The sequence below is a fragment of the Haliotis asinina genome, chromosome 15, assembly GCF_037392515.1.
Source record: "Haliotis asinina isolate JCU_RB_2024 chromosome 15, JCU_Hal_asi_v2, whole genome shotgun sequence".
Lineage (NCBI taxonomy): Eukaryota > Metazoa > Mollusca > Gastropoda > Lepetellida > Haliotidae > Haliotis > Haliotis asinina.
This window is the reverse complement of record NC_090294.1, coordinates 13,525,605-13,632,164: the sequence shown is the minus strand read 5'-3', so window position 1 is coordinate 13,632,164 and position 106,560 is coordinate 13,525,605. Positions and strand designations below refer to the sequence as shown.

Here is a 106,560-nt window from a genome sequence, read left to right as displayed (position 1 = left end):
CAGTGATGGTGTGGGTAGCCTTTACCCACGACGCCAAGGTTGATATCAAAGTTGTCCAAGGGACAATGAATGCTGCAAAATACGGTCGTGACATCATTGAAAACACCGTCGTTCCATTCATACACGCTTATCCAATGGTGCCCACAATTACCAAGATGACAATGCTCGTCCTCATAGGGCTGGGCTTGTTCAGGACCTTAAACATCAACATGGCATTGATTCTATCGATTGGCCAACTATGAATCCAGATTTTCATGGCGGATACACCCATTATTGAAGATTCTGCATAACATTTGACGCAATTAATGACGTCATTTTGCTTCTCTGAATGTCATAGAATGTTTCCCGAACACTTACTGTACAATTGCATGGACTTTTCTTCAATGAATTGACAAACATTTTTCAGGCAACATTTCAGTGATTTGACACACCTGTAAGGAAACTGCTGTTGTTCAATAAACTGAAAGAAATGAACGTTTCCATCCTTATGTTGTCATTGTCTATACCTCTTCCTCTGTATATGTCAAATTTATCGATGTGAGAAACCCTTACACTTGGATAGAATCGAATTTATTTAAATTAAAGATCGTGAAATATTGGTGTTGCTTCAGATTTTACCTTCATTTTATATTAGATTACATTTAACCAAAATTGCCATATTTGTCTCAATGTAAAGTTTTATTTTGTTAGAATAAGAAAGTTGTATCACGGTATAGCAGATGAACACAAGCAGATGTCAAATGTCTCATTATTGGAGAGTTTAATTATATACGCTTAAATTCCCGGGAAGTAAAGCATGAGTAGCCCATTGGTCACAGTACTGGTGTGTCAAACGTTTCTGTTATCAGACATGCAGGTTCCAATCCAAGTATTTTTTTTGTTCACATCACATCTTTTTCTTAAGTTTCGTAACCTATGTTACACTGTTCAAACAAACTTAAATTAACATTATGTAAATCTTTTCTTGAGTCTAAAGAAACTAACCTTTCAACTTTGTCTGTTGCCTTTATTCCCAAACAAACACGAACATGGAGACGGTAAGCATTTTTTCAAAATATTAGTGTGGTTGTTTTTTTTAAAGTAAATATACTGATTAATCAACTAATTGGTTCATGGAAATTTGACAATCAATTACCGATAACCAGTGCTACGGGCGTGTATTTTCTGTAAATTGAATTATTGATTAAGTGATAATTATTATTTGTTCACACTGTTTAGAGATTTGAGTGATAGTTATTATTGGTCACATTTCGTTTCATAAATGTTCAATGCTAATAGTATTGTGATCGCCATCACGAAGATTGAGAAATTATTTTTTCCAGTTAAACTGCAAAATTCATAAGATACAAAAGCTTGTAAATGATTAGTCATTACGAGGTATCTCTTTATGTATTTCCCTTTTGTAATGTTTACAGTTAATGGCAGTGCAGAAATTATTACCATAATTATCATGTAATTAGTTTTGCTAGTATATACTATTATCATTGGCAACCTCGTTTTCACGTAATTCAGTGTTTTGAAATCTCTTTTTGGTAAGAAATCTGTCAAAGATCGTAGCATGTTGTTTCCAGCATTATAATGTATTGCCATTCGTAAAATATCATAAACTATTGCCATCACATTACGCTATTGGTTTAGAACACAGTTGTACTTTGTAAGAGTCAATGCCAACAACGTCGCCTGTCAAAACGATCTTGTTTACATTTTCAAGCACTTTTGAATTGACTGCACTTTTTTATATTTCCTTGTTAATTAAGCATTCTTTGGTGAGTTTGTGATCTTGGCCGAGCTACGTGTTTCGGTTGACGCCCGCAAGTTTACATAATCTTGTTAATTACGAACAGAAGAACCCAGAATTGTATTTGATGATATGTCAGGTCATGTTGCAAAGCCGATGTTAATTCTGGCAACAGGAACTATGTGATTCCCACTGTTGTATTCATACGCGATCTTCAGCACTATTATTTATGAACATGTTTTCTATAAATATGACTTCCAGTGCCACTGTCAAATTGTATGAGCGACTGAGTCATGTTGTTAAACATTTTATGTGTCGGATAAGCTCCAATTGCCTCCTGACATCTGTAATCTTCCTCTTTGAATTGTCCATCATAGTTCCCAGTCGACGTCGCTCGTTGTTATTGCGTCCCCCTGAACAGGCCGCAAGGACGTAGCAGGACGTAGAGAGACGCAATAGTTGATCTTATGATATTGGAGGGCATTTAATGAATTAATTACGCGTAATTGGTGAGTAAAATATTCATTTTCGTACCAGATTACCTTCTGAGGTGATGCGTCTTCCCCTTTTTTTCAGTGGTTTCATGTTGTGAAAGTAGATCCTTCAAAAGAGTAAGGACGTAACGGGACTTAATATCTCGTGATTTGATTGGTCTAGAACTGTCATGTGACCATTTTCTCGCACCTATAAATGCGATGCGATCCAGTTTGGGTCATTCTGACTACAGGTCAGTCTCAAACTAAGGGCAGATAATTCAGCCCGAAAGTTATCCTTGTCCTTTCTATTATAATAGCTGATGCTATAAATAGAGTCCAGTTTTCGAACACAGACACAAATCATTATCTTAATAATCATCGAGTTACATGTATTCAAGATTACCAAATAATTAAGCCATCACTACATCTACATAACAGTGACTACCACTGAAGCCATTGGTCATACTTTTATTGCCCTAACACAGGTCCATGCACATAAACCTCACGCTTCAGAGAGATCTACTTAGTGAAAAAAGCATTTTGCTGAATTACATTCAAACCCATGAATAAAAAGCTATTTATTCAATATAAAGAAGTGTTTGACTCTTCCTCAAAACAAGACTGGCAAGGTTTATTGAAAGTCCCCGCCGCCACAGTATTTTAAGGTAGCACTTTCTCCCACTGAGTACGTGCTTTGATTAATTGTTGACTTCCGGGAGACTTCGAGAATGTTCTCAGTTAATGGCAATGGTCGTATCGTGCTCAAATATTCGAGCATCAGTGACTCTGTATATATAAGGTTGGTTGTTGTGTTGACCACACACACACGGACACACAAGGATTAACTGGAGTGCATGAATCTGCCTGCCTCTTAGTCAATGCTTGACCTACATAGCCAGACCGCTCGCTGTATTACATTCAGTATAACTTTCTCTCACTCTCAAACCATGACTTTGGTGGGTTGATATTATATTTGTGACAGATTACTTTTGAATAAGTTGCATTGTACATGAAACATATAATGTGAATCTTTGTATCTTGCTCTTGTTTGCTCAGTACATATTACTGAACATTTTAGACTGTCTGTGTTATATTTTGATGGTACAGAGGGCATTTCTTTTCCCTAACATCAGAACCAATTAATGCATTCCCTAGTTAGTTTGTTTGGGTCTTTCTGATAATGTGTTTCCAGAATCACTGACTATTGGTTTCGAAATTCATATTGAAACTGACGATTGCCTGTGTTTTCAAGTGCTCTGGCGGTTGCTTTTATCATACATCTATAACTGATCGATTGGTGGCCTCAATAATTGATTATGCTGTTGGAGGTCAATTCCCTTCCGTCTGTAACAATACTATTGACATATTTAGGACTAGGAAAAATAGAAAGTACCGGTTTCTTGGACATAATGATAATTATGTTTTACATGAATACCTGCTGTAAAACTGATGTTATTTGTATGTGAATAAAATGCTAGTTGTAAATAAGTCATTATGTCGCACTGATATTTCAGACTTCTTGTGATTTTTCACGGGAACGTATAAAACCCAATTTTAGGCCCCTCTGCGGTGAATTTACGAGTCAGATCATACAAGAAATAGCATATATATGCAAATCTACCTTTTTTCTAAACAAATAAAATGTCTTCAGCCAATTCTGTTTGTAGGCAAACAAGCACCCTTATCATGCCTTGCCCTTTGCACATGTGTAAATATACATTTGCTCCTGGTCCTGACCACATGTAAACTTCCTCCTACTGTATGTTTACATACGAGAGAAAGTGTTTTCACATGACACATTTACACACGTATGTAAATTTTTCTCATGTGAGCATTTATACATAAGTGTGAAAATAACATACATAAGTGTGAAAATAACTTTACAGTTAGTTGATTTATTCAGTACAGCGCATGAAACTATAAAATACATTGTTTAGTACGATAATGCAGCACAAACAAAGACTATTCCAAATGCCGAAATCAGAAATAAGTCATGGAATCCGTTCGGGTGGCCAACATTTGACCAGACAACCAGATCCCAAATTACTTTCAGGAATTTATGTCATTGGTAATAAAGACTTTTACCCCTAAAATCAACACGGACTACATTCCTTCCTGTTCTTACTGAACACTGTGCTTTGTTAGTTAAGGGGCCGTTAGGATAGCACAATTCTTACATCGCTGGCTACAGACGTTTGAATCCCTACATCTGTAATAACCTTGGTAGTGTCCACTGCCATGCTATGGTCTGAATTTAGTAATTAAAGTCTACTCACACATGTGTTTTCTGACGATCGGCTTCTGTTGTAGCTTTGTCATGCTGCCTGTTCATTATTTTGGCGGAACAGTTATACGTTTCGCTTTCAATACAATAAAGGTATACACAAATTAAACAACTTTTATATGATTAAGTACATACTACGCAAGTATATGTACTACAATGTCTGTATACTGATGACACTCTGTTAGCTTTATGTATTACCTACTTATGTATTAAGTAATGTATTCAGTAATGTGTACCTGAAAATAATAGATTGTGTACTGGAAACGAAAATGAATAGTATGTATACTTGATTCCCCATTTCTGTCCTGACTTGAGAATTCCACAGACGACGTTTTAAGATGGTACACATCGAATGATTCTGTCAAAGACATAGACAATTGCACGTTTCGAATTACGATAGACATACATACAAGCTCAAACTAAATACCTTGTTATATGACTCAAATATTTTCTACATAATTATTTGTTTTAACCTCATACATAAATGTCGTTTTCCGACCATCTAAGCGCTCTTCTATTTTTTTCAATGTACCCCACTCACATCCGATCTACATTTCAATGTACCCAACTGCCAATTGCAACTCATTCGGTACTTTATTGTAGTACTTCTTTATCTCGAATAACATTGAATCACGCATGATGAACGGAAATTACCGATGTTTTGCGAATGCAAATCAGTTAAAGGGAGATAACCCTAGATCTGTTTTCCTTGAGTCGTCTGCAAAATCTAGTGATGGTTACGATAAGATTTGCCTCGCATTCCAGGAGATATATTTTGATGAAACGTCCCTTCGGGCTTAGCGAACATAAATAAACATCGAGGGTACATCAACCCATGTCCCCCTCATGACCAGCTGTGAACTACTTATAACATACTACAGAGTAGTATAAGCCTACGCATGTCTTTCATTAATGTGTACTCGAAAATAATACATTTCGTACATGAAACGAAAACGAATAACATAGTTGTTCACTTCTTTCTTGGCTTTAGAATTCCAGAGAAGACATGTCTGTTAATGGCAGATGTCCACACACTGAAGGACAGAATCTGTCAAATACATAAATCACGTTTTCATAAAGTTACGTTAAAGGTTTAACTAGATGCCCCGTAGCATATCGGTGACTTTGGTTTAATATACGAGGGTTGGCTGAAAAGTTCTAAGCCTCACTGTGAAAAAAAGTTACAAGGTCCACGTTTGTAATTTATTTTTCTACATATTCCTCTTCCAAGTTCACACACTTTTGCCAGCGATGCTGCAAGGCCCGAATCCCGGTCAGGAAGAAATCTTCTTCAGCTACCCTAAAAAAATGAGTCAGCGGAAATGACGTTATCATTACTTGCAAAATGGCGACCGGCGAGTTCCTTTTTCATTTTGGGAACAGGTGGAGCAAGTCAGAAGGAGCCAAACCAGGTGAATAAGGAGGATGGTCAATGAGTTCAAAGCCACAATCGCGGATTGTTGACATGGCCCCCCACCTATTTGTGAACAGGCGCATTGTCTTGGTGGAAGAGGGCACCTTTAGCGATCATCCCTCGTCGTTTGGCTTTGACTGCTTCACGCAACTGGTTCAGTAGATCAGCATAGTATCTGCCGTTGATAGTTTGACCTTTTTCAAGATAATCAATGAGCAGAATACCCCTGGAATCCCAAAAGACTGATGCCATCACCTTTCCAGCTGAAGGAACAGACTTGGCTTTCTTCGGAGCTGATGAATCAGGATGTTTCCACTGTTTTGACTGTAGTTTTGTTTCTGGTTGAAAGTGATGTATCCAGGTCTCATCCATGGTTACAAATCATGCCACAAAACCATCGGGATCTGCTTCAAAACGACGCAAATTGTCAAGGGACGTCTGGAACCTGACACGTTTCTGTTCTGCTGTCAAGAGCTTTGGCACCCATCTTGCAGAAACTTTCGTTATTCCTAATTCGTTGGTGATAATATGCTCAACCCTCTCATGAGAGATGCCCACTACACTAGCAATATGTCGAGTAGTCAATCGTCGATCATCCATCAACATATCGAGCACTCGCGTGATGTTTTCTGGAGTGGTTGCTGTTGAAGGCCTTCCTGAGCATGGGTCATCATCAAGGCTTTGTCTGCCACGCTTAAATTCTGCAGCCCACTTCTTTACTGTGGAAAATGAGGGAGCATCATCCCCTAGAGTGGAGACCATGTCAGCATGTATCTGTGTTGGGGACATCCCTTTCTTTTGCAAGTACTTGATGACTGCCCTGTATTCAGTTTTGTCCATTTCTGATGATTTCAGAGGGTAGGTTTACCAAAAGAGCTGTAGGTGAGATAAACCTATTAGTACGTTTGTAGTTCTTGTGTCTATGATTCACTAAATGATTGTCCTCATTGGTGGCAAACACCTGTCTCTACCTGATGGGGAAAAACCACTCAGGCTGAGAACTTTTCAGCCAACCCTCGTAGTACCTTCGCATATGGAACGAATACACACATACGTTAAACATTAGTGAACAACCTATATCAAACAGGCGAAAGAGAGTGTCAACTTGGAAAAATGGATTTGATTAAACTTTTATAAGCATCATCAAAAAGTTACAAGACCGTTATCAGGCGCATACTCATGTTAGGTCAAAACAAGATAAGAGTATCGAAGCGGCATCTTTGAAAACACAGCTTCTTCAAATTTTGGTCCCCATTGAACGTTTATTCCTTCAACATTTCTTTTACAAGTTTTACCATCATCACAATCTAATACTCCATACATGGCCATCCTTGCTATCAGATTCTCCTTCCAGCTTCGGCGGCAAGGAAGAAGTATGAGATGGGGATTGCAAGGTGATGGTTTTCTTTTCCTCCTCCTGAAAATGTAAGAATTTGTTGCAGCAGTCATGATGCCTTTATAATTAAAGCAAAAACAAAACCTGTAATCCTATTAAATGTTTAAATTATCCTTTTGAACGGAGCTGTTTCCATGACATATATAATTCGTGGATATCCGGGTTTGAATTAGTCTTCAGCAACCCATGTCACATGAGGCGACTAACGGTGTCGGGTTGTCAGACTCGTTGATTAACCTCAATCGACGCTCACACTGTTGAACATTGGAATATTTCCTGACCGCCGTCAGATAGTAACAAGACACTTGTTTTGTAAACACTTGTAATAAGAATGTAGGGAATAACCGTTCTCGTTTCCACCAGAGTATCTGTGTATTCAGTTTTAAGAGATGAGTATATAATATCAGTACTTACGGGTTGAGAGTTGTGATTTCCCTTCAATTTCCAAAGTGTGACGTTAAATATTCACTCACTCATTTTCCAAAGCAGTCTGGCAACAGGAATCAGCTGCCTTTCGTCTGTGATCGGGGGATACATTCTATCTGTAACACAACCGTTGGAGGGAAGGTGAATATCCGGGTTTGAATTGGTTTTAATCAACCTATGCATGTCGCAAAAGGCACCTGATGGGATCCGGTTGACTTAGTTCACACATATCACCCAATTCCAATTGAGTAGATTGATGTTCAAAATGCTGATCACTGGATTGTCTGATCCAGACTTGATTATATACAGACCGCTGCCATATAGTTGGAATATTGTCCAGTGCGGCGAAAAAACAAACAAAATACACTTATATATGTATCCCACGTACAGTTCAACAGCTCCGAAGATATTAAAGTCATTATACACAAGTGCGAGAGAAGAATTAGATTTGCCTACATACACAAAGCTTATCAGCAACCCAATAAGGAAGTAATTATGCATTTTTTCAGTAACGCTGTATCGGTACTTTTGTAATCGTCTACATGGTGTGTTTTCTAAGTATTGGGTCTGCAGAACAGACATAATATAATTTTAATTATATTCTACACTTGATATAGAGGAAAACGGGTACGTGGGCGATACCGTCGTGGATGTCACATTCAGCAGTGTTGGAGAGGTTGTAGAGATGTTTAGGCCGTTAACGTAGGCCGGATAGAGAACGACACAGGAGTTGCCAGGTGCTGGGGGAAGGGCTACAGGATTTATTCCGTACAACGATGCTCCGATGATCAGCCAGATGTTCACTACCAACGAGGCAATCAGTCCTGATAAGGCTCCCTGTACGAAAAATGACGTAATGCTGAATGGGAGCGAGAAATAAACATCATAATGACAAATGGTGACCCGCTGTCATATTCTCCAGTAGACTCGCTTCACAATGTATTTAAAAGTTACTGTTTAACGGTAAGTTAAACCTCTCACAATTACATACCATGGAATTTCCTTTCCGAATTGTGATCGTAATGTCCTTGCTAATGAACATATCCCACCAGCTTGCAAAGCTTAAGTGATTGGCAGGGTGAAATGTATTTATTTATTGATGCATTTAGAGATTAAATATTCATGCTTTTGAGCAATTTGCACAGATTTCAAAGGTCTTAAATACACGTTCAAGTACAAGTGCAATTGATAAAGGCTGCCTTACGGGATCATTGTGAAGATATTACTTACGATTTTATTTGTCCAGGATATGGACGCCCCCCAGTGAGAACACGCCCAGTACCGGTCCACCGCAAGCTCCAAGGAAGCCCAGTGTAAGCTGAAATATTGAAGAGGAATGTTATTTTGACTCAGAAGGCAAGTCCTATGCCCATTTACGCCAAGTCCAATGCTCTGTAAATGACCAGAAAACCCAGTGAGTGATGTCATGAGTATCATTCCATGAAAAATGGACTTGTATCAGCGAGTCTGACCACCCGATACCATTAGTTGATAGTGAATTCTAAACATGCGTCTTTTAAAAAATATTGTGACCGGCATCTTCACAGGGGAGACAACGGTTACGGAAAGCACTATTTCACTTCAGAACGAACATACTGGCAAACAAGGATAAGTTGAGCACCTACCCGACAATTGACCCGTATTAGGATGTATGAGGACAGACTACTGCCATTGTGAGCGAAGGGGCTCCAGGTTATCCTCAAACAACTGTAGTGCAATGGGTGAAGCGTGTGGCCTGTGTTGCGAAAACATTTTCATCGTCATGCGCTGCATGTGCACTAGCATACATCTGCTCTCCCTTTCACAAACCAAATGGGTTTGCTCACTGCAGTGCACCGCCTACTTGACGTAAACACGTATCTGCACCGGTCCAACATATCCTTGTTTGCTAGTATACGAAAAATAGAACATTTTGCTCAATATTGAATTGGTTAGTGTTTGGAACCTTCGTCAACAACAAAGTCCCATCGACAGCATAATTGATTCTTATAAGCTAGGTTTTATTCACACGTACACGTTTGGTGTTACAGTTTGTTTTGCTCGCAATACGACAAATGTGTGCATACCACTATAATGGGAAATGATCCATCTGTTTTAACATATTTAAACGATAAGTCAAAACACTTGGCATAAAAAGACAACACAAAGGTTCAGTTAAACCTGTCACCAGAGTAAACGGACTTTTCAAATCAGTAAACATTTGGCACAATGCCTATAGCTGTTGACAACAAGTCCATATGACGTGATCATTGCTTAAAACAAAATTAAAAAATTAGATCAATAGACAATCATTATTTGCTACTTGTTATTTCTGTGTAGTAGAATGCGTTACGATTGGAACGTCCTTACCATCCTCTATCATCCGACCAGAGGACAGACGTGAAAAGGTAACATAATGTGTAAAATTAAATGAAACGATTACTGCAAATGTGGTTACAGAGAGTATTTGCTGGCAAGGCTAGCACCAAATATGTTTTAATAACATGAAGGACCAGTGAAGGTTCCGGTGTTGAATAGGCCTTAAGCAACTCATGCTTGCTATAAAAGGCGACAATGCTTGTGATAAGAGGCGACTAATGGGATCGGGTGGTCAGTCTCGCTGACTTGGTTGACACATGTCATCGGTTCCCAATTGTGCAGATCGATGCTCATGTTGTTGATCACTGGATTGTCTGGTCCAGGCTCGATTATTTACAGACCACCGCCATATAGCAGGAATATTGCTGAGTGCGGCGTAAAACTCATCTCACTAAATTACTCACTCACTCAATAATAACATGAAGCATTGTTGAATGGTTAACAAAGCGTACATGAAATAATATAGGACAAAGAGGTGTGGATGAACATTGAAAAATGATGATATATTTCCTCAAACAGAGACATCGACACAACCGCCAACCTGGCCAAAGATCAAACCTAAAGTATATGAAACATTAATGAGGCTCCTTATACCCCCAGAGTATGGTGCAATATGACTTGTGTTAAGGCAAATAAGTCATGTGGGGCAGATGCGAAATATCTCGTTACTTTCACACCATCCCATGACTTTATATTCAACCTTTAATCGATTACTTGTTGTCCAACGGCGCAATTAGCAATATTTCAGTTTCATGGCGGCGATCTGGAAACAGTCACGTCTGGACCAGACAGGCCAGTCATCGACAGCATGAGCATCGATCTACACAACTGGGATACCATGACATGTGTCAACCAAATCTGCCAGCCTGACCACATCGCCTCTTACGACAAGCATTGTTTACTGAAGATCTACCCCACGGGTCCATATTCAACAGGTGGCGCAATGTTTTCATTAGATTTCAATATATATATTCATAATGCTACATAATACGATAAGGAGAGACACATCAAGATCAAGATCAAGATGGTCTATAGTACATAAGGCCTCTGGCCCGTATACATAGTGTTATAATGACAGACAACATATTGACATGATTGCAAAGCGTAAAAACATCATAGCATTGTGAAATTAGTTACCAGGCGAAATGAGACTCTTCCTTAACGACAATGAATGTATTAGAAACAGAGCTAATTTAACATGGACAGATTCGTCTTTTGATGATGGAGTTGTTATAAGTGATTCCCTTGTAGGGTGACGCAGGTATTTCTGTGGAATGTACTCCTTTCTTAACTCGGTATAAGCGTCACATATAAACATGATATGATATTCATCCTCGATATCCGCCATACAGACCGGACAAAATCTTAGATGTTTAGCCAGTGACTTGTGACGGCCAGTATTGATTATTATATCTGTTAAGTCACGTCTAAATCTAATAATTGTATTTCTAAGTTTCTTGCTTGTAGTGTTTGTCAAATATGTCTCAGGTTCTATCAACGTTTTAAAGGATCCATATACATCAAATCTAGAACTTACATTAAGGGTATTCATCCAATTCTGTCGAAACATATCCACGGCTCTTTGACGGAATTCGTTCATAAACAGCCGCTCGTTACCGACCCCTTGGAAAATCCACACATACCCGAATCCATACGAAAATAACAGATATCTTACATTAGATGCCCATGTAACATAACCAATATTATAAAGATACAGTAACATGTTATAAGACTTTTTGGGTAGACGCTGTTCGTGCATTTTCAGTATTTTGAGCCAATATTTAATACAACGAATATGAGAGATTATGTATAGTGGATATCTTCCACATTCCCTATACACCATACAGTTTGGTGTTGCAATATTGACATTAAGGAACTTCTTACATGCTAGCAGATGTATTTTTAATCGGTTCGAAAGTCTGGAAACCCCATATTTCTGCCCCATACAAAAGCACTGGTCGAATCTGTGCATCGAAAAGTTTATAAAACATTTTTGGCGTTATTGGCGCCAATGCATAGAGTGATGACAGTAGATTTTCCAGAGCGTTTTTCGCTTTTACCGATAGGGCAACGGCAGTTTTACCGATATTCAATGTATAATTAAAACGTATTCCAAGATAGTTGTATTCAGGAACTATTTGCATTGAAATGCCGTTATAGTACCATTTTTCGCCACAAGCGATATGCCCTCCCTTTCCAAATACAACAATATTTGACTTGTCTAGATTGATATTTAATTTCCATACTTTCGAGTAGTTCTCCAAAATGTCTAGATGGAGAGATACATTAACACCCATGGCTTGATTTGTTGTATCATACCAGAACAAGTAATATGGCATAATGACTTTCCCAAACAGAGGAACCAGCATAAGGAAAACAATTAAAATGTAGAAGTTTGCAAAGTTCATTTGAGTATTGAGTATTGACAGCTCCGGCGCGGCTTAAACCTTTGACAAGACGCTATGGGTCGATAGTAGAGCTCCACGAGTTGGGTGGTGGCGTATCATTGCATCCGAAACGTGTAGTTCGATGTTATTGAATGCAACAACTGGACTGTGCGTTCCAGTCCTGGTTATGTGAAGGCTGTCATTACATGATAGAGGACTGCTGATTTCAGTGTGGTACATAAACACAGTAACTAACAAACAAGCAGGCATCTCATCAAGAATGTCTGACATAGGATATTTTCTACCCTAGCTGAATTTCCTGTCGGTCTACACTTGTGACCTGGCACTGTTACAACTGGCCACAAATCTGGATCTGGCATTAAGTCCTTGGGATTTGCTTGAAGGCATGCTGTCTTGTTCAAACAATGGAACACAACACGAGAAATTACTTTAAATGTGCAATTTTATAAAGGTCATAATAACAAAATTTACAATTTCACATACTTTTAAATTTTCTAAACTTCATATGTATACAAAGCATGTCAATATTTGTAAATTTAGAAGGATTCACTACTTCTTTCAGTTTCACCTTTTTCCTTTCCCATGGATTTGTTTGATGTAAACGTGAAAAGATTCAAAGTATTATTGCAAGGTATTCGGATAATGAACTGCCCCAACGATACAGGTTTACAGGTAACACAGGTAGTGTAAAGCAAAATGGATAATTTTGAGAAAGTTACACTCTTGCCCTAGTAATAGTTGGTAAAGAACAAATCCTTTGAATCGCTGACTGATCGAATGAGTAAGCGCAGAATGTGAATGCCCCTCCTATCGCTAGTGCCCAGAAGGAAAGACGTTCTCGGGGGTCGAAGTCAAAACTGCAGAGATAAAGAACAGACATTTGAAACCATGGCCTTTGTTTCAATGTAATGACGAGAGGAGAGAAATAAAAAAACGAGATTCACCAAGACATCGTCGACAAGGGTCGAATGTAAGGATGTTTAGTCAAATATTGCCCGATGTCCCCATGTGAGTGATCAGATACTTACTTCCCAGGAGTTATCCTCCCGCCTTCTTTGGCCAACGCCAGCGATATCTCCACGCCGCCTGTATCACCAATGCACTAAGCAGATAGCCGAAAATATGACGCATGTGGCTGTTCGTACTCTAAACAATATATTTAATGGTTTTGTATGGTAAAAGGGTGTCAGGATATTTCATGGTCAATGCAGAGATATGTATGGTATGACAGCAGTGAAACAAAACTGGTCTGTCCGACGGAACACACTCTTCTGGGCACAAAAGTAAAACAGCTATGCAAATATTCATCACAATTATGTTTTCAACCAGATTTTTTTCAGTATTTCGGAGACTGTTTTGATCATAGTATTATTCAGTAGTTTCTATATTTTCCGTCGCTTAAAGTTTTAAGTGGAACTTGCTTTTGCCCCTTTGTGTTTGTATTTTGCAGGACAATAGCTTACCTTGATTAGAATAGCTATCAAACCGACGATGATGATAATTGTCTGGAATACATCAGCCACGACAACACCCCGGATCCCTCCCTACAAACAAGATACCATTATACAATTCTAGCGACTGTATTGACAAACTTTTCACTGTAACACTATATAACATTACATTACACTCGTTCATGTAATTATGTTCACCTGTGAGTGAGTTCAGTTTTGTGCCACAAGCAGCAATATTTATGCTATATGGCGGCGGTCTGTAAATAATCGGGTCTGGACCAGACAACCCAAAGAACAACAACATGAGCATCGATCTATGGAATCGGGATACGATGACATGTGTGAACCAAGTGAGCGGGCCAGACCACCCGATTGCATAATCGCCATTTACGACAAGCATATGCATGTGTTGCTGAAAATCAATTCTAAACATGATCTTCAGGGGAATGAAAACTCTAGTAAATTCAGACATGTGTGCTTCAGTGTCTTTTTAGAAACAAATGCAGATATATTTGTTGCATCAATCTGTTTTCGTTTCGTAAGTAATAGAGTAACACATATAGGTCTGTAACCAATGTTAAAAATTATGCTTTGTTTTCATCGTTCCCTGCCATAGAGGCGGGAATATTTGATAATTTACTTTATGTGTTTGGTACAGTTGAATCTGTCAAATCCGCACTCTGTGTTATCCGTTTTTTCCATAATCCGGACAAAATTGTTCTTAATTTATCATTAAAACTTGCTTTGTAATCCAGATTCTCTCAATTGCAGTCTGAAATAGCACTCCCGAAAATCCACTTTCAACAATAAACCTTTCAACAGTAAACATCTTTCCTACTTCTGTTAGTATCCAAATTGCGGCCAACTCAGACCGAAAGACATCATATTGCCGCTGCTCACGCCTCGAAATGAAATGTAGTTGAGTCGGTCCCAGGGCAGTCCGTAATGGACAGATTCTGTCAGTGTGGCAAATGCAGACACTCACATTTTGTTTTTATATTGCCCCATGCCTCGAAGACGTGGAGGCATCTGATGACTTTTTTCTTATGTTCGGTCGCATTTCGGTTTTCCTAAACTTTGAGAGTGTAAAACGAAGTGAGAGTCATTTCAACTGCTCATTTAACCCACCGCCAGTCACAGTTATGAAGTTATGGAATATCAAGCAACTCATAGCTTTACTGACTTGTGGGTTTTTTTCGGTTGTCCAGATTTCTGGACGGAAACACACGCTGCGATATACTAATGTCTACCTCTTGAAACGTTCTCTATTACTGGGTTCATCTGTGAGAAGATATCACTTTCAATGTACAGATATCTCAACAGATTGAATACTAAGAATAGACACTGTCCCGTCAAAGCGGAATAATTACAATGAACCATTTGTAACATGGAATAGAGTTAGCGGCACTATATGGAATCATTACGGTAATTACCGTATGGATCGTTATAAAAGCATATTGATTGCTCTATGTGTACTTACAGTTGATGGTGCAGGTGGCATGGGAGCAACATGGTGGCTGGCGAATAAACGTGGAAGGATACCGTCATTGACGTAACTATTAGAATTAAGAGGGGTTGAAAGGATCGCGAAGGACTTCAAGCTCAGTAATTTAAAAATCAGACAAGACACACTGATTCACAATGAGTTATTCACTGGTTTGTATAATCCAGAATCGATAGTTGTTGTAAATTTTTAATATTGCTGATAAATATTACCAAAACAAATACTTCCGTATATTAATATTTTTGTATTGTGCGTCCAGTTGATGATCGTTTTATTATATCTCTATATATATCTTTCCTCTTTTGACCCTAACTCCTCACGTCACTCATTCCGGACGCTGCTATTCGGAAGAATGTTTATATTCTTCGCTTACACGTTCGACCAATCGGCCATTCAAAGGTTCTGTGCCATACCGTCAAAGGCCAGAGACCGACTGTAAGTTGATTTCATGACAATACATTACGTTGAAAACGCGTACAAGCAGAGTTTTGTCCCTGGGAACTTCCTGTGCATTCTAGTCGAAACTACGGTTAGAACATTGTATATTGACAATGCTTTAATGAAACCCGAAATGTCGCCTTCTCCAAGGAACAAGAACTTCGTATTTTGATTTTGTGACTGACACAAAGAGTGTGTGCTTTCACACTAAATACGCATTTTCTTATACAGTACATATAAATAATTAATCAGTTGACATTGTCCATGTAGTTTTGAGAACATACATATACCAATGCTACCTATGAAGGTCCGGGCTAAATTCTCTTCCGCGCCCATGTTTATTCTAAGAGAACGGGGTGGGGATGTCATTGTATCCCATTTGCGTAGATCGACCCAGGCTCGATTATTTACGGAATATTGCTGAAAGCTGCATCAAACAAGACCAAAGACCAAAATGTTCTTGTGGCAGACATTTCAACAATAAAGAAACAATGTCATTGTTTAATATCCTGATGTTCTAGAAGGTAATTAACTTTGCAGTTCAACTCTGTCATTTATATGCTCAAGCAGCAAAGGTGTATGGTAGCCTCATACCAAGAAATGGTTCTTTTGGTCACCCAGCCTAGAACCGGTAATTGATCGATATAGAAAGTAAGAGCTGGTTCAGCGTTTGTGTTGCGTATCCATGTGCAGCTGGTAGATGGTACACGTATCTACGTGTTCTAAAATTACCAATACAGGAAAACACTACCCGTGAAGATCCGGGTTAGATTGGCCTTCAGCAACAAATGCTTGTCATAAAAAGCGACTAAAGTGACCAAGTGTTGAGGTTCAATAGGTTGATTGGCATATGCCATTGTAACGCATTTTCGCTGGCGATGTGTTCGGACTTATCATTAAAACACCTGTACCAAGAGTGCAGCATTAAGCAACAAAGAAACAAACAAAAAGACAACTCATGATGTCATCATGATGGCAAATACTTCAGAAGTTCTGTGCCTCGTCTCTAAAGCCGGGCTTACACGGGTAGGCCCGTCGAATTCGACCGAGTCTGAGTCATAAATCGAATTCAACAAATGGTACAAATCGACCACTCGAATCGACGACAATTTTGTATTGTGTAGAGCCTGTTCTAGTTGATCGGCAAGTTGGATGTGGCGCTGCCATTCAAAATGTGTTGGGTGGAAACGGAGCGTTACGTGGCTCAATATCTGAGTTATGAAATACTCAGGAGTGTTACGTCCAAGGACTACTCCGGAAGAGAGAAGAGGAATTCTGCGGTCAGCCTGGCTATTCCAGGAAAGTCACTGACAAGTGAGTACTATGAGTAAATGTGTTGAGTACACTAGTATCGGCAGATTAATTGTGTGTGAGGAAGTAAGTCGAGTGTGAGTCGTAATCAAGTGTCTCAACATATCTATCATCCCTGGTCCAGTATCTTCCATCCAGGACTCTTCGTTCTCAAGATCAGCATCTGCTGGTAGTTGCCCCGGTTCACCTCTCCTGTACGGAAAGAAAAGTTTTCAACACGCTGCTCCGCTCCTATGAAGCTCTTTGCCACTCTACACAAAACTTTCTAAAAACTGATTCTTTCAAAAAATATCCTTTCAAGAAAGACACTTTTTTTCTCTTAAGCCTTCCAGTAACTCTTCATTTTCCTTGTACCACATGTTCTCACTGACATGAGCATGCATTGGAGGGTGCACTATGGCGATTTATAATAAAAAACCCACAAAAACAATATCCCTATTGTTGGTAAGAGCATTGTTACGAACATTAAACCACATCTCACTTCAACTCTTCTTAGCTTAAGACACATTTACCTGACTAAATCTTTTCGGGTTGGACGGGTCCAGTAACCAAGATAAGCCATGTGGGTTTAGAGTGTGTGTGTGAAATGCCATTGGAAACTTTGAAGAGAAGAGGGTTTTAGTTGCAACCGCCAACGTGGATTCATTCAACATGGCCGTTCATCTGAAACTTATTTTCTCACTGCTGGTTTTACTGGAAGGTAAGGTGTATGTTCCCTCCCATAGCTGGAGCTACCATTTTAGTTTTACAGTCGATTTTCTGAATTTGTACTTACGTTTTGCTTGCCTTTTTTCATGAAATCTGGTGACCTGTTCTTAGTCTCACTTTTGACAGATGCTTGAATTTTTGCAATTCTTGAGAAGAACGTTTATTATTTAAAAGAATCAATGTCGACGGTGTGGGTCGGGATTAGCATCACATTGAACAGAGAACCATTTATATAGCGGCATCGCAGCTCCTCCAAGTAATGCAGATGTAGCATTTAAAGTATGTTTATGCAAACCCATGAGTAGGGGTGTAGTGGTGGCAAACTAGAAGTCAAAACGACGACCATTCCACATGTCTAATGAGCGCAACATTACACAATCGACTGTGAAACCTTAGATGAGAGGGTACACAAATGCTTCTGTTACCGTGTAGATTTAATAGATGTCAACGTCTTCGTTGAAAGAATCACGGCGTTCCAAGCAAATGATTACTCCTTCATCACTCAAAAGACTCCTACATCCTGTTGGAAATACAACTGATGATTGCATAAGTAACCCACATTTGCCATCATCAAAAGTCTCGTAAAATGAAATGAACACGAAAATAGTTTGCTCTATTTTATTGGTAGGATATTAAGCAATAAATAGTTATTGGTGGTGCACTGGACATGCCATATATATTTGTAGTTCAGTGAAAATATTTCAAGATCTAAACTAAATCTGTGTTGCACTGTGGATAAATTACTTTGTGTGTAAGCCTATGTAACCCTGTATCACAGCACTGCTTACACCTGCACTGCACATCAAGCCAGCATTCTTAAAAATGACTTGTGAAACCAGGGTGAGATTTTGCAACGCAAAACCACTGCAAAGCTACCACTGTACACTGTCTTCATGCACTCTCATTCCTGAACCCAGATTTTTTACTTAAGGTTGCATTGTACAACAGCACCTAGTTTACAGTTTTAGACATTTTTACTTACCGACTCTTAATGAAAGGGGTTTTTTTAACTAAAGACTATAAAAGATAGATAGAGATCATGCATGATATATAGGTGAGGGTTGTTTGTTATGCTGGCAGTAATAAAGAATATGTTTAAATCCACAAACCATAAATACTCATTACTATTGATATGTGTTTGATTATAATGAACATTGAACATTGAACATTGTACTAACTTTTAGGGCATAATGAATTCAGGATAGATATTGAAATAAAGCATGAGTACAACATCATCTAAATCAAGAAAGCACTTATAAAAACTGTTAAGCTGAATGAAGACTTCATGGATTCAATTAACGCTATCTTACACCTGATTTTGCCAAACGATAGGCGGGTGTACATGCCAGTTACTCCCATGGGGTCCAGACCCCTCCGTGTAGTTTAGGGTCACACTTGGGATCAGCGTCAGGGAAGACAGGGGTGACTGCTGTTTTCTGGTAGTTGGCTAATCTGTTCAGCAGCTCCTTGACAACGTCTGGGTTTGCCGCTGATACATCATGGCGCTCACTTGGATCATCTGGTATGTTGAACAGCAAGATGTTCTTCAAGGCATCAACACGTTCCACATTCGGCTCTTTACCAAGGAGCGGAGGCACGAAGGTTTCATCTGAGGATGTAAGGAACTGCTTGTGGGAGGGCATCATAAATAAAATCATAATTAAACAAAATCAATTTCATAAAAAATTCCCAAACATGGAATCTCTCATGGCAAGCACGTTTTGCTGAAAACCAAGTCTAACTCGAATCTTCACGGGTTTTTCAATATGACCTTTACTGCTTGTCGTGACCTGTAGAGGAAGCTGAATCAATGTATAGACAGATGATCAACAACAATAGTCAGAAAAGAGTGTCCACAGACCTGGATTTCCAGTGATGAGCTTCCATTTCCCAACTCTTATTGCTGCTCTGATCCGTGTATCAAAGGTGTTGTTATAAAACTTTTGTCCTCGAGGTTTGGCCAGGGGGTCAATATTGTGCAAGATCTCCGTCCTTGGACTGGCACTATTTTCACTGAAAGAATGGCAAAGTGATACGCTTTGCATTGAAAGCTAGTGCAAACTTGTTATGATTAATAATCTGCCATGACAAAAGGTATAAGAAATCCCATCAGAACCAGCAATATATAACTAAGACAAGTCTAACATATTCAATATTATGTATTTAGCAGACAAGAGCAAGATACAAAGATTCACAACAGAATTTTCCAGTACAATGCAACTGAGTCGAATCTAAAGAAATGGGTCACAAATATAATATCAGCTCACCAAAGTCTTGGTTTTCAGTGAGAAACAGTTATGCTAAATGTTACTCATCGAGCGGCCAAGAACAGGCGTGTCTATTTTGAATGTAGATCAAGCTTGATAAGAGGCAGACAGATGTAGGTAGGCCGAATGATTGACCCAACTCCTGTATTACTCCAAGTCACTGATTCTTGAGCATTCCAGTTAAGCATCGAAGCCTTGCGATTGGGCTCGTGTTTACTAACAGTCAAAAACACATACTCATATGCAGAAGAGTGCCTAATTGGAGGGAGCTCTAAAGCGCTATCTTAAAAGGCATGCCGCTAAAATACTATTACCTTGATACGAAATATGACCATTAATAACTATCACTCATAACTAAAAATTGTGACCCAATGATAAATATAACTTAATCAATAATAATACAAATTACAGAAAACAGACACTCATTTACCATGGCCTGCATTAATGTGAACAACATGAGAAACATTTTGCAGAAGTACTCTCATATAAACATATAACATCATCCAGTCATAAACATTTACAACCTGGAACGTGCATCAGCACAAACAATGTCTTTGCTTTTAATGAGTCTGATCACGAGATTGAGCCCCTTCAAGGTGAAACTCAACCTCATAAGTCTTTGATTCTTGTTCTTCATTTTATGAAGAAATGTCAAGGAATTGTGATCAGTAAACACTTCAGTTGGCAAAGTAGTGGTACCTAGGTACACTTCAAAATGTTGTAAAGTTAGCAAAAGACCTAATGTCTCTTTCTAAATGGTTAAATGGCAGAATAATTTCTTTGATGCTTGTCAAACGTCTTCGAAAAATAACAAACTGGATGGTCAATTCCTCAATCATCCTCTTGAATCAGGACAGCATCTGCACCTTCATCATTTGCATCAATTTGCAATTTAAACACTTTCTCAAAATGTGGTGCCTGCAATACTGGGGATTTTTTTTCAAATGTAGTCTGACAACTGTTATCATACTGGAATTTTACCTTTATCCCAAAAAGGTTTGTAAGTCGTGATACTTTGAGAAATTTTGACACATCTTTCTACGATAGCATGTCATACTCAACAATCTTATGAGTTCTCTCTTTGACTGAGGTATTGGAAAATGTAAAATTGTTTAACGTGAAATGGTTCTACCTGGCCATGCCTTACAACATATTCCAAGACTTCAACTTGTGCCTCCCCAAATTCAAACTTGGGTAGTTTCACAATCAATTTTACTTCTGACAGTCTATCGAAGAAAACAGGAGTTAACTTCAGATGGTCTTCCAACACCATGTTGTAACTTTTGACATCACCCATTTAAGCTTTGACACTGGCAAAACCAGATGTGACATTGTTGACGAGTCTCAGGAGCGTCGTTTGTGCATTCTGCAGACCAAAAGGCATCACTTTGTATTCATGTAGTCCATCTGGTGTAGCGAATGCCGATATTTTCGTTGCACAGTCTGTGAGAGGAATCTGCCAGAAGCTTTTCAACAAGTCAAACACACCTATGTACTTATCTCGACCAATGCAGTCGATGCAATTGTCAAATCTTGGAATAGGATACGACTCAGTTCATGAGAGTGGATAGACAGCTTTCATGTCAGCACAGCAGCGCCAACCACCTCGAACACTTTTCGGCACAAGAACACATGGTGAACTCCAGGGAGTGTCACTGGGTTAAATAATGTCATTGTCCTGTCCAGCACATCATTCACTTCCTTCCGCACCATTTCACGTTTCACAGGATTCATCTGATATGGTGTTACTTTACAGGTACAGCGCCACCTACATCTATGTCATGGCTAGCAACACAAGTTCGCCCAGGCACATCAGGAAATAAGTGAGAGAACTAATGAATCAAATATGACATTTGAACTTTCTGCTCACAAGATAGACGTGAATTACAATTTCTTAACTATGAAGAAATACTATCACTAAGGTCATCACACTTCACATTGCCAACACCATCATCAATGTCAACATGTGCACCATTGTCTTTAGTACAATCAGTAACTGGGGAGAGTGTGGCAATACATGTTTGGTTTCTAACCTGTCATGATATATTTTAATCATGTCAATGTGTGAAGCCCATTTTCTGGTGTCCCCCGCCCTGATATTGCTGGAATATTGCTAAACGCGGCTTGAAACTAACCTCACTCACTCACTTAATCATGTTTACATGACAAAACCTCTTTTGTTTATGATGGCCAGGCATCAGGACAACATAGTCTGTGTTTTCGTCAACAACATATGGACTTTGATATCAAGGGATGGGAAGTAAAACTAACACTTTCTCACCACAAAGTTCTCACTTTTGACTTTGTCATAGTTTTGTTTCATTTTTGCTTGTGAAACTTTCAAGTTTTGTTGGGCCAGCTCACTTGCTTTTGAAAGTCTGTCACTAAATGTAGACCCATAGTCTTAAAGATTGATCAACATTCATTATCAACTCCTGAAACACTTACCTGAATCCTGTCTAGAGGCACTATTGAATATTGTTGATGATATTTGGACATCTCGTAAATTTCCTCCATCCTGGCGTAATACCATTATTGTACCAATACCTAAACCTGGCCGTGGCCATACAGATCCCTCAAATTATAGGCCTATTTCCTTGACTAGCTGCGTTTGCAAAACCATGGAACGTATGGTCAATAACCGACTAACTTGGTACTTAGAGTCAAATAATTTAATCACAAATATACAATGTGGTTTTCGTAAACATCGCAGTACCATAGATCATTAAATTCGATTGGAGTCATTCGTTAAGAACGCCATCATTAACAAGCAGCATGCAGTGTCAATCTTTTTTGATCTAGAAAAAGTTTATGATACGACATGGAAGCATTTTAAAAGATTTACATGATTTTGGTTTACGGGGTCGTTTGCCTCAATTTATATCCGAGTTTTTAACTGACAGACAATTTCAGGTACGCGTGGGTTCTACCCTGTCTGACCATTATACTCAGGACCAGGGTGTCCCACAAGGCAGTATTTTGTCTGTCACACTCTTTAGTACTAAAATTAACAGTCTATCAAAGGTTTTAAATGACTGAATTGATGGATCACTCTTGTGTGGATGATTTTAATATTTCTTGTCGTGGAAAAAATATGCATACAATTGAACGACAACTGCAGTTATGTTTAAATAAAATAGATAAATGGTGTCTCGAAAACGGCTTTAAATTTTCTAAATCCAAAACTAATTGTATACATTTCTGCCGCAAATACAAACCACATAAAGACCCTGAAATATTTTTAAATGACACTCCCACCAAAGTTGTAAAGGAGGCAAAGTTCTTGGGTATACTTTTTGACTCCCATTTAACTTTTTTCCACACATTAAATACCTAAAAAATAAATGCTTGAAGGCATTAGATCTATTAAAATTTGTTTCCAGATCAAAGTGGGGAGGGGATCAATCTACCCTCCTACATCTGTATCGATCACTGGTTCGCTCGAAACTTGATTACGGCTCCATTATGTATGGTGGAGCCTGCAAAAGCAACCTAAAACTATTAGATTCAGTCCATCATCAAGGTCTAAGACTCTGTCTTGGCTCCTTTCGAACTTCACCTGTTGACAGCCTGTATGTCGAGGGTTATGAACCATCTCTTGAACAGTGACGTATAAAATTAGCTTTACAGTATAAAACAAAACTGCATTCGAATAAGTCAAATCCTGCATATAACAGTGTCTTCTATCCTCTGTATGAGGATTTATGTAATAAGAAATCTTCTCTTGTTCCGCCTCTTAGTTTAAGAATGAAACCACTTATTGTTGCTGCCGGCATTGAGCTGGATAATACAGCTCCTTCCTGTCTTCTTTCTTCTCCTTGGCAGCTGATTAGGCCCCAAGTCGATCTAACATTCACTACATTTAAAAAATCAGAAACTAATGAATTACAATACAAACAAGAATATAGTCGATTAAAACATAAATATAGCAGTTTTAAATCCTTATTTACAGATGGGTCCTTACATACAGGATGGTGGCGCAGTGGCTTGTGCCACTCTCATTGGATCCAGAACAATATCTTCTAGATTGCCCGACAACAGTTCTATTTTCACAGCTGCAGCTAACGCCATATTAACGGCTCTCAAATATATTCAAAGACATCCAAAACATAACCAGCATATTATCTATTCAGACTCTCTTTCTTGCCTTCAGGCTATTAAAAACACTTCTTGCAAACATCCACTTTTAATTGAAATTATTCAATTGCATAATGAACTTGCTACTGGCCAATACGACATCGTCTTTTGTTGGTTAGCCAGCCACGTTGGCATTTCTGGTAACACGATGGCTGATCTTGCTGCCAAGGCAGCACTCAACAAGTCTGTGACACCACTTCTTATTCCTTACACTGATTATAAAGCTACCATTAGATCGTATATCCGTGATCTGATGCAGAAGAAGTGGGACACCCAAGTGGGCATAAATCAATTACATGCAATAAAACCTTCTGTTGGTTATACCAAAACTACAAAAAGGCACCAGTACACCACTACACAATCTAATAGGCACATCTGGTGAAAAATATTGAACGGTTTTAGAGTCCTGCTATGGAAAAGAAAAATGTGCATCTGCGCATGGAGGTTACATTAAGCCCGAGAGCCACTTCACTGCTCAACACCTGGAACCCCATGGTGATTGAATGGCTCGCTGTAGCGAGACTAATTAGGGCTATTCATGCCTGATATTCCTGGCAGATTTTAGAGATTACAGGAAACTGTAACGTCTGTTGAACAGGTCTTGATTGTTTAATTGCTTTAATTATGTTGTAAAGATATATGTTGAAAGAAAGCAGGTGTGAATGCATATCACGTATATAACGTTTTACGTAATTTCATTGTACTTTCTCTTGTAGACTTTTGGTGGTGTTTACATCTATATTTTCTCAACATATGTATGTATTCTTTGTACGTAAGGCGTGAGACATGCTTAAACAAATTGTCCTCTCATATCATTGTATGAACTTAAATTGTGCAAAACATCTATGTCCATGGCAGTAAAGAAGAATTTATGAACATGCTCAATAATCTTCTATGAAAGAAGCTTTTTGGCTAATACATTGCTAATGTACACTGAATATTTTAAGGAAAAGTAATAATACGCTAGTCTCTGTCTTACGTGGAGCAGATTCACAGTTAGGCACTTTGCTTCCTCTAGATTCAATGCAGAAAATACACGTTATCATACGAACATACTTGTATACGTATTGAATAATACTATTCCTTACACATATATAAGACAAAGGGCCATAGGATGGGGCGTCATCAAAGTTCCCGAATAGAGCGTTTTGTATCTCAACTGTTCAATATAATCTGCACATTGTCACGAATGAATATTCTAATTGAGGTACATGTATTATAGAATTCAAAAAGTGGCACGATACAGATATATCATAATGTATACACTTGCAGTTGAATCTCACCAAATATGTATGAAGACGGGCATGCCTATATTTATACTGAATGCAAACGAGGTTCGGGAGATTGATATTGGGCATGACTCCATAAAACAGGTTGTCCAGTGATATTACAGCGCATTAGTTTGCTTTACACTTGTCACGGGTCAAACCGTCCATCAAGGGCGTAACTGGACATGCATTATTTCGATGTTGAAAGAGGTGTTCAAAAATCTCATTACTGTTGTCTAATTGAATAAATATACGCATGTGTATCAATTCCGTAACTGATATATTAGTCTGCTTCTATTGACAATGGATCAATAGAGTGAGTGAGTGAGTGAGTGAGTGAGTTTGGTTTTACGCCGCTTTTAGCAATATTCCAGCAATATCACGGCGGGGGACACCAGAAGGATCAATAGAGACTTAGTTCATTGAAACACGTGATAATTACACTGGATCAAATAATTACAGAGATCAAATACAAATGTTTCTTACACAATGCTCATGTAAACTGCATTGAAAAATCACATTTCATATCAACATGAAACATTCAACAGTTTGAACAAAATTCTTCCGTTACTTTTGTATGGTTTATGTGTAATATATACATTTTGAGTTGATGCAAGAGTTATCACTTCATATTCGATTGTGTAACATTATCAATTTTAGAATTACGAAAAATCAATAGTTGCAATTGAGTTAGGTCTAACTTTATTTCAAATCAATACGAACATGGGTGTAATAGAGTATTTCTAATTATGTCTACGATTCATTATATGAAATATTACAACGAATGAGTGGATTAATTTAGAAGAAGGTTTTGTAACCTTGTCACAGTTTATTCAATGTGCAAAAATAGTATTTTGGTATTCACTCCTAATGACGAGTAACAAACACTTACCTCCTGTAACAACATCTCATAATCCCCTATCTCGCAGACATGTGTTCATTTACCTGTATAAGCCTATGGCATTGCTAGCAATTCTTATCAAAACAGTTTAATACTTCTTCTGAACAGCACAGAAGGTAACCTCTCTCGTAAGAAAAGCTATTTTTTATCAGTACTACTAGATTGATTGAAAAAATAGTTACAATACGAAATTGTAAAACGTACATGTCAGTCTCTCTCTCTGAATGAGAGGTGCTTTCTGCTGACGAATATGTGGGGCGCTTGCTGAATAAGAGGTGCTTTTATCACCGCCCATACGCTGCTCTCCCTGTTAGGAGCTAATTAATTTGCTGCGCATACGGCCTGAATGAGTTACGAGTAATAAGAGAAATTCCTGACAGTCATAGGAATGCATGTTGAAGACCTGTCCTGCAAGACTCTCAACAGTGAATGGCATCTTGATATGGTATGTAGCATGTCAAAACCATCAACTGATGTGACATAAAGCCAACGTCGACACAGCGCTTTTATTCATTCAGATGCGTTTAAACACAAATCCTTTTGATCACTGACCAGTTCCAGTCCCCATATGGACCCCAGTTCCAGCCCACATATGGGCCCAAACTAAGCCATCAGTCCAAGGTGCAGTTTGCATAGTAGATGACTAAAGCGCAATCATTCCCTTAACTGCTCAAACTCATATATACATTTTAATCCTGCTTTGATATTCCTATGAAAAGGTACTAATACATCTCTTCCCATTCCTCATTTGTTAGACAAATGTGTAGGTTTTTTGGAAAATGTATCAATCATCAATGGTGCACCTAAAATGACTTCCTTTGGTCATCGATGGGTACTTTGGTCTTGTGGGCATAAAGAATCAGTGTTTAGACTATGCAGGAAGATAGGAGAGTAAGACCACCATCCAGTTGAATGTACATTGCAAGTGAAGGCAAATTCTCCTTACAAGACAAGGTACCCGTACAAGTCACAGACAATAAAAGCCGACAGGGTAAGCTTACAAGACGTAGACAAGGTAGGGCCACAAGGTTTAGTCTCCAAGATCAACCTACAAAGCACAGAGAAGGTGAGTCTGCAAGGCACTGAGAAGGTAATCCCATAACGTAATCCTACAAAGCCTTTAGAAGGTAACCTTACAGTGGAAGCTTACAGGGCACTTAAAATTCAAGCCTATATAGATAGTGAAGAGCGTGGGACTGACATTCTAGAGCGACAACTGCTCGATACTGTAAATGATCATGGCGAGTAGTCGGAATTTATATTGTGTGGCGACTTCAATGCCAGAACTGGAAATGAATCTGATTATATCATAGGTGATGATGTTGATTATCTACCAGTTGAGGATGACTATAAATCCGACTACTTCTCTTGCCCCCGACATTCGCTGGATTATGGCTTAAACCTACTACATTTATGTAAGGTACTTAGTATGTTGTTACTTAGTATATTGTTAATGGAAGAAGTAAGTCAGATATCGTGGGGAACATGACGTATATATCACATGCTGGATCTAGTGTTGTTGACTATTTTATTCTATCTTCAAATATGTTCGATAATGTTGTAGATATGAAAGTTTGTCAACGCACGGACTCGGACCACCTTCCACTGGTATGCTATCTCATGAATATTATCCCTTCAGTAAATAAAAATGATATTCCGAATTTACAAAAAGTTGAATTATATCCAAGGATGAGTTACACGCTTCCTGTGGATTGTCAAATTCCATATCAGAATTATCTCCGCAGTAACAATGCCATAGATATGTTTAACACATTTACTTTATTATTGGAGGAGAACATAAATGCTGCTGTAGGGCAGCTAAGTGATTTATTAATTTACTGTGCAGTACATGTAGGAGCATATGATACAGTTACCCGGAAACCCCAGCCGCAGGAACCACCTTGGTTTGATAAGAACTGTAGTCAATTAAAAACGAGGAAATATTTTCTACTGAACATATTTAGACAACTTAAATGTGACTTAAACTTAAAATTATATGTGGATGCCAAAATGGAATATAAAAACTGTTGTGAAATGAAGAAACGTTTTTATAATATCAAAATATGTGAGGATATAAAGAAGTCTGCCGAGCTTGGAAACTGTAAGAGTTTTTGAAAGATATTAAAAAAAGCAATACATGTGAATGCTCCAAGTTGTTCGATATCTCGATTGGTACGATTGTGTAAATTTAGACTTTCCCTACACAATTTCAATGTCAGTTTTTCCAGAACGCATAAACAAGAAGATATTGAGCTAAGTAAATGTGCAAACTGTAAATTGGGTTGTATTGAATATGAATTTCATGTACTATTAGTCTGCGATAAATATAAAGATCTGAGAGAGATATCTTCCACATATTAAACATGTCCATAAAAACAATATGTTAATGGTAAATTTACTAACATCTCAAAATCCTCTTCTTATACATTCAGTTGCAACTTTGTTAAAACATATATTTATTGCTAGATAATTATTTTAATTTGTGTTCACGTGACATTATAAACGGAGTATATCTCAACTGTAAATTGGGCCATAAGCCCGTATATTACCGAATAAAACTGCCTGTCTGTCTGTAAAATTCAAGCTTCAGAAGACTGACAATCTTAACATTAAATGTCACTGATAAGTCTCAAGCTCTATGCCTCGTGTTTCTCAATTCTACTTATTTTCTATCTCTTTCCATTTTTTTCTCCATCTCAAACGTTTTCACTTGTATTGTTTTATTTCCTTCTCCATCTCAAACTTTTTCTTTTTCTATTTCCAACTGGTCTGAACATTCCCCTTGAACCATTTCCAAAACATCTTGTTCGAAAACTCCCATCGTCAATATAGTAATTCAATTCAATTTTCAAAATCTGAAATTTTCTCGTTGCAGGTTTGGCATCAAGTTTGAGATGTGAAGAACTTTGCAACAAATCTAATTTGCGCAGTTGACTGACTGTCTCAAGGTAAGGGGACTTAATAAACTTCTCAAGTTCAAACACCATTTAGCTGTTTCCACAATTAACTTGTTGCAAAATTGAAAAAGAAATGCAATAAATTTGACAACAGGTCTCAAACGTCAAATGAATTCTATCCCGGACGAACACCAATTTTGTTACGGTTAATAAACGTTACTTTCAGGAACAGGAGTGTCTGTTTTGAATGTAGATCAAGCCTGACGAAGAGGCAGAAAGATGTAGGTTGGCCGAATGATGACACATCTCCTGTATTACTCTGAGTGTAAGTCCGTCTGTGTGTCGTCAACACAACAACCAGCTTTATATATACAAAGTCACTGATTCTTGAGCTTTCCAGCAAAGTTTCTAAGCTTCGCGATGAGGCTCGTGTTTACCAGAAGCAGACTTAAGGGGTAACATACTGCACAGTGTAGACCTCTTTATTCAGAACGTACATTCTCAGCAAAAGACTTTAAGGGGATTCTCCCAAGGCTTAAAATCTACAATAACATGTCTCGAAATTCAACACAGAAGTTTAAGTGCTTTAAACAAGCATTGGAAATTCTTTAATGATCCGTCAGTTCTTGTGTAGTCTCATCTGCATCTACAGTGTACTCTGTCTAATTTGCACGAGCTTGAGACCGACTAAAAAGTCCGAATTCGACAGTAGTCACACGAAAATTTCCTGTATCGATGCCTCAAGGCTCAAATTATTTACCGGGCAGTTCATTGGAGAACGGACGTGATAAAACACTGATGTAAAAGATGGTCATCTAGTTTGCCAAATCCATAATGTATTTAAAACTCTATATGAACCACAGGGGATTATATACTGTTTGAATTACGTGTCGGATTTGACCACAGGAAGATCATCAGGTACAATGGTATATTTATCCCTGGCAGGGCTTGGTAAGCAAAAGCACTTAGATATTTTTTGTCTGTGCCATGCTCTAAGCACGATGTAAAATGGTGTCTACATCCCAGCATTGACAGATCTTACATTTTCGCTAGTTTAAAGACTCTTGTTACGTGGTTGACGACCCCGCCAGTAATATATCTAATATATAAACTATGCATTTGTGTCGGATTTGACCACTGGAAGACTACTGAAAGGTGCAGTAGTATTTTTCCCTGTCAGGGTTTGTTAAGCAAAACACTTAGATATTTCCTGTCTGTGCCACGATCTAAGCACATTCTACAAATCTTACATGGTGTTTACATGGTGTTTACATACCAGCCTTGACAGCTGTTACCTTTTCGCTAGTTTAAAGGCTCTATTATCTAGCTTGAAGATCCCACCCGAGATATATGCAATATATAAAGTATGCATTTGTGGTTGTTTCCGTTTTAGAGTCCACTGCAGCTTATAACAAGCACAGGCACCCGTGAACGGCCACCTCCTCGTGCTGGGTAATGCTAAGAGCCGTTCACCCCCGTTGTGAACCCGGGGGGATATTTGGTCCACCAACCCGTTTGCCGTGGGTTGCGGCCCTGTTTCGGCGGAGGAGGGGATCCTAGTGGTTAAGGGCAATAGGGGCCTGCAATCGTGTTCCAGTTGCTCAACACACCACTTTGGCCCTGACTTCGCCTAGACGGGCCCGAACGACCAATCGGCTGGTCATGGATCAAGCCCGTGGATTATGTAATTGCACAAATTTTATTTTGCATTGTTTGTCTTGGCTTTTCACTCACATAACACTTCTAGATTTGAAAAGTGATGTTATGAACTTTGCCTAGAGTCTTGTGCACAGACGTCGGTGGCTCATGGGCCAATCTGGTAGATCGATTAATTTTCTATTAATCTTCTGCTGGAGTATACCATTTCAGTATCCTTGGTGTTGCCAGTCGGAGACCTACTGGTGTGTAGCATTGTCCATGTAATACTCGGTGGAGGGTGGGGAGCTGGGATGGTGAAGTTTCTATCATTAACCATGGATCAACCCCCTAAAACATAAACGAGCACTAGATGAGTGTTTGTCCTCAGATGAGAAAAATATCACAAACAGATATCCAGATACATGGTGTAGATTTTTGGTTGTAACTTCGACTGATGGTGAACCACTAAACCTAAATCCGTTTGCCTCATCAAAAGCAATTTATGGACTTGTTGGTGATGTTCAAACCGTTAGAAAAATTAGATCTGGGTTTCTCGTTATAGAGTGTAAAACAGCAAAACAATCAGCTACCCTCATAACCACAAAACAGCTTGCAAATACTGAACAGTAGCAAAGGCATCTTGAGGGGCAGAGACCGCTGGCTTGCCCGCATGAGTAAAAAGGAACTGCAAAACCAAGGAGTCACTCATGTTAAACGATTCACGAAAAATGGAGAAATTCTTAATACAAACACATACTTAGTACTTAATTTCTTTTTCACAACCCCAACACCCAAAGTATATGCTATAAAATGAACAATAACTCCTTACTCCAATGCAATTGCAGAGTACTTAGGACCAATTTTAATAAAGTACAATTACTAGCACGGGATTGTAAACCTTCAGCATTTAGTTTTCAAGAAAAAAACGCTTGAAACAACATGATAAGTTCGAACTGCGCAAATACAATTCATATCATTCTTTTTCACCCCCTGGTGACAAAGCCACTGATGGATCTTCCATATTGGTGAGACAAGGCATTATTCATAGCCCTGTTCCTCTTAAGACAAATCTTCAGGCTGTTGCTGTTTGTCTTACTTTACATATAACCCTTACCCTTTGTTCCTTGTATATCTCCCCTTCTTCCATTCTTCACCAGGCCGATCTCCAAGATTTGTATGACCAATTACCAAAACCCTGTATCAAAATGGGTGATCTCAATGGACATAAGCCATTATGGGGAAGTCCTGATGCCAACAACAAAGGGAAAGTTCTTGAAGAGTTTATATCTGATAGTAATTTATGTATGTTCAATGATGGCTCTGACACAAATTTACATCCTGCAACGGGAACATATTCTTAGACCTGTCACTCATTCAAACGTTTATAATGAATTTGAATGGTCAGTCCATAATGATCTTTGTGGTAGTGACCATTTTCCAACAGTACTTACAGCAATTGACCCTTTCGATGATCCGCCTGTAACAAGATGGAATTTTTCAAAGGCCAATTGGCCATTATTTCAGGCCACCGGCCTTAAGGAACGTAAATCAGACCTTTTCATGGATGTACCTGATCCATTTAAAATGTTCACGAACAAACTAAAACACATAGCTAGTGAAACTATTCCTAAGTCCTTTGTAACTCCGCACATCCATACACCATGGTTTAATGATGAATGCAGACAGGCTAGGAAAAAGAGGAAGAGAACAGAGAAATATTTTCGCCTTCATCCCACTGTACATAACTTAAATAATGTAACAATCAGTTACGCTAAAGCTCGACGACCGTTTAAGCACATTAAACGTCATATTTGGAAAAATTACGTTTCCAAAATAAATTCCCATACTCCTGTGTCAAGGGTATGGAATATAATCCAAAATATTAACGACAAGGGTTCCAAATCCAGTAGTATTCAACATCTCAAAAATGATAATAACATACTAACTGAAAAATCTGATATTGCAAACAAGTTGGGTGAAACTTTGGCTAAGCATTCGTCCTCCTCAAATTATCATCCACAATTCCAGACTTATCAAACACACCAAGATAAGAAAACAGTGAATTTTAAATCTGATAATGGTGAAGACTATAATGAGGTATTTTCATTACATGAACTTCATACTGCGCTATCACAGGCTCACGATACTGCAACAGGACCTGCTGATATCTATTACCAATTCTTAAAACACTTGCCTGAATCATGTCTCGAAACATTCCTTGGCATTTGTGACCATGTTTGGATAACGCAACATTTTCCCCCTTCATGGCGAACAGCCATAGTTATTACTATTCCAAAGCTCGGGAGGGATCATATAGAGCCATCAGATTTCCTTAACTAGCTGCGTTTGCAAATCCAAGGAGCGAATGGTAAATAATCGCTTAGTTTCCTTTTTGGAAACCAAAAATCTGATCACTGATATACAAAGTGGTTTCCGTGAAAACCGAAGCACAATTGACCACATGGCTCGTCTGGAATCATTTATTAAAAAGTCTTTCATTGAAAAACAGCATGCAGTATCAATCTTTTTGTTATCTCGAAAAAGCATTATGATACTGCTTGGAAGCATGGTAGTTTAAAAGATTTTCATTCTTTTGGGTTGAGAGGTCGCTTGCCTCAGTTTATATGTAATTTTTTAAACGACAGAGTTTCAAGTACGTGTAGGATCAATCCTCTCAGACTACTTTCATCAAGATCAGGGTGTTAGTATCAAAATCAATAGTTTTTCTAAGGTTGTAAGTGATTCAGTACATGATCACTATTAGTGGATGATTTTAATGTTTCTTGTAGAGGTAGAAATATGCATACAATAGAGAGGCAATTACACATTTGTCTCAATACAATTGAAAAATGGTCACTTGAAAACGGGTTTAAACTTTCTACAACAAAAACAAATTGCTTGCATTTCTGCAGAAAGTGTAAACCGCATAAAGATCCAGAATTATTTTTAAATGGTACCCTCATCAAAGTAGTAAAGGAGGCCCAGTTCTTGGGTCTTATTTTCGACTCACATCTAGCTTTTCTACTCTACATTAAATCCTTTAAGACTAAATGCCTGAAGGCACTTGGTCTGTTAAAAGTTGTTTCCAATTCTAAGTGAGGAGGAGACCAAACTACCCTACTTCACTTATACACATCTCTCATCCGTTCGAAACTTGATTACGGCCCGATCCCGTTAGTCGCCTCTTACGACAAGCTAAGTCGCCTTTTATGGCAAGCATGGGTTGCTGAATGTCTATTCTATCCCGGGACCAAAGGGGGTTGAAGTACTGTAAAATCATTAGCGTCCTGAGAGGGTACTTAAGTCCCAAAACATTTGAAGTAAATTTCAATTTTCCAGGTTTTTTAATCGTAGAATAAGTGTTCTTTTTCTTTATGGCTAGATTTGTCTAAATTGCTAACAGCTGAAGGGATGATGTAATCCAACTAGGGTCCATGTAGGAAGCAAATGTACTGTAAGTCCCCATGGTCCTTAGTATGGTGATCTACCTTTAGTTGTTTTTAGTTGTGGTATTCTAGTTAGTTTTACTGTCCTTCGTTGACAGGGTGTTACAATGTGTGTGCTATTAATTCATTTATATTTTTATAATTAGTCGTTCTCGTAACGATATGACTGCAATATTGCTGATGTGACGTTAAATATTATCTCACTATAACGAGCACTGATGTGTGTGTGTGTGTGTGCGTAGGTGCGTGTTTGTGATGCGATTTTGAACTACATGAAAGAACATTAAAATAGCAGAGAGGAATATGTTGTCACTGCCGGGATCTTAGGGCCTTCTGGTGACCTTAATACTCCTTAACTGACAATGAACACACATGTGTGCTAACTTTTGCGTTTGAAGCCCTGGCGGTGATATAAGCATGAGTTTACCTGATGGTCTTCCATTGGTCAAATCCATCCAGAGGCTTTGTCCCATTGGTGTTCCCACCAGCCATTCCTACCAATGTGGGAAACCAATCAGACACATGGATCATCTGACGGTTGATCGTTCCTTTGTTCTTCAACATATCGCCGTACACAAACCCCACAGCCCTGATACCTCCTTCCCATAATGTCCCTTTCGTCCCCCTCAATGGCCAGTTGCTTGCCCCTTCGCTCACCTGGCCTCCATTGTCTGAAAAACAAGTATTTTGTGTTGGAACTCCGCCACATTTTGAGCAAGAGACAACTATGGTCAAGCTAAGTCTACCAAAAGTCCTATATTTAGCCCTCAGTCGGATATAAATCCCGAATACCTAATAATTAACAAAAGTAGGAACATAAAAAATATTACTGCTCATGCACACAGACACAGTATCCATAACATTATACTGAGTATCGGAACTGAAAACCTATTTGAACTTTCAGTTGATTTAATGGTAAAAAAGACGGGGGTGGGATGGGTCATTGTTGGTCGTGGCATCTCAGAAGTTAACTTTCGAAGTGAGAACTTCCATGTTTTATCCACTTTAGTATGAGAATTACCTCAGTTTTGAAATTATGCTGAGATAAAACATCACTTACCGGCGGAAAATACAATGAGAGTATTCGCGAGCTGACCAGATGCCTTGAGAGCTGCTGTAACATTTCCGATTCCTTCGTCCATACAAGTGGTCATTCCTGGAAGTTGAAAGATATCATTATCAGGCAAGCAACAATAGTTTACGCCTTGTGAAAAGGTCTGTGAGGTTAATATGCTTATATCGAAAAATCGCAAAATATTCTAGAAACCTTTGCCATGGTTAATATTGATAACACTAATGGTATGAAACAGTGTCAGCTATGTACACATATGGAGGTTAGCAGAGGATTTCATATGCTGTAGTCATGTACTGTTGCAGAAATGAAATTTAGATATGTCTGTTGTTTAACTTCGTACTAATATTCCAACCATATGGCGGCAGAATTAAGGGTGAGTGAGTGAGTGAGTTTTACGCCGAACTCAGCAATATTCCAGCTATATGGCGGCGGTCTGTAAATAATAGAGTCTAGACCACAAAATTCAGTGACAACAACATGAGAATCTATCTTCACAATTAAGAATCGATGACAAGTCAGCGAGCCTGACCACCCGATCCCGTTAGTCGCCTCTTACTACAAGCTTTGTCGCCTTTTATGGCAAACTTGGGTTCCTGAAGGCCTATTCTAGCCCGGGACCTTCGCAGGTTGCAGAATCAAGGGACACAGTGTGGCATAAATTGATTATTGTGTTCCCTTGTCTTGTTGACCTTGGATTCATTATTTGTTTCGTCCTCACCATGGATACAATGGGTGAAGTCATTCTTGGTGTCCCTTGCTATCATTTAGCTGAAATATTGCTATAAATAGCTTGGCACCAGTATCACCCTGTGTTAGGAGAAACGTGTTGACGAATTCATAAATCAACAGTGATCATATTACCAGCAAAGGTCCGCCTCTTTGTGTCATTGATGTGGCTGTACTGATCCATGTATTGACTGGGTACCTGGAGGGGGATGTGTGTAGATTGATACGCCAGGTACAAGAAGAATGGCTGCAAAGAACAAGCAAAAACATATATGACGAGACAAAAATAAGTGACTATGGCTTTTTGCTGATTTTAGCATTGTTGTTCCTAGGAAATTATGACAGGGGAAACCAAAATGGGTTTCATGCATTGTAGATAAGAAGGGAATAAGACTGTTTTGGTCTTTTACATGGTAACACTTAAACTACTAGGCTACCACTAGACAAAAAGAAAACTATTACAAAGTAAACATAACATCGATGCAGAGACAATGAAACTGGCAAACACGGTCATCACATAGACTGTCGCAATAATTTTACAGTAACAACTTCATGTAAGATTCTGGAGGAAAGTTACCTTCGACTTTTGATTGGTTGAAACGGGCCCACTCAACCACCCGTCTAGGTGAAGTCAGGGCGAAAGTGGTGTGTTGGGCAAGAGGAACACGGTTCCAAGCCTCAACCACTAGGATCCCCTCCTCCACCGACACAGGGCCGCAACCCACAGCAAACGGGTTGGTGGACCAAATATGTCCCCGGATCCACACGGGGGGTTGGCGAGCACTTAGGGTTACCCAGCACCCACCACGAGGAGGTGGCTCGCCACGGGTGCCCTACCACTAGACAAAAAGAAAACTACTACAAAGTAAACTTAAAATCGATGCACAGACATTGAGTAGTATAGGGAATGACAGTTCTAAAACACTTTCAAGAAAAGTCTCTACAAAGCCTTATTTACTAAATAAGGCTTTGGTTGGGCCCTTAGCTCTTGCTACTATTACCCCTACTACAAAAAAAGTTGGCGTGCCTACTTGCTACTATTACCGTGTGTTGGTAGGAGGTAATACTGTGCCGTACGGTACGATCAATAATTCTTCTCTTACCCGGCCTATGTCACGTTTACCTCGATGAAACAGTTTAACGTGAACCGCCTATGATCTCTTTGGTGTTCATAATAAAGGCTTGTTGGGCTTTTTGTATCCCGTTCTATGTACTTTTTTTTCTCGTCCTCGCTGATAGCAGACTTACGAGTCTTGGATCGAATATCTTGTTTCATTCCGTTATATTTTTTGAGTTCAGAGAGGATTGAACGAAACTCCTCTTCTGAGATCTTACTATCAGAGAGTGCCGTGGAAATACGCTCACTCACTGTGTTCAGCTTTGCTTCGGCCAGAACCCTGATCTCGTCGTGTTTCAATGCCTTACGATGCAGTCTGCGTGATACCAACTTAAGCGCCAACCCTAACACCCCCGCTATCCCAGCTGTTATTTCAAAACCTAGCACTATAGGTGCAGCCACGATGGTGGTTAACAACCCAACGCCTGCCGCCCCTAGTCCCATGCTGGTTGCCATAAGGGTAGTGTCAGCCCCGTCCACGATATTGAAAGCTCTATTGTACTTCTTACATAGTGCTTTCCACGTGTCACGGTCATGTTCTAGTTGACGTTTCACATCACATAACTGCCTCAAGCGGAACCCATCTACGGTTTCCAACGTCTTCGCTACTTCCTCTACGACTGGGTACAGACCCATCCTATAATATATATTATGAAAGATATTTTAATTGGGTTTCAGTTAATAGTCCATAAGTGAATTTGAATTCTATAAGGTCTATACCACTATTCAGGGTAATAGGTGAGAGGTTAATAGACTTTCCTGTTGTAATAAAAACCCCACTGAGACTTATTAAGCGGTTTATATGACCCGGGGTATCCCGTTGTATAACAATACGACAATGTTGACCTATGTGTTCGTCATACCAGTGTATTGACACCCCGGGTACAATTTGTTGTACTCTTGAGTTGTTTTCAGTGCTTAAATAAAAGAAGACTTCTATGATGAGTGTGGAAGGGGAGGATATATCAAGAATATTTATATTACTCAAACGATTGCTAAATGTTAATTTATTTTTTCCTACAGACATTAACCTATTTCCGGAATTAATAGATATCATGAATCCCCTCTCCGGAATGATGAAATCCCCGATCCAGCTACCGTTGTTACTAATCTTAGAGATCCACTGATTTTTGTCCATTGTGATATAAGGTGAGGCGAGTGTTAAGTTGATCTTCCATTTAGGCTCTTTAAAATCTGATAACGACACCCGTCTGTACACGTTTCTTGAGCTCGTTGTAGTAAAAGTCGTACATCAGGTGTTTGGATAAATCGAGGATGCTCATCCCCACGTAAACAGGCCGGTTGAATTTTATGTGGCTTTTCTTCATGTGTAGGGCAACCAGGTTGTCTGTGAATATCTTACTACGGTTGAATGCCGGACTCTCTATCAGTCTCCTGAGCTTGTCTTCCTCACTCGACCGAACCAGCTTCACTGTCACGCGTTTCCTCAGGTTCTCCATAGTTTTACCAAACACCGAGTTGTTCATGAGCTTGTAGAGATTTTTCTCAAAATCACTGGTGGCTTTTTTTCGTAGGTCTGTGTTCATTCTGATGTAGGGCTCCATCCATGGGCTCTGGTCGAACATGAGCACCCTGTGTATTTTGGTCAGCCTCATACCCAACGACAGGTACAGCTGTAGGTTGCGATAGTGAACGATGTACTTGGTCTTATTCATTAAGTTAGGCACGAGTTTTTCAACGTCTGTCACACGCCCACCTAACAAGTTATGTTGGTACTCAGACATCCAGTCTGGGTTAACCCTCATACGTTCGGGGGCCAGGGGGTAGCTGTTGTGTGATGTGTGTAATTCCTTGGTATACTCTAAGTCAACCTCGAGGATATACCCTTTGTTCGAATCTGGTGCAACCCCCATAACATCAACGTGGGGTACCCATTCGAATCCCCCTGTAGGTAGATACTGGCTCATGGCCCAGCCGTACAGGTTGTTTGCGTCGAGGTAGAGAATGTGATTGGTTGGCTTGTTAGGATCGTAACCTTTCACGTATTGATTATTTGCTTTCGCGTATCGTTTGGATGCCATGGAAATCCCACCTCGCAAGCCTTTCTCAATGAATAGGTGCATGTCGTAATCTGTGAGCAATTCCAAATTAACTCCGGTCTTTTTAAGCAAGGCGTCCCACGACAGACCTGGGCTGGTGTAATACCATGCGGGGTCGAGTTTATACTGCTTGAAACACGTCCGCCTAAACGTCTCAAACACGTCGGCTAACAGCAGTACATCTGTCCTCAAGTACAGGTCGTGATAATCACCCAGGTTCTTACAACCCAGTTTATTCCATACGTTAGTCGCGTGCGAGTAATCATCTCGTGAGACGGACGCCTCATTCAGCTTGCTATAAAAGCAGTCAATAGGGGGTAGTCTGGTCTCGGTGAACTTGACCCAACTATCCATGTACTCATAGGGGTACACACCCTTCCTCATAAGCAGGGGTCTAGTCTCGGCGTCTGTGTATCGATCGGTGATAGGGAAGGTATTGTTGGCCTTGACCAGACTGTCGAGTGACGACAGGAGGAACTGAAACGAGTCAATGAACCTAAGTCCTTTTAAGCTGAAGGAGATGTATCTCTCCATGTTGTTGGGGATGCACGTTATATTACCATCGATTTTCGCGATGGCCTGCATGATCAAGTGTGAGTCGTACCCTCTCAAGTTGTGAAAGACAACGGGGATGTTTATTGTCTTAGGGTTGATTTTAAGCTTGAGGTTGCACGCGCTGTGAGCGGCGTCTCTATACTTACCAGTTATGTGGCAGTGATCTCTCACCGAATCACCGTTAAGTGGTGAGTCACACACGTGACATTTAGTGCTACTAGCGTGAGCTAGCCTGTCGACTCGGGTCATACGCATGGGAGCGATTTTATACAATGCATTCCTAATAATTTTTTCTGCCTCCTGCAAACACTTTAGAAACCTTTCAGCCGCGTCAGGGCCCCTATACACTACCGGAGCTTTCGTTTCCCCGTCACAACGGACGACAATGTATCCAAACCCACAGGCTTTATGCTCTTGTGTCTTGTGGGTGAAGCTACCACTGGGGGGTGTGGGGGAATCCCCACCCACAACCAAGGCTTCGAAGTCGGCGTATATGATATAAGGCACAGACATTTGGTTCTTGTGGTTACTGAATTTTAGGATTTTGTTATCTTCCTTAGGCATGTCGACTCGTATAGCCGTCTGCCCCACACCTTGGCAATCCTCCCGGTGGGATTCTAATAAATCAGCTCGACTGAAACCGTGTAGGCATCGTACACAAAAGTGTTTTTCCCCATCGTGTTTCGACTGGTCGTGCAACAACCGGCTGAGATGTTTTATCCACGTGTAGTGATACTTGTCACCTCGTTGGATCATGAATATATTGATAACTTGGCGATCCTTCACCGGGCTGACCCTGTGTACTATTGTTTTGTTACCTTCGTGCCCAAAGACATTTATAGCCATATTATTCTGTTTTTCTACTTTAGTGATCTGGGATATGGGGGTGGGTTCATCTATACCATCCCAGTTGAGCCCATCATCCTGAGGATAATTAGAAGGCCTGTTCGGATTAGTGTCAGCTGGAAATAAGGTTGACCTGATAGCTAACCTCAGGCAATCGTTTCCTCTATTCTTAACGTTTACTATGGCATGTTTGTTCCTATAGTAGGGAGGCAAGGCTAGGTATGACCCGCCTCTGAACGGCACGTAGTTAGCTATGTCTAGATAGACATTATCGATTTTATCTACAGCCCACCCGGACCCCAAGTGTGTGTAGCGTTCTAGGTATTCTCGTATCTGCTGAAAACTGGTATCGATTGATGCGTCAATGGTCTCTGTATGTGTGACGACCTCTTGTTGACCTCGGAAGTAAGGCTGAACATACTCAGTGGTACTCCCAACCTGCTTATCGAGCGACATTTTCACTGTGATCTGAAACTTGATACTTCCTAGGTTATTTAGTTCCTGGTTGACCTTATCAGCTATCAGAGGCTTGATATCTGTAATGTCTATGTTTCTATCAACGTGCATGCGCCAACCTCTCAAATAGTTGCCTACAGCGCGCTCAGTGCGCACGAACTGTAGGTCAATAGCTCTATTCTGTCGTAATAATTCTACAAGCTGTGGTTTTCTCATACGAGAATACCCGCCTAAACCCAAATCGTGTGCCTCGGCTTTCAGTTGTTTTACAGTGGGACGTGCTACGGGGGCATGTGATAACAATGCGGTTAACCCGGCTCTCCCCAGGTTTGAATAACCCGTGTATCCAAGCTGTTTTGCTTGAGCTTTTAATTGTGTTACCGTAGGAGGGGCTTCTAAACCTAGTAATCTCAACAATGCTGACTTCCGCATTCGAGAATACCCGATCACACCTCTCTGTTTTGCGACCCGCTTCAGCTCGCGCACAGTAGTCATAGTGTTTACACCTAAGAGAACCAATGTCTAATTGGTTCACAGTAACATTTAATTGGAGTCTATCTTGAGCAGTCGCCTACGTTCTTTTATGTAGCCCTTTTTATTCTCGTAGATGAGTTGATGTCTGACTACGTTCGCTCCGTGAGCTTTACATAGACAGTAGTGCCCTTTAACCCCGATACCACACACAGAACACGTGTAGTTAGGACTTCCCATATGGAAACAACAGAACCCCTGATTCCTGCATTTCCTACCACAGGCCTCGGTCTTCCCCATAAGTATGTATTCGCATCGGTATGGAGCGGGTCTCATGTTTACTTATATAGGTATTTTAATTTAATTGCTTCGCAATTAGCTTCGTAGCTGCTATACCCAACACTATGAAGCCCAGTTCACGATTCATTTGTTCCTTGGATGGTGTGTAGTACTGAGCGAGTGTGGGTTTATTGAGCGGTTCCAATTGTTTACCAGTTAGTAGGTAGTATTCTTTCATTGCTTCATCGACATCGTTGAATGTTTGAACGGCATGGTTTTCACGCTGGAGTTGTTCGTTAATAAAATCGATCCTCTGGAGACGTTTTTTAGCGTACTCGGCCTGTGCTCTTTGTAATTTCTCAGTAGCGAGATCGTGCCGCTTCCTTTCTTCCTGTATTTCAGCCGCGTGATCATCTCGTAGTTTCGAGAAGAGGAAATTACTCCCAGAAAATGCCAGGGCATTCACTAACGCCCCACCAACCATCATAGCTATCGTGGCCATCCTATATTTATTTCATTATATTATCAGGTATTATTCCTTGTTTTACTAGGATGTCTTTTGTGGCCATCGCCATACCAAGGTTCATTATGAGCATACCCATATCCTGCAGGTTGAAATCTAGCTTGATAGTTGGTTGTTTAAGCACCATTTTAGTCAACCGAGCGTACCCTACAGCTAGATTGGCGACCACTGTGGCGTGGTATGCGTCGTTGACGAACGTTTTCCCCTCAGACATTATGTATATGATATAAAATATTAAAATTATAACATGATATGCGGGTCGACTGTGGGGGTGGGGGGCTCACTGTTGGGTGGTGGCTCACTGTGGGAGGGTACCCCCACGTATAACCACGAGATAGCCAAGGCAGCAGTTACGCCTACAGCCAACAACAGTCGGGTTGGGTTGGTCACTTTATGTTGGTTACACCACCGTTTTTTACCGGCAGCTACTCTCTTAGGATTCTTCTGCCTGGTTACTGTTGAAGGGGTCTCCACCGTCACCTCAGGACTCACTGTTGGGGGTACCTCCACTGGGGTCTCCTCCATCACTGTTGGGGGTAGCTCCACTGGGGTTTCCTGTGCAGCATCCATCTATACTATTATTATTATTCTTTCTCTCAAATTGACAATGCTTTGCTGTGATAATCGCCGCCGTCACTGGAGCCAACAACATACCATATTTGTGGTACAGCTAGCAGCTGATAGAGCTCACGGCGTGTTCGATAAAAGGGTCTTTATCTAGTTCCTCCCACAGGTAAAGTCGGCGCTCTGGTGGAATGGGAAGGAAGTATGACACAATACCGGTGTATATCTGGGTCATAGCCGATCCTATTGTCTTTGTCATTTCTGCTCCGAGCTGGGACTATCGAGTCGGGACTGTATCTAGCGTACAGCTTATCGATTTCTTCGGCTGACATTTTGTGAATTTTATCCGGAGTGTAGTCTCCAAAGTAATGTTTGGCTTTACCACCAACAGCCAACGCCACCAGTTTCTCTCACTTATCATCAGTGGGGCCTGCCGTACCCCCAGGTACTAACTGTTCGAGCAATTCCTCACACTCCATCTTATAATATAACAAGTAAGATTTAGTTTTAACTATATAATACCCGATGCAGACAAAACACAGAGAAATGAAGGTTAAGTTGCACACGACAAACACTTCGAATATCATAGCTATATGCTTAGCTTTGCTTAGCTTTGCTTAGCTTTGCTTAGCTTTGCTTAGCTTTGCTTAGCATACTATATATGCTACTGGTTGGTCGGTCTTGAGCACGAGCTTAGCATGTTTAGTTTCAGCGAGCTGTTTCTTCACCCGTTCCCGTTCTAATTTGCTCATCACATTGTTCTCTCTCAAACACTCCTCGAACGAATCCCTGTCCTTGCAGTGAAATAAGGCCACCCATCGCGTCTGCTCCCTGAGGTCTTTCAACACCGAGTTGAACTTGTGCGTTAGCACCCAGACGCTGTGATTTGCATGCCGGCCGGATAAGGCCAGGTACGATAGCATGTCTCTCTTTTTTGTTATCTCGCGATTAGCGCTGCAGTCGTCCAGTATGAACAGCGTCGGTTCCCCTTTAAATTTCTCGTGAAGAGCTTTCAACCAGTCCTGCAGGCGTGTTCCAGGGTCGATTTTGTGTACGTCCGGGTCCGTCATCACCCAAGGTCGCGCGTACGTTTTATTCATGCTCAGAGTAGGGCACATGATAACGATGTTATCGAACACATCCTTGTAGTAACCCTCCAACATATCCAACACGAAAACAGTCTTCCCACAGCCAGTCTGCCCACACACTATGGCGCAGTGTGGGTCAGTGGGTAGTTGTGGGTACCCCCGGGTACCCCCATCAGTAGATGGCTTGCACGAATCTCCCATTGTCTATATTCAGTTGCGCGTCCATAATAACGTACAGATATAATTTCAACTTACCAGCGGGTTGAGCCTTCTTAGTAATCTGGATGGTTATCCCTTCGCTGCCGTTATCTATACGGCGCCCACTACCGTGCAGTTTATCATCATCCGTGGATCGCATGTCCAACCATAGGGCGTACTTGGTGGTCAGGTATTCACCGATCTGCACGGAGCCGAGGTCCAGGTCCTTTGTTATGTAATTCCCCACTGGTAGCTTTTTTATCTCATCCCACTGCTGGTGTGGCCTCATACCATGACTGAACAGCTGGTTTGGCACGCCCTCGATGGTCACTTCCACCTTTTCAATCTCGGGGTTGAAAAACTTCTCGCTGTTCCTCTGGAATGGCTCGTAATCCTCCACGGGGACGACCAGGATACCTTTCATCGATCGCGCCGGCACGTTCAGGTTGATATTCCACACAGTGTCGCTCTTATCTCGCACGATTGATCTATGCCTCAGTACGCGATCGTACAGGATAGCCATCTTCCCAGAGTACTGGCTTCGAACCTGCCTGGCCAGCTCCGGGCTAGTGACCATGTCGAACTCCAGAGAGATGTTGTCTATGGCATAACTGGCCTCATCACCGTTCGACGTAACCACTACTTTGCTATAGTCGTTAAACGTGAGCTCGTATTCGAGCCTATCACCCAGCGCGGCCTGGTAAAACGGCGCGTGTCCCGTGAGCAACTCGAAGTCGAGCGGCACGCAGAATCGATTCCCGTATGCTCGAGCGATGGCCTTTTCACCGTCCGATAGCTTGTCTAGCTGGTCTGGCGTGAAGACATACCCTATGCGCGCCCGGGTTGATTTGCTGATGCCCTGGTACACATCATTGACTCGTTCTCCCTCGCTTTTCCAGAGATCCTTGTAGCAGTGAAACACGTTGCTGTCGTCGATGCTCAGCACCTCGTTACCGCTGATCTTGACGGTCATTTTCTTGATGATAGCTCGACCCACGTTCCGCACTAGCGCGCGTTTGTCGTTGTCGGAGGTCAACGTGATACTGAACGCCAGTCGAACAGTGCCTGGTACAATGAGGTCATTCTCACCAAGGTTTGGAAATCTAACCAGCAGAGTTTGATTCTGGTCTATCTTGCTGGGATTGTTGGTGATGGTCACCGACTGACGCACGGCTCTGGCTCCTAATGGCTCTCTCAATCTTCTGAAAGGATCTAATTTTCTGCCGTACATTGTTATATATAAACGAAATATATTTTTAATACTAAATAATGGATGAAGACATACCTATGGAGGAAATGCGGGGCGCTAGTGCCCAGGCATACGATGAGCAGGAGACCTCATTCAGTACTGGCCTACAGCCGGCTGTCGAAGATATAAACAAGCAGGAGATCTCATTCTCACCAAGGACCAAACTCGTGAAGGACACCGTCGACGATTATTACAAAGCAGTTGAAGAAAGAGACAAAATCAAGCCGTGGGGGCGAGACTATACCAAGTTTACCCTCGATAGCAAGGGTAAGCTGCGTTTTTTATATAATAACCAGGAGATCGATCTCATGCATCAACGCACGAAAAAACCGCTTGCCTTAGCAACATTGGTCAAGAAACATAAGATTGACTTTGTCCACGAACTAGGTTTCACAGAGTACGGTGACGAGCGACCTGAGATTCCCCCGAAGGTCCATCAAGATCTGGAAGGCATCAGGGACGCCACATCGGTTCAAAACATGACTTATGATATTGAAAAGGTGTTGGCTGACTATGAGAACAAGCCCTTCCCGGGCCTCGAAATTACCTTTCGGGAACTGAAGGGGTTGGACCTGTTGATGCAAACCATTCGTGGTCATCTCTGGAAAAGCACGGCCAAAGTGAGTGAGATAGACGACAAAATCGCCTATGAAAAGAAAAAACTCGGTGAAACTGAGGACGAGTCTATTAAAACCACCATCGAGGAACGAATACGTAATTTGGAAGATGAAAGGCAGGTCTGGTTGGAGACAGCGTCCGGCTACAAAGAAAAGCTTCGATCCCAGGCCAACCGTGTGCGGGAAACCATCAATCAAGTCCTCTACCGAGACACCACGTTAGCAGACAGGATTCGGATATTGTTCCGGGAGCAAGGTATCACCATCGCCAGCATTCTGACTGCATTGGGTTTCATCATATCAACCCTGGTGGTGTCACTGGTGGGGGGAACCCCCACACCCCCCACACCTGCCGGCGGGGGAACTCCAAGTGGCGGTGGGGGTGTTAAAGACTGGATAAAAAAACTCCGGGAACGCCTAGCTAAACTGGCTGGTAAAGCCGCCGAAGCCCTTCCCGGCATCCTGGGTAGCATCATCTCGTGGTTGTTGGGCGCTCTGGCTAAAACTGCCACGTGGCTCAGTCAAAACCTGTGGGCAGCCATCGTCGCCGTGGCGGGTCTGGTGTACGTAGCGGCTAAGAAATCTTTAACCAAATAAGCCCCAAAGCTACCCCACCAACCACCAGGGCCGTTTTATTATCAATATGCTGCTGATAGGAGGCCTGAATATGGGGGGCCACCTCCTGTGGTGTTGGTTGAACTTTAGACTCCGGGGGTGGCGTCACTATACCCGTTTCACGTGGTGGGATGTGTGGGATATAGGTGGTGTTAATATCGGGGTTGATACCCAACTTTTGATCCTTCGTGGCTATGACTATTTTGTTGTTATAACCCACCACTTTTTTTACTCTCAGTTGCATATCACTCGGAGCCATGTACAACCCCACGGCGAACACGTAATTGACTTTCGATCTGGCGTATTCTAACACGTTTTGGTAGCGTTCGATGGCCCGCGGGAGATCAACTGGAGAATTGATAGCATCCTCAACGTTGGAAACGAACTGTTTCTGAGCGTCGTAAGCAGTTCCCTTACCGAGGATGTTGGAACGCGTCATCGACTGCGCACCCAACAGCGCCCACACGTACGTTCGAATCGAGTCGTTCAAGCGTATTGTACCAGCACGAGTGAATTCTTCGATGTTTTTGAGATCATTTTAGTCCAGTCTGTGGCTGCATCAGGATTGGTTTGCTTTATACAGCTGACATGGATCTGTTCATTCGTTGTGGGGCCTGTAAATGTATGACGGTGTGGGTTGTATGAACCATCTTTAGAACCGGCCTGATATGTTCCGGACCTGTAGAAGTACACGAGAACTATACCGAGACCATGGTTCACACCAGGAAGGCGAAAGTCTTTATTCGTTGGAATCTCAAACTCCCCACAAACACGTTCATAAGCGCGTTTATCATAGGGGTTATTCGTCATACTCCACGCTTTATCTTGGGGAAGAGGAGCACTTATTTCCTTCAATATTCGTCTCGTTTGATAATAAATATGAAACAAAATGACTGCCTTACTCAGTTCGTCTATACCGTAGTCTAGTGTCACACCCGACCCTGTCGTCGCACACCACACAGCAAAGTTGAGTTGGTTCTGCCAAAACTGCATTGGGTTTTGATTCCAGTTTACCACCGCCTGCGCGTTATTAACGAACACGACATAGTTTTCAAAGATATTAATAAAGGTTGTTTTAAACCCCGTACTACCTACCACCATGATTTTCAAGTGTGCTAAATAATAAATAATAAATAATAAATTATATATTATAATATGTACATAACACTTCCAGGAATAACGAGCGGTGAGGCCGTTCAGCTGACGCACGCGATCGATAACACGTCAGGCCAACTCGAAGTCGCACTCTGCGATATCACCTACCTACCGCAATGGACTAACATCAACATCAGCAACAATAAGCTGTTCGTCAGTGGAACTCGCAGCCAGATAACTGACGGCTACTACAGCGTGTGCTCTCTAAACGACGAGGTCTTCAAACCCCTGGGAGCCGAACTCAAGATGAACGACTCAAACGGCACAGTGGTGTTAATCAACAACGGAAGAACCTCATTGAGGCTCGGCCGACCATTAGCGAGGATACTCGGTATGTCTCCTGATGAGATAAAACCAACAACAACCGTCACAGGCACGAAGTTACCCGATCTAGTACCGTACCGAGAGCTGTACATTCATCTCGGTCAGGTGAGCACAACGTACAACATTCAAGGAGGTCACCCTTCCACTATACTGAGAGCAGTGCCGGTGAAAACTGAGAAATACAACGACGGTAGAACCGAGTCGTTTTCACCACGGCAGTATAAGAGGTTAACCCAGGGCAACATACCTGAGCTGACAATATCGGTGTTAGATATAAATCATAATCCTGTAAATATAGGATACCTCAGCTTAACGCTTCATGTAAAATGACCAGCGCACAAGGGCCCGGAGTGAAAAAATGCGTCAATATCGGGATCTCCGACCTCGGAGACACGCGCGGTTTCGACGCTCCCGGAGTAGATGGTAAAACGTACGCCTTGCAACTGAAAAACAACATTTACAAACGCGTTGAAGTCACCTCCGGTGGAGCCCTAAGTGATATAGTAGATACCACAAGAGCAACAGTCAACACTAAGTACGCCCTTGTCAACACCGGTAATAACTGGATAATATACCCATCGTTCGGGGGTAAACTGTTCGACTTAGACGATGTTGAGAGCACTACCGTCGTCCAAAACAAACCATATATGCTCGTCTTCACCGAAGATGACAAGTGGGTGTTGTTACCCGATAACGACGACTGGTTTCTCAATATTAGACTCGTCTCTCCCTACGTGTTCACGGATAACAAAGACAACCACCTAAACAAAGTTGTGAACAATGGAACCCTGCTCGTGGCTTACGTCCCAACTCAGAGACGTAGCATAGTCGTCAGCCCAGTCGACACTATTGCAGCCCACATGCTATCGAGTAAACCGGCCATACAAAACGTGAAATTGCAGTTGGTGTCTGAATTCAAAGGCGTGGTCACTATACTAGAGAGTCTACCGGCAAACTCAACACTGATCATCAAAGTCTACCTAGGGGAACCATCGGGGAATGATGTCGAGATCGTGAAGGGGATCAAACTCGGGTGGGTGAAACGACACCAGTATCAAGTTTGCAACGTTTACGTGCGGGTGGGTGCCGACTCCAACACCAGTCTGCAGGGGGTCAACGTGATCGTGGAAAACAATATATCACTAACCAATATCTTCCTACCTGCCAACATACACTTCATGGGTATGAAGTTCACCCCTGAACTATTATCAAAAAACCAGTTGGAAATTATATCGTAATAGTATAATAATGACCAGTCATCGACCCAACACTACGCTTAACGACCTAGGAGATACGGAGGGATTCGATCAGCCTGGTGAGGAATGGTGCTCATTGAAACTGGTATACTAGGTCATCACAGAGACTGTCGCAATAATTTTAATATTTACAGTAACAACTTCATGTAAGATTCTGGAGGAAAGTTGCACCTACCTTCGCCTTGTCATGTTTCTGGATGATATCTATTGCCTTCTCCGTAAACAGGTGGGTGGAATAGTGACCGTTCTCGGTGAATACTGACTTTGTATTGTCCCGTAAGTCATGGCCACAAATTGAGGTATTGAAAAAGTCACAATGGCTGTGTGTGTAATAATTCTCTTTTCCTGTCAGGTAGCCTGCAAATTATCACAATTCAAAATTATCTGTAGACAAATGCTACAGATGTGCTATTTGTACCATAAATCAATGTATTTCTCCCTTCGTCCGATGACTGAGTGAGTGAGTTTAAAAAATATCAATTTTAGCAATATTCCAGCAATATCACTGTGAATGCAGGGAATCAAACCCGAGTCTTCAACGTGACGAGTAAATCTAAATCTAAAGTTTGGACAAATAATAATAATCATGTGAAAGATCACATGTGTGTAAATTCTCGATGACTAAAAATCTCTCAGGCTGTTACTATTTTTTAATTCTGCAACATTTATCAATTCTCATGGGTAATAGCTACACAGCATTTCCTTCTTTTGAAAATCATAGTCAGGTTTGCAAATGTAAAGAATATATTAGACGGCTTGGAAAATACGATCCTTTTGTATTTTATTAACCTGCAATAATTTAAGAAAGTTTACTTCAAGATTTGGAGTAATGGCACTTTTGTTTCATATATTTCGTGGATTTTATCAATAGTAAGAATGGCGGTTGCAAGGGCAGTATTGCAGCCATACCCTGGTAATATCTCTGACAGGACCAATAATTTAGAGAAGCCCAGGGAACTTGTTTTTCGAACTACGAACTTCGTAAACCCATTCTTAATACACTTGTTACGGTCACTGTTAAGAATTCTTGAGGCTGAGAACGTTTCGTAAATAAGGGCCAAGGTGAGGACTGATCACACCACTCCCTGTTTGTTGTAAGAGGGTTGTGAGACTCGCTGATTTGGTTCTTCCAAGCCAGAGTGTCCAAATTGCAAAGGTCGATAACTTGACTGTGCTTCAGAATTGATTATTTACAGATCACCTTCGTATAGCTGGGACATTGCTGTTAAACGTGACGTTAAACATAAACGAACATACTTTCTTACCATAGAATGAATCGAATCCCCTGTTGGTAGGGAGGTACGCATTCTTGTAGAAACCCAGATGCCATTTGCCGACAGCATAGGTTGAATACCCTGCATCTTTCATCTTGTCTGCAATTGTGGCGCTACCTAGCGGCAGAGCATTGGGCTGGGTAGCCAAAATGACGCCATGTTGTAAACCAGTGTGAATCTGTAAAACAAATAAGTCATCACAGTGTTTCAAAGACACAAAATAAATAAAGGAGGCTTCAAAACTGAACTGAACCAGACATTTATTTACTTTCAAAATAAAAGGGTACCAGTAAAAGGCTGAACGCATTCAATGACGCACTGATGACTATGTGTTGTAAGAGACGACGAACTTGATCTGCTGGACAGGCCCTGTTCTGATATTAAAAACAATGATTAATGTTAGGAATTCCTTGTCAGATTGGCACCCGTGAACGGCCACCTCCTCGTGGTGGGTGCTGGGTAACATTTAAAGTATGCATCTGTGGTTGTTTCCGTTTTAGAGTCCACTGCAGTTTATAACAAGCACAGGCACACGCGAACGGCCACCTCCTCGTGCTGGGTAATGCTAAAAGCCGTTCACCCCCATCGTGGACCCGGGGGGATATTTGGTCCACCAATCCGTTTACCGTGGGTTGCGGCCCTGTGTCGGTGGAGGAAGGGATCCTGGTGGTTGAGGGCAATAGGGGCCTGCAGCTATGTTCCTATTGCCTAATACACAACTTTGGCCATGACTTCACCTAGACGGGTAATTCAATGGGCCCGGTTCAACCAATCGCCAATCTTGTATTTTGGGCTTGGCGTTATTGTCTAAAACATTTTTTATTTTAAGTTATGTTGTTCTGAACTTTGCCTAGAGTCCTGTGCCCAGAGGGCGGTGGTTCATGGGCCAATCCGGTGGAATTATTAATCATTTAATTCTTCTGCTGGAGTATATCATCCGGGTATGCTTGGTGCTGTAAGCTGGAGGCCCGCTTGCTTTAGCATTGTCCTTGTGATACTCCATGGTGGGTGGAGAGCTCGGATGACGAACAAATATACCAATAATCATGGATTATCAAACCCCTAACAAAAAACCCAACTGTCAAATGGAAAATGATGATCAGCATCGACCCTCTATACAAATTGATCACTGGCCACGGGTTTTTTTTTTTTTTGGTTTTTTTTTTTTTTGTATATTGAGACCCTTGACAAGACTCCTTTGAAATTAAATCCCTTTGCAGTTTCAAAAGGTATCTCTGGCATTGCAGGTTCACTGCTGATTGAATGTAGCAGAAAACACCAAGCTACCAACCTGTTATCAACTGATGTTTGTCGGAGTCAAGGTGTTAGTTTCTGCCAACAGAACACTGAATACAAGCATAGTTCGAGACCGTGACCGTCTTCTAGCAGACATGACTTAGCTCGATATAGTGTTCGAGATGAAAGATCAAGGAGTATCTCTCGTCAAACGTTTCACAACACGGAAAAATACTGAGACTGTCCAAACCAACACATTTATGTTTTCATTTTCAGCCCCAACTCCTCCAAAGTCAATCAAAGCAGGTTACTGCAGTCTGAATGTTGACTTATATATTTCAAATCCAAATTCCAGGTCGTATAAAATTATCCTTACAATACATTACTAAATTAAACTGTGATGAATCTAACCCTGCACATAAGTGTGTGTTCAGTCCACTTTATGAGAATTTCTACGACAAGAAGTGTTCTCTTGTTCCACGTTTAGGGCACAGAATTAAACCCTTTCTTTCTTCGGCCGACGTTGCTCCCTCCCGTCTTCTTTATTCTCCTCGTTGGCAGTTGGTTAGACCACAAGTCGACCTAACATTAACTTCATTTTAAAAATCAGAAACTAATGAATTACAATATAAACAAAAATATAATCAATTAAAATCTAAATATATCAATTACCAACCCTTATTTACAGACGATTCCAAAGACGGTGGAGCAGTAGCTTGTGCCACTGTCATTGGATCCAGAACAATATCGTCTAGATTACCAGACAACAGTTCTATTTTTACAGCTGAAGCTAACGCCTTACTAACGACTCTTAAATACATTCAAAGGCACCCGAAACATAAGCAGTATATAATCTTTTCCGACCCTCTTTCTTGCCTTTAGGCTATTAAAAATATTTCTTGCAAACATCCACTTTTAATAGAAATTATTGAATTGTATAATGATCTTGCCACTGGCCAATACGACATCGTCTTCTGTTGGTTACCCAGTCAAGAGGGCATAAATAAATTACATGCAATAAAACCTTATGTTGGTTATACCTACTTGGGTTGTCAGTCCAGATTTGAATAGGTAATCATGCGGCATATCCTGCTTGACTGTGTTGAGTATTCCATCACAAGGGATCATTATTTTACTTTTAATTCCCGAACTATGAAGGGTCTTTTTGATACCTTAAGTTCTCACTTATTCATTGCATTTTTAAAAGAATTAGATTGATTAACTGAATTGTACATAGATACATATTTTATTACTGGAAGTTTAAATTCGTAACTCTGCTTGTTAGTGGCTGTATCCCCGAAGGGGTTTGAAGTACCTTAAAATTATTGTCCTCCTGAGAGGGTACGTAAGTCCACAAACATTCAAAGTAAATTCTAAATTTCCAGATTTTTAGCCTTAGAATAAGTGTCTTTTTATTGTATGGCTAGATGTCTCAAATTGCTGACGGCTGAGGGGATGATGTAAATCCAGCTAGGGTCCATGCAGGTGCCTAGTATGGTGATCTACCTTCAGTTGTTAGCAATCTATAGACCATTTTTATATTGTATTGTCATGTATAGATAAACTGTTTTAGGTATAGTTACTAGTTTTACATTCTTTTCTGTGATATTCTGGTTGTTTTACTGTCTTTTGCCGACAGCTTTTTTTATAATACTCATATATTCCATTTCAATGTTCCCGTCACGATATGTCTGAAATATTACCGATCCGACGTTAAATAACTAACTCGCTCATCTTTGATCACCATGATAAGCGGAGTGCATCACAGATAACATATATCATATTTGCCACTTTGTTCAGTGGTAACCTGTGGCGGCATATGCTTGGCGACTGACGGGATCGCATGGTCAGGCTCGCTGATGTGCCTGCCACATGTCATAGTATACCAACTCAGTAGATCAATCCTTATGATGTGGCATATACCCTATGACTGGAAAGTGTATGTCTAACTCACCTGGTACCTGCCGGACATGAACTGTGACCGTGAGGGGCTGCATAACGGCTGTACATAGTAGTTTTCGAGCTTCACCCCACCTGCTGCCAGCTGGTCAAGGACGGGTGTTTTAATGTCCGAGTTGTGGTACCCGACATCATGGTACCCGTAATCGTCGGCAAAGATGAAAATTATATTTGGCTTCGCTGAAAGAGCAGTGCAACACGCACTAAGTAGCAACAGTACTGTACGATCCATAGTTGTCACGACACAATGTGCAAATGTGCTGAGTTCCCACATTTTATCAGTTTTCGTTTAGTAGGGGGTCATTTATGATCATGTGACAATGATTAATCATAAGCAAAACCACTTGTCACAAAGTTAATAGCCAGTAGAACTTCCTTTCATGAATTAGCGTTGTGGATTGACATACAAAAATTGTTGACAGATTCATATCACACACGAAATGTGGTTTACATAACGGTCCCGATTGTCTCTACTTGGTATTTTTCTTGACTTTGCCTACCCAAAAGCATTTCAATAAATATTCAGACGGGTTAATATTCCGTTCAGTTACATAAATTTCACAATAATTTACGTTTCACTAATCAAATGTTTTAGCTACGTTCTATGGATTCACATATAACTCAGTTTTAATCTTTAATAGAATGCTTACATTTCAGCTGTAGAAATCTCTGATTGCTTCCCCTAGATGGCCAGATGTGGAGACACGTAACGACAGCTTTTACACGAAAGCCCTGTAACGTCATTTCTGGTGTGCTTACTAAGTTAAAACTCGACTAAGAAGTACGTTCGTTACATTACCGATGCTATGACGTCAATTTTATCAAAATTATGTTTTCACATGTGGGACTTTCAAAAATACCTCAAACTCACCACGTGTGAATTGTACACCTGTGACGGGTCAAGGGTTAAATCGTGCTGAGCGTACTTTGTTCAGGCCACGCGTCTATTCTTACTAACTATGCAACCAAAACAAAAACCCAAAGTTACTTCACGGTATGATGCGTTTCACATCGTCCACAATGCATGATATCAGAGAACTTCCAAAGTCGGCGGTGAACGAAGCCACACACTCATTGAGAGACAGTGTGAAAAATACACATTTTACAAGCGGCCATTACCGAAACTGGCATTGATGAAGTAAAAAGTGACATTTTGGCGCAACACAATGAAAATGAAATGTTCCGTCAAGACTTGGACAAAAAGTCATAACTGACAGTCTGGAACAAAGATGTTTGGAGGCAACTGCACACTTTAAGAGAGCAGCCAAAATAAACAATTTTCCAGAAAGAATATCATTAATCTCTTCAATGTGAAGGCTCGATGCAAATATTCGGGGACTTTATAAAAACAAAACTATATATATGATTGATCACGGAAATAAGTCGATCATCAAACCCATCCTTATCAATTTTGCCTCATCTGAAACAAAGTTACGAGTATTGAGTATTCGTGTAAGGACGCAAGCAAGTGAGAAATCAGAGTTTGGTGATGATGTCACCAGAAATAACGTCTCTGTTATAAATAGACTGAAAAACATGACGGCATCCATAATGCATGGTACCTTGCGTGCCTACGGTAATGCTGTGGAGGGTACAGGACTACCTGTGTTCTGAACTTGTAACGACATCGATGCAGTTTACATCCATAATTCAATAACTACATAACTATAAGACAGAATACGACTGGCAGGAAAACTTACCTTGATTTGGTTTGTTCGGTACATTTCTTGTTCCTTTAATATTTTACCGGCCCTTCCGTGAGTTTGGGTCTGAGTGATAATTGCGAACCTCACTAACCACTCTTTGGAAACAATGCACGAGTTCGGATATGATGTGGAATGCTATTCTATTAAAATACTTACCCGGGAAGGACAGCCATGATGTCATAATATGACTATGTGTTTATAATGTCTTCAGGAGTTAAAGACAATATGCGTTAGATTAGGCCATGGCCACAATATCTCAAAACGAACAGTAACTTGAATTCGATGTGTCTCCTTATTGAATTACATCAATGCCTGTTTTGATATTTTAATGTGCTAATTTACCAAGTCTCCAAAAAACAATGACTTAAAAGTGATTGGTTTCCTTATAGAGTTATTTTAATTTTGTTCGTTTTTTTTTCAAATAAAAGTGTGGCGGAGGATAAAGTATTAGGCTCCGCCCGTCCGTCCGTGCCTACTCCGAACATCTTAAAACTGTTGACCAGAATATTTTTACATTTGGTACCTATGCTCATTACAGTACAAGAAAGGTTCCAGTCAGGATTGGTGACCTTGACCAGTCAAGGGGACTTAAACCCTTGTAACCCAGACATCTCAAGAACCGTTCACTGTATTTTCAACATGCTGAACACCAAGCGTTTGCTAGGGAAGGCCCAGTCTATTTGGGTGACCTTCACTTATTTGCAAAGTCATCTCGACACTCTGAAGATTTCAGCATGTTAAACTGCATGTCCAGCTTGTCAGCGGGATATCTCACGAGCCTTTCTCGGGATGTTTTTCATATTTAACACCAAGCTTTATCTAGGGACCGTGCAGGGACGGTTGACTTTGGTGATCCTCTCTTCATTCCACAGAGTTTACTCGCAGTGCAAACGACTAGGTGTGATAGAGGCCCATACTGGCCCACACAATTTCATTATATGAAGTACTACAATATACTAATTGTAGCAGAACAAAGGCTAAATTAATTATTGAAGTTACCTTCAATGCCTTTTCTGTTTTAGTGCTGTTATGTTTCCAGTCTGAAGGCCTCAAAGTTAGCCCTTTTTACAACATCTTCCAGAAACCTACATTTTCTCATTTTCAGATTGATAAAAAAGAGTGAGCAAAAGCATCACCCATCCCAATTTTTTAACCACACATGAAGAGAGTACATCAGAAAGCACAAATTGTGTTGGGTCATGCTTTTGCACACATCAAAATATTAAAAAGGTACATTTCTTTTGTTATATGAAATTGCCCCATACAACATCTAAAAACACCATTGACGTAAAATATCTTTAGAAATAATCCATCACATTTATACAACTGTTCCATGATTCTTTATTTATTTTGAATGTTTTTGTGCTCTAAAATGAACTTCACAAACACCAAAATTAAAATTTTCGCTATCATAAGGCACTCGCATGACTGATTACTTTGAGGTAGACATTCTAAAGGTGAAAATCGTTGTAAGTATGTCAGAATTTGACCATAGATGTTCTATCATCTGTTTATCAGACATCTCTGAGTCACCTGTCACTGTCAAAATTACACTGTCATTCAACAGGATGTTACCATGTACAAACATACACACTTTCCAAGAAATAATCTACCTTGATGTTTTCTATGATATATTAGATTACATTTAGCCAAAATTACTATATTTGTCTCTATGTAATTTTTTTATTTTGTTAGAATAAGAAAATTGTATCAAGGTATAGCAGATGATGAACACAAGCAGACGTCAAATGTATTATTTTGGAGAGTGTAATTATATACGCTTAAATTCACCACTGGAAAGTATAGAATGAGTAGCCCAATGGTTACAGTACTGGTGTGTCAAACGTTTCTGTTATCAGACATGCAGGTTCCAATCCAAGTATTTTTTTTAAAAAAGTTTGGAGATCCAGTCTACAAAGTTTAGCCTAACTTGTTCACATCACATCTTTTTCTTAAGTTTCGCAATCTATGTTACACTGTTCATACAAACTTAAATTAACATTATGTAAATCTTTTCTTGAGTCTAAAAACACTAACCTTTCAACTCTGTTGCCTTTATTCCCAAACAAAAAAGAACATGGACACGGTAAGCATTTTTTCAAAATATTAGTGTGGTGGGTTTCTTTACGTAAATATTTACACATTGCACAAAGCTGTTAATTAGTGGTGTACTGATTAATCAACTAATTGGTTCATGGAAATTTGACAATCAATTACCGATAACCAGTGTTACGAGCGTGTATTTTCTGTAAATTGAATTATTGATTAAGTGATAATTATTATTTGTTCACACTGTTTAGAGATTTAAGTGATAGTTATTATGGGTCACATTTCGTTTCATAAATGTTCAATGCTAATAGTATTTTAAGGTAGCACTTTTGAAATATCTCCCACTGAGTATGTGCTTTGATTAATTGTTGACTTCCGGGAGACTTCGAGAAGGTTCTTAGTTAATGGCAATGGTCGTATCGTGCTCGAATATTCGAGCATCAGTGACTCTGTATATATAAGGTTGGTTGTTGTGTTGACCACACACACACGGACACACAAGGATTAACTGGAGTGCATGAATCTGTCTGCCTCTTCGTCAATGCTTGACCTACATAACCGCTGCCTGACCGCTCGCTGTATAACATTCAGTATAACCGTTTTTCACTCTCAAACCATGACTTTGGTGGGTTGCTATTATATTTGTGACAGTTTACTTTACTTTTGAATAAGTTGCATTGTACATGAAACCTATATTGTGAATCGTTGTATCTTGCTCTTGTTTGCTCAGTACATATTACTGAAAATTTTAGACTGTCTGAGGTCAGAGGGCATTTCTTTTCCCTAACATCAGAACCAATTAATGCATTCCTTAGTTTGTTTGGTTGGGTTTTTTTAATAATGTGTTTGCAGAATCATTGACTATTGGTTTCGAAATTCATATTGAAACTGACGATTGATTGCCTGTGCTTTCAGGTGCTCTGACGGTTGTTTTTATCATACATCTATAACTGATCGATTGGTGGCCTCAATAATTGATTATGCTGTTGGAGGTCAATTCAATTCCCTCTAGAACTACACTATTGACATATTTAGGACTAGAAAAAATAGAAAGTACCAATTTCTTGGACATAATGATAATTATGTTTTACATGAATTCCTGCTGTAAAACTGATGTTATTTGTATGTGAATAAAATGATAGTTGTAAATAAGTCATTACGGCGCACGGATATTTCAGACTTCTTGTGATTTTGTCACGGGAACGTATAAAACCCAATTTGGGGCCCCTCTGCAGTGAATTTAGGAGTCAGATCATACAAGAAATAGCATATATATGCAAATCTACCTTTTCTCTAAACAAATAACACGTCTTCAGTTCTGTTTGTGGGCAAACAAGCACCCTTATCATGCCTTGCCCTTTGCATATGTGTAAATATACGTTTGCTCCTGGTCCTGACCACATGTAAACTTCCTTCTAATGTTTTTTTTACATACGAAAGGGCTTTCACATGACACATTTACACAAGTATGTAAATTTTTCTCATGTGTGCATGTATACATAACTGTGCAAACAGGGGCTTAAATATAATAAAAGCGCATACGTAAATATGTGAAAATAACTTTACATATTGTTGATTTATTCAGTACAACGCATGAAACTATAAAATACATTGTTTAGTACAACAATGCAGCACAAATCGAGACTATTCCAAATGCCGAAATCAGAAATAAGTCATGGAATCAGTTAGGGTGGCCAACATTTGACCAGACAACCAGATCCCAAATTACTTTCAGGAATTTATATCATTGGTCATAAAGTCTTTTACCCCTAAAATCAGGGGACTACATTCCTTCCTGTTCTTACTGAACTCTGTACTTTGTTGGTTAAGGGGCTGTTAGGATACCACTCTATGGCTCCATGACTTGGGTGGTGGCGTATCATTGCATCCGAAACGTGTAGTTCGATGTTATTGAATGCAACAACTGGACTGTGCGTTCCAGTCCTGGTTATGTGAAGGCTGTCATTACACGATAGAGTACTGCTGATTTCGGTGTGGTACATAAACACAGTAACTAACAAACAAGCAGGCATCTCATCAAGAATGTGAGACATAGGATATTTTCTACCCTAGCAGAATTTCCAGTCGGTCTACACTTGTGACCTAGCACAACTTTTACTGTTACAACTGGTCACAAATCTGGATCTGGCATTAAGGCCTTGGGATTTGCTTGAAGGCATGTTGTCAATGGAACCCAACACGAGAAATCATTTTAAATGTGCAATTTTGTAAAGGACATAATTACAAAATTTACAATTTCACATACTTTTCAATTTTGTAAAATTCATATGTCTACAAATCATGTCAATATATGTAAATTTAGAAGGATTTTATCACTACTTCTTTCAGTTTCAACTTTGCATTTTCAGAGCCATTTTGTGAGCTTATTAACACGTGAACACACTGGCAAATGAACTTTTCGTGTTCATCTCCTCCAGATCTTTCCAATGACATATATATATATGTCTTTGTAGTTATGAAGTTATGGAATATCAAGCAACTCATAGCTTTACTGACTTGTGGGTTTTTTTTCGGTTGTCCAGATTTCTGGACGGAAACACACGCTGCGATGTCTACCTCTTGAAACGTTCTCTATTACTGGGTTCATCTGGGAAAAGATATCACTTTCAATGTACAGCTATCTCAACAGGTTGAATACTAAGAATAGACATTGTCCCGTCAAAGCGGAATAATTACAATGAACCAGTTGTAACATGGAATAGAGTTAGAGGCACTATATGGAATCATTACGGTAATTACCGTATGGATCGTTATAAAAGCATATTGATTGCTCTATGTGTACTTACGGTTGATGGTGCAGGTGGCATGGGAGCAACGTGGTGGCTGGCGAATGATCGTGGACGGATACCGTCATTGACGTAACTATTAGAATTAAGAGGGGTTGAAAGGATCGTGAAGGACTTCAAGCTCAGTACTTTAAAAATCAGACAAGACACACTGATGCACATTGAGTTATTCACTGGTTTGTATAATCCAGAATCGATAGTAAATTTTGAATATTGCTGATAAATATTACCAAAACAAATACTTCCGTATATTAATATTTTTGTATTGTGTCTCAAGTTGATGATCGTTTTATTATATCTCTATATATATTTTTCCACTTTTGACCCTAACTCCTCACGTTACTCATTTAGGACGCTGCTATTCGGAAGAATTTTTTTTTTTTTTTATTTATTTTTCCATTTTTACTTTGATACACAAGTCCATTTATGATGAGTACATTCTGTGGGTTTGTAATTAAGGAAAAGAGAAGATACATAATATAACATGCAAAAGTTAGGGCATCATTCAGAAAACAGACCATGGCAGATAGACCAAAATTTATAAAAGTGATCAATTTTTTAACATATCGCAGCTGAATATTTTGTTAGTTCATAATATTTTTTAAGTTCCAGTTGTAAAAACCGAAAAGTTGGCATCTGTTTGGATGTTTTACAGTCGAAGATAATCCTTTTGAATAGAATAAGAATTATGTTGATTGGGTCATTATTTTTCTGGTCGAATCCAAGCAGAATTTGTTTTTTAGTGAACTTTAAATTTGCCTCGAGGTTTTTGTTGAGCCAGTTTTGAAGATTTCGCCACATGTGACTAACCTTGCTACAGTCGTAAAATAAATGTGTTATTGTCTCTATAGAAGCCGAACAATAGCTACACAGGTTATTGTCAACATATTGCATCTTATAGAGTCTATTTTTTGTTGGTAAAATATGATGCAAGAGTTTGTATTGAAACCATTGCAGAGTGGTATCTTCAGAACAACGGAAGGGGATATGGTTGTATTGTTGCCAATAGTTTGTATCAATATTTTTCTCTAGAATTATATTCCATTTTACGCAATGTTGATTTTTTATTGATTTTGTTTCCAGTAGGGCCCTGTAAAATAATTGACTGCCTTGTTTTTGCCTATTCAAAAGGTTTAACATATATGGTTGCAAAGGGTTTTGTTTTTTCCTAATTGTTTCTAAGCTAATATTTCTTCTTTTGAGGAATGTTTTAATTGAGTTTATTACACCTGAATATTCTAGAAAATTTGTTTTTACATTGTATTTATTTTCAAAGATATCTCGAGAAAGGAAATTTCCAGAGTCATTCAGGAGATCGTTTATAAATATTACACCTTTTGCATTCCAGTTTCGGTAAAATATAGTTTTCTTATCGATTAAAATATTTTGATTGTACCAAATAAGTTGAGAGGTAATGTTTTGTGAATTTGTTGCCCCATCTGCGGATAGTAGATCCCACCAGGCATTCAGGAGATCACAGTAGAAGTTGTTTCTTACAAGTGGATTGATAATATTTCTAAGATTTGGACAATTCGAAGATCGTTGCAGATCCCAGTTTAGGCAAATTTTCAGAAGAGATTACACCATTTGGTGTGGTTATTATAAAATCGTCTTATTATGGAAATTTTTTGAGCTTGCATTATTTCTTTAATATTTGGTGCATTAAGACCCCCATCTTTTACAGTACATATTAATTGATCACGTTTCACCTTATCGGGTTTGTTCCCCCATATAAATCGGGAACATTTACCTTGCAAATCCTCAATCATTTTATCCGGAGGGTTAGGAAGAGAGGCAAACAAATGGTTTAGTTTTGGGAGGACAAGCGATTTCAAGACAGTTATTCTGCCCTGTGGGGTTAGGTTTCGAGTTGACCATATTGATAGGAGGGATTCGCAATGTCTTAACTTATCTTTGTAGTTCAAATCAATCATTTCTTTAATATCCAGGTCAAATTTTATCCCTAATAGTTCAAAGTTTCCTTGTTCCCAGTTTAAATTCCACTTCTGACAAAGTTTAATTCTTGAACGTTTCTTTGAGCCAATCCAAATTATTCTAGTTTTGTCGATGTTGACCTTTAATCCTGAAAAACGGGCAAAGAAAGTTAAGGTTTGGAGCACTGCGTGTAGACAACGTTCTGTTCCATCTAAGGTGCAGGTTGTATCGTCAGCAAACTGATTTAGCAGATATTCTACATTGCCTACATGGATTCCTTTTATTTCTGCTTTATTACGTATCATTGTTGCAAGAATTTCAACACAAAGTATAAAGAGATATGGTGATAATGGGTCACCCTGACGACAGCCCCTGTGTATTTCAAAGCTATCTGTCCCAAAGCCGTTTACCAGGACACTCGATTTAATATTTTTATAGAAAACCTTTATCCATTGTTTTATTGATTCCCCAAAATTAAAGAAGGTTAAAGCTTTTTCAATAAACGACCAATCAACAGTGTCGAAGGCCTTTTCGAAATCTATCAGTAATAAAAGTCCGGGAATTTGATATGTATCAGTATACTCAATTAAGTCATATATCTGTCTGGTGATATCCCCTATGTATCTACCAGACATAAAGCCTTTTTGATCTTCGTTGATCAGTAAGTTCAAAACAGGTTTTATTCGTTTAGAAATTGCCATTGAAACAACTTTATAAAATATTGATAACAATGATATTGGACGCCAATTTTTCTTAAATTGTCTTGGTTTATTTCCCTTAGGTATACATGTGATAAGTCCCTGTTTTTGTGATACTGATAATTCTCCATTTTTATATCCATAATTCAAAGAACGAACCAAATATCACCAAAGTCACACCAAAAACATTTAAGGAATTCTGCGGTGAAACCATCTGCACCAGGACTCTTGTTATTTTTAAGACATTTTAGGGAGGCAAGAATTTCATCGTTTGTAAGTATACCTTCCAATTTCGTCGCAGCATCACTACTTAACCTCGGAACAGAATAGCCTTTAAGCAGATTATCTAAATTTATGTCAGAGACATCATGTTTGCTGTACAGTTTTTGGTAGAACAGTTTTACTTCATTCTCAATGTCAGTTTGGGACTCAAGAATACGTCCGTTTGAGTCTTATAATCTAGAAAAAGATTTATTAAGGAAATTTCTAGATTCCAGTCCCAAGAAAAAAGAGGATGGTTTTTCGCCTTGCTTAATCCAAGTCGCTTTCGATCTTAGAATTGAGCCTTGGGTTTTAAATTGATATACTTCTTCAAGTTCCTGTTGAATAGCCTTTATTTCGGTGATTATTTCCTTTTTAACGGTTTCACTATTAGATTCATCAAGTTGTATTTCTTTTTCATTTAAATTATCAGAAAGATATTTTTCTCTCTTAATTCTTTCCTTTTTTTGGAAGGATGAGTATTTAATGGTTTCTCCTCTGATCATTAATAAGATAGTTTCGAAGAGAAGTTGGTCATTAATGGTGCAGTCATCAGATTCTGTATCTACTTTATACTGAGCAACTGTTTCTGAAATAATACTTTTCACTTTCTTTACATAAATATGGTCTCTTAGTAGAGAGTTATTAAATTTCCAAAACCCTTTGCCGCGTTTTAGATCCGATAGTTTGAATGTCATTGATATCAACGAGTGGTCTGTTTTAAAGCCTGGTTCTATGTCTGATTGTATAATTGAGGGTAATATATTATGGGATACAAGAAAGTAATCTAAGCGCGCCTGTTTAAGTGGAGTGGGTTGTCGCCAAGTATATCGCCGGTCGTAGGGGTTCATTTCACGCCAGGCATCAACGAAATCTAAATCTTCTTTTAATTGTACAATTTGGTCTCTGGCCTTAGAGTTATTCATATGCTTATAATTGAATGTGTCAATAGAGAATTCTTGTACAGCGTTCCAATCTCCACATAAAATCACATGGTCACTTTGAAATCTTTCTATTTTTTGCTTAAGGGATATATAAAACTCTGCATCGTCATTGTTTGGACCATAGAGGTTAACAATAGCGAGTTTATAGCTATCTAAATTCATTTCAATTATAATCATATTACCTTTTACGTCTGTAGTTATCCCTTGCAACTCAAAGTCTAGCCATTTAGAGCATACGATTGCTACGCCACGAGAATTACTCCTAAAGGAACTAAAAAAGCAGTTTTTATTTCCCCATTCATCCCGTATATTAATTTCCATATTTTCCGTGAAGTGTACATCCTGTAGGCAATAAATGGATGCTTTTTTTACGTTTTAGAAATTTAAACAATTGTTTACGCTTAAGTTTATCATTTATACCCCTACAGTTTTGTGATATAATTTTTAGTTTATCCGCCATTGTCAATAATATTCACATTAGACGTAGTGGATTGTAGCAAGGTACTAGTGGTTACATAGTGGTATCTACAAAGGCATGTCAAAGGTATTGTTTGAGCACATCTTGCTATCAAAGGAGAGATTGTGATATTCAACATGGTAAAAATGGAAACAAGAATATATAAAACAACGAAAATATCAAAGATCAACCGGTCGGTTGTAACAGCCCGCAACCCACGGGTAGTACGAATAGTATCGGAAGGTGGAGCCCATCTGGTTTTTGAAAGGGATAGTGGAGTCTAACATTTCATAACTGGAAAGATAATTTGGTGAAACAGTGTTAAAAACAATTACTATTGGTTGTAGCAATCCGCATCCCGTAAACCACGAGTATTAAGAGAGAGAGAAAAAAAATGAATCATTACCCACTGTTATTTCCTTTGCTCCAGTATGTGCTCCATATCATCTCGCAAAGAACGAGAAGGACTCAACAACAAAGGTAAAAACATATCTCTCAAGTAATCACGCCGCGTGTTCTGAGTTATTAAAATAGATTCCCGCGCACAGCGAGAGACAAGTAGTGGAACATATCAAAGGTTTTGTTGAGCACCTTTGGTTTATCAAAATGAGGTAATGAAGATCAGCATGAACAATACAAAACAAGATTGATATTACCTGCATCGTTGTGCAAGCAGTGCCCCGTGAACCGAAAAGAAGGCCATAATTGTCGCATGTTACAGATAGACATAATTCGGTAGAAACAAATACATAAACAGATTACTATTGTCTGGTTTTTGTATCAAGTCACAGCTCGTAAAACGCAGGTATTAGAGTATTTGTCCACTTACATGTATCGATACTCACTACGTGTGCTCCAATATATGTTCCATACAATCATAAAATCAGACAGAGGAGACACTAAACATTCAGAGCCAAGGAAAGCACGTCTCCTCAAGTACTCGCGCCACGTGTCCCTAGCTAGAGAAACACGCTGCTGCTCTGAGCCCGAAAAGCACGTAAGATCGAACACGATGACCGTGCAACTAGTTATTGAAATGTAATACAATACCCAAGCATCTCGACATGAGCAATAGAAAGGCAAAATTAATATTGTCTGCTTGGTTGTGCAAGCAGTGCCTCGCGAACCAAAGAGGTCATAATGATCGGCATGTTATAGATTGAGACATAATTCGATGGTAAGATAAATACAAGAACAGATTACTTGTCTGGTTAGTTGTAGCACACAACTCGTAAAACACAGGTATTTTAGTACTTGTTCACTTACATGTATCGATACTCACTGCGTGTGTTCCAATATATGCTCCATACAATCGTAAAGTCAGACGGAGGAGACACAAAACATTCAGAGCCAAATGAAGCAAATAGTCGCGCCACGTGTCCCAAGCTAGAGAAACACACTGTCGCACAGAGCGCGAAAAGCACGTAAGCTCGGACACGATGGCCGTGCAGCTGGTTATAGAAATGTAGTTCACATTTGTTATACACAGGCATGACGTTAAGAACAATAGAAACACAAAATTAATACTGTCTGCTTGGTTGTGCAAGCAGTGCCTCGTGAACGGAAAAGGAGGTCATAATTTACGGCATGTTATAGATAGAGATATAATTCGGTAGAAGCAAATACAAAAGCAGATTACTATTGTCTGGTTAGTTGTAGCACGCCACAACTCGTAAAACAGGTATTTAAGTAATTGTTTACTCACATATGTCGACACTCACTACGTGTGCTCCAATATATGTTCCATACAATCATAAAATCAGACAGAGGAGACACTAAAACATTCAGAGCCAAGTAATCGCCCCACGTGTCCCAAGCTAGAGAGACATATTGCTGCTCAGCGCGTGTGAAAAGCACGTGAGGTCGAACACGATAACCGTGCAACTTATTATATAAATGTAATAAAAAGCACAGGCAAATCGCAGGTATTGTATAATGTATCATAACTCAAAATATAACGTGATACTTAAAGAGTTGTTTTTGGAAATCCTTTTTCCACATTGTGTTTGTATAGAGGAATCGGAAAGGAACAGCCGAAATTACCGGTTGTTGTGCACCACCGAAGTATGTTGTAGGAGGGTATCATTTGTCCATATCGTTTGTTGTGTTTGTAAACACAAAGCATGACGGCCCAGGTATCAGGGACGAAGAATATCTATTGGTACATCTTCCACACGGACGATGGGATTAATGGATCTCTGGTCTCCAATACCACCTCTGTTCCTACGACTCGGACCCTAGTCCAGAGTTTGGTCGTTTCACGGATGTTGTTTGCCTGACGTCCAAGGATGGCTCTCCTCTTTTTCATCGCACCCGGTAAGTCTGTTTGGACACTGTATCCTGTCCCTTTCAGCTGCTTCCTGGCCTCATAAACTGCTTCTCTGTCACTTATTTGGAGAAAGGTGGCTATTATACAGCGAGGAGCGGAAGGGCGATGTTCCCTTTGGTACTCTGACTTTGGCAGGCGGTGTGCAACTTTGAAGTAAATGTCACTAACTCGTTGTTCGCTAAAGTTTAAACAACGCACAAAAAAGTTTCTCAATACCCGCTCGGCATTTTCTTCTGGTTCCTCTGGAATTCCGTAAAATAGAATGTTTATATTCTTCGCTTACACGTTCGACCATGGCCAATCGGCCATTCAAAGGTTCTGTGCCATACCGTCAAAGGCCAGGGACCGACTGTAAGTTGATTTCATGACAATACATTACGTTGAAAACGCGTACAAGCAGAGTTTTGTCCCTGGGAACTTCCTGTATATTCTAGTCGAAACTACGGCTAGAACATTGTATATTGACAATGCTTTAACGAAACCCGAAATGTCGCCTTCTCCAAGGAACAAGAACTTCGTATTTTGATTTTGTGATTGACACAAAGAGTGCATGTTTTCACACTAAATACGCATTTTCTTATACAGTACATATAAATAATTAATCAGTTGACATTGTCCATGTAGTTTTGAGAACATACATATACCAATGCTACCTATGAAGGTCCGGGCTAAATTCTCTTCCGCACCCATGTTTATTCTAAGAGAACGGGGTGGGGTTGTCATGTTTGCTGACTTCTCTTTTACATGTGTCATTGTATCCCATTTGCGTAGATCGACCCAGGCTCGATTATTTACGGAATATTGCTGAAAGCTGCATCAAACAAGACCAAAGACCAAAATGTTCTTGTGGCAGACATTTCAACAATAAAGAAACAATGTCATTGTTTAATATCCTGATGTTCTAGAAGGTAATTAACTTTGCAGTCCAACTCTGTCATTTATATGCTCAAGCAGCAAAGGTGTATGGTAGCCTCATACCAAGAAATGGTTCTTTTGGTTACCCAGCCTAGAACCGGTAATTGATCGATATAGAAAGTAAGAGCTGGTTCAGCGTTTGTGTTGCGTATCCATTTGCAGCTGGTAGATGGTACCCGTATCTACGTGTTCTAAAATTACCAATACAGGAAAACACTACCCGTGAAGATCCGGGTTAGATTGGCCTTCAGCAACCAATGCTTGTCATAAAAAGCGACTAAAGTGACCAAGTGTTGAGGTTCAATAGGTTGATTGGCATATGCCATTGTAACGCATTTTCGTTGGCGATGTGTTCGGACTTATCATTAAAACACCTGTACCAAGAGTGCAGCATTAAGCAACAAAGAAACAAACAAAGAAACAAACAAAAAGACAACTCATGATGTCATCATGATGGCAAACAGTTGAAAAGTTCTGTGCCTCGTCTCTAAAGCCGGGCTTACACGGGTTGGCCCGTCGAATTCGACCGAGTCTGAGTGATAAATCGAATTCAACAAATGGTACAAATCGACCACTTGAATCGACGACAATTTTGTATCGAATGTGTAGAGCCTGTTCTAGTTGATCGGCAAGTTGGATGTTGGAAGTTGGCCAATCAAAATGTGTTTTGGTGTCACGTGATAACTGTTTACAAACAAGCGCGAAAGATGGTAGCGTCTGCTACGAAGAAACCTTACTGATTTTACCAGGGTGGAAACGGAGCGTTACGTGGCTCAATATCTGAGTTATGAAATACTCAGGAGTGTTACGTCTAAGGACTACTCCGGAAGAGAGAAGAGGAATTCTGCGATCAGCCTGGCTATTCCAGGAAAGTCACTGACAAGTGAGTACTATGAGTAAATGTGTTGAGTACACTAGTATCGGCAGATTAATTGTGTGTGAGGAAGCAAGTCGAGTGTGAGTCGTAATCAAGGGTCTCAACATATCTATCATCCCTGATCCAGCATCTTCCATCCAGGACTCTTCGTTCTCAAGATCAGCATCTGCTGGTAGTTGCCCCGGCTCACCTCTCTTCCTACGGAAATAAAAGTTTTCAACGTGCTGCTCCACTCCTATGAAGCTCTTTGCCACGCCACTTAAAACGTTCTAAAAACATCTGATTCTTTCAAGAAATATCCTTTCAAGAAAGGCCATTTTTTCACTTAAGCCTTCCAGTGACTCTTCATTTTCCTTGCACCATATGTTCCTAGTGTCCTGAGCATGCATTCGAGAGTACACTAAGGCGATTTATACAAAACCCATAAAATCAATATCCCTATTATTATTATTATTATTATTATTATTATTATTAAGAGCAACGTTACCAAGATTAAACCACATCTGTCTTCAGCTGTTCTTATCTTGAGACACATTTACCTGACAAAATCTTTTCGGGCTGGACGGGTCCAGTAACCAAGATAAGCATCATTGCATAGCCATGTGGATTTGGAGTGTGTGGTTAAATGCCATTGGAAACTTTGATGAGAAGTGGGTTTTAGTTGCAACTACCCATATAGATTCATTCAATGTGGGCGTACATTTGAAACTTATTTTCTCTCTGCTGGTTGACTTTTTTTCATGAAATCTGGTGACCCGTTCTTAGTCTCACTTTTGACAGGTGCTTGAATTTTTGTGAGAAGAACGTTTATTATTTAAAAGAATCAGTATGTACAAGTGAGCGACAGTCTCGGTCTTGAATAGCACCGCTTTGAGCAGAGAACCATTTATATCGCGGCATCGCAGCTCCTCCAAGTAATGCAGATGTCGCATTTAAAGTACATTTATGCGAACCCATGAGTAGAGGTGTAGTGGTGGCAAACTAAAAGTCAAACCGACGACCATTCCACATGTCTAATGAGCGCAACATTACACAATCGACTGTGAAACCTTAGATGAGAGGGTACACAAATGCTTCTGTTACCGTGGAGATGTCATAGATGTCAACGTCTTCGTTGAAAGAATCACAGTGTTCCAAGCACATGCTTACTCCTTCATCACTCAAAAGACTCCTACATCCTTTGGGAAATACAACAGCTGAATGCATAAGTAACCCACATTTGCCATCATCAAAGGTCTCGTAAAATGAAATGAACACGAAATTAGTTTGCTCTATTTTATTGGTAGTACATTAAACATGCAATATTTATTGGTTGTACACTGGTCATGCCATATTTATTTGTAGTTCAGTGAAAATGTTTCATTAACAAGACCTGGACTAAATCTGTTTTGCACTGTGGATAAATTATTTTGTGTGTAAACCTATGTAACTCTCTATAACAGCACTGCTTAAACCTGCACTGCACATCAAACAAGGATTCTTAAAATTGACTTGGGAAACCAAGGTGACATTTTGCAAAGCAGTCTTACCACTGTAGATTGTCTTCAGGCACTCTCATTCATTATCCCAGATTTTAAACTTAAGGTTGCATTGTACAACGGCACCTAGTTTACAGTTTTAGACATTTCTACTTACCATCTCTTAAAAGGTATAAAAGTTAGATGCAGATCACGCATGATATATTTGTGAGGGTAGTTGGTTATGCTGTCAGTAATAAAGAATGTGTTTAAATCCACAAACCATAAATACGCATTACTACTGATATGTGTTTCATTATAATTAACACTGAACATTGTACTAACTTTTAGGACATAATGAATTCAGGAGAGATATTGAAATAAAGCATGAGTACAATATCATCGAAATTAAGAAAGTACTTATAAAATCTGTTAAGCTGAATGAAGACTTCATGGATTCAGTTAACGCTACCTAACACCTGATTTTGCCAAACGATAGGCGGGTGTACATTCCGGTTACTCCCACGGGCTCCAGACACCTCCGTGTAGTTTAGGGTCACCCTTGGGATCAGTGTCAGGGAAGACAGGGGTCACTGCTGTTTTCTGGTAGTTGGCTAATCTGTTCAGCAGATCCTTGACAACGTCTGGGTTTGCTGTTGATACATCATGGCGCTCACTTGGGTCATCTGGTATGTTGAACAACAAGAGGTTCTTCAAGGCACCATGTTCCACAATCGGCTCCTTACCAGAGAGTGAAGCCACGATGTTATTTTCTGAGGATGGAAGGAACAGGTTGCGGGAGGACATCATAAATAAAATCATAATTAAACATTTCATAAGAAATCCCCAAACATGGAATCTCTCATGACGAGCACGGTTTGCTGAAAACCAAGAACACGTCACAATTTCATTCTCTACTCATAAAAGTCCAGAAACTCTCCGCACTGTGGCCACTCTCCCACAAGAGATTTGGCAAAAATAAACACGCAGCTGTTATGAATATGTGCTAAGGATGAAAAAAATGATAAAAATGTTTTTCGGAAACTCAAAATTTAAACTCGCTCGCCCATGGGCGAGAGTGTTTAATTTCGTCCAGAATATATGTTTTGGAGGTTGTAAATGAGTGAAAAAATGTTAATAAGTATCACGACACAAATTTCAGCTCCGTGTGACTTGACTCTGCTAACTGACAGCGATTTAAAAAATCTCGCCCATGGGTGAAAAACATGTTGGCCCATGGACGAGAATATTTACTTTCACTGAAAATACATGTTTTTTCCATGTTTTGCAGTTTTTAAATAAATGAAAGTATATTTGTTAGTGTCGTAACACGAAAATCAGCTTATTTTGACTTAATTCAGCTAGTTTAGAGCGATTTTTTAAAACCATCTCGTCCATGGGCGGAAATATTTGGCCCATGGGTGAGAATATTTACTTTTACTCAAATTACATTTTTATCATGTTTTGGGGGTTGTAAATGGACGAGACCCGTGAAGGTCCCGGGGTAGAATAGGCCTTCAGCAACCCGTGCTTGTCATAAAAGGCGACTATGCGTGTCGTAAGAGGCGACTAACGGGATCGGGTGGTCAGAATCGCTGACTTGGTTGACACATGTCATCGGTTCCCAATTGCGCAGACCGATGCTCATGTTGTTGATCACTGGATTGTCTGGCCCAGACTCGATTATTTACAGGCCGCCGCCATATAGCTGGAATATTGCTGAGTGTGGCGTAAAACTAAACTCACTCACTCACTGTAAATGGACGAAAGTAGTATCATAATACAAATAACGACTCACTTTGACTTAATTCCGTTAATTTAGAGCGATTTTAAAAAATCTCGCCCGTGGGCGAGAGTGTTTAATTTCCCATGGGTGAGAATATTCACTTTTACTCAAATTACATCTTTTTGCATGTTTGCATGATGCTCATAAATGTACTTAATCCTCCAAAACATGTGAAAAAAATATATTTGGAGAAAAGGGCAATATTCTCGCTCATGGGCCAAAATGTTTTTCGCCCACGGGCGAGATTTTTTAAAATCGCTCTAAATTAACGGAATTAAGTCAAAGTGAGTCGTTATTTGTATTATGATACTACTTTCGTCCATTTACAGTGAGTGAGTGAGTTTAGTTTTACGCCACACTCAGCAATATTCCAGCTATATGGCGGCGGCCTGTAAATAATCGAGTCTGGGCCAGACAATCCAGTGATCAACAACATGAGCATCGGTCTGCGCAATTGGGAACCGATGACATGTGTCAACCAAGTCAGCGATTCTGACCACCCGATCCCGTTAGTCGCCTCTTACCAGCTGAGTCGCCTTTTATGGCAAGCACGGGTTGCTGAAGGCCTATTCTACCCCGGGACCTTCACGGGTCTCGTCCATTTACAACCCCCAAAACATGATAAAAATGTAATTTGAGTAAAAGTAAATATTCTCACCCATGGGCCAAATATTTCCGCCCATGGACGAGATGGTTTTAAAAAATCGCTCTAAACTAGCTGAATTAAGTCAAAATAAGCTGATTTTCGTGTTACGACACTAACAAATATACTTTCATTTATTTAAAAACTGCAAAACATGGAAAAAACATGTATTTTCAGTGAAAGTAAATATTCTCGTCCATGGGCCAACATGTTTTTCACCCATGGGCGAGATTTTTTAAATCGCTGTCAGTTAGCAGAGTCAAGTCACACGGAGCTGAAATTTGTGTCGTGATACTTATTAACATTTTTTCACTCATTTACAACCTCCAAAACATATATTCTGGACGAAATTAAACACTCTCGCCCATGGGCGAGCGAGTTTAAATTTTGAGTTTCCGAAAAACATTTTTATCATTTTTTTCATCCTTAGCACATATTCATAACAGCTGCGTGTTTATTTTTGCCAAATCTCTTGTGGGAGAGTGGCCACAGTGCGGAGAGTTTCTGGACTTTTATGAGTCCATAATTAAAGTTTTCAACGTGTTCAAGTCTAACCCGAATCTTCACGGGTTTTTCAATATGACTTTTACCGCTTATCGTGACCTGTAGAGGATGCTGAATCAATGGGCAGGCAGGTGATCAACACCAATAGTCAGCAAAGAGTGTCTACAGACCTGGTTCTCCAGTGATGAGCTTCCATTTCCCAACTCTTATTGCTGCTCTGATCCGTGTATCAAAGGTGTTGTTATAAAGCGTTTGTCCTCGAGGTTTGGTCAGGGGGTCAATATTGTGCAAGATCTCCGTCCTTGGACTGGTACTATTTTCACTGAAAGAATGGCAAACTGATACGCTTTGCGTTGGAAGCTAGTACAAACATGTTATGATTAATAATTTGCCATGACAAAAGGTATAAGAAATACCTTCAGAACCAGCAAAATATAACACAGAAAAATATAACACAGACAAGCCTAGAATATTCAATATTTTGTATTGAGGAGACAGGAGCAAGATACAAAGATTTACAACAGAATTTTCCAGTTCAATGCACCGGAGTCAAATCTAAAGTAATGGGTCACAAATATATTATCAACTCACCAAAGTCTTGGTTTTCAGTGAGAAACAGTTATGCTAAATGTTACTCATCGAGCGGTAAAGAACAGGCGTGTCTATTTGAATGTAGGTCAAGCTTGACGAAGAGGCAGACAGATGTAGGTAGGCTCGATGATTGACCCAACTCCTGTGTTACTCTGAGCCACTGATCATTGAGTATCGAAGCTTTGCGATTGGGCTCGTGTTTACAAACAGTCAAAAACACATACTCATATGCATAAGAGTTCCTAAGGGGAGGGAGCTCTAAAGCGCTACCTTAAAAGGCATGCCGCTAAAATACTATTACCGTGATACGAAATATGACCATTAATAACTATCAGTCAAAACTCCAAAATTGTGACCCAATAATAAATATCACTTAATCAGTAATAATACAAATTACAGAAAGCAAACGTTCATAACAGTCTCCCCGTTAAGGAGAAGCTTGAGTTACAATCATAGCAAGATAACTAACATAATACCATGACCTGTATTAATGTGAACAACATGACAAACATTTTGCAGAACTGCTCTGATATAATGCAGATACAAACATAAAAAATCATCAAGTCATAAACATTTACAACCTGGAACGTGCATCAGCACAAACAATGTCATTGCCTGTAATGAGTCTGATCACAAGATTGAACCCTTACAAGGTCAAACTCCACATCATAAGTCTTTGATTCTTATTTTACATTTTATGAAGAAATGTCAAGGGATTGTGATCAGTAAACACTTCAGTTGGCAAACTAGTGGTACCTAGGTACACTTAAAATGTTGTAAACCTAGCAAAAGACCTAATGTCTCTTTCTAAATGGTAAAATGGCAGAATAATTTCTTTGATGCTTGTCAAACTTCTTGAAAAAATAACAAACTGGATGGTCAATTCCTCAATCATCCTCTTGAATCAGGACAGCACCTGCACCTTCATCACTTGCATCAATTTGCAATTTAAACGCTTTCTCAACATGTGGTGCCTGCAATACTGGTGATTTTTTCAAATGCAGTCTGACAACTGTTATCATACTCAAATTTTCGCTTTATTCCCAAATAGGTTTGTAAGTGGTGATACTTGAGAAATTTTGACAAAACTTTCTATAATAGCCTGCCATACTCAAGAATCTCATGAGTTCTCTCTTTGACTGAGGTACAGGAAAATGTACAATTTCTTCACATGAACTGGCTGTACCTGGCCATGCCTTACAACATGCCCTAAGAACTTGTGCCTTCCGAAATTCAAACTTGGCTAGTTTCACAGTCAATTTTACTTCAGACAGTCTTTCTAAGAAAGCAAGAGTTAACTTCAGATAGTCTTCCAACACATGTTTTAACGTTTCACATCATCCATGTAAGCTTCGACACTATCAAGACCAGATGTGACATTGTTGGCGAATCTCTGGAACTTACTTATATACTTAGCAATCAATGCAATCGTCTACTCTTGGAATAGGATACGACTCAGTTCATGAGAGTGGATAGACACCTTTCATGTCAGCACAGCAGAGCCAACCACCTCCACCACTTTTCGGCACCAGAACACATGGTGAACTCCAAGGAGTCTCACTTGGTTAAATAATGTCATTGTTCTGTCCAGCACATAATTCACTTCCTTCCGCAGAATTTCACGTTTCACAGGATTCCTCTGATATGGGTGTTACTTTACAGGCAGAGCATCACCTACATCTATGTCATGGCTAACAACATTAGTTCGCCTCGGCACATCAGGAAATGAGTGAGAGAACTAATGAATCCAATATGACATTTTAACATTCTGCTCACAAGATAAATGTGAATTAGAATTTCTTAACTTTGGTGAAACACTATCACTAAGGTCATCACACTTCACATTGTTAACACCATCATCAATGTTGTCAACATGTGCAACATCGTCTTTAGTACAATAAGTAACTGGGGAGAAGTGTGGCAATACAATTGACATGTTTGGTTTCTAACCTGTCATGATATTACTTAATCAAGTTTACATGACAAAACTTCTTTTGTTATGACGACCAGGCATCAACACAACATAGTCTGTTTTGCTAACCTTTTGGTCAACAACGTATGGACCTTGATATCTTGTTCTCGGTGGCTGACAAAGAATGAGAAGTAAAACTAACACTTTCTTACCACAAATTTCTCACTTTTGACTCTCTGTCATAGTTTCAGTTCATTTTTGCTTGTGGAAACTTTCAAGTTTTGTCGGGCCAACTTGCTTGTGAGTCTGTCTTTTGTAGTCTCTTAAAGATTGATCTCGGGATTTTGATTGAGCCATTGTTCTGTTAAATGTTTCAGTGGCCCACCCACACTGGGACCAAATACAAGCTCAAAGGGGCTAAGCCCTAAACTTTCCTGAACTGACTCCCTGACATCATACAACAACAAATGCACACCCTCATCCCAATCTTTCTCTGTCTCAGAAGAATAAGTCTTGATCATATTTTTCATTTAGCTCAACGCTTATTGAATACATTAAGTGTGAGTTTGAGTTTACTACCTTAGTTTCAAAAACATGTTCACCACCTACTAAATTTACTTTGGGAATTCACTCACCCTAACCCTGAATAGTGAGTGAGTCGGGTTTTATACCACTTTTAGCAATATTCCAGCAATATCACAGCGCATTGAGTATTGCCTTTGTGTGGTGGAGATCAGCGCTATATAAATACTCTTATTATCATGATTATTATTGGGGGACACCAGAAATGGATTTCTTCTGTGTGACAACTGAACGCTTTAACCACGAGGCTACCCCACTGCCGAGCCCTGAGCAGTGAACATTATACCAAAAGTGAATAAATACAGGACCAGGAAGACATCAGTATTCTCCCCAACGGTAAAAATACACTTCATGAATATGTCGCTGAGTTGTGATTATGTCTTGGTGTGTATATGGAATAGTGCAACCACAAAATTGAAAGGTTCAACCACCCATTTCAGTCTAAGTCAAATTTGCCGCTATGAAAGCGCTAAAATTATTTCATTTAGAAATCCAAGGCACCAGTACACCACTAGGCCAATCTAAGTGGTAAATTTGGTAAGGAAATATTGAACGGTTTAGAGTTCTGCTATGGAAAAGCAAAATGTGCATCTACGAATGGACGGAGTCCATTTTAAAACCCCACAAAACGTGTTGCGGGGGATAATTAGACATTCACTAAACCATGCATTCACAATCATGGCTCATGCCAGAGAGATCTTCAGTTCATTCCGACCCAACATGGAGATGAATATTTGTGCATCATGGCTACAGTAAGCCCGAGAACCACTTCACTGCTCAACACCTGGAACCCCATGGTGATTGAATGGCTCGCTGTGGCGAGACTGATTAGGGCTATTCACGCCCGATATCCTTAGCAGGTTTCGGAGATTACAGGAAACTGTCTCGTCATTCGAACAAGTCTTGATTGTTTAATTATGTTGTAAAGATATATGTTGAACGAAAGAAACAAAGTGTGAATGCATATCACGTATATAACGTTTTACGTAATTGTATTGAACTTTCTCTTGTAGACCTTTGGTGGTGTGTACATCTATATTTTCTTAACATATGTATGTATTCTTTGTATGTAAGGCATGAGACATACTTAAACAAATTGCCCCTCTCATATCATTGTGTGAGCTTATATTGTACACACCATCTATGTCAATGGCAGTAAGGAAGAATTTATGAACATGATTAATAATCTTCTATGAAAGAAGCTTTTTCGCTGATACATTGCTAATGTACACTGAATATTTTAAGGAAAGTACTAACACGCTAGTCTCTGACTTACGTGGTGCAGATTCACAGTTAGTCACTTTGGGTCATCTAGATTTAACGCAGAAAACACACGTTATCTTACGAACATACATGTATACGTATTGAACAATACTATTCCTTGCGCATATATACGACAAAGGGACATAGGATGGGGCGTCATCAAAGCTGCCGAATAGAGCGTTTTGTATCTCAACTGTTCGATATAGTGGCTGATTTGTCATATATGACCAATCGTACCATGAGATACCTGTCACAGAGGAAATGAGAGGTGATGGGGCGTGGGCTACATTTCTGAAGAGCACCTTTTGTCACTGGACACCTTAAATACAGACTGATTATTCGCTAGATCCTCGACCAGTCGATATGCTGGATTTCGGCTTTATCAACTCTACCTATCGTGAAAGAGTTTATGTATCGTGAACATACATACTCGTAAGGATGCATGAAAGGTACACACAGGATTAACAAGCACTTTGACGATTTCATTTTTCCTTGAAGCGCCTTAAGCGCTACAATCCGATTATTATTACCCTGGATAACGAAATCCAACCATTCAGTAGAGATAGTATTTATTTGCATATACATTTTGCACTCACTACTAGTACATCAAACATAATGACTTGCTGAACATTTAAATATAATCTGCATATTGTTACGAAGGAATATCCTGATTCAAATACATGTATTGTAGAATTCAAAAAGTGACACCATACTGATATATTATAATGTATACACATGCAGTTGAATCCCCCGAAGAATTTATGAAGAATGACATGCCTATATTTATACTGAATGCAAACGAGGTTCAGAAGAATGATACTGGGCATGACACCATAAAACAGGTTGTTCAGTGATATTACAGCGCATTTGTTTGTTTTACACTTGTTACGGGACAAAACTTCCATCAAGGGTGTAACTGGACATGCATACAGCCAGAGGCTGTTATTTTGAGGTTGAAAGAGGTATTTAAATATCTCATTACTGTTATCTGATTGAATGATTATACGCATGTGTATCAATTCCGTAACTGATATGTTATTTTGCTTCTACTGACAATGAATCTATAGAGATTTAGTTCATTGATACACGTGATAATTACACTTGATCAGATAATTACAGAGATCAAATACAAATGTTTCTTACACAATGCGTATGTAAATTGCATTGAAAAATCACATTTCAAATCAACATGAAACTTTCAACAGCTTGAACAAAATGCTTCAGTTACTTTTGTATGGTTTATATGTGATATGTATATTATGAGTCGATCCAAGAGTTGTCGCTTCATATTGGATTATGCAACATTATCAACTTTAGAATTATGAAAAATCAATAGTTGCCACTGAGTTAGGTCTAAATTATTATCTTGCTTTATTTCAAATCTATACGAACATGGGTGTAATAGAGTATTTCTATTTATGTCTACGATTCATTACATAAACTATTACAACGAATGAATGAATGGTTTAGTTTAGAAGGTTTTGTAACCTTGTCACCGTTAATTCAATCCATGCGCAAAAATAGTATTTTGGTATTCACTCCCAATGACGAGTAACAAACACTTACCTCCTGTAAAAACATCTCATAATCCCCTTTCTCAAGATCCAAGATTCAAGATTTTTTTATTCTCATAAATCATACAGAATGATATAGAGAACATACATGTTTTTGGATGGATACAGTGTGCAATTATGGCCATTATGCATATGAACATAATATACATGTGCAACTAAAACAGGGATAATACAATTTTAGTTAAATAAGACAATATTTTTACTAACGGATAATAGTAAGATTTCATAAGGAAAATAAATTTATCAATATGGGGATTGTTGCAAAAATGGCTAGGGAGAATACGTTTTCTTACATCATCTAGCGCTGTGCATGATAGGATAATATGGAATTCGTCACATATAGCGTTGTGGTTACAGATTGTACATAGTCGACGTCTATTTTCTGTGATAATATTACACCATCTGCCAGTTTCAGTGGGTAATCTGTGATTACACGTTCTCAGTTTTGTTAACCAGACACGTTGTTTCAATGAGAGACCGGAAAAGTAAGGCTATATTATTCTTATATAGGGAATAATATTTACCTTTTGATGAGTTTTGGAGGTCAGCATTCCATGATTGCTTAAACTGATCTATAAGTGTGTATGTAACAGAATTTTTCAGCCAGGCTGCGGAAGGAAAACTTTGGGACTGCCATATATATGATAATCTAACATTTTGAAGTATATTTTTTACCATATTTAAAAGATCAAATTTAAAGCCCATTCAGGTGCACACATTAGCCATGACATTATATACTATATGGGGTAACTTATGTGATGATGTACTGACTTTTCACCAGTAGCTTATGATTCTTGTTTTAATCATCATCTACCAAGCTCCCCATAAACCATAAAATTTGGAGTAGATTGTCTTACTTTAAGTATATGTTTACGAAATTTCAAGTGCGTTTTTCTGATGTAACCGACTGACCAAGATTCAGGTACAACTCCATAGTAAAACACACAATTAAACAAACTAACATATACAGACATGAGAACATCAAGCGTTGCTTTTATATATTCATTGTGTACACCGCCAATACCAGAAGCCTTGTTGTTGTTGTTGTTGAGCGCTTTCACTGCACAAGCTATTTCGATTTCGGTAACTGGATTATCTAACAAATCATATTCACTCAATTCACTCATGTCGACGTTTACCTCGTCGCTTTCGTCAATCTCATTCATACATTATATTGGTTAAAAAGCTTCACCAACTCAATAGTGACATTATTGTCACGCTTTTTTTAGAAAGATTTTAAAATATTCAAAAATGTTTTGGGATTGGATTTTTGTGTCGATCGTAAACGTCCTGCACATTGCCTTTGGTAGGCTTGATGTACCTGTTTTAGGGTTCTGTTATAGTATTTGCAGGTCGCAATAAACATTTTGTAGTTTGTATCGGTTTTATTTTTGCCAAAGATGCGCTTAGGTTTATGGTACTGTCTTCTTGCCGTTTTACAGTTTTGATCAAACCACGGCTTCGATTCGGTTCCTGTTTGGGGACATCTTTTTACATCCAAAAGTTTCTTTTAGCGGCAGTAGTTAATTTTTCGCATATTGAGTTAGTGACATGAGTAATGTCAATTTCAAGGCATAGTAATTCTATACATTTAGAATCGATGTGACTGGAAAATTCAGTTCCTTTGTCATTCGTCCATCAGTTAATTCTAGTAGGAAAAGGTACATAATTCATGTCACTATCGCTCACAGTTTTCTGCACACCGTTCTCATTGCTTTTAAGACAAAGAGTAAACTCCAAGGCACAATGAACATCAGAGAATGTTTGATCACATTCAGCTATAGAGAGCTATAGAGAACGTGTCTAATATAGTAAACAGTTCTGATGTTGCTAAACAATAGTCAACCACACTTGAATTTTTACAGGTGAATTTCCCCTTTTCTCGGTCAGTTCCCATTCGCCCATTGACTATGTATAACCCACTGTTCTAACACACATCCAACAGCTTATATCCATAAGAGTTGGCAGTCGTATCCATGGAGGTTTCAAGGGCACATCAAGGTCCTTTAAAGTTTGTAAGTTAGAGTGAATAACCTCAGCATCGTTAGTATTCTCTGCAATAAACTCGTCTATGACGATAGTGTCAGTTAGGGTTTTTGTGCGTGAGTTCAGATCGCCACTAAGACAAACACAGTTCGTTTTACTACACATATTAATAATATCGTTTTCTAACATCGTGAACATGTCATTGGTAAAGTATTTACTGCCCTCCGGAGGAATACATGCTCACCCGAGTACTAGATCTGCTTCCAGGTTCAAACGTATCCTGTCTATTTTACACCACACGACAGTATCATTATCAGGTGTTCTGGCCAAGGATACATGATGTTGTAAACAGCCTTTCACCGCTATTGGGATACCTCCAGAGGTCCGTTTACTTCCGTTATTGTTCCAGTTATTGGTGAATAGGTAAAAGTTTGGGATCACGGACATGTGTTCATTTACCCGTATAAGCCTATGACATTGCTTGCAATTGTTATCAAAACAATTTAATACTTCTTCTGATTAACACAGAAGGTAACCTCTCTCTCGTAAGAATAGCTAATCTTTTATCAGTACTACTAAATTGATTGAAATAATAGGTACAATACGAAATTAATTTGTAAAACGCTCATGTGAGTCTCTCTGAATGAGAGGTGCTTTCTGCTGACGAACATGTGTGGTCCTCGCTGAATATGAGGTGCTTTTTATCACCGCCCATACGCTGCTTTCGCTGTTAGAATCTAATTAATTTGCTGCACATACGCGGCTCTCGGCCTTAATGTGTTAAGAGTAATAAGAGACATTCCTGACAATCATAGGAATGCATGTTGAAGACATGTCCTGCAAGACTCTCAACAGTGAATGACATCTAGCATCTCGTCTCATTCCGCATTTGTTAGACAAATGTGTGTTTGTTTGGTGGTTTTGGTTTTGTTTGTTTGTTTGTTTGTTTGTTTGTTTGGGGGAGACGAAATGTATCAATTATTTATTGTGCTCTTAAAACGACTTCCTTTGGACACCGATGGGTACTTTGGTCTTGTGGGCATAAAGAGTCTGTATTTAGGGTATGCAGGAAGATAGGAGAGTAAGACTACCATCCAGTTGAATGTACATTGCAAGTGAAGGCAAATTCTCCTTACAAGACAAGGTATCCGTACAAGTCACAGACAAGAAAAGCCTACACGGTAAGCTTACAAGGGGTAGACAAGGTAAGCCCACTAGATAAGTCTATAAGATAAACCTACAAAGCACTGAGAAGGTAAGCCTATACGGTAAGCCTACAAGGCAGTGAGAAGGTAACCTTACAGTGTGAGCTTTCAAGGCACTTAAACTCCAAGCTTCGGGAGACTGACACGCTTAACATTAAATCTCACTGATAAGTCTCACGTCTTATGCCTCAAGTTTCTCAACTCTGCTTATTTTCTATCGCTTTCTTTCTCCATCTCAAGAGTTTTCATTTCTACTTCTTTTTTATTGCGTTCTTCATCTTAAACTTTTTCATTTTCATTTCTCTTCTTTTTCTATTTCCATCCTTTTCTTTTCTGTTTCTTTTTCATTTCCAACCTTCTCTTAATATTCCTCTTGAACAATTTCCACAACATCTTGTTCGGAAACTTCCTCATCTATATACCGATTCAAAATCTGAAATTTTCTCATTGAGGGTTTGGCATCAAGTTTGAGATGTGAAGAAATTTTGAACAAATCTGATTTGCTCAGTTGACTGACTGTCTCAAGGTGAGGGGACTTAAGAAACTTCCCAAGTTCAAACACCATATTGCTGTTTCTACAATTAAATTGTTGCAAAACTGCAAAAGGATTACAATAAAGTTCACAAGAGGTCTCAAACGTCCAATTAATTCTATCCCGGAGGAACACCAATTTCGTTAATAAACGTTACTTTCAGGTACAGGCATTTCTATTTTGAATGTAGATCAAGCTTGACGAAGAGGCAGAAAGATGCAGGCAGGTCGAATGACGACACAGCTCCTGTATTAATCTGAGTGTAAGTCTGTTGTGTGTCGTCAACACAACAACCATCCTTGTATATACAAAGTCGCTGATTCTCGAGCATTCCAGAAATGTTTCTAAGCTTCGCGATGAGGCTCGTGTTTACCAGAAGAACACTTACGGAGTAACATACTGCACAGTGAAGACCTCTTTATTCAGAACGTCCATTCTCAGCAAAAGACTTTAAGGGGATTCTCCCAAGGCTTAAAACCTGCAATAACATGTCTCGAAATTCAACACAGAGGTTTAGGTGCTTTGAACAAGCATTGGAAACTGGCTTGATTAATTCTTTAATGATCCGTCAGTTTTTGTGTAGCATCGTCTGCATCTACAGTGTACCCTGTCTAATTTGGACGAGCTTGTAACCGACTAAAAAGTCCGAATTCGACAGCAGTTACACGAAACTTTCCTGTATCGATGCCTGAAGAGTCAAATTGTTCCCTGGTCAGATAGGACACTGATGTAAAAAATGGTCATCTAGTTTGCCAAATCCATCATGTATTTAACACTCTACCACAAGGGATTATACACTGTTTGAATTACGTGTCGGATTTGACCACTGGAAGATCATCAGGTACAATGGTATATTTATCCCTGTCAGGGCTTGGTAAGCAAAAGTACTTAGATATTTTTTGTCTGTGCCATGATCTAAGCACAATGTAAAATGGGGTTTACATCCCAGCCTTGACAGAGGCTACGTTTTCGTTAGTTTAAAGACTCTGTTATGTGGCTTGAAGACCCCACCAGTGATATATGTATGTAATATATAACCTATGTATTTGTGGTTGTTTACGTGTTAAAGCCCACAGCAGCTTACACGTGTGTGTGTGAGAGAGAGAGAGAGAGGGAGGGAGAGAGAGAGAGAGAGAGAGAGAGAGAGAGAGAGAGTGATATTATGTGTTGAACTGCACGAAAGAAGTTTAAAATAGCGGAGAGGAATATGTTGCCAGTGCCGGGATCTTAGGACCTTCTTATGACCTTAAACAGTGCTAATACCCCTTCACTGGCAATGAATACATGTCTGCTAACTTTTGCGTTCCAAGAACTGGCGGTGGTATAAGCTTGAGTTTACCTGATGGTCTTCCACTGGTCAAATCCATCCAGAGGCTTTGTCCCATTGGTGTTCCCACCAGCCAGTCCCACCAATGTTGGGAACCAATCAGACACATGGATCATCTGATGGTTGATCGTTCCTTTGTTCTTCAACATATCGCCGTACACAAACCCCACAGCCCTGATAGCCCCTTCCCATAATGTCCCTTTCGTTCCCCTCAACGGATAGTTGCTTGCTCCGTCGCTCACCTGGCCTCCATTGTCTGAAAAACAAGTACTTGGAGCTTTATGATAGTAACTCCGCCACATTTTGAGCAAAAGATAACTAGGCTGTTTTCAAGCTAAGTCTACTAAAAGTCCGATATTTAGCCCTCAGTCGGATATAAATCCGGAATACCTAATAATTTACAAAATTAGGAACATAAAAAATAATACTGCTCATGCACTCAGACACAGTATCCATAACATAATACCAAGTATCGGAACTGAAAACCTATTTGAACGTTCCATTGATTTAATAGTAAACGTTCACAAAAGACTCAGAGCTTACATGTTTTATCCACTTTAGTATGAGAACTACCTCAGTTTTGAAATTTTGTTGAGACAAAACACCACTTACCGGCGGAAAATACAATGAGAGTATTTGCAAGCTGACCAGATGCCTTGAGAGCTGCTGTAACATTTCCGATTCCTTCGTCCATACACGTGGTCATTCCTGGAAGTTGAAAAATATCAAAATCAGGCAAGCAACAATAGTTTACGCCTTGTGAAAAGGTCTATGAGGTTAATATGCTTATATACGCAAAATAATCTAGAAACCTTTCCCATGGTTAATATTGATAACACTAATTTTATGAAACAGTGTCAGCTTTGCACACATGTACAGGTTAGCCGAGGATTTCATATGCTGTAGTCATGTATTGTTGCAAAACTGAAATTAAGATATGTCTGTTGTTTAACGTCGTACTAATATTCCAACCATATGGCGGCAGAATTAAGGGTGAGTAACTGAGTTTAGTTTTACGCCTCACTCAGCAATATTCCAGCTATATGTCGGCGGTCTGTAAATATCGAGTCTGGACTAGACAATCCAGTGATCAACAACATGAGCATCGATCTGCGCAATTAGGAATCGATGACATGTGTCAACCAAGTCAGCGAGCCTGACCACCCGATCCCGTTAGTTGAACCCTTGGATTCATTATTTGTTTCGTCCTCACCATGCATACAATGGGTGAAGTCATTCTTGGTGCCCCTCGCTATCATTTACCTGAAATATTGCTACAAGTAGCTTGGAACCAGAATCACCCTGTGTTACGAGAAACGTGCTGACGAATTCATAAATAAACGGTGATTTTATTACCAGCAAAGGTCCGCCTGTTTGTGTCATTGATGTGGCTGTACTGATCCATGTATTGGCTGGGTACCTGGAGGGGGTAGTGTGTAGATTGATACGCCAGGTACAAGAAGAATGGCTGCAAAAAACAAGAAAAAACATACATGACGAGACAAAAACAGTGAGTGAGTATGGATTTTCACTGATTTTAGCATTGTTGTTCCTAGGAAATTAATACATTGTAGCTAAGCAGGAAATCAGACTGTTTGGGTATTTTGCATGGTAACACCTAAACTACTAGGCTACCACTAGACAAAAGGAAACATAACATCGATGCACAGACATTGAAACTGGTATACAAGGTCATCACAGAGACTGTCGCAATAATTTTAATATTTACAGTAACAACTTCATGTAAGTTGCACATACCTTCGACTTGTCATGTTTCTGGATGATATCTATTGCCTTTTCTGTAAACAGGTGCGTGGAATAGTGACCGTTCTCGGTGAACACTGGCTTTGTATTGTCCCATAAGTCATGGCCACAAATTGAGGCATTGAAAAGGTTACAGTGGTTGTGTGTGTAATAATCCTCGTCTCCTGTCAGGTAGCCTGCAAATTATCACACTTCAGAATTAGAAAGCGTGACTTCTGTAAATGCTAAACATCTTTGAAATGTTTAGACAAATACTACAGATGTGCCATTTGTACCGTAAATCAGTGTACTTCTCCCTTCGCCCTATGACTGAATGAGTGAGTTTAGAAAATGTCATTTTTGCAATATTCCAGCAACATCACCGGGAATGCTGGGAATCAAACCCGAGTCTTCAGGGTGATGTGTATATCTAAGTCTAATGTTTGGACAAATAATACACATGTTCTATTGATACCATAATCCAGTGTATTTTCCCTTCATCCGATGAGTGAGTGAGTTTAGTCTACCATCCTTTCAGCAATAATCCACCAATATCATGGCAGGTGACATCACGAATTGACTTCAAACATTGATCCCATTTGGGGAATCGAATCGGTGATACGAACTGATCGGACCAAATGTATTGACTTACATATAAGATCGTGACATACTTATATTGATTTTAAAAATCTAAACGCCACCCAACATGAAAGATCACACGTGCGTAAATTCTCGATGACTAAAAATCTCTCAGGCTGTTACTTTTTTGCAATTTTGTCAAACTTGAGGGTGAACATTTACCTCAGAGAAAAAAACAAAATCCCTGTTCTGCATTGCATGAAATTATTTTTACACATTAGTTGCATGATCTAGGGTATGATGCCTCTCAACACTTCTCAATTCTCATGAGTAATCACAATTTGTCGATGATACTTCCCTACCTTTAGATGGCACAGAGGGTAGTATGTATGCCTTACCGTCTATATTACCGCTAAACTACCGATATCGCTGCAATTGTTTCGCGAGTGGGCTGCGTTTGTTTACATTTAAGATGCAATTCCTTCAAATTTGCTGTAATTCCTTCAGTTGCTTAGGGGGCCTGCCTGAGTAAGGAGGCATTAGTGTTCCACTTATTAAGAACATTATTTATGCTTGTAAAATATCATGGATAAAGAGACTATACTCTGGTACCTGTAAATGGAAAGCACTAGCTGAAAATTGTATAATTACCTACAAGAGACTTTGGTTAGCAGACCCAGAATATATGGAAAGACACATAAAACCTTACGTAAGAAACCCGTTTTGGCGAGAAGTCATCTCTGCATGGGGATTATATTTACAAAAACAATACAAGACTCTAACTTCAAGGGATGTATTAAGTCAAAGTATTTGGTTTAATTACATGTTAAAAGTAAGCAACATGTCACTTTTCATAAAAAAAAAATATGGTACAGAGCAGGACTACTATTTATCTATGATCTAATGAACCCCACTAAGGAGAATTTTACACTCATGAAGAGCTACAAAAAATATATCGAGTCAGAATAAATATCTTAAGATACTATAGTATCAAATCTTCCATAAGAGCCTGTTTAAGGCACATTTCCCTTCCCATAACAATACCATTTTCTCCAATACTACCTTTCAGTATATCCAAACTAAATGTGAATTTTAAAGGCATCAAAATCTTCTATATTTCATTATTAGATTCGAACTATAATAAATTATATGCACCTAAAAAGCGGGAAAGGGTCTTTGAAACAAAATATGATAACACAATGTTACGAAACATATGCATGATGACAAATCGATGTACAAAATATAATGCTTTGAACAAGAAACAATTATCCATCTGTTTTACGATTGTTGTCATGTTAAAAGGATTTGGGAGAGCCTGGCCAGCGGGCTTCTGACTGGAACCGACGGCAAAATTGATTTTACACCAGAAAATTTTCTACTCGGGTTTGAAGGGAGCAACAATAACTCTTTACATGCTATGTGTCTTGTAGTGAAACAGGTAATATATACACACAAAATAAAACAACAAGTTCCATATTTTAACCAAGTAGTAAGGGAGATAGCAAAATACTATGAAATCACAAAATGCAATGCATATTCTACATGTAGCAACAGCGAGTTCTTCACCTTTTGGGCATCTTTTCATAATCTATTCTGGTGCAATAACCCAGGGATTATATTATAAGGTCTTTTGCTATAATCATTACAGTTTGAATGATGGGGTGTTTATGCTGGGATTTCTGAAAGTGTGTTAAAGGTATACCAAGCAAATATCTTTGTAAGTAATTATCCACTGTCTAACTACTTATACCTTCCTTGACACATACCTGAATGTACTACACATGTATCATGTAAATTATGGGAATAAAGACGATTCTAAAAAATGTAAAAACAATTATAAAAAATAAAACTAATAATCAAGGGTAATAGCTACACAGCATTTTCTTTCTTTTGAAAATCATAGCTATAGTCAAGTTTGCAAATGTAAAGAATATTTTAGACGGCTTGGAAAATACGATCCTTTTGTATTTTATTAACCTGCAATAATTTAAGAAAGTTTACTTCAAGATTTTGGGTACTGGCACTTTCGTTTCATATATTTCGTGGATGTTATCAATAGTAAGAATGGCGGTTGCTAGGGCAGTATTGCACCAATACCATGATAACATCTCTGACAGGACCAATAATTAGAGAAGCTCAGGGCACTTATTTTTCGAACTACGAACTTCGTCAAGCCATTATTAACATACTTTTACGGTCACTGTTAAGAGTTTTTGAAGTTGAGAACGTTTCATAAATAAGGGCCAAGGTGGGGACTGATCACACCATTCCATGTTTGTTGTAAGAGGGTTGTAAGACTCGCTGATTTGGTTCTCCCAAGTCCATATTGCAAACGTCGATACCCATGACGTCAATAACTTGACTATGGGGTTCAGACTTGATTATTTACAGATCACCTACGTATAGCTGTAGCTGGGACATTGCTGTTAAACGTGAGGTTAAACATAAAGGAACATATTTCCTTACCATAGAATGAATCAAATCCCCTGTTGGTAGGGAGGTACGCATTCTTGTAGAAACCCAGATGCCATTTGCCGACAGCATAGGTTGCATACCCTGCATCTTTCATCTTGTCTGCAATTGTGGCGCTACCTAACGGCAGAGCATTGGGCTGGGTATCCAAAATGACGCCATGTTGTAAACCAGTATGAATCTGTAAAACAAAAAAAGTCATCACGGTGTTTCAAAGACACAAAATAAATAAAGGAGGTTTCAAAACTGAACTGAACCAGACATTTCATTGGACTTTTGGAATCTGGTCAAACTTGGTGTGTGCCTTAAAGTGAGTCAGAGTACTATTGGTAAACTGTGGCAGGGGTCTGTGGAATATGCAGTTCGACTAGGTCGAACCAGGATCACAACAGTCCGATATGATAGGCAAATGACGAACACTACGTTACGTATCAGATTCCTTAACTCAGAACTTCAAACAGAAGCCATCAGTCAACACATTGAACGTTGTATTGACACTCTTACATCTATTACTTCTGAGAAGCCTTTCTTAACATTGAGTGAGTGAGTTAATAGTTAACGTCACATCGCCAACCATATCGTGACGAGAACATTCTTGGAAAAAGGAATTTATGCATATGGTAAAAACCTGTCAACGAAGGACAGTAAAAGAACTAGAGTATCACAATAAGAATTAAAACTAGCGTGAAAAGTTAAAACCAATATCACTATTTGGACAGTACAATATACAAACAGGCTATAGATCACCAACAACTGAAAGTAGATCACCATACTAGAGGCCATGGGGACTCACAGTACTTCTGCTACCTGTATGGTCCCTAGCTGGATTTACACCATCCCTTCTGCTGCTGGCGATTGTATGCAAGATTAGCCACAAATTAAAATGACAGAAATACTACGGCTAAAATAAATGGAAGACTAAATTTGACTTCAAGTGTTTTGGGACTTACGTACCCTCTCAGGAGGACAATAATTTTACGGTACTTCAACCCCCTTTGAGGATACAGCCACTAACAATCTCAGTTACTAATTCATCTTCCAATCACAAAATACTTATTTATTTACATGTCAGTCAGTAAATTCAATTCCTACGTTACTAAAAAGATCCTTCAGAGTTCTTGATTTGAAATAATTGTCCCTTGTGATGGAATATTCAACACAGTCAAGCAAGACATGCTTGATCGTGATTATTTCATCGCAAGGGATGAAGAAGGGAGGATCCTCACCTTTCAAAAGATATTCATGCGTATACCTAGAGTGGCCAATACGACATCGTCGTATAATGACCTCTTCAAATCTGGACCGACAACCCAAGTAGGTGTAACCAACATATGGTTTTATTGCATGTAATTTATTGATACCTACTTGGGTGTCCCACTTCTTCTGCATCAGATCACGGATGTAATATCTAATGGTAGCTTTATAATCAGTATAGGGAAGAGGAAGTGGTGTCACAGATTTGTTGAGCGCTGCCTTGGCAGCAAGGTCAGCCAAAGTATTACCAGAGATTCCAACATGGCTGGGTAACCAACAGAAGACGATGTCGTGTAGGCCAGTGGCAAGATAATTATAAAGTTCAATAATTTCTATCAAAAGTGGATGTTTACATGAGAGGTTTTTAATAGCCTGAAGGCACGAAAGAGAGAGAATCAGAAAAGATTATGTATTGTTTATGTTTAGGGTGTCTTTGAATATGTTTGACACTCGTGGCGTGGCGAGCCAACTCCTCGTGGTGGGTGCTGGGTAACGCCAAGAGCTCGCCGGCACCCCAGTTGTGGACCCAGGGGGATATTTGGTCCACTAACCTGTTTGCCGTGGGTTGCGGCCCTGTGTCGGTGGAGGACGGGAGTCTGGGGGTGGAGGACGGGAGTCTGGGGGTTGAGGGCACTGGGGGCCTGTAACCACGTTCCCTTTGCTCAACACACCCCTTCGACCCTTACTTCACCTAGACGAGAGGATGAATGGGCCCGGTTCAACCAATCGGCTGGTCATGCTAAGCCCTGTACATGTAAAAGTTGCTGCATAAATTTAAAAACTATTTTGTCTTTTGTCAGCTGTCATGGCTTTGTGATGATATGTCTATTTTGTGATTGAATAACTCAAATATCGTATCTTGCCTTGAGTCCTTTGTCCAGAAGGCAGTGCCTCATGGGTCAATCTGGTGGAATAATTACTTGTTGATTATTCTGCTTGAGTTTATCATCCGGGTATCCTTGGTGCTACAGGCTGGAAACCCACCTGCTCTTAGCATTGTCCTTGTGATACTCCGTGGGGGATGGGGAGCTCGGATGACGAATTCATACTAACTTACCATGGAATACCAAACCCCAAACAAAAAAAACGAAACGCCAACTCGGTAATGATGACGATGAATCTAAGGATTGCCCCATTTGGAAAAAGCAGATGGAGATCAACAGGATTAAATACATTAATAATGTCAGTTTTCCTGAAGCCAAAAAGTTGATACAGTCAAGGGATACTAGTGAAACTTATGCCTCCATCGCCAGAAAAAAATCAGAAATGACCAACAAAGAAAATACTTCTCAAGTCATTACCTTGTCACATGCTTGTCAAACAGACTTGACGTGGATAAACACAGACATTCCTAAAAACCTTTCTCCTGAGCAATCAACACAGACAGGAGATTCACTTCCTGATCAGCAGAACGTTTCTCAGCAACAATCTCCCGTTTCTCAACTTGGATCACAACCAGGGAAAATGAGAAACAGACAGGTAAAACAAAGATCAAATCAAGATCAGACACTTCAAGACCAAATCGAGCTCCTAAAGGGTCAGACAAGATCAAATTATTTAATAAGTTTGGGTCACTAGAAGATATGGATGTGTCTCATAACATCCATCCTCATGCACATTGCTTGACGATCTCTAAAAAGGTGCCCAATCAGCCCACCATAGTTTCTTCCAAAAATATAATACAGTGGAATTGTAGAGGTTTAAGGACTAATTTTAATGAACTACCGCTATTAATCCAAGACTTTGCACCATCAGCTTCCTGTTTACAGGAAACATATCTGAAACAGACAGATACTTTTAATTTACGTCAGTTTGATGCATACAATTATTTTTCCCCTCCGGGTGACAGGGCCACTGGAGGAGCTTCAATCCCCGTTAAACAAGATGTTATCCATTATTCTCTAGCTCTTAACCTCCAAGCCGTTGCAGTGAGACTTACTCTTCGCATTACTTTTACACTATGCTCTTTGTATATACCGCCTTCCTCAGCACTCCCAACAGTCAGATCTGCAAGGCCTCTATGATCAACTCCCAAAGCCGTGTATCATAATGGGTGATCTCAATGACCATAACCCGCTATGGGGTGGTACAAACACTAACTCAAAAGGTCAAATACTGGATGATTTTATCTCCTATAATGACTTATGTTTATACAATGATGATTCAAGCACTTATCTGCACCCTGCAACCGGCACCTACTCTTCTCTACATCTGTCTCTTGCGGACTCTTCTCTGCTTAATGAGTTTGATTGGTCAGTCCACAATGATCTCTGTGGAAGTGACCATTTCCCTACTATATTAAAATCTATAACTCCATCTGATGTGCCTCCATCATCAAGGCGGAATTTTAAAAAGGCGAACTGGGCTTTATATGATATTTTTTTTTTTTTTTTTTTTAGTTTAGTTTTACGTCGCACTTAGCAATATTCCAGCTATATGGCGACGGTCTGTAAATAATCGAGTCTGGACCAGACAATCCAGTGATCAACAACATGAGCATCGATCTGCACAATGGGGAACCGATGACATGTGTCAACCAAGTCAGCTAGTCTGACCACCCGATCCCGTTAGTCGCCTCTTACGACAAGCATAGTCACCTTTTATGGCAAGCATGGGTTGCTGAAGGCCTATTCTACCCCGGGACCTTCACAGGTCGGGCTTTATATGAAACACTGTGTTCTGAAAATCTTAAACCTGAACGTTTTATTGACGTTCCTGATGCTATTAAATGCTTTTCTGAGGAACTGAATTCCATAGCTGATGAGTGTTTACCAAATTCCTCTGCAGTTCCACACATAAGAAAACCATGGTTCAACGATGAGTGCAAACAAGCTAGGAAGGCAAGGAAAAAAGCAGAACATTATTTCCGTCGCCATCCTATGGTGCATAATTTAAATAAATTTTAAATTTTAAATGCTAAAGCACGGCGTACTTTTAAACAGAACAAACGCCAAACTTGGCAAAATTATGTATCCAAACTAAATTCTCGGACACCCATGTCCAAGGTATGGAACATGGTCCAGAAAATTAAAGGTAAGGGTACTAAATCTACACTCCATCATCTTAAACATGGAGATCAATTACTTACTGATAAATCAGATATTGCGAATACACAGGGCGAAACTCTCCCTAAACATTCTTCCTCCTCTAATTATATACCTAAATTTCAGCAATATCAAAAACAACAAGAAAAGAAAACTATTAATTTCAATTCTGATAATGGTGAAGATTATAATGGAACGTTTTCTATTCATGAACTCCATACTGCTCTTGATCAAGCTCCTGACACTGCTACAGGAGCTGATAACATACATTATCAACTCTTGACGCACTTACCAGAATCCTGTTTAGAGACGCTCTTGTATATATTTGATGATATTTGGACGTCCGGGAGATTTCCTTCTTCATGGCGTGACAATATAGTAGTACCAATACCTAAACTTGGGCGTGATCATACGGATCCATCTAATTATCGTCCGATTTCATTAACTAGCTGTGTTTGCAAGACCATGGAACGGATGATAAATTCCACAAGGCAGTATTTTGTCTGGCACCCGTGGCGAGCCACCTCCTCGTGGTGGGTGCTGGGTAACGCTAAGTGCTCGCCAACCCCCCGTTGTGGACCCGGGGGCATATTTGGTCCACCAACCCGTTTGCCGTGGGTTGCGGCCCTGTGTCGGTGGAGAAGGGGATCCTGGTGGTTGAGGGCATAGGAGCAGGACCAGTGTTCCTGTTGCTCAACACACCACTTTGGCCCTGACTTCACCTAGACGGGTGGTAGAATGGGCCCGGTTCTATCAATCGGCTGGTCACACCAGACCCTGTGCATGGGGATTATTTTTGCACATTTACATTATACTGTTGGGTCTTGTTCAAAGTCAGATTTTATTTCTCTGCATCGAAGAAATTCCCTAGAGTCCTAAGCCAGAAGGCGGTTGCTCATGGGCCAATCTGGTGATGTTGACCGCTGAATTCTATATGTCTTTGGATTATTGTTATGGGCCGAACCAGCCTGACAACTAATCTTTTGGACAAATATAGCTATTCATGTCATATTTACTGGAGTATACCACCCCGTATCCCTGGTGTTAGCATCCTGGAGATCCGGTGCAAATTGACACCGTCCCTGTTGACACTCCATGGTGGGTGGGGAGCAGGGGTGCTGAATTCGTATGTTATACCATGTCTCAATACAATTCACCTATTTCCTACAAAGCAAATAAACGCAGACATATAGATGTGCTCTCGTCTGATGAGGAGGTCGCTCCAGAGATTTCTGATTCTTGGCCACGGTTTATCACAATTGCATCAGTTGACGGAAGTCCTTTAAAACTTAATCCGTTTGCTATCTCACTGGGCATTAGAGGTGTCTGTGGAGATGTTAAGAATGTCACACGACTACGGACTGGTGCCTTACTAGTGGAGTGTTTAAGGAAACAACAATCAGTCAATCTGTTGGGCTTACAACAATTTGTTAATACTCCCGTTGTTGTTTCAGTGCACAAGACACTGAACACGAGCAGAGGCATTGTGAGAGATGTTGCTCGCTGCCTTTCTGATATGAGCGAGGAGGAAATTGCTGTTGAATTAAAATCTCAAGGAGTCACACATGTAAAACGTTTTTCCAGAAAAGCACAAGATGGTGCCTTTGTTAAAACCAACACCTATCTTTTCACTTTTTCTCAACCTGTAATACCTAAATCACTAAAGGCTGGATATTTCAACATCGGGGTGGAGGTTTATGTACCAAATCCACTCCGATGTTTTAAGTGTCAAAAGTTTGGTCATGGTGCTAAGTACTGCCGTAGCAAGACGGTAGTATGCTGCCGTTGCACTGGAGCCCATGATAGCTCTGAGTGCACAAATGACCTCAAATGTGCTAACTGCAATGGAGATCACATGGCGTCTTCTAAATCCTGTCCATCGTTTGAATTTGAAGCCCAAATCTTAAGAATTAAGCACACAAACAACATAACCTACCAAGAAGCTAAAAAACTAGTACCACCTCCTGCTCAAACATATGTAAAAACATATTCCGCAGCAATTGCATCCTCCACTCGAGTTTGTAAGACAGTCTCCGTGTCATGTCAGACCGACATCTCCTGGGTCAAGGATGACCAGACTGTACTGCACCAACCCTCTGACATATCTCAGAAAAGTAATATGAAATCAACCACTTCACAAACAGACAATTCTACTCGTGATGTACCATCTCACTCCATGGAAAGTACACATACCGGTGATGCAAATTTAACCAAAAAAGAGAAAAGGAAAGTACAGAAAAGACGAAAGGCGCTCACTTACGTGGAGACGCCCACTCAAGTTCTTGCATCTGTTGAGGTTCATAACTCGTATGAATCTCTGGAGATAGACGTTCCTCCTTCACAACCAATTCATAGGAGTGAACACTCCTCCCAATCACGATCTCCAGTTAAGCCTCCATCAACACTTCCAATACTATTATTCAATGGAATTGTAGAGGACTGAAGAACAATTTTAATGATATACATTTACTTATACAAGATTTTAAGCCATCAGCATTTTGTTTACAAGAAACATATTTTAAAGAAAACGATCAAATCGATATACGACAGTATACTCCATATCACTGCTTTTCTCCTCCTGGGCCGAAAGCAACTGGAGGTTCTTCAGTATTAGTGAGACAGGGCATCATTCACAGTCCTGTTCCTCTAATTACCCATCTTCAAGCTGTTGTTGTCCGTGTAACGATGCACATTGTTTTTACATTGTGCTCTCTCTATCTTCCTCCTTCCTTTTCTGTGCAGCCTGTCGATCTGCAGGCACTTTATGACCAACTTCCTAAGCCCTGTATCATCATGGGCGATATGAATGGACACAATCCCTTGTGGGGAGGTACACATACAAACAGCAAAGGTAACATACTAGAACATTTTATTTCTGCCAACAATATCTGTCTCTTTTATGATTCCATATGGAACATATTCTTCCCTTGACTTATCAATTACTGACTCTACTCTGCTGGTCGAGTTTGAATGGTCAGTCCATGACGACTTGTGTGGAAGTGACCATTTTTCATATATGTCCATCTGACGTCCCTCCATTGTCACGAAGGAACTTTACCAAAGCTGACTGGCTTTTGTTTGAATCACTTTCATCCAACAGATTGAAGCCTGAACTGTTTATGGGAGTTCCTGACCCCGTCCAACTCTTTGCTGATGAACTGAACAAAATAGCCGATGACTACATTCCAAAGTCCTCTACGATTCCACACATACGAAAACCATGGTTCAACAACGACTGCAAACAGGCTAGGAAGGCACGGAAAAAGGCTGAGCATTATTTCCGTCGCCACCCTATGGTCCATAATTTGAACAAATTCAAAATATTAAACAAAATAAATAAATGGTGTTTAGAAAATGGCTTTAAATTTTCAAAGTCCAAAACTAACTGCATACATTTTTGCCGCAAATACAAACCGCATAAAGACCCTGAACTGTATTTAAACAATACACTTTTCAAAGTTGTAAAGGAGGCCAAATTTCTGGGTCTTAATTTCGACTCCCACTTGACGTTTTTGCCGCATATTAAATCACTTAAGGCCAACTGTCTGAAGGCACTAGATTTGTTAAAAGTTGTTTCAAACTCTAAATGGGGAGGAGATCAAACTGCCCTGCTTAACTTATATAGATCACTTATCCGTTCGAAACTAGATTACGGATCCATCATATATGGCGGAGCTTGTGAAAGCAACTTAACACTACTAGACTCCACCACCAAGGTCTAAGACTTTGTCTTGGGTCCTTTATTTTCCCGTTGACAGTCTCTACGTTGAGGCTGATGAACCATCTCTTGAGCAGCACCGTCTAAAGTTAGCTTTACAGTACATTACTAAATTATACTCTAATGAATCTAACCCTGCCTAGAACTGTGTTTTCAATCCCCTTTATGAGTATTTATGTAACAAAAAATCTTCTCTTGTCCCGCCTCAAGGGCATAGAATTAAACCATTTTTTTCTTCGGCCGGCATTGAGCTGGAAAACATAGCTCCATCCCGTCTTCTTTCTTCTCTTCCTTGGCAGTTGGTTAGACCTCAAGTCGACCTAACATTAACTTCATTTAAAAAATCAGAAACTAATGAATTACAATATAAACAAGAATATAATCAATTAAAAATTAAATATAGCAATTACAAACCCTTATTTACAGATGGTTCCAAAGACCGGTGGTGCAGTAGCTTGTGCCACTGTCATTGGATCGAGAACAATATCTTCTCGAATTCCAAATAACAGTTGTATTTTTACTGCAGAAGCGAACGCCATATTAACAGCTCTCAAATATATTCAAAGACACCCTAAACAATATATTATCTTTTCCGACTCTCTTTCTTGCCTTCAGGCCATCAAACATATTTCTTGTAAACATCCACTTTTAATAGAAATAATTGAATTAATTAATAATCTTGCTACTGGCCAATACGACATCGTCTTTTGTTGGTTACCAAGGCAGCACTCAAGAAATCCGTGACTCCACTTCTTATCCCATACTCTGATTATAAAGCTACAATCAAATCGTACATCCGAGATCTGATGCAAAAGAGGTGGGAAACCCAACTTGGGTTGTCAGTCCAGATTTGAGGAGGTCATTATGAGACGATGTCGTATTGGCCATACGAGATATACCCATGAATAGCTTTTGAAAGGTGGAAATCCTCCGTTCTGCACCCATTGTGATGAAAGAATCACAGTCAGGCATATCTTGCTTGACTGTGTTGAGTATTCCATCACAAGGGATCAGTATTTTAATTCACAAACTATGAAGGATCTTTTAGCAATATTAGCCCTCATTTAATTACTGCATTTTTAAAGGAATTAGATTTATTAATTGAACTGTAAATAGATAAATAATTTAAAATTGGATAATTGGATTGAATTAGTAGCTCAAATCGTTAGTGGCTGTACCCTCAAAGGGGGTTGAAGTAACGTAAAATAATTGTCCTCCTGAGAGGGTACATAAGTCCAAAAACATTTGAAGTAAAGTTCAGTTTTCCAGGTTTTTAGTCGTAGAATAAGTGTGTTTTTACTTCATGGCTAGATTTGTCTAAATTGCTAACAGCTGAGGGGATGATGTAAATCCAACTAGGGTCCATGGAGGAAGCAAATGTACTGTAAGTCCCCATGGTCCTTAGTATGGTGATCTACCTTCAGTTGTTGGCAACCTATAGCTCATTTTTATATTGTACTGTCCTCTATAGATACATTGTTTTAGGTCTATTCTCTAGTTTTACATTCTACTCTGTGATATCCTAGTTAGTTTTACTGTCCTTCGTCGACAGGGTTTTACAATGTATGTGCTATTAATTCATTTGTATTATCATAATTACTCGTTTACAAGAAATATTTTTAATAGCCTGAAGGCAGGAAAGAGAGTCGGAATAGATTATATACTGTTTATGTTTCGGGTGTCTTTGAATATATTTTAGAGCTGTTAATATGGCGTTAGCTTCTGCTGTTAAAATAAAACTATTGTCTGGTAATCTAGAAGATATTGTTGTGGATTCAGTGACAGTGGCACAAGCCACTGCGCCACCATCCTTGGACCCATCTGTAAATAAGGATTTATAATTGCTATATTTATGTTTCAATTGATTATATTCTTGTCTATACTGTAATTCATTCGTTTCTGATTTTTTAAATGTAGTTAATGTTAGGGCAACTTGTGGCCTAACCAACTGCCAAGGAGGAGAAGAAAGAAGACGGGAAGGAGCTATGTTTTCCAGCTCAATGCCGACCGATGAAAGACGTTGTGTAAGAGATGGTTCATCGGCTTCAACATATAGACTACCAACAGGAGAGGTTCTAAAGGACCCAAGACAAAGTCTTAGACCTTGATGATAAACAGAATCTAATAATTTTAAGTTGCTGTTGCAGGCTCCACCATATACGATGGAGCCATAATCAAGTTTAGAACGGACAAGTGATCGATATGGATGGAGGAGGGTAGCTTGATCACCTCCCCATTTAGAATTTGATACCACTTTCAACAAATCAAGTGTTTTCAGGCATTTAGTTTTCAGAGATTTAAGATGAGGCAGAAACGTTGGGTGTGAGTCAAAAATTAATCCCAAGAACTTGGCCTCCTTGACAACTTTAATGGGAGTGCCATCTAGAGATAGTTCAGGGTCCTTATGTCGTTTGTATTTACGACAAAAATGTATTCAATTAGTTTTCGATTTAGAAAATTTAAAGCCGTTTTCAAGACACCATTTATTTATTTTGTTTAAACACAAATGCAACTGTCGCTCAATGGTATTCATATTTTACCACGACAAGAAATATTAAAATCATCCACAAATAACGAACCATCAATCGAATCATTTAAAACTTTCGGTAAACTCTCTTTATACTGAAGAGTGTGACAGACAAAATACTGCCTTGTGGGACACCCTGATCCTGATTGTAATGATCAGACAGGGTAGAACCCACACGGACCTGAAATTGTCTGTCATTTAAAAAGTTTGCTATGAATTCAGGCAAACGACCTCGCAAACCGAAATCATGTAAATCTCTCAAAATGCCATATTTCCAGGTTGTGTCATATGCTTTTTCCAGATCAAAAAAGATAGACACAGCGTGTTGTTTATTAATAAGCGCGTTTTTCACAAATGATTCCAGTCGCACTGGGTGATCGACAGAATGGTCTCCTGAACAGTTAGTACATTTCTTATAACTACTGTCACAATCTTCTGTTGTGAGCACACACAACAGACAATGTGCAGGTATTGACGCCATGCCCATACTTTTGGCACTTGACACATCTCAGTGCATTCGGAATATATGTTTCCACTTTGATATGACAGTAACCAGCCTTTATCGATTTAGGAGCAGTCGGAGTAGAGAAAGAAAACAAATAGTTGTTTGTTTGTTGGATCTCATTGTGTTTACAGGTAGTGGTAGTTTGACATACAACACACCTTATTCTTTCATCTCTGAGGCAATATCAATTTCCAGCATATCAGCAAAAAGGCGGTCTCGGTCTCTCACTATGCCTTTGCTGGTGTTAAGCGTTCGGTGGGCAGAGACTGATACGGGAATGCCGACAAAAGATTTAGTTGACAGGAGGTTATTTGCCTGTTGTCTCTTACTACATTCAATAAGATGTGAACCTGTACGCAAACGTCTAACATTTGTAACATCTCCTGCAATGCCTTGTACGCATATAAAACAGCAAAAGGGTTCAGCTTCAAAGGAGTCTTGTCAACAGTCTCAAGTACTATAAAACGTGTCCAATAATCAATAGAGTGGACGGTCTTTGTTCATTAACATCAGAATCCGTGTCAAGAGGACGTTTTTTCTTGGTGTTAGGGGTTTCGTAAGCCATAGTTAGTGTTTAAGGTTCATCATCCGAGCTCCCCACCCACCACGGAGTATCACAAGGACAATGCCAAAATCAAGTGGGTCTCCAACTTGCAGCACCAAGGATACTCGGATGATAGGATGATATACTCCAGCAGAAGAGTTATAAATAGCTAATCCACCAGACAAAGCTAATCCATCTAGGCAAAGAGCAAAACATCATATTGCAAATCATTTACATTTGATATGAACAAATGTACCAAGTCAAAATGTAAAACATTTTCAAATTAAATTTGTGCAGTGACGTACAAGTCCATACACAGGGCTTGGCGTGACCAGCCGATTCTACCACCCGTCTAGGTGAAGTAGGGGCCAAAGTGGTGTGTTGAGCAACAGGAACATGGTCCAGGTTCCTACTGCCCTCAACCACCAGACTACCGTCCGCCACCGACACGGGACGCAACCCACGGCAAACAGGTTGCCCAAATCGGTCGGTCCTTGCGACCAGCAATGGGGTGCTATGGACAAGTTGACCCGGGTCCACACGGGGGTTTGAACAGCTCTTAGCGTTACCCAGCACCCATATTTGCTACGGTTTCAGTGGTAACCAGTGACGGCATATGCTTGGCGACTGACGGGATCGGATGGTCAGGCTCGCTGACGTTCCTGCCACATGTCATCGTATACCAATAGTCCTTATGATTTGGTATATAGTCTATGACTGGAAAGTGTATGTTATCTCACCTGGTATCTGCCGGACAGGAACTGTGCCCGTGAGGGGGTGCATAACGGCTGTACATAGTAGTTTTCGAGCTTCACCCCACCTGCTGCCATCTGGTCAAGGACGGGTGTTTTAATGTCCGAGTTGTGGTACCCGACATCATCGTACCCATAATCGTCGGCAAAGATGAAAATTATATTTGGCTTCGCTGAAAGAGCAGTGCTACACGCACAAAGTAGCAACAGTACTGCGCGATCCATGGTTGTCACGACACAATGTGCAAATGTGCTGAGTTCCCACATTTTATCAGTTTTCGTTTAGTAGGGGGTCATTTACGATCATGTAGCAATGTTTAATCACGTGACTTGAGCGAAATCCATAACAGTGCTACGAAACATGCTCTGTGCATGATTGAGGCAAACATTCACCATCACTCGCACGTGTCCGTAACATGCAAAACCACTTGTCACAAAGTTAGTAGCCAGTAGAACTTCCTTTCATGAATTAGCGTTGTTGACTGACATAAAAACAATTGTTGACAGATTTATATCACACACCACAAATTTGGTTTACATAACCTCCCCGATGTTTTCTACTGGGTATTTTTCTTGATTTTGCCTATCCATATGCATTTCAGTAAATATTCAGACGGGTTAATATTCCGTTCAGTTACGTAAATTTCACAATAATTTACTTTTCACTAATCAAATGTTTTAGCTACGTTCTACAGATTCAAATATTACTCAGTTTTAATCTTTAATAGTGTGCTTACATTTCAACTGTGGAAATCTCTGATTGCCTCCCTTAGATGACCAGACCTGGAGACATGTAACGACAAGTCTTAAACAAAAGCCCTGTAACGTCATTTCTGGATTGCTTTCTGAGTTAAAACTCGACTAAGAAGTACGTTCGTTACATTACCGATGCTATGATGTCAATTTTATGAAAATTATGTTTACACATGTGTGACTTTCAAGAAAACCCCAAACTCACCACGTGTGAATTGTACACCTGTGACGGATCAGAGGTTAAATCGTGCTGAGCGTACTTCATTCAGGCGACGCGTCTATTCTTACTAACTATGCAACCTAAACAAAAACCCAATGCTACTTCACGATTTGCACCATATTATATCGTTTGCGCCATACCCACAAAGGATGATATCAGGAAACATCTAAAGTCGGCGGTAAACGAAGCCATACACTCTTCGAGAGACAACGTAAAAACACACATTTTACAAGCTGCCATTACCGATACTGACATTGATGAGGTATAAAGTGACATTTAAAATGAAATGCTCCATCAAGACTTGGAAAAAAACCATAACCGACAGCTTGGAACAAAGATGTTTGGAGGTAAAGATCCGCTAACGGCGCACTTTAAGAAAGCAGCCAAAATGAACAATTTTCTCAGTTATAAATGGACTGAAAAACATGACGGCATCCATAATGCATGGTACCTTAACGGGCGTGCCTACGGTAATGCTGTGCAGGGCTACCGGTGTTCTACCCTTGTGACGACATTGATGCAGTTGGCAATAGACCATAACTATAAGACAGAATACGACTTACAGGAAAATCAACTTACCTTGATTTGGTTTCTTCGGTACATTTCTTGTTCCTTTAATATTTTACCGGCCCTTCAGTGAGTTTGGGTCTTAGTGATAATTGCGAACCTCATTAACCACTCTTTGAAAACAATGCACGAGTTCGGATATGATGTGGAATGCTATTCGATTAAAATACTTACCCGGGGAGGACAGCCATGATGTCAAAATATGACTATGTGTTTATGATGTCTTCAGGAGTTAGAGACAATATGTGTTAGATTAACTTGGCTACAACATCTCAGAACAAACAGTAACTTGGATTCGACGTGTCTCCTTACCGAATTACATCAATGCCTGTTTTAATATTTTAACGTGCTAATGTGCCAACTCTCAAACAAACACTGACTTAAAAGTGATCGGATTTCTTGTGGAGTTATGTTTTTTATTTTTGTTCGTTTTTTCTTGCAAATAAAAGCACGTCGGAGGATAAAGTATTAGGCTCCGCCCGTCCGTCCGTGTCTACTCCGAACATCTTAAAACCTGTTGAATAGATTCTTTTCACATTTGGTACCTATGTCCATTACAATCCAAGATGGTTCCAATCAGGATTGGTGACCTTGACCAATCAAGGGGACTTTTAACCCTCGTAAGCCAGACATCTCAAGAACCCGTTTAGTGGATTTTCTACATGCTGAACAGCAAGCTAGGGATGGGCAAGGCCCTGTCGATTTGGGTGACCTTCACTTAATTTGCAAAGTCATCTCGATACTCTGAAGATTTCAGCATGTTAAGCTGCATGTCCAGCTTGTCAGCGGGATATCTCAAGAGCCTTTCTCAGGTTGTTTTTCATATTCAACACCATGCTTTATCTTGGGAGCGTGCAGGGACGGTTGACTTTGGTGACCCTCTCTTCATTCCGCAGAGTTTACTCACAGTGCAAAGGAGTAGGTGTGATAGAGGCCCATACTGGCCCACACAATTTCATTATGTTCAAAGTACTACAACATATTAATTGTAGCATTAAGAAGGCTAAATTAATTATTGAAGTTACCTACAATACCTTTTTTCTGTTTTAGTGCTGTTATGTTTCCCATTTGAAGGCCTCAAGGTTAGCCCTTTTTACAACATCTTCTAAAAACCTAAATTTTCTCATTTTCAGATTGATAAGAACACAATAATTAAACGTTTCACTACATAAGGTACTCGCATGACTGATTACTTTGAGGAAGACATAGGTAGGTTTTTGGAGACCCTGTTGATGGTTTCTGACCAGGCAGCATTCTAAAGGTGAAATGCTTTGTAAGTATGTCAGAATTTGATCATAGATGTTCTATCATCTGTTTATCAGACATCTCAGAGTCACTTGACACTGTCAAAATAACACTGTCATTCAACAGGATGTTACCATGTACAAACATACACATTTTCCAAGAAATAATCTACCTTTATGTTTTCTATGATAAAAACTGACGAGCAAAAGAAACGTCCCCGATCATTTTTTATTATAAAATGAGAGAGACACATGACATTTAATGTTGAAAGGTTTTACATAATTTCTGAACATGTTATGTCACTACAGCAACAATTGAAACAATCTGCTTTATGTAGACTTTTTATGACGTTTTTCACAGGAGGTTAAAATGTCCGGTTGTCGATCACAACAGCACATGCGGCGATACATGCTGCCACACGACGTCGTGCAGAGTGCACAAGTCGTCTGATGATGTGATTTGGAATGCGACGCCAATCCTCCTGCAGAGCTTTGCCAAAGCATTTCATGTCAGTCGGGGGTGTTGACGTTGTTTAATCTGACAGCCGAGATGATCACAATGATGCTCTATAGGCGATAAGTCGGGGAATCTAGCTGGCCAAGGCAAAACGTTTACGTTGTCGGTGTTCAGGAAGTTCCGGGTAACAGCAGTGTGGGCAGTAGCGTTGTCTTGCTGAAACAATGAGCCCGGATTCTGCTGGAGGAAGGGTAGCACAACGGGTCGTAAAACATCATCAATATATCGACGGGCTGTCAGGTTCCCCTCTACAACCACCAACTGTCGCCACAAATTCTCTCTCTGTCGCCACAAATTCTACTCTACACCATCACACTAAGTGATGAATTCGAACAGTCGAGCATGATTTTCATACTGTAATTTCATACGGGTATGTTACTGCAGAAGCATGTAAGAAACATGAATAAACACGTGAGTGTCCTTTCGGTGTGACGTGGACATGCGTTCGGGGGATGTGTTCCTATTGATTGTCCGTTATAACGGCAAAAAAAGCAAAAATATTTCAATTTTTACGTCGGGGACGTTTCTTTTGCCCGTCAGTTTATTAGATTACATTTAAACAAAATTACTACATTTATCTATATGTAAAGTGTTTGGGTTTTTTTGTTAGACATGCAAGTTCCTTTCCAAGTAAAAACTTTGGTGATCCAGTCTACAACGTTTAGCCTAACTCTTTCACATCACATCTTATTCTTAAATTTCGTAATCTATGTTACACTGTTCAAACAAACTTTAATTAACATTATGTAAATCTTTTTTTTAGTCTGAAGACTCCTTTCAACTTTGTCTGTTGCTTTTGTTCCTAAACAAAAAAGAACATGGAGAAGGTAAGCATCATTTCAAAATATTAGTGCTGTGGGTTTCTTTAAGTAAATATTTACACATTGCACACAGCTGTTAATTAGTGGTGTACTGATCAATCAAACAATTGGTTCATGGAAATTTGACAATCAATTACCGATAACCACTGTTACGAGAGTGTATTTTCTATAAATTGTATTATTGATTAAGTGATAATTATTATTGGGTCACATTGTTTAGGGTTTTGAGTGATAGTAATTATGGGTCACGTTTCGTTTCATAAATGTTCAATGCTAATAGTATTTTAAGGTAGCACTTTGGAAATGTCTCCCTGTGTGTATGTGTTTTGATTAATTGTTGACTTCTACGAGAAGGTTCTCAGTTAATGGCGATGGTCGTATCGTGCTCAAATATTCGAGCATCAGTGACTGTGTATATATAAGGTTGGTTGTTGTGTTGACGACTGTCAGCATGAGTTTCATGAAGATAGCAACTTATACTTGAGGTTGAAGGTAAGCATAATATGAGTTATAAGATACTGTTTTCTAATTAAATTTGACAAAATTTCAGAAACAATACTGATGCTTCAGGGGTGATTAAATCTGCATAAACCTTCAAAACTAGACTAAAAAACGCAATATTACCCTTAACTAGATCATAACGTTTTTGGGGTATAAAGTCATCTGTTTTTTAATTGAGAGAGGATCTTGAATTGAACCAAAAACTGCCCTGTGTGGCTGAAGAGTAAAGGGGATATGTTATATTTTTACAGTGAATGAATGAGTAGTGAATACTTACTCTGTGAAGATTTTTGAATACTGACTTTTCACACTTACTTGCTGTTAAAATCAAGCTGTGCCAAAAATGAAAT

General features: G+C 39.6%; 2 protein-coding genes across 3 annotated transcripts; both read right to left on the bottom strand.

The window, feature by feature from the left end:
- Nucleotides 1-18,516: 18,516 nt before the first annotated feature.
- LOC137265117 (arylsulfatase J-like) lies at nt 18,517-66,795 on the bottom strand. Of its 2 annotated transcripts, XM_067800422.1 has the most exons (11): nt 66,672-66,795; nt 60,672-60,747; nt 54,760-54,841; nt 54,105-54,289; nt 50,906-51,092; nt 49,816-49,997; nt 36,403-36,514; nt 35,527-35,622; nt 34,894-35,137; nt 19,774-19,925; nt 18,517-19,521 (listed from the first exon to the last, which is right to left on the bottom strand). In XM_067800422.1, the coding sequence occupies exons 1-11, from the start codon at nt 66,719-66,721 to the stop codon at nt 19,262-19,264; spliced, it is 1,626 nt and encodes a 541-aa protein (XP_067656523.1). In that variant the 5' UTR covers nt 66,722-66,795; the 3' UTR covers nt 18,517-19,261. The 2 variants fall into 2 exon arrangements, with proteins under 2 accessions (XP_067656523.1, XP_067656524.1); XM_067800423.1 differs by lacking the exons at nt 54,760-54,841; nt 60,672-60,747; nt 66,672-66,795 and adding an exon at nt 32,135-32,215 and having other exon boundaries at nt 54,105-54,380.
- A 3,553-nt stretch (nt 66,796-70,348) lies between these two features.
- On the bottom strand, nt 70,349-101,899 carry LOC137265128 (arylsulfatase J-like). Its single transcript, XM_067800441.1, has 8 exons — nt 101,576-101,899; nt 89,238-89,424; nt 86,208-86,389; nt 85,806-85,917; nt 85,062-85,157; nt 84,462-84,705; nt 73,648-73,799; nt 70,349-71,317 (listed from the first exon to the last, which is right to left on the bottom strand). The coding sequence occupies exons 1-8, from the start codon at nt 101,852-101,854 to the stop codon at nt 71,061-71,063; spliced, it is 1,509 nt and encodes a 502-aa protein (XP_067656542.1). The 5' UTR covers nt 101,855-101,899; the 3' UTR covers nt 70,349-71,060.
- Nucleotides 101,900-106,560: the final 4,661 nt, after the last annotated feature.

What these genes read in the sequence shown, in the direction of transcription:
- LOC137265128 (XM_067800441.1), bottom strand. Translation starts at nt 101,854, where the DNA reads ATGTGGGAACTCAGCACATTTGCACATTGTGTCGTGACAACCATGGAT. An exon ending in AAACAGGCGGACCTTTGCTG is followed by an intron (nt 85,158 to 85,805) that starts GTAATAAAATCA and finishes TTCAACTTCCAG; the next exon opens with GAATGACCACGTGTATGGAC. An exon ending in GCTCATCACTGGAGAACCAG is followed by an intron (nt 71,318 to 73,647) that starts GTCTGTAGACAC and finishes TTCCATCCTCAG; the next exon opens with AAAATAACATCGTGGCTTCA.
- LOC137265117 (XM_067800422.1), bottom strand. Translation starts at nt 66,721, where the DNA reads ATGATTGTATGGAACATATATTGGAGCACACGTAGTGAGTGTCGACAT. An exon ending in CGTAGTGAGTGTCGACATAT is followed by an intron (nt 60,748 to 66,671) that starts GTGAGTAAACAA and finishes TAATTCTAATAG; the next exon opens with TTACGTCAATGACGGTATCC. An exon ending in GGGATTCGATTCATTCTATG is followed by an intron (nt 49,998 to 50,905) that starts GTAAGAAAGTAT and finishes GATAATTTGCAG; the next exon opens with GCTACCTGACAGGAAAAGAG.